Here is a 144,179-nt window from a genome sequence, read left to right as displayed (position 1 = left end):
CAAGTGCTAAGTCATGTTTTGCAAAGGAGTCAAATACTTATTTCACCCATTAAAATGCAAATCAATTTATAACTTTTTTGAAGTGTGTTTTTCTGCATATTTTTGTTGTTATTTTGCCTCGCACTATTTTTAAACAAAAAAAAAAAAAACAAGACTTTAGTATCATTTTAAGTGGAGTCACAAAATAAAAAAAAAAAAACTATAATAATAATAATAATGATAATAATCAGCACAAGGGACACAATCCGCAGTCAGCAGGAGATCAGTAGCAACTGTAGCAGTGATATGCAACAAAAGATAAAATAAATGAAAACAAGTATTACATAAACAAAGGTATTTGTTTATGATACACAGCTTGTTAGTGAACTATATGTAAGTCAGATAGGGTTTAAATCTTCATCATTTTAAAGTGGAGGGCCATCCTAAAAAAAAAAAAAAAAAAAAAAAGCATCAATATTCTTAAAAAAAAAAAAAACATTTGAAAATGTATTTTTTTTTTTTTACTTACCAGGAACTCCTGTTGCTAGGCAGTCTTCCTAATCTGCCTCCTCCTACTCCGCGGTGATCTTCAGTCTTCTCTCCTCCTCACGTTGTCTTCTGGGGAATGGGGCGCGCTGCTGTGTTCTGGGAAATGTGTGTGTCACAGGACACAGCGCACCCCATTCACAAAGTTCTGCACGACTCGCGCATGCGCAGTAGGAAACGGGCAGTGAAGCCGCAAGGCTCCCCTGCCTGTTTCCCTTAGTGAGGATGGTGGTGCCGGGACACGATACGAGGGATGTATCGACCTCGGCAGGGCCAACATAGCGGGCGCCCTGGACAGGTAAGTGTCCTTATTAAACGTCAGCAGCTACAGTGTTTGTAGCTGCTGACGTTTAATAAAACATTGTTACGGCTGGAACACAGCTTTAAGAAGATTTACACTAGGTGCACACCTTGGCGTTTTTGCGTTTGGTGCACTAGGTGCACACCTTGGCTTTTTTTGCAGCCAAATGAATGGGCTACCGTGTCTGCAGTTTTCAAAAACCTGACTGCAGTGAAATCGCATGGTCTTTTTGACCATGCGATTTCCCTGTGGTTCCCGCAAACGTGATTCCGGCTAGGAATGCGTGGGGGTGCAATTTAGAATGAATGGCAGTCCCACGCATCTCCTAAGAACAGTGCGTTTTCACTGCGGGTGGTTGCGGGAATCACTGCGATCTGAATTACATATAGTTGGCTCACAAGCTGTGTTTCATAAACAAATACCATTGTTTTCCACTGTGCCAAAGCCACCACCAGCACTCCACCGAACAAGTACAGTAGGTGCCAAAAGGGCTTATGGCTTATAACTTTCCCCATTGACCTCAGTGCAATTCTAACCTGCCAGGTCATGGCAAAGTGGGCCTGGTTATGGCGAGGTGGGCAATTCTAACCAGAAAGGGTCACCAAAAAGCCTTCTTCTAAGCCAGTTCGAAACACAGTAAAACAGAATATATCTATACGAGGTATGTCTAAAAGGTTTTGTGAATGGCCCAATATCTCAACGGCAATATGGGCCAGGTGCGCCCGCATGCACATTGTTATCCAGGGATACACTGCGAAGCACCACCTGGTATGGAGCACAGGTGAACGCCAGAGTAAACCTGCTGCGGCAATGGAATGTAGTCCATGTGAGAGGTAGGGTCACAATGCAATGGAGCAACAAGTGAACATCAAGTTCTGCTACAAATTGGGGAAAACAGTAGTGGAGACACATTAAATATTGGTACAAGAGTACGGGAGAGAAGCGGTGAGCAGAAAATGTGTTTACAACATTACGGTTCAACCGTTTTCGCAACGGGAAGGAAACTGAGGATGAGCAACATTTGGGCCGACCGGCAACAAGCACAAGTACGTGTGGCAAATGCAGGTATGAGATCGACGATTCACTCTATGACTGATGGCGGGGGAATTGGGCATTAGCAAGGACACGGTGCGCTTCATTGTCCGCAAATATTTGGGTAAGGGGAGGATCTGTTCCCGGTTTGTGCCGCACCAGCTGACAGATGAACAGAAAGCAAAACGGATGGAAACCTTTGTAGATTTCTGGAGGCCTTTGCTGACAGTTTCCAGCAGCTTTATGAACGTTGCCAAAAGTGTGTTGTGAAGGATGGTGATTATTTTGAAGGCTAATAAAGGTAATTTGTTTGTATCTTCTGTTTTGTTTGTTTCCTGATACCTACCAAACGTTTTAGATACACCTAATATGTCTCACTTCCATCAGAAATCCATAAATCCTCTATTTAGGATGAGAGGTGGAACCATACGAATCAATCCTTTATACCAGTGGTAGGCAACCTTTGAGAGGTGGAGATCCACCTGAACAACATGAAAGAGATCATCAGTTTTTAGCGCCCTTTTTTAAAGAAATTAACAAGTAAGGCCTAACTAAATAGTAAGGAAAACGATGATAAAACAAATGTCACTGTAAAAAAATAAACTTGGTCTACCTCAAAAGTGGACAGTGTAGGTCAGTAGAGCAGTGAATGGCATCAGTAGGGCAGTAGAGCAGTGTTGTGTCAGTAGGGCAGTAGAGCAGTGGACAGTGTCAGTAGGGCAGTGGATGGCATCAGTAGGGCAATGGACTTTGTCAGTAGGGCAGTAGAGCAGTGTCATGTCAGTAGGGCAGTAGAGCAGTGGACTTTGTCAGTAGAGCAGTGGATCGTGTCAGTAGGGCAGACGTAGGTGTCAGTAGAACAGTGGATCGTGTCAGTAGTGCAGACGTAGGTGTCAGTAGAGCAGTGGAGGGTGTCAGTGGGGCAGAGGTTGGTGTTAGTAGGGCAGTGGATGGTGTTAGCAGTTTTTTTTTTTTTTTTTTACAATTTTATTTTTTTATAATTTACATTTTATTTTATTTTTTTAGCAGCCCTGTTGGGGGGCTTTGGTGAAATATCAGGGATCTAAACAGATTCATGATGTCTCCCCTTTGAGACAGAGAAAGGAAATTGAGGACATAGTCTTCAATCTCCATCTGCAGAATGAGTTACACGGAATGAATGAACAGGAAGAGCTCTGTACTGCCTTTTCGGTTGATGAGCAAACTGAAGGGTAGTAAACACAGTTTATTATGCTTCAGTTCTGAATGAACACCTTGAGTGATTGCACATGGGTACATGGAGAGCCAGGGCATCAGAAGGATGGGGAACCTGGACAGGAGGGGTGGAAGGTCAGCATTTGCTGGAACCAATTCTCTGTATTTTTCACCTGTGGCAGCTGAATGCCACTGGTGTAGAGTACAACTACAGCCTAATATTACAGAACCTTAAATGCAAAACTGCACACCACTGTTGATGGCTTGCTGGCCAAAATCAGTGCTGGCTTAGAAAAGGGTTTTCCCTTTGGCCCATCCCACCATAACTTTGCTGGTTAGAATTGAATTGAAGTCTATAAGGGATGTTTTTTGATGGTCACGTTTAGCCCTTACGACAGTTGTCCTCATCCTTTTTGACACCAGGGACCAGTTCCATGGCAGCCAATTTTCCCAGGGACCAGGGTGGGGGATGGCATATTCACAGAGTCTGTCCTCAATCCCCTTTCACACCACAACCCCCTCTTACAGCACAACCCCCCCTTTATATCAGTGTTCTCAGTTACCCTTCACATGACAGCCCCATTTTACATTACAGTGCCCCTTTACAGTGCAGTCCCCTTTACATCACAGTGCCCCTTTACACTATTATAGTGGGGACTGCTCTGTAAAGGGTGCACTGTAATGTAAAGGGGGCACTGTGATATAAAGGGGACTGTACTGTAAAAGGGCACTGCAATTATTACAGTGCCCCTTTAAAGTGCAGCCCCCTTTATATTACCATGCCCCTAGTAATCACAGACTCCTCCATCACATTGCTCCTGCATTCTGCCCCCCCTTTTCCTCTCTCCCCATTCTAATCTCTGCCTCCCCTGCTTACGACTTGTACCTTTAGCAGGTTTTGCCCAGTCCATGTGTCCTCTCCCGGCTCCCCTGCCCGCCCACCCGATGATGTCATCCTATCAGCGAGGTAGGGAGCGGGGGAGCTCTCCATTCCGATCTGCAGCTTCTCCCTCCCACTTGCCCTGCTGATTGGATGACATCATCAGCCGGGTGGGCAGAGGAGCCGGGAGAGGACACACAAGCATGGGCGCACAGCAAAAGGTGAGTGCCAACTGCGGTCTGTGATAGTCCTGTGCGGACCGAGGTCACCGCTCACCTCCTGCTGTGTGGCCCATTTATCAACAGGTTTCAGGCTGGCACCGGTCCGCGGCCCAGGGTTTGGGGACTCCTTGACTTACAATGTTTTCATACACTGCACTGATTATGGCCAACAAGCCTGAAAATCAAAAAACTATTATTAAATTAGATTTCAACCTGAATTCAAATCTCAACACTATTAAACATGCATGTGGGCTGGAGGGATGTGCCATTGTTGTGCTTGACTATAATATTCATTATACATAACTGGTTTTATTTTATTTTTTATCATTGCTGTGCATTTGTCAAGTCCAGCACTGGTAGACCAGCTCTCCTCCATGTCCTCTGCCTTTATTCCGACAACCTGTAAGCAGGGGCGGACTGACAACTCATGGGGCCCCCGGGCAATAGGAGATTATGGGGCCCCCAAGCAATCAGAGATTATGGGGCCACACAGTATACACACACACACAGTATACAATCACACAGTATACACAGACATGTTTCTATTGGCTGAGAAGGTAATGAGGAGGTGGGGCAGCTATAATCTCGGGATTTTTAGACCAAAAGGATGTCGGTAAGGGACATTTCAGAGACAGATGTAAAAAAAACACAGATTTTTACACTAGGGGGCAACCCTGATGGGGCCCCCTAGTGGCCGGGGCCCTCGGGCAATGCCCGAGTGGCCGAATGGTCAGTCCGCCCCTGCCTGTAAGATATGCTCTTCATCGTCTCGCTCCTACAAGGCTGAATGCTTTCTGCATAAAGCCACAGTTCTTTCTTCCACTTGTTGTTGTAAAGGCCTCTGGAGGATTTGATGTGATAAATTACTGCTAAAATGGATTCTGGAAAGCTTTTACTGCAAAACTCTTCTTTTCCTTTCCTCGGAACAAAAACACATGAGAGAACGCCAAGCAGCTTCTCTGAAAAGTTAATAAACATCCACGGGACATTAAAACCCATTAGAGAGACATTTTCTATCATACTGAAAACTGCATTTTGACATTTGAAAGAATCAGTTAACCCAAAACTGATATTTTAGCGTTTGGTATCTTTTGGAGAATTAAACCACCTGACTGACTCGCCTATCCCTCATGGACTCAATAAGCGTGATTTACTAAAGGCAAATAGGGCTTGTTCACAATAGCGGTTGGGGTGTGGTAAAACCTTGTGGTTGAGCTGAGGTTTTACCACCCCCCCCCCCCCCCCCCAAGAGCTCCCTTTTTAGCTGCAGAGGCAGTAGCCGGGGGGGGGGGGGTGTACACGTGCCAGAGTCATGATGCTTTGCTTTGCGGCCATTGCTGGAATTATATCCCATACAGGGCCACCATCAGGGTGGGACAGTCCATACACATGTAGAGGGCCTGGGTGTCCAGACTGTGGGCCTCAAACACAGCAACGAGTTGTTGCCTGGTCCTCCGAGAGTTGCCACCTCATCCCCTTAAACCCGAACACACATGAATTACACAGGTTCTGGTGGTAATTAAACTCACTTGGGGCCTTACCTGCATTAAATTAGCCTCAGAACCTGTGTAATTACTATATATTCAGGTTTAAAGGGATGAGGTGGCAACCCTAGCTCCACCACTGTAGGGGGTGCCCGCTCGCCACCAGCCGGTTCTTCTAGTTTTGATGGGAGATAGTAAACGCTCTCACTGTCACTGCCATATCTACACGGCGGACTGACCTCCTAGCCTCTCCACCAATTCAGTTCTCTGCTACAGACATGTTGGGAGGCAGAAACTGGGGGAGAAATTCAGCTGAAAGTCCAGTAGAATGAAGAGAGAGGAGCTGTCCGCTGTATGAGGAGACCCCATGTCAGGAGAGGTGTCACTGAAGACACATGAAGGGAGCCGGAAACACACTTAGCAAGGAGGGGGAATTAAGTGACACAGAGCAAGTGGATGCCAATTATACCACCCCCCTCATCACCACCACTGCTGCCACCATCACCAGGGCCGTCTTTAATATTGATTGGACCCTGGGTAAAAAATTTCTTGGGCCCCCCCCATGCAATTTCACTATCCATCTGCTCTAAAAACATACAATAAATAGCAGCTAGACTTAAATACAGTTTACTCTATCATATCAATGCCGCCTGCCACAGTTATTTACTAAGTAACGCCACCGCTATTTACATATGAATGCCGGTAATTTACATGTAAACACAGGGTCTGCAGGTGAGTCATCTGTACACAACAATAGGGCCGAACTGGGCAGCATTAGCAGCAGCACTTCACACTGAGATATCGGGACACAGCACAGGACTAAAACTTCAAGGGACAAGGGAATTTAAACCTGGATAGTTGGCAAGTATGAGGCAGCTGTTTTGGACCCACAACAATGACAGGGCCCAGGGCAGCTGCCTCCTTTGCTCTGCCTTAAAGACAGCCCTGACCATCACCACCACTGCCACTGATCCCATCCCCCCCACCACCACCACCGCTGCCACTGACCCATCCCTCCTCACCACCTTCACCGCTGCCACCGATCCCGACCCCCACCAACCATCATTGCACTGCCACTGATCCCATCTCCCCCATTGCCATCACCATCAACACTGCCACTGATTCCATCCCTCCCCACCACTACTGCTGCCACTGATCCATCCCTCCCCACCACCAGCACCACTGCCATTGATCCCATCCCCCACCCCCACCGATGCCACTAATCCCATCCCCTCAGCCAACCACTACCACCGCTGCCACTGATCTATCCCTCCTAACCACCATCACTGTTGTTACTGATCCCACCCCCCTGCCAACCACCATCGCCACTGCCACTGATCCCACCCCCCTGCCAACCACCATCGCCACTGCCACTGATCCCACCTCCCCCATTGCCACCACCATCACCACTGCCAATGATCCCAACCTTCACTATCACCACTGCTGGCCACTGACCCATCCCTCCCCACCACCATCACCACTGATCCTATCCCCCTTACCGCTATCACCACTGACACTGATCCCATCCCCCCTACCACAATCACCACTGCCACTGATCCCATCCCCCCTACCACCGCCACTGCTGCCACTAATCCCATCCCCCTCACCCCTGGGTGGATTTGGTAGGATGGCCAGTGGGCAGGCCCTGAGGAATGTTGATGGCCAAGCCCAGGGGACGCAGGTCTAAAGCTGTCTAAGGGCGCCCCTTATATTTATGCCGATCGCGATCCATTTAAGTAGATGGGTGCCGCCCTGCAACTGCATGCAGTGCAGAGTCCAACAGGTTAAAGCGGGTGCTGAGAAGGCAATACAATGCTTCCCCACCGCCTGTCAAATGCTCCCTGAAAAATGGTTCAAATGCAAAGCCCTCTTGATTCAGAAACGCTAGTATGAACAAGCCTATAGGCCAGTGATGGCGAACCTTGGCACTCCAGATGTTGAGAATCTTTGCTACATGTTTACACTGTCGGCTACCTTTGCTACATCGGAAAATACTTTTTGACTCTTTGTGTCAGAATACTGACTTTTTGTGGTTTATTCCTTCCTACCGCAAGGTTTCTGGATGTCATGGATATTGATTTGTATTTAACGGCAGATTAATTAATTAATTAATCTAAATTTGTACCTATATTTATTTTATTTAATTCATTTATACAGTGATTTGTCGATACTCACTAATTACTACTTCGAGTATTCAGTTATTCACCTAGGGGTGTGTGTTTCTTGATTACTCACCTTTTTAACTCGTACACTTAGGTTGTGCAATTGAAGTCCTTTTACACTTATACAAGCCGAATATTTTTGTTTTGTTTTTTTTGTTGCAGCACCTTGTTCTTGTTTCTCAAATAGTTTCACAATATTCACTTGCACAATATATGCCATATTTTAATACCTAATCAAAGGGTAGATGCACTTTAATTAATTCACTTTAATACATTTTTCTGGTTAGTGCGGACTTTTTCCATTTGATTATGTATCTTCAGCTGGAGGATACTTTCTTATGAATTGCCTGTGAAGGTTTTCAGAATCAGTACTGACTTAGCACAAGGATTTCTGGTCCCCTTTTGGCCTACGCACCATAACTGGGGAGTGGGATACAGAGAGGTGAGTATAGAAGTTCTTCAGTTGTAATTTACGTTCTTTTGGATTGTCTGTGAAGGTTCTCATTTTTTTCAGGTCATGGTATATCTAGTAGTATTTAGTCACATTCAAATTTACTTGTTCCAAAATGTTGTAGAACATTTTGTCTTGCCCATACCACTTCTTCAGTTATTGTCTTCGACAATCTACGAAATCTTCCATGTTACAGAAATCCAGTTGAATGTGACAAACTACTACTAGATACATTTATTTTGTATTCTTTTTAATCTGTCTGGATTGTATTAACAGTTGTGACTAAAGGCAAGCCATGAATGAATACATTTTCTTTCCTTCCACAACAGGTGCAATCGATTAGGATATTGGTTCCCTACCCAATCGGCCAACTTTTATTCCATTTATGGCCATCTTATGCAGGCCATACATGGTCGAATTTCGAACGAGTTTTCTTTTCAAAATCAGAAAATTCAGGTTTTTTTGTTATCCGATGACGCCACCATTGATTTTCGAAATTCAGCCGACCAAGCGTTCAATTTCACCTCATGTTGCTACAGAAAATAATTTTCTTGGCCAGGAATCTTCTTTTCTCTCAGTAAATTTTCTTTTCTTATTACATTTCTCGCACGATTTTCCCATCTTTGATTAGAAAATCGCTCATTTTTCAAAAAATTTCCAACATGTCCGATTCCTCAAATTTGATTTCCGCACGAAAATCGGCTGTTGCTGCAGCCCACTAATGGAGCGAAATTTATACGAAAATTCTTAGATATGATTTTCGAAAGAAAATTCTTTCAAAATTCGAACCATGTATGGCCAGCATTAAAGTGGCGTCCCCCCCCCCCCCCCCCCCCAAAAAAAAATGAGTAAATTAAAAACAAAAATTAGAAAAAAAAATATTAACTCACCTCTAAATGCCTCTTACTAGGGGGTCCTTCATAGTCTGCCTCCTTCAGTGCCCGTGCACCTGACATCACTTCCTCTCGGCGCAGTCAGTCATCTGGGACACGTGACAGGTCCCAGATGACTGCGCGGCGCATCACGGCATGTGACGCCACTCGCGCATGTGCAGTGGGTGTCCGGCTGTGAAGTGCCCACACTAAGAATGCTGGCGCCGCCGAGCGGAGTGGGGGGGGGGGGACGAGCGGAGCTTCGTTCCCCCGCATCGCTGGACCCTGTGACAGGTAAGTGTCCAATTATTAAAAGTATTTTTTCTTAAGGGGCACCCCACTTTAAGACTAGGGCTACGCTGATGAAGAAATCGATTTGCTGCTGTAAAATGTACTCAATAACAGCACCCTCATTTGCAAAACATTTAACTCAATGGGGGTTATTTATGAAAGGCCGATCCACTTTGCACTACAAGTGCACTTGGAAGTGCAGTCGCTGTAGATCTGAGGGGAAGATCTTAAAAGAGGGGAAGCTCTGCTGATTTTATCATCCAATCATGCGCAAGCTAAAAAAAATGTTTTTTTATTTTCCTTGCATGTCCCCCTCGGATCTACAGTGACTACACTAGCAGTGCACTTGTAGTGCAAAGTGGATTTGCCTTTCGTAAATAACCCCCAATGTCCTGCTAATCAGTTAATGGGAAACAAGTAAATGAATCTCTTAGTCCCAGAAGAGATTTAACTGCTAATGTAGCCCCAGCCCAGTCATAAAGGTGAAACAGAGGGAGGATTTAATTTACATTATGATAGCCAACATTTGTTATTCCATCTGGGAACTAATGTAGATAATACTTCATCAATTATTCTTCAATTTTTCATTTTTTATACATGTACTAAAACAATGTTTCTAGTACAAATTAATGTGACCTTACTTATAAATAATATATATGTATATTATGGCAGTGTGAGGCCTTGCCTAGGTGAAAACATAGGAGAAATAGACATGGGGTTATCGAGATTACACTTTGAATGGCTCCAGAATGTCAGTTTTGAGTAGCGAAAGATGGGTCCTCATCTTTCTCCAAGTCTTGTAATTCCAGGATAAGGGGCTGGAGCTCAGAGACTTTAAAATGCTTCTGCAATCCTATGCCCAGATTTTACCAGAAACCCGCAAGCAGAGTGTGCAAGTTATAACCAACGTCTAGGACCTAACAGTAGTTTGGGTCTCCATCCAACAGACAGGAGGTTTGTGCATAGGAGTCAGGAGGACTCCAATCCCTCTCTAGGAGTCAAAGAGGCTGCCGGGGCATGAGGGTCTGCATGAGCAGAGCAGCAAGCAGCTGACTGAGATTAAGTCAGCTTGAGCTTGAGTTTAAAGAAGAGAGATCTACTGAAACTGGAGAGTGCAAAATCTAGTTCAGCTGTGTATGGTAGCCAATCAGCTTCCAGGTTTTTTTTTTGCCAAAGCTTAACCGCATGCCGACCAGCCACCGCAGTTGTCCTGAAGCAACATGGCTCGGCTGCGCGAATCGCCATCATGGTACGTCGGTAACATAGATGGCCACTAAGGGGCACGTACACGCCCCCTGGCCACCCACGGAGCGAGCCCGGCAGTCGCGATCACTGCCGGGCTTCCGCGAACGCATGGGGCACACCGAGAACCAGGATATGTGTGTGTGTAAACACACAGTTTCCGGCTCCCTGAGGGGAGAACAGACAGATCATCTGTTCATACAGAGTATGAACAGACGATCTGTCATCTCCCCTGCACAATCCCCTTCCCCTTTCAGTTAGAACACGTACTAGGACACACTTAACCCTTTCACTGCCAACTAGTGTTTAACCCTTTCACTGCCAGTGCCATTTTTACAGTAATCAATGCAATTTTATAGCACCGATCGCTGTAAAAATACCAATCCCAAAAATGTGTCAAAATTGTCCGACGTGTCCGCCATAATGTCGCAGTCTCAATAAAAATCACAGATTGCCGCCATTACTAGTAAAAAAAAATGTATAGCAAAAAGCCATAAAATGATCCCCTATTTTGTAGACGCTATAAATTTTGCGCAAACCAATCAATATACGCTTATTGCGATTTTTTTTTTGCCAAAAATATGTAGAAGAATACGTATAGCCTAAACTGAGGAAAAAAATGTTTTTTTTATATATTTTTTGGGGATATTTATTATAGCAAAAAGTAAAAAATAATGCGTTTTTTTTTTCAAAATTGTCGCTCTTTTTTTGTTTATAGCGCAAAAAAAAATAAAAACTGCAGAGGAGATAAAATACCACCAAAATACCACCCTCTAGTCCAGTGATGGTGAACCTTGGCACCCCAGATATTTTGGGACTACATTTCCCATGATGCTCATGCACTCTGCAGTGTAGCTGAGCATCATGGGAAATGTAGTTCCAAAACATCTGGGGTGCCAAGGTTCGCCATCACTGCTCTAGTCTAAGGTTAAACCTCTTTTCTTCTAATATTAATGAGTGGCCACGAGTCTTAGTTAAACTCCCTTCCGCGAAAAAGTTTTATCCCTATTGTGGGGTCACCAGTACGGTATTTGAAAATTGAAATCATATCCCCTCTCAACTGTCTCTTTTAAAGAGAGAATACGTTCAGAGCTTGCAACCTTTCCTCATAACTAATATCCTCCAGACCCTTTATTGGCTTTGTTGCCCTTCTTTGTACTCGCTCCATTTCCAGTACATCCTTCCTGAGGACTGGTGCCCAGAACTGGACAGCATACTCCAGGTGCAGCCGGACCAGAGTCTTGTAGAGCGGGAAAATTATTGTTTTATCTCTGGAGTTAATTTCCTTTTTAATGCATGCCAATATTCTGTTTGCTTTGCTTGCAGCAGCTTGGCATTGCATGCTATTGCTGAGCCTATCATCTACTAGGACCCCCAGGTCCATTTCCATCCTAGATTAACCCAGAGGTTCTCTGTCCAGTGTATAGATTGCATTCATATTTTTGCCACCCAAATGCATTATTTTAAATTTTTCTACATTGAACCTCATTTGCCATGTAGATGCCCCCCCCCCCCCCCCATTCATTTGTTCAGATCTTCTTGCAAGGTTTCCACATCCTGCGGAGAAGTTATTGCCCTGCTTAGTTTAGTATCGTCTGCAAATAGAGAGACTGAACTGTTTACCCCATCCTCCAGGTCATTTATGAACAAAAATAAATAGGATTGGTCCCAGCACAGAACCCTGGGGGACCCCACTACCCACCCCTGACCATTCCGAGTACTCCCCATTTATCACCACCCTCTGAACTCTGAACTGATCTAGTAATTCTTTGTTTCTAGTTGGTGCATCTACCATCTGACCCATGAAATTGTCCTCCAAGACATTTAGGAACTGGCGAGCTTTAGACAAATGCATGGTTCCCTCCGAGCAGTCTATGTCTAGATAATTAAAATCCCCTATTATGATAATACTTCCCATCCTTTCTGATAATCCAAATAGTGAAAGGAGGTCTGTTTCCTCCTCCTCCCTCAGGTTAGGGGGCCTATGGCATACTCCCAGTACTATTTTCCTCTTAGCTTCATCCCTTTGGAGATCTACCTATAAGGATTCCACCTCCTCCCTAGCTCCCTTAGTGATGTAATCTCTCACATTCACTTGTACATTATTCTTAATCTCTAGACATACCCCTCCCCCTTTTTTACCCTTTGCTATCCCTGCGATAAAGGGTATACTCTTGAATAGTTGCCAGCCAATCGCTGTTGAACCAGGTCTCTATAATGACTACACAATTCAAATCCTCCCACGTAGTTTAGACCAGTCACATGCTATCCTCTTATTGGGTGTTCCGAGATTGCAACTAGGCATGGGATGGCTTCTATCTATTGGAACTTATCTGTCCCATGGACAAGTAAAATATTGCACCTTTCTGTTCCCTCTATCCAGGCTTGGGGTATGATGAAAAGGAAGTTACTGACTCCTTTTTGGTGAATCCTGAAGTCCAAAAGGCTGCTATATAGGCTTTCTGCTACACAGGCCGGATCTTGTTTTGTCAGGCATCAGGCTTCAATGGCTTAAACTAAGCCTAGCTGAGGCTGGTAAAGGGGTGAAACTCTCAGCTGCACCATCTCTCTTTCACCTATTGTCTCCTCCTCCTGTTCCTTCCTCCTGCCCAGGGGCAAAGCCCCCCAGCACAGGGTTTCCTTCCAGACAGCTGGAACTTGGACTCTGCACCCTATCAGACACCTGAACATTTATGTCCTATTTCCCCACCTTCTGGGTCTTACCTTCCTAGGGATTGGTGGAAATTTCATAAATATTCAGGCTTTAGTCTCTGTTCCTCCACCCTCTAAGTTACAGAACAGCCCAGCAAGTTTTAAAAGTCAGGGGGAGGTAACAGAGGGACCCCTCAGAGCTCTGCACAGCTAAGCACAAACAAATGAACCCCAGCTCTTCTGCCTATAGAGGAGCCACACTAAATTGACCTACTCTGTAACACTGAGGGTGCTACAAGTGATAGCCCCAAAAAAGAAATAATGTGTCACAATGTGACGTCTATCAAACTTCCCCGGCAGGGGGCATGGCTGTATGTGACGTCGTGCGGTGGGAACACAGCAATTGAAATGAAAGCTGTGATGTTCCTCAGCACTCTCATCATCCGGCTGGCAATTCCTCTCCCCCTGCACAGATAGACTGCACTGGGTGGACACGGGCAGGCTGCATTGGGTGAACACGGGCAGGCTGCATTGGGTGAACACGGGCAGGCTGCATTGGGTGGACACGGGCAGCTGCATTGGATGGACACGGGCAGGCTGCATTGGATGGACACGGGCAGGCTGCATTGGGTAGACACGGGCAGGCTGCATTGGGTAGACCCGGGCAGGCTGCATTGGGTAGACACGGGCAGGCTGCATTGTTGGGCACAGGTGAGGCTGCATTGTTGGGCACAGGTGAGGCTGAATTGTTGGGCACAGGTGAGGCTGCAAAGTTGTTGTTTAATATTTGATAAAGTTGTTGTTTAATATTTATTTTTATAACTTGATTCTTCATAAAACATTTAAGTGTCATTTCATGAGATAATTTATGAAGGTGTGTTTCGGGATGGAATTAGGGGCGGGGCAAGGTAGGGGTTGGGTGGGGCAACTGGTGGCGAGTAACCCTTGAGACCTGGCTAGTAGATCAGGACTTGAAATTTTGAGCCCTGGTGTATACTACATAAAAAATTGCCGTGCATTGCATTGTACAGAGGTAATGAATTTAATGTACGACAAAAAAATAAATGTAGCTCCGGCTCCTGAAGAGCATGTGCTATGTGTTTTTTTTCTATTTAAAGTTCCTAAAACCACAGTTGGGTTTTAGGTTCAATTATACCAAATTATGGTTTCAGTACCAGTCTAGCTGGATTGCACTGTGTTCTGCTTGGCCACAGGTGGCGCTGTCACCGATGGCAAGTGTGAGAACGCAGTTTAGCTAGGCGTATTGAGTGCCATTCCTTCTCAGAACCAGCCCAGTGGGAGTGTCATCTTGCTGTGCATTCTGGGAGAGGGTACTTAAGGTACTGACATCACATGCTTCTGGGTTCTGGTCCAGAAGATCTTTCTGTCTGTTTGGTCCTGGTCCTCCTGACCAGACAGCATGGTCCTCATGGCCTGGGGTGCGGATCCATCCAATTCCGAGTCTCGGGGCTGGCTAGCCCGAGACAAAGTAACTGAAAGGAGGATTCAAATGTGGTGCCGTCTCATCTGTGGAGAGGCCCAGCAACTGGAGAAGCAACCAGGGGAGGACTCTTCGGGAGAAAGCCACGCTAAAGGCTGGCTTCTCAGAAAGAGCCTGGAGGCTCAGTTGAAAGACACCATCCACACTCATGCGGTATCGCCGGACCGGCTGCGAGATACTGGTACCGTATGATGGCTCTCTAAGTTTATCTACATCCTTCAGTTACATCCAAGTCTGTGGCAGAGACTTTATTCACAAGTGTTCTACATCAAGTCTGTGGCAGAGACTTTGTTCAAGTGTTCTATACGCAAGTCTGTGGCAGAGGCTTCGCTTTATTCAAACGCTCTATCAGCTGCTGGGCCTAGTGAGACAAGGTCTATCCGGTAGCTGTGAGAATCCAGTTGTGAGTGGCAATTCTCTGGATTTCTATAGTGAGAGACTTCCTATCTTTCCAAGAGTACCTGAATTTCCTACCCAACCCTCTACCCTTCATTGAGAGACTGTTCTGTCTACTTGTTGTCCAATAAATATACTAAAAGTGGATACAGTGTTAGTTTCTGCAGTTCTTTGGGCCATCTACCTTGGGAAACCCCTAGACGCACACAAGGTCAAGAAGGTAACGGTAAGCCCAACAAAACCAGCCACTCCTTAGGGGGTCAGTGCAACAAAAATAAAAAAAATTGCTGTGCACTGCTGAAGTGTTCGGGTTTGGCTTGAAGAAAAGGTGGCAACCCTACCTGTAGCTTATGTACTGTATGTATTTGCAAATGCGTGCAGACTAAACCCCTGTTTTTAGCGCTTATTGTTAAACAGGTCAATTCGGTTGGTCGCTAGCTGGTTGGTAAGTTTGAGCTTTGAAATCTCTTTTTGTATTTGAAATGCATCGCCCTTCCAGAGCTCCTTGCTGCAAAGACCAGTTATAGGTGGTGGCAGTGGCCATTTGTTTGTATTCTGTGGTATTTGTAGTATTTATATTTTACAATTAGTTCATATGCTGACAAGGAGCATGCAGAAAGGAGAAGAAAGATAAATTACAGAAAGGGAGGCCTATCACTGTGCTGCTTTTCTCTCACTATCCAGTTACAGGTTGGGTTCATGACATCCTAAGGTCAGACTAAGTGAGTTGAATGATTATGCTTCTTGTTCAACCCAGAAGGCTGGGGACATCTAGTGGTTGCATAGTTGCATAGTTGCATAGTTAGTAAGGTTGAATAAAGACACCAGTCCATCCAGTTCAACCAGTTCAACCTGAGTGAGTGTCTACAATTGTCCCTATCCTTGTACATTTCCCACTCACATCGGTCCCTACCCTCAAGGAGCCCACATTCCATTCATATACTAGGGCCAATTTATTGGACAGAAGCCAATTAACCTACCTGCATGTCTTTGGAGTGTGGGAGGAAACCGGAGTACCCGGAGGAAACCCACGTAGGCACAGGGAGAACATGCAAACTCCAGGCAGGTAGTGTCGTGGTTGGGATTTGAACCAGCGACCCTTCTTACTGCTAGGTGAGAGTGCTAACCACTACACCACTGTGCTTCCCTAGTGGTGGGAAAGGTATTGCTACAAAGGCCGCTTGATGACTTATTAGAAATTTTTAATTGCAGGTTTACCTGAACTGGTAGTGTTTTTAACCTCTTCAGCTCTGGAAGGTTTTACCCACTTTCTGACAAGGCCATTTTTTGCGATGCGGCACTGCGTCGTTTTAACTGACAATCGCGACACTGTACCCAAATAAAATGAATGTTCTTTTTTTCCCATAGATAGAGCTTTGTTTTAGTGCCATTTGATCACATCTGCGCTTTTTATTTTTTGCGCTATAAACAAAAAAAGGCAGACAGTTTTGGGAAAAAACAAAACAATATTTTTTACTTTCTGCTATAATACATACCCCCAAAAAAATGTAAAAAAAAAATGTCTTTATCAATTTAGGCCAATATGTATTCTGCTACAAATTTTTGGTAAAACAATCCCAATAAGCGTATACTGATTGAAGACGCTATAACTTTGCGCAATCCAAACTACAGATAGATTTAAGGACTTTTATTTTTTTATTTTTTTCTGGTAATGGCGACGATCTGCATTTTTTAGCGGGTTCATTACCGCGGACTAAACTGACATTGAGTGATACTTTTTGGGGACCAGTGACACCGATACAGTGATCAGCGCTATAAAAATGCTGTATAAATGGCATTGGCAGGGAAGGGTTTAACACCAGGGGAAATCAAAGGGTTAAATTTCCCTAGGGAGGCGCTTACTGACTGTGTGGGGCAGTGTCACACTGACTTGTGATTCAGCTCAGCTAAAATCACAATCTCTCTTTCCCTTCCTGACAGATCCGCCGTTTGCCTTGATTACACAGGCAGATGGCTGATCTGTCTCTCCTGGGAATGATCAACGGGTCGCGGCGGCCATCGCAGCTGTCCGAGCCGCTGATTGGCTCCCGCTGTGTCCAATCACAGTGGGAGTGGCGCATTGGCGGTGCGCGCGAGCCTCCTAAACTGCATGCACAAAATCGCGTACAGGTATGTGATTTTGCACAGCCAGAACACTCTGCCGCAGTAAATGTACATGGGGCAGTCTGGAAGCCGTTAAACCCTTGCATCTGTGTAGCTTTAAAAAATATAATAAAATAAATTTAATAATCGTATCTTGCTTTGCAGCCTGAAATGAAGACAGTTTTTGTTTTAAATCAGCTGTATTTACTCAACTTATAACATCCAAGTGAAAAAATAAATCAAAAACAGAATCACTGATTTGGAAAAAGGATCACCCCTCTTCTAAAATGACTTGTAAACTCAAACAGTTTTAGCTAATCACCTTCTCAATGGCACAGAAAGCAATTTAACTTTTAAATGTATCAACTGTGGTCATTTTGATTAACTCAGCATGAAAAGAGCTTTCCTGGAGCATTTCAGGTCCTGATTGTGCAACTGAAGCAAACAATCAACTATGGGTGGCAAGGCACAGTCAAAAGATCTCCGGGATAAAGTTGTGAACAGGCACATGTCAGGAGATGGATACAAAAAAAATTCAAAGGGTTTTATCAATGCCTATAAACACAGTGAAGTCTGTTATTAAGGCCTCATGCCCACAGGCATTATATAAAATGAGCTGTAAAGCTAGTACCGACACCAGGAAAAAAGCAGCATTAAAACTGCAGTTTTATCAGCGTTTTTGCATTGGCGTCAATGCACGTTTTGCTGCGCTAGCTTTCAGCAGCGTTTCTTTGTCTCTATTCAAAATCAATGGTTCCCCACGGGAGCCCATTGATTTAAAAATAAGTCTGATCACGATGATCCGACTTGCGGTGCGACTTGTGTGTTGAGGATCTTGAGGGGGAACCCCCGCCAAAATGACAAAAAAAATTGGTGTGGGCTTCTCCCCCCAGGACGATACCAGACCCTTCGGTCTGGTATGGATTTTAAGGGGAACCCCCTGTGCCAAAAAAATGGCATGCAGCCCGACAGGTCAGGAAGGGCGGGACGAGCGAGCGCACCCCCCCTCCTCGACCATACCAGGCCACATGTCCTCAACATGGAGGGGTGGGTTCTTTGGAGCAGGGGGGCCACTGCACCCCCCACCCAAAAGCCAGTTATCCCCATGTTGATGAGGACAAGGGCCTCTTGCCCACAAACCTGACCGGTGGTCAAATCAAATGTAACTGAACTTGAGTAGTTCTGCAAAGAAGAGTGGGCAAATATTGCAAAGTCTAGATGTGCAAAGTTAGTAGAGACAACTCCCAAATAGACTAAAGCAGGGGTGCCCAACCGCACCCTCCGATGTGGCCTGCCATGTCTTGCTCTGAGATGGCGGGACGGCAAGCCCAGATCGCGGGTTCCCCATCTCCGAGCATTAGTGCAAAGAATGGAGCTGCCACTAGAGGAGGCAGAGCCGATGCTTTCTGTATAGCGCCGGATCCTTCACAGACGGAGTGATACCAAATGTACTCCGCCTGTGACAGGAAGCATCGACTCTGCTCTCTACTGCAGCTGCATGCTTCTGTCACAATTATGCTCAGGGTTGAAGGGTTGTGACACAGAAACCCGCGATCTGGGACAGCAGCCAACAGGATCAGTACCAGCCACCAGTATCAGTACCAGCCACCAGTATCAGTACAAGCCACCAGTATCAGTAGCAGTACCAGCCAGCAGTAGCAGTACCAACCAACAGTACCAGTACCAACCAGCAGTACCAGTACCAACAGTACCAGTACCATCCAGCAGTACCAGTACTAGTACCAACCAGCAGTACCAGCCAGTCATACAATTCATCAATACCAGTACCCACCATCTGTACCAGTCATCAGTACCAGCCAGTCGTACCAGTCATCAGTACCAGTACCGCCAGAAGTACTTGCCAGCAGTACCATTACCCACCATCCATACCAGTCATCAGTACCAGCCAGCAGTATAAACCAGCAGTACCAGCCACCAGTATCAGTACCAGCTTGTGTCCGTTTACACCTGCCTATCTGCAATCCAATCTCCTTAAAAAAAAACAGACGGGGATCTGTCCCCTTCTGTCTGGGTGGATCGGAGGGCCCTTAGAGTAGAGCAGGTTGCATCCGTGTCTGCTCTACATATGCAGAGTGGACATAAACATGCCACCCCCCTTTATGCTCATTGTGGCCCGTGACTGGTTACCAAGTCGATAAAGTGGCCCTCGCTCCTCAAAAGGTTGGGCACCCCTGGACTAAAGGCTGGAATTAAAGCAAAAGGTGGTTCAACAAAATGCTGACATAAGAGGGTGATCCTTTTTCCAATTCTGTGATTTTATTAGTTTTTTTATGGAGATATACAGTGTGTGCCTGTGTGTGTGTATGTGTATATATATATATATATATATATATATATATATATATATATATATATATATATATGTATCTCTATACAGTTATACGTATATATGTTTTATATGTTATAATATTCTATTACACTTTCTTAAATTAGTTAGTAATTTTTCATTTTTATACCTTAATGTAGGTGTAGCGGGGACATGATTGTGTATTAATGTAGTTAATGTGACTACAATGTAAACCTATGGACAATGTTATTCATTAGTATTTGGCATTTAGTGACCAAAACTGGAAATGGACTTTAAATATTTTCCTTTTCATGGTGTTGGAAAGATAACAGGAAGTGACTGTTTACTTTGGTCATTTGACCTTATCTACCCAGGAGTCTGTGTGACCTACCCATGAACACTGGGCTATATGCAGTGCATGCTAGGTAGGGTATAAAAGGGGCTGCAGCGGCCATATTTGGGCTCTTGGGACCATGCTGCCTGCCTGTGTGGAACTGTGTTGAGGGTTCTCGGACACATTGATAGACAGTCACCGCGGAGTGCAAACCGGATCGTTTGCGAGGTGACTTGACAGGAGCCTGAGAGCAGGGGATCGGATTGACGAGGTTTGGAGATGCTTGTCGGAATAGCGGAAGACCGGATCCAGTCGGTGGAGCGACACACAGCATCTGGCTCAGCCTGAGCAGAAGCAAGCTGCAGTTATCGGACCGAAGCCATCACCCAGAACTCTGATTCAGTTGGTGAGCGGGTTACGGCCTATTGTTTAATACTACTGCACCCAGACTTACTCACAGGCCTTGCTGGAACCTGTTGTTCCATGGAAGTAAGACTGAGCAACTGACATTTAGGAGGCTTGAGGCCCGGTCCACTTTAGCGCCCAAGTGCGATTACAAGTTCTTGGAGTTATACCTGGAGTATTCTGAGTTAACTTTCTCCACTTACCCCTTTCGATTACAATTACCTGAGGAACCCTTTTAAGCTAGCGAAGAAAGAAGATAAAGGAGGGAAATACTTTAAGTGAGGCCTCACGTATACTTTAAGTAAGGGGAGCTCCCAGGTCTAGATAATAATATACTTGTATATTGTTTATTGTATGTGACTGTTGATTCATGCTGTGCTGACATTCTATATTGGGACGACAGTGCAGTTCCTGTAATCATTTATTCGTTATACTTTCAGTAAAAGTATTTTTTGGTTAAGAGTACAAGTGTGTGGTCTACTGTCTTTCCCCACCAGGTGGAGCCAGAGGATCCTGAGGGATCGGTACAGGTACCTTATACTGTCTATATTGTACTCTATTATTATTGCGCCACAGCTGTGTCAAGGGGATAGAGTTACACAAAAAGGGGGTTTCTCAGAAGAGTGCAGGCCCAACTCAAATTAGCAGCTCCTTTGGGAGTCAGTGCTACATAGGTTTCTTTTATCATTTTAGATTTCCTTTTATGCCAGAAATTGGTAAACACGCACGTGTTTTATAGTCAGGTGCACTCTCCTATGTTTTGTTTTTACAGAAAACAGCTTTTAGAAGCAGGAAAATACATCATCGAATTTCCCAAAAATTGCAAGATTTACAGCGTTGCTAAAATGCAGAAGGAAAATAACCAGAAGAATCTCGTGCATTTATTACACCCTGCATTTACATTAGCTTAAAAGTTGTGCCAGATGTATCCAAAATTAATGTTTCTTCACGGAAAATGTAATAAATATTTTGTGTAAGCTTTACAGGTTTACTGGTCTTTTATGAGAACAGTAATACTAGGAATAATTTGGATGAATACAAGAGATATTTATTTAATCTATTTTTGGAGCAGTGACCTATTCTGATGAGTTTAAAAGAAACGTTCACCTTTAAAAGGAAATTTGTTCCCAGACTATGGGCATTAAAGTATTTACATATTCTTCACAAGCAATAAAACAGCTTGATTACAACACTAATCTCTCTAGCTGCATGTACTATGAAACAATTCATCCTCAAAGATCGCAACAGAGAATATAAAGTTGGTTCCATTCAGTTTCTAATGCCACACACACAAGACCGGACTTTCCGGCAGAATAGGTCAGACAGAATTATTCCGTCGTATAGTCCGATCGTGTGTGGGATAGTCTGCTGGTCTGACGGACCAAAGACCAACGTAAGGGCAGCTATTGGCTACTGGCTATTGAACTTCCTATTCTAGTCTGGTCGTACGTCATTACGTTCAAAACAAACAGACTTTCGAATGGACTTTAGTCCATTCGTGTGTGGCAAAGTCCATTCATTTGGAAGTCCATCGGGAAGACTGTCGGACCTTTTCTGCCGGAAAGTCCGGTCGTGTGTATGCGGCATACAAGTTCACAGCACCTGCTGTTTGTTTACATTAGAAGGCTGGCAGCTGCCAAGTCTCTGCCTTCTAAGAGCCGGTTCAAACAGGGGCAACTCAGGATCCGACTTCAGGTCGCCCCTAGTCGCCTCAAGTCGCACTACATGTAAAAATCAATGTAAGTGAATGAGAGCCGTCTTAATGCACACTACTGAAGTCGCTCCATCTTCAGAAAAGGTTCCTGTACTACTTCTATCCGACTTCTAGGCGACTGGTACCCATTGATTTCAATGGAAGTCGCCTCCAAGTCGGATCTCCATCTATATTGAGGCGACTCTCACAGAATAATCAGCTCTCAAGAGGGAACTCCAGGGCAAATTTATTTTAAAAATCCGGCGTGGGCTCCCCCTCCGGGAGCATAGCAGGCCCTTAGGTCTGGTATGGACTTTAAGGGGAACCCCCTACGCCGAAAAAACAGCGTTGGGTCCCCCCAAGATCCATACCAGATCCTTATCCGAGCACGAAGCCTGGCCGGTCAGGAAGGGGGTGGGGACGAGCGAGCGCCCCCCCCCCCCTTGACCGTACCAGGACGTGTGCCCTCAACATGGGGGGGTTGGTGCTTTGGGGAAGGGGGGCGCCCTGCGGCCCCCCCACCCCAAAGCACCTTGTCCCCATGTTGATGAGGACAAGGGCCTCTTTCCGAAAACCCTGGACGTTGGTTGTCGGGGTCTGAGGGCGGGGGGCTTATCGGAATCTGGGAGCCCCCTTTAATAAGGAGGCCCCCAGATCCCGGCCCCCCACCTCTGCGGTTTTTATTTTTTGCGCTATAAACAAAAGAAAATTGGCAATTTTGAAAACAACACTATTTGTTACTTTTTGCTATAATAAATATCCCAAAAATAACAATAAAATAAAAAATGTCTTCATCAGTTTAGGCCAATATGTATTCTTCTACATATTTTTAGAAACAAAAATTCTCATTAACCGTATATATTTATTGGTTTGCGCAAAAGTTATAGCGTCTACAAAATAGGGGATAGATTTATGGCATTTTTATTCATATTTACTAGTAATGGCGGGAATCTGCGATATTGCGGCAGACAGATCGGACACTTTTGACACATTTTTGGGACCATTGACATTTCTACAGTGATCAGAGCTATAAAAATGCCCTGATTACTGTGTAAATGCCACTGGCAGTGAAGGGGTTAACACTAGGGGGCGATCAAATGGTTAAATCACTGTGTTCTAACTGTGAGGGGATGGAAATGATTTGGGGAGGAGACTTATCGTTGTTCCTATATACTAGGAACACATGATCTGCCTCCTCTCCCCTGGCAGAATGTGGATTTGTGTGTTTACACACACAAATCCCCATTCTCGTTCTGTTAAGAGCGATTGCGGGTGCCCGGCGGAAATCGCGGCTGGCAGGCACGTGCATCGGCTCCTTAGGGACATGGCAGACGCGCACGCGCCTCCTATACTCCTTCATGCGCTATGGTGAGTCGCGCAGGAGTGCCATTCTGTCACCGTCAATCGACGGCGGGCAGTCGGCAAGTGGTTAAAAAAGGCCTGGATTCTTTCCGAAATGTACATAATATAACTGGATCCAGGGAATACCTGATTGCCTCTCGGGGGGGTTCGGGAAGGAATTTTTTTCCCCTGCTGTAGCAAATTGAGTCATGCTTTGCTGGAGTTTTTCGTCTCCCTCTGGATCAACTGTGGGTATAGGATTGTGTATATAGGATTGTATGATTCTTTTTTTATTGGTTGAACTAGATGGACTTGTGTCTTTTTTCAACCTGACTAACTATGTAACTATGAGAAGATTGCACCCATATAGCATCATGATCACTATTATACCTGTTCTCTTGTTTTTATGTGATCTTAAAGAGTGCTTTATATACTAGGTAATATTTTAAAGCCCAGCTCTGGGCACAGTAAGCTTGCTGGTGATAAAGGGGTTGAGGACTCTGTTGCCTCAGAAGCTCATAGTCCATTCATGGATGAGCAAGAGAGGGTGGCTACATTCTTACAGTGGGCTCATGCATTGAGAATGAACGTAACCAGGAAGCTGGATCACAGCAGCACAAAAACAAAAAAAAACAAAAAGATTTTGAGATTTGGATGAGGAACTTCTTTGAGTTAAGAATATGTACTTGAATAGAATTTTTTCTTTTTTAACCACTTAAGCCCCGGACCATTTTGCTGGCTTAAGACCAGAGCACTTTTTGCGATTCGGCACTGCAACGTATTTAACTGACAATTGCGCGGTCATGCGACGTGGCTCCCAAACAAAATTGATGTCCTTTTTTTCCCACAAATAGAGCTTTCTTTTGGTGGTATTTGACCACCCCTGCGGTTTTTATTTTTTGCGCTATAAACAAAAAAAGAGCAACAATTTTGAGAAAAAACACATTATTTTTTAACTTTTTGCTATAATAAATATCCCCAAAAAATATATAAAAAACATTTTGTTTCCTTAGTTTAGGCCGATACATATCTTCGGTAAAAAAATCGCAATAAGCGATTGATTGGTTGGCGCAAAGGTTATAGCATTTACAAAATAGGGGATAGTTTTATGGCATTTTTATTATTTTTTTTTTACTAGTAATGGCAGCGATCTGTGATTTTTATTGGGACTGCGACATTATGGCGGACACATCGGACAATTTTGACACATTTTTGGAACCACTGGCATTTTTACAGCGATCAGTGCTATACAATTGCATCGATTACTGTAAAAATTGCACTGGCAGTGAAGGGGTTAAACAACGTTATACAAATGCACAGATTCCTGTGTAAAGGACACTGGCAGTGAAGGGGTTAACCGGGAGGTGGCAGTGTAGGGGTTAAGTGTATCCTAGGGGCAAGCTGCTTGCTGTGGGGGCACCCAACAGGAGGGAAGGGCCAGGAGCACAGAAGAGGGACCTGAGAAGAGGAGGATCTGGGCTGCTCTGTGCAAATCCACTGCACAAAGAACGTAAGTATAACATGTTTGTTATTTTTATAGGAAAAAAACCCAAAACTTTATAATCACTTTAAGCTTTAACAATGGCTGAAGATTTTAAATTGTTGTAAAATTATGTTTGAAACGACAATAACACGTTATCTCTTACATAAGATCTTATGAATTGGCTTTACAGAAATATCTGATATAGGCACAATGTTCCCAATCCTTGTTCAGAAAACCCTAAGCAGTAAATATTTATTAGCAGCTCAGAGAATTGGATTGTATGTGCTCTCTCTACTCTTATTTTTACACCAGCTATTTTTATTTTGACTCCTCTGCAACTTTAAATAATAAGCTGCCTGTCAACACTGCTTCCTGACAAGCTGTCTGGAGGTTTGGGATGATAAACAAGTAATGAGAGCGGGTGAAATACGTAGCATATTCAAGACTGGCAGGACCTGTTACTGGGCTAGAACTGTTTATTACTAGTGATGAGCCAGTCCTCGTCCTCAAACTGTGATTTACCGCAGATCTGTCCACTGCAGGTGGAGATTTGCCATGGACTGCTGATTCCATGTGCTCTGTGAACTGGTAAAAGGATCCCTGAGCAATTCACTTTCATTGTAGAGTATATTGCTTTGATCCGGACAATCATGTACATCTCATCTGTATGTGTATGACAATTTTCATGGTCTTTAAGCATCTCCTCTGTCTTCTTCTTCTCCTTTTCCTTCTCCGTTATCTCCTCCTTCTCCTTCTTTTCCTCCTTCTCCTTCTACCCCTTTTCCTTCCCCTTCTCCTTTTTCATCTCCTTTCCTTCTCCTTGTTCTCGTTATCCTTTTCCTTTATCTCATTTTTCTTCGCTGTCTCCTCCTTCTTCACCTTTTCTGTCTCCTTATTCTCCTTCTCGTTCTCCTATTCCTTTGTTTTTCCTTCCCTGCTTCTTCTCCTTTATCGCATTATCCTTCTTCTTCTATTTATTTTTCTTCTCCTTGTTCTTCTTATCCTTATTCTTCTTCTTCTCCACCATCTAACCCTTCTGCTTCTCCATCTCCTCATTTGCCTTCTTCTCCTTCCCCTTCTTCTAATTCTCCTTCTGCATCTTCATCTTCGCCTTCTCCATGACTTTTACTTTGTCCCCTCCATCTTCTTGCTCTTCTTCTTCTTATACTTCTTCTCCTTCTCTTTCTTTTCCATCTCTCCTTTCTCTCCTCCTTCTCCTTTTCCATCTCTCTCTCTGCTATTCCTTTTTTTCCCCCTTCCTCTGCTTCTTCTACTTTATCGCATTATCCTGCTTCTTCTACTTTATCGCATTATCCTTCTTCTTCTATTTATTTTTCTTCTCCTTATTCTTCTTATGCTTTTCTTCTTCTTCTTCTTCATCATCTCCCCATTCTGCTTCTCCTTCTCCATCTCCTCATTTGCCTTCTCCTTCCCCCTTCTTCTAATTCACCTTCTCCATCTTCATCTTCTTCTCCATCACTTTTACTTTGACCCCTTCCTTCTCGCTCTTCTTCTTCCACTTCTCCTTCTCCTCCATCTTCTTCTCCTCCTTCTTTTCTATCTTCTCCTTCTCCTCCATCTTCTCTATCTTCTCCTTCTCCTCCATCTTCTTCTTCTTTTCTATCTTCTCCTTCTCCTCCATCTTCTTCTTCTTTTCTATCTTCTCCTTCTCCTCCATCTTCTTCTCCTTCTTTTCCATCTTCTCCTTCTCCTTTCTCTCCTCCTTTTCCTTTATCCCCTCCTTCTCATTCGTCTTTTCCTTCTCCTTTCTCTCCTCCTTTTCCTTTATCCCCTCCTTCTCATTCGTCTTTTCCTTCTCTTTTCTCTCCTCCTTTTCCTTTATCCCCTCCTTCTCATTCGTCTTTTCCTTCTCCTTCCTCTCCTCCTTTTCCTTTATCCCCTCCTTCTCATTCGTCTTTTCCTTCTCCTTCCTCTCCTCCTTTTCCTTTATCCCCTCCTTCTCATTCGTCTTTTCCTTCTCCTTCCTCTCCTCCTTTTCCTTTATCCCCTCCTTCTCATTCGTCTTTTCCTTCTCCTTCCTCTCCTCCTTTTCCTTTATCCCCTCCTTCTCATTCGTCTTTTCCTTCTCCTTCCTCTCCTCCTTTTCCTTTATCCCCTCCTTCTCATTCGTCTTTTCCTTCTCCTTCCTCTCCTCCTTTTCCTTTATCCCCTCCTTCTCATTCGTCTTTTCCTTCTCCTTTCTCTCCTCCTTCTCCTTTTCCATCTCTCTGTCTTTGTCCTTCTCCTTCATCCCCTCCCTTTTCTTCTCACTCTTCTCCTTTTGCTTTTTATAATTCTCCTGGATTTATATAGTGTCAGCAGTTTGCACTCTACAAAATAAGAGGTTTAGGAGGTCCTTGCTCATGAGAGCTTACAATTATATGCCCAAAGAAGCACTGTTCTGCTCGAAAACACATTTTGAACATATAATTACTGTTTTCTTAATTTTTTTTGTTAATCTTCAAGTGACAATTGGTGTTAAAAAAAATGTAATCAAGGTACACCTGTAAGAAGTGTAGAAGCTTTGCCTGAAAAAGTGGGTTGCGGGGGGGGTTCTGAATAAATGCAAAGCGTTCTCTGATTTGTTTCAAATTTCTCTTTATTTATATTTTAAAACATATAATACATCAACATTTACAACATTTAACCATTCTTATAACATTCAATCATACTAACATTTACCAAAATTTACCTGATTGACAAGGTGGAGAGGTGGGATAGTGACGTCACGATCTCCCCCTCATCTGATCAAAGAACGCTTTCCATTCATTCAGAGAATACAAAGCAGCGGCTGACCTGTTAGCATGAGACCCAGAAGTGAAGATCACTGGAGTAGCGGTGTGTCTATACAATGATTTCCAGCTTCCAGGGGCATTGGACGGGTATGGTATATACATAGTATGGTATATACATAGTTACATTGGTCCATGTTTGACCAATGTAGCTATGTATAAAATATAGCAGAACTGTAATTCTTCTTTAAGGCAAATATGTGCAATGCCCTGTAAAAGAATACAGCCTCTCTCCTGTTAGGGGACCAGCTGCAGAAGATAGCCCAGGTAGTTCAGGACAGGAGCCCTATAGAGGGCTCCACATAGGTGCAGCTACAGAAGTTTGCGGTAAAGCAGTCCAGGTGCTATGAGCAAGGCCACATCACTAGAATCGCTGTACTTTGGAATCTGTCCTGACAATGTCCACCATTGATACTGGGACTGGGTTAGTGCTGCTTGCTCCTTTGCCCTTCAGTATCCAAATCTGCTACCATATTAAAGCCCCCCCCCCCTCCAAAAAAAAGCAACATACATTATGCTAGCGTAGACTACAAACGCTAAAAGTTATAATGTGCAGAACCAAGACAACACCGAAACAGGAAAAAATGCCTTGGGGCCTAAAGTGGTTGTAAATCCTCACATGTACCCAGTGAAGTGACTGTCCTCAGGTGATACACAGAAATAAAAAAAATCCTTCTACATAAGTTGTACCTGCTTATCTTCAGCCCTCTCTTCTCTACAGCCGTTCAAAGTCCAGAATTTACACAGCATGTCTGAGCTTCAGAAGGTGGGGGGCGGAGATCTGATGTCACACACTGTACAGTACAGAGCAGAGAGCCGAGTATAATCTGAGACCTGAGTGGAGGGAATGAACATGCCCCATGAGGAAACATGCACAACTTAGGTTATCAATTACCTGCTGTGTGCTGGGGGGGGGGGGGGGGGGGGCATCTCCCAACTGTCTGGTGTCGGCATAGACCAGTGAAGGCGAACCTTGTCACCGCATGTTCTGGAACTACATTTCCCATGATGCTCATGCACTCTGCAGTGTAGTTGAGCATCATGGGAAATGTAGTTCCAAAACATCTGGGGTGCCAAGGTCTGCCATCACTGGCATAGACTGTCAAAAGTGATTCATGCAGATAGCAGAGGAGTGGCAGAGGAGACAGAAATCACACTAGGTTCTTTGTCAAAGGCAAGTACACACTATAAAAGGATATGCTTTGTTCATATTTCATCTCAGAGGTTTACAACCACTTTAAAGGGAAATTTAGGGAGAAAAAGCCTGGGGACTCAAGTGGTCAGGCATACGACAAAGTAAAATGTGCATGTATTACAAATATGTGCTGCAAATGTCTTTTTTTATTTTGTCTTGACATATACTATAACCCTTAAACTTAAAGATACTAAACATATCCCTTTAAGTAAACCTAACCCTATTAAGACTACAATCACTAATGAACATACCGTAATACTATCAAACTGTACCACTAGGGATTTTTGAAAGTGACAGTCAATGGGGAAGGTATATTTAAACTAAAACACACCGCCTTTGTTCTCTGTAGCTGCAGGCACTATGGAGCAATGTATCCACAAACGTCACAGGAGAAGCAATAAAGTCTGTTCTCTCTCCTGTCCCCGTACACCTTCTCTGTTTATATGCTATCCATATAGGAGGCCCCTTGTACAGATATGAGCACCGGTTGTTGTACTCACACTACACCAACAACCCCAGGCCACACCCCCCAAGAAAAAGTATAGTGAAAAGGCAACAGGCCACACTTCTGAGGACCCTCCAAAAAAAGTATAGTGAAAAGGCCACAGGTCACACCGCAAGGATCTGCCAGAAACAATATAGTGAAAAGGCCACAGGCCACACTTCTGGGGACCTTCCAGAAAAAGTATAGTGCAAAGGCTACAGGCAACACCGCTGTGGCTCCCCCAGAAAAGGTATAGTGAAAGGGCCAAAGTCACACCCCTGAGGATCCCCCAGAAAAAGTTTAGTGAAAAGGCCAAAGGCCACACCCCTGAGAATCCCCCATAAAATTATAATTAAAAGGCCACAGGCCACACCCTTGAGGATCCCCCAGAAAATGTATATTAAAAAGGCCACATACCACACCCCTGAGGATCCCCCAGAAAAATTATAATGGAAAGGACTGTCACAGCCACCAGAGCGAGGACAACTGTGGTATATAGATTCAGCAGACTGCATGATGGCTGACCAGCACTGTACCATTATGAGCTACTAGAGCAGTGATGGCGAACCTTGGCACTTCAGATGTTTTGGAACTACAATTCCCAGGATACTCATCTACACTGCAGAGTGCATGAGCATCATGGGAAATGTAGTTCCAAAACATCTGGGGTGCCAAGGTTCGCCATCACTGGACTAGAGTCTCTTATTTGTCAATTCCTCTCAAGTGTCTAGTGTTCCAACTCCATTTAGAGACTGAGGAGATAGAACTTTTCCATTCTTATACATCCTTTTGAACACTGATACACTTTATGGGTCACTATTTTGTGTTTTCACTAAACACAGTTTGTGTTTGTATTCATTTATATTTATATTCATTTATTTTGTGCATTTGATTTTATTTTTCAATATTTTTTTATATTATTGATTGTTCTTTGTCACCAATTTGTTTAATTTAGTGCACTGTTCTTTTCAGGTACACACACAGATGTTTTCCGCTCACATTATTACATTTATGTAGCGCTACACAAATTTTTTCTACATTATGAGCTACTGCCTGCTTTGTCATTTCTGCATTGCTTAATACTACCGTTCCTTGTTGTGGCCTATTACTGTTTACAAATTGTTCAATTTACTTAATAATGGACTAAATACAATTCCTCATCTCCTGAAGGTCTTGTGCCATTACTTACACTTATTATCAGATGTGGTTGTAAGAACATTAAAACATGCACAAATGCACTAAGAATGAGAATTCTGTCTTAAAGCAGACCTGGTATCAGATAGAATTTTCTGTGTTAAGTGCCGGCATGCTAAGTGCTATGTAAGTATGCCACTTACGATAATTTATTACATTTCACAGAGATCATAGTACTCCCCCTGACAATGCCTTTTTTGTCTTTCCCTCAGTACGACGGGGCCACCTTTTGTTCAGGAATTATCCAGAGTCAATATCTACTTCCTAGACTGAGATGCCATCGACACTTGGCTGTGTCCAGCTACAGCCTTTTACCTTGTGACTTGATACACAGTTACACTGTACAGTCTGATCACTGGGGAAGGAGACTAATGACATCATTCGGGGGGTGTACGTACAGGGGGTCACCATTGTGACCCGGCCCAAGCTCCAGGGGGCCTGTGCGGCCCCCTGTTTGTCTGAATAGGAGGGCAGAGGCATGAAGAGAAACCAATCCCTCCATGCAGCCTCTGAATACCCACTTCTCCTTTTCTCCCTCCCACAGACATTCAGCGGCTGCAGGAGGTAAATGGGGGGCATCGGCTTCTCCACATTTTGCTCCCGCCGCCTCCCTATGCGTTCCTTTCTTGCCCGGGGGGGCTCTTGTGTCCTTCCCTGCACCCACTCCCCCATACGCTGACAGGTTTCCCCCTCCTACCTCCCACCAGCTGCTGTGGGGTATACTGTCAGGATAGAGAGAGGGGAAGGAGAACACATTTACTGACCCCTTCCTTGTCTTAATAAATATTGGTACCATTCACTGACTTTTTTTTTTTTATTCATTCAAAGCTGGCATAGTAAACTGTGTTTACTATGCCTTAGTTTATGAATGAACTGGAAGCTCTATACGGAGCTAATCCTGTTCATTCATTCTATGCAGCTGAGGCAGAGAAAGGGACTGATAAAATCTGTCCTCGGCCCCTTTTTCTGTCTCAAAAGTGAGACATCAGGGGTTTGTTTAGATCCCTGATACTTCACCAAAGCCCCCCCCCCCCCAAAAGGAAAAAAATAATAAAATAAACTGTAAAACATTGAATTGTGTAATTGTAAAAAAATAAATTATTCAAATGTTAAAAAAATTCAACAAATTGAAAAAACTGCTGACACCAGTGGCGTAACTACCAGGGTCACACTTGTATACTGGGCTCTGGTGTTCCACCGCCGTGGGGGGAATCGAAGACGGCAGAAAGGTGGCCCTAATAAAGGGTTCCACGATGGGAGTAAAAGGCCCCAGGATCAGTGGTAGGGGCCCTGGTTGGGGGCCAAGGGGCTGTTTATGATTTCTTGCACTGAAGGGGGGTCCTGAAGGTTCTAGTTACGCTTCTGACATTATCTCTCTAAGATGCTGTAAGACTCTTTTCACACCAAAGAAATTTTAAGTGCTTTTCTAAAAGTGCTTCAAAGCTTGACATAGGGATTTTCATTGTATCCTTTGTGGCCCATTTCACACCTGAGCTTTGTGTTGCTTAAAGCTTGTACTTCAAAGCTCGAAAAAGTACATGAGCTTCATTGGGGTAGAGTAGAATTTTTTTTAGGGCCCTATAGCATGAAAAACGCTTAATAAAGTGCACATAATGCATGTTTTTTGGACTTCTGCTCCTACTAACGAGCTCTCCGTTGGATAAAGCAAATGTACTCAGGCCTGAAGACACCAGAAAAATGCTTGCAAAAAAAATTGCTTATAGAAGCTCATGTTCAAGTGTGGACCCATCCTAGGATGGCTTTTCAATTATAAAATACAGGTATATACTGTATGTATATGTATATATAAATAGCCACAATGCTCCTCCTTAAATCAATGACCTTAGATTTACCCTTTACATCAGAATCTGCAGGATTCCCCCTTACAGTGCAAGGGGGGACTCTGCGGACCTTGATGTAAAGGGGACCTCTGATGTCAAGGCAAACTCTGCGGAGTCTGATGCAAGGTGACCAGAGAGTATCTTACATCAGAGTTCCCCTTTACACCAGAGACCGCAGCATTCCCCCTTACATAAGAGTCCTCAGAGTTCTCCTTTACATCAAACTCCACAGAGTTCCCTTTTACATCAGGGTCCTCAGAGTTCCCCCTAGTACTGTAAAAGGGAGCCCTGCAGACTCTGATTTAAGGGGGAACTCTGTGCTGGATTTCTCCGGCACATCTTACCCTTCACGTAAAAGGAGAAGGTGTTAAGGGGAATGTTGCAGATTCTGATGTAAGGGGGTTCTGGTAACAAGAGACCCCCTACATCAGAGTTCCCCTTTACAGCAGAGTCTGCAGCATTCCCCTTTACATCAGGGTCTGCAGAGTTCCCCTTTACATCAGAATTCCCCTTTTCATCAGGGTCCACAGAGCTGCCCCTTACACTGTAGGGGGGAACTCTGCAGACTCGGATGTAAAGGGGAACTCTGATGTTAAGGAGATCATTGCAGACTTTGATGTAAAGGGGAACTCTGTGGACACTGGTGTAATGGAAAACTTTGTGGACTGTGATGTAAAGGGGAAACTCTGCAGTCTGATGTAAGGGGGGAACTCTATGGACTGTGATGTAAAGGGGAGCTTTGTAGACTGTTGTCTAAGGAGGGGGCTTTGGTGACCAGAGACCTCCTTACATAAGAGTTTTCCTTAACACCAGAGTCCATGGCAGCATTTCCCCTTACATCAGACCCCATATATTTTTCCTTTACATCAGAGTCCACAGTGTTCCCTTTTACATCAAGGTCCACAGAGTCCCCCCTTGCACATGTAAGGGGGAACTCTGTGCTGGGTAATATTAACCTGACCTTCATGTAAAATGAGAAGATGTTAGGGGGAATGTTGCAGATTCTGATGTAAGGAGAGCTCTGGTAACCAGAGACCCCCTTTACATCAGGGTCTGCAGAGTTCCTCTTTACATCAAAATTCCCCTTTACATCAGGGTCTGCAGAGTTCCCCTTTATATCAGAATTCCCCTTTACATCAGGGTCTGCAGAGTTCTCCCTACACTGTTGGAAAACGTTATGGACTGTGATGTAAAGGGAGAACTCTGGATTCTGATTTAAGGGGGGAACTCTGTGGAATGAGATGTAAAGGGGAGCTTTGTGGACTTTGATGTAAGGAGGGGGCTCTGGTGACCAGAGACCCCCGTGCATAAGAGTTTCCCTTTACACCAGAGTCTTCAGCAGCATTGCCCCTTACATCAGACTCCATAGGTTTCTCCTTTACATCAGAGTCCATAGCGTTCCCTTTTACATAAGGGTCTACTGAGTTCCCCCTTACACTGTAAAGGGGAACCCTGCAGACTCTGATGTAAGGGTGAACTCTGTGCTGGGTTATATTAACTTGACCTTGATGTAAAAGGAGAAATATATTGTTTGCCTTTTGTTATACCTTAAAGAGGGAGTCCGCCGGGAGTCCGCATTTTTTTTTTATTTTGTTTAAAAGCCAGCAGCTACAAATACTGCAGCTGCTGACTTTTAAAATAGTGACACTTACCTGTCCAGCGCGCCCGCGATGTCGGCACCCGAAGCCGATCTCTCGATCGTCTCTCAGGTGCTGCCGCCGCCATCTTGGGTATGGGAATCAGGAAGTGGAGCCTTTTGGCTTCATTTCCTGGTTCCCTACTGCGCATGCGCGAGTCGCGCTGCGCAATAAGGATGGACCCGCTGCCTCTGGGATCTGTGTGTTTCCCAGCAGGCAGCAGGGGACTTTCGGAAAGGGGCGTAATTCTAAGCCCCTTTCCGCAGAGAGCTATCCCGGAAGTGGGTGCAGATACCTGTACTGTACAGGTATCTGCACCTCCCTCCCCCCTGAAAGGTGCCAATTGTGGCGCCGGAGGGGGGGAGGGTTCCAATGAGCGGAAGGTCCACTTTAGGGTGGACCTACGCTTTAAGCACATTGCTAATTGCTCCAGCTACATGTTTGTAGCTTAAATATTGATATTTTCACTGAAAACAGTCATTTTGCCCTAAGTTTTTGAAATGTCAGTAGAAATTTGGCTCTGTCGGTAATTTTTTTGTGTCATGTCAGTAAATTTCACTTTGGGAGTTTGGCAACCCTGCCTGAAAATCAGTAGGATATTTAAGGCAACAAGTAAGCATGTTGTCCCTGAAGTTGATGTTTTGAAAGCAGAAAAAATGGACATGACATTTTGTTGTGTGTGGGGCTGCATTGCCAAAAGCACCTACAATGGGCCATGAGCATCGGAACTTGACCACAGTATCAACAGATCTCAGTTACAGCTTCTGATCGGGAGCCAAAGGGATAAGCTCCCAATCATGTGATCGTTGTGGGAGCCAATCACAGTGGTCACACGATAAAGAAGCTAAAGCTCTCTTAAAGGGCATGAAGGGGTTAAAGAACTACCAGTTTAACCCCTTGCCGGCCAGCGCACGATGATGTACGTCGGCACAATGGCACAGCTGGGAAAATGGGCGTACAGGTACGTCCCCGTAGACCGCAGCATAGAGGGCGCGCGCGCAGGTCCCGCGGGTCCTGGGATAATGTCACGGAGCGGCAGAACGGGGAGATGCCTGTAAACAAGGCATTTTCCTGTTCTGCCTAGTGACAAGACAGGTATCTACTGCTCCCTGTCATCGGGAGCAGTGATCGCTGTCATATGAGTAGGAGCCCATCCCCCCCACAGTTAGAATCACTCCCTAGGACACACTTAACCCCTTGATCGCCCCCTAGTGTTAACCCCTTCCCTACCAGTGTAATTTACACAGTAATCAGTGCATTTTTATAGCACTGATCGCTGTATAAATGACAATGGTCCCAAAATAGTGTCAAAAGTGTCCGATGTGTCCGCCGTAATGTCGCATTCACGATGAAAATCGCAGTTCGCCGCCATTACTAATAAAAAATAATAATAATAATAAAAATGCCATAAATCTATCCCCTATTTTGTAGACGCTATAACTTTTTTTGCAAACCAATCAAAATACGCTTACTGCGGTTTTTTTTTTTTTTTTTTACCAAAAATATGTAGAAGAATACATATCGGCCTAAACTGAGAAATCATTTTTTTTTATATATATATATTTTGGGGATATTTATTATAGCAAAATGTAAAAAATATTGCTTTTTTTTTTTTTTTTAAATTGTCCACTGTGTCCGCCATAATGTGGCAGTCACGATAAAAAAATCGCTGATCGCCACCATTTAAAAACAAAAAATGATTAATAAAAATGCCATAAAATGATCCCCTCTTTTGTAAACGCTATAACTTTTGCGCAATCCAATCAATAAACACTTAATTATTATTTAATTTTTTTTTATTTTTCTTTACCAAAAATATGTAGAAGAATATGTATCAGCCTAAACTGAGAAAGAAATTTGTTTTTTTAGATATTTTTTGGGGATATTTATTATAGCAAAATGTAAAAAATATTGCTTTTTTTTTTTTTTAATTGTCGCTCTTTTTTTGTTTATAGCGCAAAAAATAAAAATCGCAGAGGTGATCAAATACCACCAAAAGAAAGCTCTATTTGTGGGGGGAAAAAGGACATCAATTTTGTTTGGGTGCAACGTCAAATGTTAGTTAAAACGACGCAGTGACGTATCGCAAAAAGTGCTCCGGTCGGGAAGGGGGGTAAATCCTTCCGGGGGTGAAGTGGTTAAAAGCGTGAATACCCCCAAAGAGCTTACAATCTAAAATACAAAAAAAAAAAAAAAAAGAAAACAGCTTGGGAGAAAAATTGTCTTCCATTACTCTTAGATCTGTCCTACTTAACCAGCTCTTACTAAACACACCATCAAGCATGCCAATGAATCCTCCGACCTGTCACTCGCATCATTAGCTGAGCACGCATAGTACAATTTGATGGTAAATTGCCCCCACGTCAGATAAGTAGCGATCATTAAGAGTAGATTGGGTGTCTTTGTTACCGTGTCACTTTGTTCCCGTAGACGTGGAAAGGTTTCTCTTCAATCTCCGATAAATGAATCTTCTCCTTCTCTCTCATTCCATCAGATGATTTAATCCACTTTCTTTGTATTGTGGCCTTTCCAGGTATTATGAAGTTGCCGGCAGAGGAATGCAATTTCAAGTACTCTGAGAGTAATTAAAAGTACCCGTCAGTCACAGAGGAAGATGTTCCATTAAAAGACGCTCAGATTACACCGTTTATCTGACGGGGGTCTCCAGCATTGACTTTCTGCAGAACGCTGCCTTCCTTTTCCAAATTGCACTACCGAGAAGAACGTGGGCCAAATGTGTCCTTCTAGGTTCAAAGCTTGGCCAGCTGTAGGTGGGCAGCACAGCATAGTTCACCAAGATGGGTAAGTGAGTTTATTTCATATTTTTACCAACATTATCGTTCTCATCAAGTTGTCAGTTAATGGACATAAATATTGCATTATGTTTTGAAATTCTGAAACGTTCACCTGCAATAATTGGTAACTATTATTTGACAGATAAATCATTTTTCGGTACTCCAAAGCTAAGAGGTGTATTTATCATCTACATATCAATTCACCCAGTGAAAGCGCATGCACACTTGTTCTGTGCAAATGGGGCAAAAAAAAAAAAAGTTGCTAACACCTTCGCGACCGCGCTGAATGACGGCGACAACGCGGCTGCATTTTGCTGGGAGGCCACGCACATCAGCAGTGATCTGTGATCGTTGCGTCACTCAGATGCAGCTGATCACAGATCGAGGTAAAGAGACAATCACAACGGCTCTTTACCACGTAATTAGCTGTGTCCAATCACAGCTGATCACAATGTAAACAGGATTTGCCGGTTAACAGCAATCCTTCCCTCGAGCTGACAGGGCATGAGGAGAGGTGAGCCGAAAACTGGCAAATCCATACAGGGGACATCTGCACTGACAATCAGGGCACTGACCATCAGTGTCCTGATGATCAGTGCTGCCAATCTGTGCCCCCCAGTGCTGCCAGTCTGTGCCCCCCAGTGCTGTCAATCAGTAGCCATCAGTGATGCCTGTCTATGCCAATCAGTGCCGCCTATCAGTGATGCCTATCAGTGCTGCATATCAGTGATAATCAGTGCCGCCTAGCAGTGCCCATCAGTGCTACATATCAGTGCAGCCTCATCAGTGCCTCCTCATCAGTGCCACCTCACCAGTGCCCATCAATGCTGCCTGATCACTGCCCATCAGTGCCACCTATCATTGCCCATCAGTGGTGCCTATCAGTGCCACCTATCAGTGCCACCTATCACTGCCCATCAGTGCCACCTATCACTGCCAATTAGTGCCTATCAGTGCCACCTATCCCTGCCCATCAGTGCCACCTATTGGAGTCACCTATCACTGCCCATCAGTGTCACCTATCACTGCCCATCAGTGCCTCCCATCAGTGCCGCTTTATCACTGCCCATCAGTGCTGCCTTATCACTGCCCATCAGTGCCACCTATCTCTGCCCATCAGTGCCACCTATCAGTGCTGCCTTATCACTGACAATCAGTGCTGCCTTATCAGTGCCACCTATTAGTGCCTCCTATCTCTGCCCATCAGTGCCTCCTATCAGTGAAGGAGAAAAATTACTTATTTGCAAAGTTTTGTAACAGAAACTTTAGAAAAGTGGTGATACAATAGCACCAAAATAAAGATATAACTGTCTCAAAAAATATATAAAAATGTAATATGGGCACAGTGTTGCAAGACCAGGCAATTGTCATCCAAAGTGTGAAAGCTGAAAATTGGCCTGGGCAGGAAGGGGGTGAAAGTATCCAGTAAGCAATTGGTTAAACTCAGACTATGAAAAAACTCTCATTACATGCTACATGACAGAGTGTTCACACTCATAGAGCTACTAAAGCATTTGTTTTTTTTGTAGAGTGAAATATTGCTGGTTGATCCTGCCTTCGGCTGTCCCTTCCATCTTCTCTGTGTCCCAACTGCAGCCTTATGTGTAGATCAGCTGTTGTCATCTACTGAGCCTGCTCCAGTTTCAGTTCCCTTCTAAGATCTTTATTTCTTCCTTTTTCTATACACATGTGGGTGTATACACAGTGCTGAATGACACTCCCCTCTCCCCCTCTCCCCCTCTTCCTCCATGTCCTCCTATTGCTAAAAACTATGGGGGTGAGATATGGTATGCCGATTGATTACATTCACTATAAGACTCACAAAAAAGCTTAGTTTTATTAAAAATGGGTATTAAATATATCAAATGTAATTGCTAATATCTGTAAAGTAAAAAAAAGAGCCTTGGAGGTAGGTGGCATCTGAACAAAATGAAAGCTAGTTCCAAATACCTTTGCCTCGACCTACATCATATTAAAGCACCAAAAAAAAACACATTTGATGCCCAATAAGAATATACTGGAAGCTGTAAAACTGTTTTTTTATGATTATAATTTAATTTGACTAGCTCTTCTGAAGCTGTTCTTTTTTTAGTCATGTGACTGGCACAGCACCAATCAGGGCTGACCAGACACAGACTCACACTGTACAGAGTATACATCAACAGAGTAATAGAAGCCCCTCCCAAGGATCTTTCTCAGCAAATGCCAAAGAACAGGGAGAGGTCATGTGACCACACAACAGTGCTGCAGGAATAAAGTACTTATAGGAATTAAAAAAATACAGTGGCCTGATATAAATAATTCATGTGAGTGAAGTATGGCATTCAACACTCCTCTGTTTAGTATCACTTTAACCACTTGCCGCCCGCCCATGATCAAATGACAGAGGAGCGGTGCTGCTCGTTCTGGGATGATGTCATAGGATGGCGCCCCAGAACTGCCGCCCGCAGGGGCACTCAGCGCGGCGATCGTGGCCGCACCATGTTCCTAAGACATGGCGCGACCCCGATCCCTGTAAAGGGCCGATAACGCGGTTCTTTTACCATGTGATTGGCTGTGTCCAATCACAGCCGGTTACATGTTTAATTGCGGAAGTGCTGTCAGTTGGCTCTCCTTGCCTCACACTGACAGGGTGTGTGGAGAAGGGGAGACCAGGGCAGGTAATCAGGGCCCTGATCATTAGTACCCTGATTACAGGAATGCCGCAGCAGTGCCCATTAGTGCCACCAATCAGTGCTCATTAGTGCCCCCAATCACTGCCAATCAACACCACCAATCAGTGCCCATTAGTGATGCCAGTCAGTGCAGCCTTTCAATGCCAATAGTGCTGCCCATCAGTGACACCAATCAGTGCCCATTAGTGATGCCAGTCAGTGCAGCCTTTCAATGCCAATAGTGCTGCCCATCAGTGACACCAATCAGTGCCCATTAGTGATGCCAGTCAGTGCAGCCTTTCAGTGCCCATCAGTGCCTGCATTAATGCCAGCCATCAGTGCCCAGCATTAGCACCACCCACCAGTGCTGCCCATTACTGCCCACCAGTGCCACCTATCAGTGTCCACCAGTGCCGCCTATCAGTGCCCACCAGTGCTGCCCATCAGTGCCACCTATCAGTGCCCACCAGTGCCACCTATCAGTGCCCACCAGTGCCACCTATCAGTGCCCATCAGTGTGGCATATTAGTGCTTCCTCATCAGTGCCCATCAGTGCCGCCTCATCAGTGCACATCAGTGAAGGAGGAAAATTACACAGAAAACCTTTTTTTTTTTTTCAGTCTTTCACGTCCCCCCACGCTGTGTTCTGGGAAACACACATGTCCCAGAACACAGCAGGACCAGTTAGGGTGCGCAGCGCGACTTGCGCATGTGCAGTAGGGAACCGGGAAGTGAAGCCGCAACGCTTCACTTCCTGATTCCCTCACCGAGGATGGCGGCGGCAGCAGCCCGAGAGCTGAGCGATTGATCAGCTTCAGCTGGCGACATCGCGGGCACCCTGTACAGGTAAGTGTCCATTTATTAAAAGTCAGCAGCTGCAGTATTTGTAGCTGCTGGCTTTTAATATTTTTTTTTAAATACTGCATTTGGCCACTAGATTGCCTAAGTATCATAAGCAATGATGCTTAGTGCCTTCTAATGGCCTATTGAGGTATTTTTGGTTTTAAATCAGTAAAAAACTGTCGATCCATGCCGTAATTAGCTTAATGTATATGACCTTTCAATGGAAACATCGCTGTGTAAATTTGTTAACATACACCCCTTATTCTTACTCACCTCACAATTAACAGCAGCATTGTCAGCCCGTCATATGCACTCCTTGAAGTAGAATTCCAGCTTTCCTGTCACTTTAAATAACTTGGCTCAAACAAACTATTTCCGTTATTTAATGATGATGCTGCTGTGTGCACTAAAATATACTGTAGTATTATTACCTACATACAGTAAACAGATGCAGCACTGACCCCCGAAGGAGCTGATGAATTTGTTTGGGCCTGTACTCCACTAGTGAACCCCCACTGACTTGGCTCAGTCCCCTTGACACAGCTGTGGTGCAATGTTGGTGTGGAGCTAATGGTGAAGGACAACCCCACAATATACAATATAATAACAGTATACCTCTGTTTTCACCTGGGTATCCGATGTCTCCACCTGCTGGAGAAAAAAGGAACAACACTCCATACCAAAGTACTTAACCAGAAACGTATATTTACTGGAACTTGTATTGAGTAAAGTAAAATGGTAAGTACAATATTTGCACTGTCACATAAACATAATGTAACAGCACAGTAGGTATACACAACAGATTACACCTGTACAGTTGTCTTAAATTACCCCTTAGAATGTGGCTCCAATTAGGACTAGTGGCCAGAGGGACTACACCTTACTCTGGGCTCCTTCCTACTTCTAGCACACCCCAGTAGCTATAGAAATGCAGGATCAATAATGAATTACAACACAATCCCTAGAGAGCTGCCCTTATTTTATTAAAATGCAAGGCCTTGCAATAAAGGATGCAGTCGTTGATCTTCTTTTCTTCTGCTAGCTATAGATGTTGTAACAATTGTAATCCAACAGTAATCCGACAGTGGAATAACAAAGGTTAATGTGAGATGAATTTTAGAACGGTTCCTGTAGTGTGATACACTTGTAATTGCCTCTGGTGTAACACAGTGCTAATAGTATTGTGAGGAATAGATTTGAGGCCTGCATAAACTCAGTCTGTCTATCAGATTCTCCTCCATGGGACCACAATTTCCAGCAACACTGTGTTAAAGTCTAGGTGTATGCAAGTGCGTAAGAAACTGTGGGCAACAGCCCTCTCACCAAACTGGGTCTGAAGAATAAGTTGGCTCCACTCTGCTGGTCTCAGTCTATTTACTGCGGCCACGCTGTTCAGCTTCACAAGGTCACCAGGAGCTCTCAGTTACCTCCGTCAGGGTGCCCCTGGATCCTTCCCGATCCGACCACACTGCTATCCCAGCAGGCTGTGGTGTGGAGTCCTCCTCTGGCTTTAGATTGCTGCCCCGCAGGCTGCAGTTCTCTGGAGACCTCCTCACTGGTCCTCACAGGCAGGCCATGTGTCCAGAAGAGAAAGAAAATGGCCGCGCGAGCCCTTTTATAGCCTACCCAGCATGCAGTTCAGTAGAAGGTGATCATGGGTAGGTCACCTGGCATTCTGGGTAGATAAGGTCAAATAACAAATGTAAACATAGTCACTTCCTGTCATCTTTCCAACACTATGAAAAGGAAAATAACTAAAGTCCATTTCCAGTTTTGGTCATTAGATGGCGCCAAATACTAACAAATATCATTGTCCATAGGTTTACATTGTATTCACATTAAAGTGGTTGTAAACCCTTACAACACACTTTGACCTACAGGTAAGCCTAGATTAAGGCTTACCTGTAGGTCCAAGAAATATCTCCTAAACCTACACGGTTTAGGAGATATTTGCCCGAAGACAAGCACCGCTATCTACGGCGCATGCGGCGTAGACATCGGCGCGTAGGCGCTCTGAGCGCGGCATCGTCAACACCGAAGATGCCGCACGTGTCGGCTCCCGCGCACATGCGCGGGAGTGACGTCATCGCAGCTTCACCGAATGACAGTGGCAGAGCCGCGAGACCCCACCGAGAAGATGGATGACTACAGGGGACAGCGGTGACTTCGCTGGCTCCTGTGTCAGGTAAGTGGCACATAATGGACTACTATGCGATGCATAGTAATCCATTATGCTTTACCTTTGCAGGGAATGAAAGAGGAAGTAAACCCATCAGGGTTTACTTCCTCTTTAACATTGCATTAGTAGGCAAAAATGTCAGTGCTACACAGAGCTCAGTCAGCTGTATGAGTGACTTCTAAGCTTTAGCCAGAATTAAAAGATTTGGTCTGGGTGCTTCTCCATTCAGGAGAATCCTTGTATTTTTAACAATGAATGCAAGACTTCCTCTGATTGGCCAAGGTGGAAATCTTGACATTGTCTCTCTACCACAGCCAATCAGAGGGGTCAGTCACTCACTTTGGTACCACTTGTATTTTTTCAATGAATACAGAGCATTCTCTGACTGGTTGAGGTGGAAATCATGACATCACTGCCCCTCCTCTTTCCCTCGTCCAAACAGAGGTGACCTAGTACAAGGTGTTCTATGAGTGCCAAAGAGATTGATCCCCTGTTGTCAGTGTGCAGTGGGGCAGCTGCCCTCCTGGATCCTGAATGGGAGATAACAGCTGTCACTGTAGTAGTGCCAACTACTACAATCATTGCCCCTGCGACCCATCGGGTATTCAAAAATGCATACTTACATTGTGCCAAGCTGGAACAATGTAACTACGTGATATAAATCATATTCAGCTTTAAACCTCCAACCTAACTCTAATATTTAAAAACCCAACCATAAAAAAATGACCCTAACCATAGCCTTTACCCAATGCCTAATGCTAAATAACCCCAGGAGGACCATGACATGTTAAAGATGATAAAAAAAAAGGTGTTAAGAAAAATAATTTGCCCCATTACTGTTGAAAGAGCTTTTAATGGACGTGCTCTGCCTCATATTTCCCCAAACAAGTTCAGATCAATCAGACATGGTAGCCCCTGAACTTTAAAGGCCATGTATAAATTGATGTGTCTCCCTCCTATACAATAATGGTTAAAGAAGAGGTTCCCCTTTCTTCACTTGTCAGGGCACAAATATAAAAAAATGGGTGAGTGCTTTGTAGGGGGTTAAATTTAATTTGTCCTGGGAAGTTTACTTCCAGTAGGACCACCCCCGAGGAGTGGTACTGACATAAGAATTTTTATTTGTGTGTTCCTGTTTATGGTAGGCCTGTGTAATGGAAGTCTGAGTTTGGAAATCCCAGCAGTTTCATGGATGAGGTATTTTATGTATGGTTTCTTGCTCAGGCTCACCATTTTGGAGAAGAAAATAACTGGTAACCTCAGTCTGAGATATCATCACAAAGATTGTAGTAGGTGATCAGTAGTATTTTTCACTTTATTAAAATGACCCTAACCCTTACCCAATGCCTAACTCTAAATAACCCCAGGAGGGCCATGACATGTTAAAGATGATTTAAAAAAAAAAAGTGTTAAAAAAAAAATTGCCCATTACTGTTGATAAAGGTGCCAGCTTTTAATGGACGTGCTCTGCAAGACTGTGTCATATTTCCCCAAACAAGTTCAGATCCATCAGACATGGTAGCCCCTGAACTTTATAGGTCATATACTAAATTAATGTGTCTCCCTCCTATACAATGTGTAAAGAAGAGGTTCCCCTTTCTCACTTGTCCAGGCACAACTATAAAAAAAAAAATGGGTGGGTGCTCTGTAGGGGGTTGCATTTAATTTGTCCTGGGAAGTTTACTTCCAGTAGGACCACCCCCGAGGAGTGGTACTGACATAAGAATTTTTATTTGTGTGTTCCCGTTTATAGTAGGCCTGTGTAATGGAAGTCTGAGTTTGGAAATCCCAGCAGGTTCATGGATGAGGTATTTTATGTATGGTTTCTTGCTCAGGCTCACCATTTTGGAGAAGAAAATAATTGGTAACCTCAGTCTGACATATCAAAGATTGTAGTAGGTGATCAACAGTATTTTTCACCTTATCACCTCACCACTCCTAATGCCACATGAGCGGAATGTCCGACAGAAAAAGTCACACGGAAGCTTTTCATCGTATATTCCGATCATGTGTATGACTTTTTTTTAACGAAAATTCTAACGGACCTAGAAATAGAACATGTTTTAAATATTTCAGACGGAACCAATTCCTAGAGGCGATTCAGTTCGCATTGTGCGCTATATAAGTATTTCATTCATTCATTCAATTCCTAATGGGAAAACCGCTCGTCTGTATGCTGTTTCCGACGGACCAAAAATGACGCATGCTCTGACGCAAGTATGAGATGGAAGCTATTGGCTACTGAACTTCCTTTTTCTAGTCCCGTCGTACATGTTGTACGTCACCGCGTTCTTAACGATCAGACTTTGGTGTGATCATGTGTACGCAAGACAGTTTCAGCGGAACAGTTGGAAAAACCTTCAGAGTTTATTCTGACGGGAAAACGGGTCGTGTGTACGAGGCATTAGAGACTGGATGTCCACTTTTAAGACTTCAGATGTCACCCACTATGCTAAATTTTTAAGCATAATTGATAGGACCATGTATCAATTCTATTTCTGGGTTCGTAGTGAAGATAGGACATCCAGAAACACTCATTTGAGAAAATGAATATATTTCCTAAGCTCGTAAATTGTTACCGGGGACCTCAGTGCAAGCGTTGTTTGCAATCCTAGAATATACTCATTAGCTTGCAGGGATGACTCTTTCTAAATATATTCAAGGTCATTGTAGAAATCCCACAAGAGAATATTTCTCCCTAAATGGATGAAATGTTGTGACAAGATAATGGGGAGTTACATTTCCTTTTCTAAATGATTTCCTGACTGACGTAAATACCAATCTGTGCTTTCAGAAAGCGGTCATTAACCACAGGCGAGACACTGTGTAAGGCAAGGGGCTAGCCTAGGTGGGTAGGGGCCTTCCATGAGGCAACTGGACAATCTGTGGGGCAAGGGGTCATACTGTATGTGAGGAAAAAGACCATTACTTGAGTCACTGGGCCTTTTTGAGGCAAAGAGCCATTCTATGAGTTGAGTCCATTCTTTATGGTAAGGGGCAGTTATATGAAGCAGAGCGACATTCCGTAAGGCAATGGGCCATTCCATGGGCGTCCGCAGAACTTTTTTCAGGGAGGGGCATCATTTTAAGGTCACCCATGCTCTGACCCTTTTCGACAATGTCATTATCACATTATCACTGTCATAGACTGCAGACGTAGTACAGGTTATGGTCATAGGTCATAGACTGCGGACATGACACAAGAGACTGTCAGAGACTGCGGACATGGCCCAAGAGACTGTCAGAGACTGCAGACATGGCACAAGAGACTGCGGACATGGCACAAGAGACTGTCAGAGACTGCGGACATGGCCCAAGAGACTGTTAGAGACTGCGGACATGGCCCAAGAGATTGTCAGAGATGGCATACATGGCCCAAGAGACTGTAAGAGACTGCAGACATGGCACAAGAGGTGACTATAGACTGCATACATAGCCCAAGAGACTGTCAGAAACTGCATACATGTGGGGGGTGACAGAGAGAGACGGGGTGACAAAGAGGTGGGGGTGACAGAAAGAGACAGAGGGGGTGACAGAGAGAGGCAGGGTGTGACAGAGAGGAGTGTGACAGAGAGAGACAGAGGGGGGGGGTGACAGACAGAGGGGGAGTGAAAAAGACAGAGGGGTGAGAGAGAGAGAGAGGGGGTGACAGAGAGGGGTGATAGGAGTCATCACTTCTAATCCGATCCCTGATTCCAGGGGTGGCACTTGCCCCCCCTTGCCCCTACCTGCGGATGCCCATGGGCCATTCCATGATGCAAGGTTTCTTCTATGAAGGCCGATACGTAGGGTAAGTGATCTTTTTTTTTAGGCTAAGAGCCATTCTATGGTTTAAAAAGAGTCTATTCTGTGAGGCAAGGGGCATTTCATGAGACAATGGTTCATTCCGTGAGGCAAGCAGAAATTTGCTTAGGAGAGAGGCAATTTTTTGTATATTGGAATGGCATCATGGTGTGCAGGCTCCCTAGTACAGCAAGCTAAAATGCATTACTAAGCTAGACAACAGAAAATGTTCTTTCAACCAACAGAAACTGAATCATGCCATTGGTTGGGCAGTATGACCAATTGATCAGAGCAGTTACAATACTTAGTCACCAGAGGGCATATGGGATCTAGCCACAAGATTCTACCAGCAGGAGGAGTGGACATGGAGTCCTAATTTAAAGGAAGCTAGGCTTTTATTTAAAGGCATTAAATAAAATCTGGAAATTACTGCAGTGGACACCACTACTCCAGTGATCTCCAATCCGCTTCTGGGTCCCGTGTCAAGCAGCTGACCTGCTGCATTCTGAACTCAGGAGGTCAGCCGCTCGGCACGGATGCCAGTCAGAGATCTCCTTGCTTTCTCTCAATGATGATGACGGTGACGCTCTCCACCTCGTCTATTCAAAGAATGCTTTGCATGCATTGAGAATATGCAAAGCGTTCTATGAATGGCACCCATGTCCAGCTACTGACTTCTGTTTTCAGAATGCAGCAGGACAGGCACTCAGGGACCCGGGAGTTAGTTCAGATCACAGGAGTAGCCGTGAAGTCTACTACAGTAATTCCCAGCTTCTAGAGCAGTGGTCTCCAAACTATAGCCCACCAGCCTGATACGGCTCTTCGCTTGCCTTTACCCGGCCTTAGAGCACTATTCCACCACCGATACAAGTCACTATTCCTCCCACTGATACCAATAATGGGGCACTATTCCTTCCACTGATATCAACTATGGGACACTATTCCCCCCCCCCCCCCCACTGATACCAATGATGGGGCACTATTTCTTCCACAGATACCAATGATGGGGCACTATTCCTCCCATTAATACCAATGATGGGGCACTATTCCTCCCACCAATGCCCATGATAGTGATTATTTATCCCTTCTATACCATTGATCAGGCACTATTGCTCCCACTGATACCAATGATGGGGCATTAGTCCTTCCACTGATACCAATGATGGGGCATTAGTCCTTCCCCTGATACCAATGATGGGGCATTAGTCCTTCCACTGATACCAATGATGGGGCATTACTCCTTCCACTGATACCAACGATGGGGCACTATTCCTCCCACTTGATACCAACAATGAGGATTATGGGGATTATTCTTCCCACCTATGATGGGGCTTTATTCTTCCTCCTACTACCCTCAAGCATTATGCAACTTTTTTACCACCACTGCCCATCAAGTCTGATCCATGTTCTACTTCCGCTGGCTACAGTCTGACCCTCCTAAAGTCTGAAGGTCAGTACACTGGCCCTTTGCTTTGTAGACCCATGTTCTAGAGGGATCCTACAGGTATGGTATATGCATAGTTACATTGGACCAAGCTGGACCAATGTAACTGTGTATATGTATCTATATATAGTACTTACTGTGTTGAGCTACATAAACATAAATATACAAAACTGTCAAAAAATGTAATTAAAATAACCATATAAGTGAAAGTTCACAAAAGTCTAAAATATGTGATAATACGTAGTGCTAAATTGTAGTGCTGCTGTGATGTCATCATGCTCCAGGAAGTGTCCCCGGAAGTGGGCTCTGATCAGTTTAGTGTTACTGGATGTGCACTTTTACCTGTTTTATATGTGAGTGCATACTGACTGCTTTTAACAATAGAAATATACAGTTTTACACTATGTGGAGTGCATGGACTCCTTCCTGTTTTAACATGTGAATGCACACGTGAGTGAATAATAGAAATGGAGGCTTAAGCCTCATACACACAATACGATTGTTGGCCAACCGAGCGTCTGATTTTTGTCTTAAGGGCGTGTGCCAGGAACTTGTCTTGCATACTAACGGTACACAATTTTCGTGCCACAAACACAAACGTAGTGACGTACTACTAGGAATTTCAGCTTTTGAGTGCCATCCTTTGGGCCTCTTCTGCCCAGCGATCGGTTCATCAAAAATGACATCATCAGGGGCACGTACCCCTGATGATGTCATTTATGATGAAACAATCGTTGGGATAGCTACATACACATGCTGCTGCACTTGTGCGATCGCTGGTTGAAACTCATAATGATTTTATCTGTTTGATCTGTTGATTGTGACATGATCGTAGTTTGGACTTATGTAAGTGTACTGCTAATAAGCCGGATGTTGAGACAGTATCACACTATGTGGAGTCCTTTTGTTTCCTAAACATTTGGATATCGAGGCTTCCTACACTGCATCTTGCATCCTGAGTTGCTGTGAACCTCCTGGTGTATACCATACACGGCCATAGCAGAACGTCTGGACTTCTTTCTCAGTGGATCAGAGATCCAACCAAGCACTGTGTGACCTCTCTGAGTAAGCGGGGTCACTGGCTTTCCAGCAAGCCTCCATTTTTGATATGGTGATGGGTGTCACGCCTTCAGGTGTATGATCGTCATTTCCAAACACTCTCTTCTTCCATGAGACTTTCTTTGATGGAATCCAGCTTTATATGAACCTTTTGTTTGCACAATTGCACTTTATTCACATGTGATGTCTACTGCTCCCTGTCTTCAGGAGCAGTGATCTCTGTCATGTCAGTGGTAGCCCAACCCCCCCCCCCCAGTTAGAATCACTCCCTAGGACACACTTAACCCCTTAATCGCCCCTAGTGTTTAATCAGTAAAGTGCACTTTTATAGCACTGATCGCTGTATAAATGACAATGGTCACAAAATAGTGTCAAAAGTGTCCGATGTGTGCGCCATAATGTCACAGTCATGATAAAAAAAAAATCGCCGCCATTACTAAAAAGAAATAATAATAAAGAGGCCATAAAACTATCCCCTATTTTGTATAGATGCTATAACTTTTGCGCAAACCAATCAACATGCACTTATTGCGATATATTTTTTTTTTTTACCAAAAATATGTAGAAGAATACGTATCGGCCTAAACTGGGGAAAAAAATATTTTTTTTATATATTTTGGGGGGATATTTATTATAGCAAAAAGTTAAAAATATTGCCTTTTTTCAAAATGTACGCACTTTTTTGTTTTTAGCACCAAAAATAAAAACCGCAGAGGTGATCAAATACCACCAAAAGAAAGCTCTATTTGTGGGGAAAAAAGGAACGTCAATTTTGGTTGGGTAAAATGTCGCACGACTGCACAATTGTCAGCTAAAGCGCCAAATTGCAAAAAATGCTCTGGTCAGGATGGGGGTAAATCCTTCCGAGGCTGAAGTGGTTAATCATCAACCATGTGAGTTTCTAAATGTTGTACCTTCATTAAATGTAACCATACTGCTACACTTAAAGGCGCCTCTATTCTGTTTTATACTCAGTTGTGAGGTGATGCTGCTTGTAGACTGTAAAGGAAATTTGTGAGTTCTGTATATGATTGTATTCTATTTTATATGTATTGCACAATGCCCTCATTATGCACACGGCACTAATAATGTTTTCAGTACATGTTTGCATTCTTTTTCGAGTCCTGATTAAAATTAGTCTGCCTATGTTACGCCCCTTGTTACCATAAACGTAAAATTGTAATATTAATGTGATACCTACATAATCATTTGTATAAAAACCTTCAATAAAGCAGGACAGTTATTTGGAAAGAAGCGGAGTGTATCTTTTGTGTCTGTTCCCTTCTGCAGTAGATATTATTAATTTGGAACCACTAATCAATATGAGGATAGGAGTTGCCTATCTATAAATTTCAATGTCAATATCAAGTTAAATTTTTTTTTCTCATTTTGCCTGTCTTGCAAAACGCTCTCAAAACAAGGTACTCTCAAGCAAAGGTTTTACTGTATCTGTTTATGTAGCGCAGCACGCATATCGATATTGTGTTATGCCCTGTACACACGGTCGGACTTTGTGACGGAAAATGTACGATCGGATCTTGTTGTCAGAAAATCTGATCGTGTGTGGGCTCCATCTGACTTTTTCCGTCTGAATTTCCGACACACAAAGTTTGAGAGCAGGATCTAAAATTTTCCGACAACAAAATCCAATTGTTTAAATTCTGATCGTGTGTAGACAATTCCGACGGTCAAAGTGCCACACATGCTCAGAATAAATTACGAGATGAAAGCTATTGGCTACTGCCCTCTTTATAGTCCCCTCGTACGTGTTCTACGTCACAACGTTCTAAACGATCGGATTTTCCGACAACTTTGTGCGACCGTGTGCATGCAAGACAAGTTTGGGCCAAAATCCGTCGTAAAAAATCGGACGGATTTTGTCGTCTGAATGTCCGACCGTGTGTATGGGGCTTAAGTATTAAAAATATCTCAGAGTGCTAGCTGCTTCATGTTTAAATGTATATCACTCCACTAGCGCTTTTACTTTTTGGTTACAAAATGTATCAATACCTTTTCTTGGGATTCTTCCTTAATATTTTATTAATCAATACAGAGCTGGATATTATGTGTATCTTTTATATCTGCTTGGAGTTCAGCTCTGTTTCACATGTATACATAATAATAAAAATAAAACTTTAAAAAACACTGCAGTTCCCATTTACAATTCTGAAAACCTTGTAATTTTTGTGCTTCACAAACCCTCCCCAGAGAGGAACAGCAAAATTTTCTCCAATAATAAAATCTGTCACTCAGGTGTTCTGGAGGTAAACATCAATTTATTGAAAGTCAGACTAAAATTGGATGTCATTTCACAGTGAAATACAAGCAGGGCATAAGGACCATCTGCCGTTTCCACCGGTCGGTGAGCCACCATTGGCACTCGCTGTACTTTAAAGCAACTAAGCTAATTATTTCTTTATCTGAGAGGAAGAATAGAGTTTAGGCATTGATAGCCGACTTGTAATGCGTGAGAGTGCGGGCGGAGGGATCCGTGGCGTGAATCCAACGAGGCATCCAGTAGTGGGTCATCCAGTTGGCACGCTCCGGGTAGTACTTCTCAAAGGTCTGCCGGTAGAAGTAGCCCTCCTTTGTCTTGGGTGGATTAAAAGGATATTTTTCTGCAGCCTTTTCCAGCATAATGTCATCCACCTGTAGATAAAGAATTAAGCAAACAATGGTAATGAAATGGCAAAGGTTGCCTTGGTCTGGCAAATATTTAAGACTAGACAATCGTTTTTTTCCCCCCCAAAATGCACTTGTGTTAATGATGATGGGCCTAACCTTCAAATAGAACCTCGGGCCAAAATAGAATAAATTGGCTTTTTGAAAAAAAATATATATATATATGGCTAGACTCCTTAACCACTTAAGCCCCGGACCATTTGGCTGGCCAAAGATCAGAGCACTTTTTGCGATTCGGCACTGCGTCGCTTTAACTGACAATTGCGCGGCCGTGCGACGTGGCTCCCAAACAAATATGACGTCCTTTTTTTCCCACATATAGAGCTTTATTTTGGTGGTATTTAATATCCTCTGCGGTTTTTATTTTTTGCACGATTAAACAAAAAAATAGCGACAATTTTGAAAAAAACAAACGCATTGTTTACTTTTTACTATAATAAATATCCCCCAAAAACAAAAATATATAAAAAAATAGTTTTCCTCAGTTCAGGCCGATATGTATTGTTCTACATATTTTTGGTAAAAAAAAATAAAATAAAAAATCGCAATAAGCGTGTATTGATTGGTTTGTGCAAAAGTTATAGCATTTACAAAATAGGGGATAGTTTTATGGTATTTTTATTAAATTTTTTTTTATTAGTAATGGCGACGATCAGTGATTTTTATCGTGACTGCAACATTATGGCAGACAGATCAGACACTTTTGGCACGACTTTGGGACCATTCACATTGATACAGTGATCAGTGCAATTAAAAATGCATTGATTACTGTGGAAATGTGACTGGCAGTGAAGGGGTTAACCACTAGGTGGCGCTGTAGGGGTTAAGGGTGTCCTAGGGAGTGATTCTAACTGTGGGGGGGAGGGGCTGTGTGTGACAGGACACTGATCACTGCTTCCGATTACAGGGAGCTGTGATCAGTGACAGTGCCATTAGGCAGAATAGGGAAATGCTTGTTTACATTAGCATTTCCCCATTCTTTCTCACCGTGAGATGACCGGGGGTATCCCCACCAACATTGAGTCAGCGGGACCCACGATCATGCTCACGAAGCTCCTGTCGGCGCACCTGCAACCCGCCTCTTAAAGGGCAACGTACAGGTATGTGATTCTGCCTGTACCTGCTCTTCTGCCACAGCAAATATGCATGAAGCGGTCGGGAAGCTGTTAAGGACCGAGCCTCTTTTTAGATTTGTTGTTTACAAGTTAAAAACTGTTTTTTGCTAGAAAATTACTTAGACATTTTTTTTATAATGTCACCTTTTCTCTTCTCGTGTCAGGAAAACTGATCAGAGGTGATTCATGCTGATAGCATAGGAACGAAGCAGCAGACAGAAATGACACTTAATGCTCTGGATTAAGACAAGTACACACTATAGAGAGATATTCTTTGCTCATATTTCATGTCTGAGGTTTACAACCACTTTAACCACCCAAGTACCAGCCTGTATATACCCCTTCATTAACCAGACCATTCTTCAGTTTTCAGTGCTGGGTTCTTTTGACAGACAATTACTCCATCATGCAACAATATACCCAAATTAAGTTTGGATCTTTTTTTTTTTTTTAGGTATATAGCTTTCCTCTGGTGGTATTTAATAACCTGGGATTTTTAAAATTGTATTTGTATAAAGGAAAAAGACCAAAAATTTGGGTTGACCTACATCCCTTTACCTTAAAAAACAATCCCATAATCACTGGTGGCCAGCGGGACATTAACCCCCCCCCCCCCCCCCCACACACACAAACACACACACACACACACACACCAGGTCCAGTCAGACCAGTCCACGTGTGAGTCCATCTGCCCCCCCTCCCCCAAAAAATGGTGCTGCTGGAGGCCAGATGGACTCACACCTGGATTAGTCAGACAAACACGTTGTGATCCACTAAGCTCTGTGTTATCATACGGATTGGAATTATCTTTTTTGTGTAATCCTTGTTAGATCAACTACATATATTCCAATTCCATTTATACACGCAAATGGATTGCCCCTCTCTTGGGGCCTCTCCAGCTGCTGTAGTGCCCTTGATGTGTTGCTCCTGGGTACTGGGTGGACCTGGATCTGACCATTGAGACTAAGCACTCTGCACTTCCGATATTTTGTATGACTCCTGAAGAAGCCAAGTATTGGTGAAACGCGTAGAGATCAGAGACCAAGATTTACATTTCCTGCACACCAGTTGGCTTTACACACCTTTACTGCAGTTAAATTTATCTCACTTTACATGTATTTATGATTTTTATTGCCCCCTTCTGAAGAAGACATGATGACAAAACGCGTTAGTACGTGACCACGTGGCTCTTCTGTCAGTCAGTCTCAGTGTGTGTCATCCTGGGTCTCATCGAAGCCGATACCATCTAGGAGGCAGTGAGAGTGACATATGCTGGGCCGTATAGACGTTTTATTCACATGCTTTTTATCTAGTGTTTTCTTGGAAACATATATGATTGTGTGGGCGGGTGATTTCCCAAATAAAAAAAACAGTATTATGCTTTGCTAGTTCCTTTCTTCTTTTGCATGATGCACTTTATGAACTGATGTGATTGGTTTACAGCAATTACAAGGAACTCTGTAGACGGAGTTCAGGCAGTTATATGAACAAATCATTTTGTCCTTTCTTTTGTAATGATGATTGACACACTATCATTTATCACATGAAAATATAACTTTTTATTTCAACATTTGAATATCTCATCTGTTTGAAATGAATTCCTATTTTTAGACAATTTCGTTTTCAAGTATTTAATCTAATTGGGTACGCGTTGTTTTCCCCTAGAGAGTTTTAGATGTGGAAATAAAAGATGTTTTAGTGGGAAAGGGTAGGCTCACAGTAATGATAAGTTGTGTCAGCTACCATTAGGAGAACTTATACAGTTATCTTAGCAATCTTTTAAACAATATTTAATGTTTTTGTAACCATTTCCTGCCCTCAAAATAAATTTCCTAAGTTGCAGGGCATGCTCCTCTTCCCAAGCCACCAATTCCAGGCTACTATTGCCAGCAAATCCCGGCTGTCAAAATGTCAGCCGGGACTTCCTCTGTATCACAGGTGAAGCTGCAACCAGTGTTTAAGGGCTCGTTCACACTACAGGTTGTAAAACCCTTGCGGTTGTGTCCTATTTTTACCACCCTATTTAGCTGCAGAAGTAGCGCCCGGGGAGGGGTGAACCTATGCCGTGGCCCCAATGCTTTTCAGCTGTGCCAGAAATGATGCTCCCTGCCGATTAGCGCCATGGAGTGTGACCTATTCAAGGGAATTGGGCCGCTCTGCAAGCCCACTGCAACTGTGTGCAATGTACTAGTGCAGGGTTCAAGGGGGTAAAGCAGGTGGTGAGGAGGTATTACAACACCTTCTCACCACCTATCAAATGCTCTCAGAAGAGCAATCTGAAAGGGGATCACTCTTTGGAGATCCTAGCACATGTAAACAGGCTTAAAACAAATCTTCACAGCGGTGTTTGGAAATTTCACTGAGAAATGATTAGGTTTATTATTATACAGGATTTATATAGAGCCAACAGTTTGTGCAGCGCTTTACAACATGAAGGCAGAGACAGTACAGTTACAATGCAATTCAATATAGGAGGCATCAGATGGCCCTGCTCCTTAGAGCTTACAATCTAGGAGAAATACAATGCAACAACAATATGGTTACATTGTATTCCCTCTCTTTCCTCCATGTATAGATCAGAGGGATGATACTGCTCTCTGTTGAAGATGGGTCACAAGAGTGCAAAACAAATGTGACCCATAGGATAGGTTGACCAGATGTCCCCGGTTTCAGGGGACAGTCCCCGGATTGAGGACACTGTCCCCGTACCAATTCTGTCCCCGGTTTTGTCCCCGGATTTGACTTCAACAGGAGCTGGGGCAATTTTCACAGACAGTCGGTGCAGAATAAAAAAAAAAAATCCTACTAGCTAAGGGGGGTGTATTTTTTCCATTATCTGTGTCCCTTTCTGATGATGATGTGCTGGTCAGAGCCAATCAGCGGATCCGGCGGACTCGTAAACTTGTAAACAAGGCAGTTCGCCATTCTTTCAGTGTGGAAGACATTGATGCTGTGTTCCTGCAAAGCGGGTACAGGGATCCATGTCTTCCCTTAGTAAAAGCACCTCCCCCACAGTGATAAAACACTTGTTAGGCACACATTTAACCCATTGATTGCCCTAGAGGTTATCCCCTTCCCAGCCAGTGTCATTAGTACAGTGACAGTACATATTTTTAGCACTGATCACTGTGTTGGTGTCACTGGTTCCCACAAAGTGTCAAAAGTGTCACTAATGCTGTGTACCCTGAGTGGAATGTCCGACAGAAAAAGTCCAACAGAATCTTTTCATCGTATATATTCCGATCGCGTGTGGGCCTCATCTGACTCTTTTTTTTTTTTTTCAAAAACTGTGACGGACCTAGAAATAGAACATGTTCTAATTATTTCCGACTGAACCAATTTCTATCAGGAAAATCGCTTGTTTGTATGCTGTTCCAACGGACCAAAAACGACGCATGCTCTGAAGCAATTACGAGATGGAAGCTATTGGCTACTGGCTATTGAACTCCTTTTCTAGTCCCGTTGTACGTGTTGTACGTCACCGCGTTCTAAACGGTTAGACTTTGGTGTGATCGTGTGTAGGCAAGACAGTTTCAGTGGAACACCGTCGTAACTGTCAGAAACCTTTGGAGTTTATTCCAACGGAAAAACCGGTGGTGTGTACGCGGCATTAGTGTCTGATTTGTCCACCGCAATATCGCAGTCCCACTATGAGTTGCTGATTGCTGCCATTACTAGTAAAAAAAAAAAAAAGTATGTCCCCGGATTTCATTTTAAAAATCTGGTCACCTTACCATAGGAGAAGCCCAGCTGAATGAGCTCTGGCTGGACTTCTCCTTTAAAGTGGTTGTAAACCCTAATTTACAACCTTATGCTACAGGTAAACCTATATTAAGGCTTATCTGTAGCTACCCAGGATATCTCCTAAACTTGCATGGTTTAGAAGATATCCCCTGTCCCCTACATGTGGCGATGTGGCACATGCATACTGGGGAAAACTGAAGCAATGGCACCTATGTGCCATTGCTGCAGTCTCCATGCCGTTACCAGCGGCTCCCATGCGCATGCGTGAGAGTGACGTAATCGTGGCTCCGGCCAATCACAGCGCCGGAGCCATGACACCCGGAAGTAGCTCCGGGACAACATGTCGGCGGCTGGAGGGGGAGACGAGGACCGATGCGAGGGCTTCGATCTGAGGTAATTAATACATAATGAGCTAGTATGCTATACATACTAGCTCATTATGCCTTTTTTGTGCAGGTTTTTTTTAAGAGGGTTTTCTTCTTCTTTAAGGTTTCATGGCTGTCACCTGGCAAATCAAAGTTTTATCTCCCTCTACTATTTTCTATAGGATTAAGGTTTAGAGACTGGCTATTTTACCTATGACTAAGCACCAGTAAGTGTGTGAAATGCATTAGCTACATCCGATTCCTCTACCTCCATTTGTATGGACTCTCTTTTTATTCAATAAAGGTGATTATATTGAAGTGCGGCTGTCCAGATCCTTTCGTTTGCACGTCTCTTGCATGCAGAGCCAGCACCCTCTCTGCGAAGGGGAGGTGAAGCCTTAGGACTGCCCCCTGGAGTGGTATACTACTTGTTAATGTGCTTCTTCTTGAGCCGATGTTGCCTAGGCGGTATATTTTGGGTCATTGTCATTCTGGAAGACCCATCCGCGACCCATCTTCAGTGTTCTAGCTGAGGGAAGAAGGTTCTCATCCAAGATTTTACAATACACGGCCCCGTCCATTGGCCCCTCAATGCAACAAAGTCAGGCTGTACCTTTAGCAGAGAAACAGCCCCAAAGCCCAATGTTTCCACCTCCATGGTTGACTGTAGAGATGGTGTTCTTGGGGTGGGTCATAGTCAGCATTTTTTTTCCTCCAAAAACAGCGAGACAAGTTAATGGCAAAGAGCTCAATTTTGGTCTCATCTGACCATAGCACTTCTGTGAACCGTTTAGTTATTCATTGGCAAAATTAGGACGGGCCTGTACATGTGCCTTATTGAGGAGGGGAACCTTGGATTTCAATCCATGGCAGCGTATTGTGTTACCAATGGTTTTGTTTGGTGACTGAGGTCCCAACTGCCTTGAGATCATTCACAAGCTCCTCCTGTGTAGTTCTGGGCTGATCCCTCACTTTTCTCATGATCATCCTTACCCCATGGGGCAAAATCTTGCATGGAGCTCCAGACCAAGGGCGACTGATGTTTACTTTGTGTTTCTTCCATCTGCGCATAAATGCTCCAAGAGTTTTCTCCTTCTCACCAAGCTTCTTGCTGATGGTCTTGTAGCCCATTCCAGCCTTGTGCGGGTCTACAGTCTTGTCCCTGATGTCCATTGACAGCTCTTTGGTATTATCCATGATGTTGAGGTTTGAATGGAAGAAAGAGATTCTGTGGACAGGTGTCTTTTATACACATAACGAGATGTTGTTAGGAGCACCTTCTTACATTGACAGGACTGATCTGTGTATCACATGAGCACCTACTATAACCAGTCATTATTGTTGGTTGGTAGACATGGGCGCCGTCAATAAATTTGTTTAGTTCTGTTCCGTTACGGTTCGTATTAGAATAAATTCGTACTTCGTATTTCGTGTCTGAATTACGAATTGTCGTTAGGTTCGTTAACTTGTACGACCGTTCGTTACGATTAATTTAAAGGCAAAAATATACCTCAATATGACAGTCGATGCCCCCCCCTTCTTTAGATTGTAAGCTCCAGGAACAGGCCTGTTCCTTTTGTATCAAACTGTATTGTAATTGTCTTTTTTTCTCAGAGAATAGGTGCAGGAACTCCCCCCTTATGAGTTACCCTTCGTCTCTGCCCCCCTACCCACCTCCGAGCACTGTCTCTTGGCTCCACCCTCTACTCACCTCCCAGTACCGCTTCTTTTAGAGAGTACAGAACCAAGTATCATTTTGTGCTACTAAATTGTATGGAATTTGATAGACCCCACCCAAGCAGCGACAGACCCCACAACAGCAACAATAGATCCCCCAACACACAACGACAGGCCTCCCCCCAGCCATGATGGAACCCGCCCACAATAAAATACCACTCCCCACAAAAAAGTTTTTATCTCCAGTGACAATAGATCCCCCAGCAGTCAGCATCAATTTACCCTCCAGCACACTTTGCCATACATTCAGTGCTGGAGGTGCCGGAACTGCATTCTGCCGCGTTCCCGCTGAAAAAAAGCCCTGGTCTTGTCCCTCTTTATATCGTAAAGCGCTGTGCAATCTGTTGGCGCTATATAGTTCCTGTATAATAATAACAGTAATTGTTAGGCTTTACATACAATTAACTTCCTTCTCTTCTCCTCTAGGCTACTATAGGGGATAGACAAAATAAATGAACCCCCCAAATAATAACCCCTAAAACCAAAGGCGCCCTTTTTTTATATTAAACACTAGCTGACCAGCGCATGACGATGTACCTTGGCACAATGGCATGGCTGGGCAAATGGGCATACAGGTACGTCCCCTTTTAATCACGCCATTGTGGGCAAGCCGCGCACTCTGTGACCGTGCCCATGGGTGCCGCCGGGGGCCCGCGATCTGCCTAGTCACATGACAGGGATCTACTGCTCCCTGTTATCGGGATCAGTGATCATTGTCATGTGAGTAGTAGCCACCCCCCCCCCCCACAGTTAGAATCACTCCCTAGGACACAGTTAACCTCTTGATCGCCACCTAGTGTTTAACCCCTTCCCATCCAGTGTCCTTTACAGAGTAATCAGGGCATTTTTATAGCACTGATCGCTGTATAAATGGCACTGGTCCCAAAATACTGTCAAAAGTGTCAGATGTGTCCGCCATAATGTCACAGTCATGATAAAAATCGCAGATCACCACCATTACTAATAAGAAAAAAATAATAATAATAAAAATGCTATAAATCTATCCCCTTTTTTGTAGACGCTATAACTTTTGCACAATCCAATCAATATACATCTTACTGCGATTTTTTTTTTACCAAAAATATGTAGAAGAATACATATCGGCCTAAACTGAGGAAAAAATTTGTTTTTATATATATTTTTTGGGATATTATAGCAAAAGGTATAGCAAAATTGTCGCTCTTTTTTCGTTTATAGCACATTCTTGGATTTTGAAATTTCAACATTTTTGTATTTTTACATTTATGAAATTTCGAATATTTGAATTTCTGAATTTCAAATTTCCAAAATTTCAAATTTTCCGAATTTTGATTTTCCGAATTTTCGGAAATTCCAAATTTAGAAATTTGGAATTTTGGAAATTCAGAAATTCGGAAATTCAGGATTTAGGAAATTTGGAAATTCGGAAATCCGAAATTCAGAAATGTGGAAATTTCCGAAATTGAAAAATTTGGAAATTTGGAAATTTTCGAATGAGCGAATTTGTCAAAAAAAATGTATTTACGTTTTCGTAACTAAATGAATTGCACGTGTCTACAAAGAGCTCTCTCAAGACCTTCACAACCTTATTGTTGCAAAACATACTGATGGCATTGGTTACAGAAGGATTTCTAAACTTCTGAATGTTCCAGTGAGCACTGTTGGGGCCATAATCTGGAAGTGGAAAGAACATAATTTCACCATAAATCGGCCACGACCAGATGCTCCTCACAAAATTTCTGACAGAGGAGTTAAAATAATTATCAGAAGAGTTGTCCAAGAGCCAATGACCACTTGTGGAGAGCTTCAGAAAGACCTGGAATTAGCAGGTAAAGATGTTTGAAAGAAAACAATAAGTAATGGCGTGTATGCACTCACCACACAAGACTCCATTGGTAAAGAAAAAGCATGTTGAAGCTCGTTTAAAGTTTGCTGCACAACATTTAGACAAGTCTGGGAAATACAGGAAGGATATAGTCTGGTCAGTTGAGACCAAAATAGAACCCTTTGAATGCCATAATACACACCATGTTGGGGGTCATATGGCACATCACACTAAAAACACCCCAATACTACCAACAGTGAAGTTTGCAGGTGGGAACATCATGGTGGGGCTGTTTTTCAGCATACGGTACTGGCAAACTTCATATCATTGAAGAAAGGATGAAAGGAAAAATGTACCAAGACATCCTTGATAAAAATCTGCTGCCATCTACCAGGATGATGAAGATGAAACAAGGATGGACTTTACAGCAAGACAAAGCCAAGGAAACTCTCAACTGGTTTCAAAGAAAGAAAATTAAGCTCCTAGAACGGTCCAGCCAATCACCTGACCTGAATCCAATAGAAAATCTATGGAAAGAACTAAAGATCAGAGTTCCTAGAAGAGTCGCACAGAACCTTCAAGATGTGAAGGTTGTTTGTGTGGAGGAATAGGTCAAAACCACACCTGAGCAATGCATGTGACTAGCTTCTCCATAGGGGAGGTGTCTTGAAGCTGTCATTGCCAACAAAGGATTTTGTACCAAGTATTAAAGTGGAGTTCCACCCAAAAAAAAATTATTAATTAAAGTGTATGAAAAAATAAAAAAATAAAACATTTGGGAGAAATTTTTTTTTTTTACTTACCACTTTAATGCCTGTTGCTAGGGGGTACCTCGTAGTCTGCCTCCTTCGGCACCTGGGCTCCTGACGTCACTTCCCTCTGTGCAGGAAGGGAGATCACCTCTCCCCCCTCCCTCTAGGCAATCATCTGGGACACGTCACCGGTCCCAGATGATTGTGCTGACAGTCATGGTTGAAGCCACAGCCGGGCGCCCACAGTTAAAATGCTGCGCCGCCAAGCAGAGGGGGAGACGAGTGGAGCTTCGACCCCCCCCCCCCCCCCGCATCGCTGGACCCTGGGACAGGTAAGTGTCCAATTTATTAAAAGTCAGCAGCTGCAGTATTTTTTTTTTTTTTTTTTAAGTGGAACATTTTCCTGTGTAATTCCATTTTATTACACAGAACTTCACTTCCGAACTTATTTGTTTTGGTGTCTTTATATGTGTGGATTGCATGGAGTGTTACCGACATGTGGTGACAATTTTATGTCAATAGCACCTTTAGAAATATATTTACCTAGAAAAATGGTGACGTCTTCAATACTTATTTTACCCGCTGAATATGCATGTACATGGGGGCGGGAGGGAGAGCTTTAATTATTTATGTCACTTTTTTTAAACATAGAAACAGAAAAGCGATGGCAGAAAATACCAAGTGGTCCATTAAGTCTGCCTGTGTATGTTTTGTTTTTTAATTAAAACATGTTTTTGTATTCATTTTCTTTATTTCGTTTTTTTTTTTTAATTTTGTATTGTTTTTATGTTAACTTTTTTAGATCTAGGTTTGTCCCAAGCATGTTTAACCACTTGACGTCCACGTTATAGCCGAAAGACGACTACAGCAATACCCAGTAGCCAATTGCTTCCATCTCCTAGTTAAATCTGAGCATGCGTGAGTTTTTGCGTGTCGGAATTGCATACACACAATCGGAATTTCCGATAGAAACTTTTTCCATCGGAAAAATTGAGAACCTGCTCTCAATCTTTTGCTGGCAGGAAATTCGGCAAGCAAAGTTCCGATGGAGCATACACACGGTGGCATTTTCCGACAAAAAGCTATCATCTGTCTTTTGCTGCTGTGTGTACACAGCATGAGAGGGACATTGGTTCCCTAAATGCCAACCAGTGCTGCTGATCAGTGCCTTCCAGTACTGCAAATCAGTGTCCACCAGTGACATCTGTCCATGCCCATCAGTACTGCTAATCAGGGCCCACCAGTGCCACCTATCATTGCCCATCAGTGCCTCATAGTCATTGCCTCCTGATCAGTGCCCACCAGTGCCACCTCTGTGCCACCCATCAGTGCAGCCTGATCAGTGCCCACCAGTGCTGCTTTAACAGTGCCCATCAGTGCCACCTATTAGTGCCACCAATCAGTGCCGCCTATCAGTGCCCATCAGTTCCGCCCTATCAGTGCCGCATCATCAAAAAATATTTATAAAAACGTTTTTTTTGTTTTTCAAAATGTTCAGTATTTTTTTGTTTGTTTACCAAAAAATAAAAAACCCAGTGGTGATTAAATACCACCAAAAGAAAGCTCTATTTGTGTGGAGAAAAAAAAACAATAAAAATGTAGTTTGGGTACAGTGTAGCATGACCGCGCAATTGTCATTCAAAGAGTGACAGCGCTGAAAGCTGAAAATTGGCCTGGGCAGTAAGGGGGTATAAGTGCCCAGTAAGCAAGTGGTTAAAGCCATTTACTGTTGACTGACTCACTACCTCTGCTGGAAGTCTATTCCAAGCATCAACTACCCTTTTATTAAAATAATACTTTCTAAGAATAGTTTTGAACTTTCCTCTTGTTAGCTTGAGGTAATCATTTTATTGGTATCACATAGGAGGACTAACGACCCTTATGTGCTTCCTATGTGATCACATACAACTTGTGACAGGTTCCCATTATCGAGACATCAGGGGTCTATTGCTGAATCTTTACAATTAGGGTCCGACACTGAATATAACTAGGGAGGCAGGAATTGGCATGCTGTGGCTTGTTGTTCACCCAGGGCTGATGGATCTTGCTGGTTTCCCCCCTCACAATCCTAGATTAGAAGAGATGGATTGCTGTAGGAGAGACATCGCTCATGATGACAACAGAAATCTGGGGACATAGGCAGGACTCCGCACAATAATGATAAACTGATGGAGTTTCCAGCCAAGTGGATGATATGACAAAGTAGCAGAATGTGAAATTGTCATCCTTCTATGTAATAGATCACAATCATCGGCAAAGACACCATTGGGCAAACTTAAAAAAAAAAAAAAAAATGTAAGGGCTTCATTTTGGGACACTTTACAGTAGCTTAGCTTGCACATGATTGGATGATAAAATCAGCAGAGCTACCCCTTAAATTTAGAGCGACTTTACTTACAAGTGCCCTTGCAGTGCAAAGTGGATTTTCCTTTAGTAAATAACCCCCAATGCATGGATCACACTGCCTACAAAACTACTGCAGCTGGCAGGATGTATATTTACTGATGAGATTGACCTACTAAAACAAGCATTAAAAGCAATGCAACATCTCCCCCTTGTGGTGCAGAGAGGTGCAACCATTGATGTTCATTTTCAGGACCCATTTACTATACATCAGCAACTCATCAAGAAGTTGTCATGTGCTAGTAACTAGCATGTGACAACTTCATGAGTTGCTGATGCAAACACTGTCTATTGTTTTCCGTGTCTTGAAACATTTGACAAGGTTCGTCATGCCCTGTACACACGGTCGGACTTTCCGACGGAAAATGTGCGATCGGACTGTGTTGTCGGAAATTCCGACTGTGTGCGGGCTCCATCGGACTTTTTCCGTCTGAATTTTCGACACACAAAGTTGGAGAGCAGGATCTAAAATTTTCCGACAACAAAATCCGATCGTTTAAATTCCGATCGTGTGTAGACAATTCTAACGCACAGAGCGCCACGCATGCTCAGAAAAAAATGACGAGACGAAAAGCTATTGGCTACTGCCCTCTTTATATCCCCGACGTACACGTTGAACGTCGCCTCGTTCTGAACGATCGGATTTTCCACCAACTTTGTGCGACCGTGTGTATGCAAGACAAGTTTGGGCCAAAATCCGGATTTTGTCGTCGGAAATGTCCGACTGTGTGTTCAGGGAATAAGGCTCTATGTACATGGGATACTGAGACAAAGTCCTCTGAGCATTTTTTATTTTTTTTTGAAACCTTGAAACGCCTGTTTAGCCGCATTTGCATGCCGCATTTGTGTCTAAAAGCGTTTGGTAAGGATAATATCATAAGACCCTCCCCAAGCTCAAAAAAAAGTTTTATTTAACTATTTTAGCCATTTTGTGAGACCAGAGTGAGTAGCAGCAGCAGTGTCCTTGTATTTGTCCCCACAATGGATCCCATAATGAGCATATGTGAGGAAATGGTCCTGACGTTGCTCTTGATGAGGCTAGAACAATGCTGAAAATTGCATGCGAGGACCAGAGTTCGTCCCTTCTGGACCCATTCATTGATCGCGCAGCGTATGTCACTAGGATATTTTACCAACATGTACATACAGCTGCATACCTACCCTGATAATTTTTTGTATTTTACACGCATGTCCATTGCCTCATTTGGCATTCTACTAGAAAAAGTTTGGCCCAGTCTGACACGCCTGGACACGAATATGAGGAAGAGTGTGCCCCCAGAGGAACGTCTGTTGGCGACGATCAAATTTCATGAAACTAGGTTTGATTACGTCGGTGGTCAGGCTCAATGGTGGGGTCATCTTTTTCATATCTAACAATATATGGGTCAAATTCCAAAGACATGCTGGTAGGTTAATCGGCTTCTGTCCAAAATTGGCCCTAGTATATGAATTTGAGTTGGGGACCTTAGATTGTGGACTCCTTGAGGGTAGGGACCGATGTGAGTGTGCGATGTATGTGTAAATTGACGGCGCTATATGGGTACCTTAAATAAATAATAATATAATAGATGAGCATCTTAATGAGACACAATGTACAGGGATTGGGACAATTGTAGACACTCAGGTTGAACTGGATGGACTGGTGTATTTATTCAACCTTACTAACTATGAAACTATGTAACTTACAATTATACTTTGTAAAACAACATTGCAAGTGGTGTATTGGATTGGCTCAAGGGTTATATATGGTCTATGAATCATTGCAAGTAATTAGCAGTTTTTAAACTTTTTTTTATGTTTTCTCATAATTTTCCATCATTTTTTGGTGCTTTAATGTCCCAAAAATTGGGTACCTTTAAAAACGCTTTTAAATGAAAACACGCCGGTACTGCATTTAGCCGCGTTTATCCGCGTTTGGCTTCTGAAACGTGGAAATCGTAGCGTCTGAACTCATTTTTTCGCCATTCAAAGAAAGGCTGTTAAACTCAACTGCCTAAAAAAAGGACTGTAAATGAAACTGTGTACATGGTCACATAAGATAATATTGGATGAGTTCAGGCGCAGTTGAAAAAAGCGTCCAACTGCCTCTGAACGTGCGTTTAGCAGCAGCAGTGTACATGGGGCCTAAGTGTTTTAACCAAGGACCGGGTCTATTTTTTTAAACTTGTTGTTTACAAGATAAAATCATGTTTATTTGATAGAAAATTACTTAACTCCCAAACATTATTTATATATATATATATATATATATATATATATATATATATATATATATATATGTAGCGGCCATAACCCGTTGCAGGGCGGCCTTGACTTATTGGGCTTACCAGTTACCTTCTCTTGGCATGCTCTTCCACATCTAGGGGTTCCCAGGGTTGATACCCAACAACTTGAACACTGACACAGATGAAGTCCTCTTTAAAAGGTTTTATTTGCAGTAAGAACTTTCACATAACACAGTCTCTTAGGGAACAGAGGGCACGGGTGAAGAACTCAGGCACCTTGAACTGCAGGTCTAGCAAAGTCTCTATTTCCACCCAGAGAGTAGCCACTCGCAGCTGGGTACTTTAAAGCTGAACAGATCTCTAGCCAGAGATCATGGCAGTCAGCACGTTGACTCTAACTTGAACAATCAACTAAGGGTGAACATGAACCCTTTTCCGCCGTACCTGGAACGTTTCCCGTATCCTCAATCGTACTGGAAAAGTGTGAATTTGTCAATGTCCTTCCCAACTCAGTAACCAGGCACTTCTCAGGATGCCACTTGCCGGCCCTCCTCCGAAGAGTCCTCCCCCGGTCACTTCCACGAGCTGTGGTGTCCCTCCAAGCCGAGAGCACACCCGGACACTTCCTCCCTCAGTTACTGCGCCTCAGACCAGCCGGTTACGAGACTCGGGAACAGACGGGTCCCTACCCCAGACCAGACGGGTCTATCAGGGGCCACTGACAGGAACATGTTGCGGGATGTCGAACACAACGTGACCGGGACCCCTCATGGGGCTACCCTGGTCCTGGAACCAGAACAGACCAAACGGGTCTCACGAACACCTCTCCCTTGACAAGTGACCCACACCCCTTAAGTACCCCTTCCCAGACTCCTCAGGGGTCCCCTACACTCCCACTGATTGGCTCAGAGAAGGCTGATACCTAAACATCCAACCAGACCTGGTTCTGGCCTGTCATGTGCACCTCACTGCTCACATGACCAGGCAGAACTTCCAAACACAGCCTGGCCATACTGGTGTTAAGGCCTACCTACATAAATAACCCTCATAACCCTTATTGTTCTGAGGCAAAAACTAAATTTACATGCGTATGACATTATGTCCATGCTACACACACACACACACACACACACACATACATACACACACACACACACACACATACATACATATACATATACATACATACATATATATATATATATATATATATATATCATTTTTTTTCAGAAACCCTAGAGAATAAAATGGCGGCCGTTTGAATACTTTATATCACACCGTATTTGCGCATTGATCTTGCAAATGCAATTTATTTGGAAAAAATACACTTTTTTTAATGGAAAAAAAAAGAAAACAGTAAAGTTAGCCCATTTTTTTATATTGTGAAAGATAATGTTACGCCGAGTAAATTGATACCCAACATGTCACGCTTCAAAATTGCGCCCGCTCGTGGAATGGCGACAAACTTTTACCCTTAAAAATCTCCATAGACGATGTTTAAAAAATTTCTACAGTTTGCATGTTTTGAGTTTCAGGGGAAGTTTACAGCTAGAATTATTGCTCTTGCTCTATTGATCACAGTAATACCTCACATGTGTGGTTTGAACACTATTTTCATATGCAGGCGCTACTCACGTATGCGTTCGTTTCTGCACGCGAGCTCAGCAGAACGGGGCACGTTAAAAATTCATTTTTATTTTTTTCTTATTTATTTTACTTTTATTTTTTATTTTTAGACTGTTCTTTAAAAAAAAAAATGGTGTCACTTTTATTCCTATTACAAGGAATGTAAATATCCCTTGCAATATAAAAAAAGCATGACAGGTCCTCTTTAATGTAAGATTTGGGGTCAAAAAGACTTCAGATCTCATATTTACACTGAAATGCAATATAAAAAAAAAATGTCGTTTGAAAAATCTTTTAAAAAAAATGTCCATTTAAGAGCTATAGGCGGAAGTGAAGTTTTGACATCGCTTCCGCCCTGCAATGGTATGGAGCCAAGCAGGGGGCAACCTTCCCTCATTCATCTCCATATCACACAGGGAGAAGGATCCGATGGCCTCTGCCACTACAGACAGCTCCGGTAAGCGGCGGAGGGCGCCACCCATAAAAGTGAATCCACCACGGAGACCACTTTTGTCTGAAATCCAACCACCCGCTGAAGAAGAGGATATCGGGTTTATGGTAGCTAGCTGCTGCCATAACAACAATACTCTTCTTCAAACAACCGACGTATAACGACAAGTGGTTAAAAATGTCTACAGGTTACCAGTTTTGAGTTACAGAGGTACAAATTTTCTGCCTGTTCGCATGTTCTGGTGTGAAACGAACTTGGGGGGGTGTTCGGCTCATCCCTAATGGGCACTGATAGATGGCACTGGTGGGCACTGATTAGCAGAAATGGAGGGCACAGATTAACAGCACTGGTGGGCACTGATTAGCGGCACTGCAGGGCACTAAGTGGATCAATATCCCTCTAACAGAAGTTGTTGAATGGCTTTCCTCTTTTCTTCACGCTGACAGCGTGAGGGGAAAAAAGACCGATAACCGTCTTCTGTTTACTTCTGTGGTCAGTTGTCATTGGCTGACAGCTGATCACATAGTAAATGGACCGCTGTCATGGTCCTTTATCCGATCTGTGATCAGCTGAGTCCCATTGACTTGGCATTCACAGAGCGTGCTGCTGAGGCGTGCGGGTGACACGAGAATGGGAGGACGTCCATGTATGCTCTCCCGGCATTTTAAGCCCGGGCTGTAGCCATCTTTCGGCTATTGCACAGGCACCAAGTTAATAAGGGGTTAAATAAGATTTTTTTTTTTTTTTTTTTTTTTTTACTGGTGCAGTTACTTTAACCAAGATCATATACATATGAAAGGTCACCTCTTTGATCTGATAGAATGTAACAATAATGTTGTTAGATTGTATTTCTGAAGTGTTCAGTATACTGTCCAGTGCAGTTTGACGCAGCAAAGGCTCAGCAGTTGCAGGGATAGAAAGCAAGTTCCAGCAGTCATTTTGACAGCTGGGATTTGCAAGAACAGTAGTTTTAGCAGCAACAGGGGAGAGGGACGGACATATGTATGGCATATGCCCTGTGTATTTCATGAAAGTTTTTTTTAGGGCATAAATCTTACATTAAAAGTCCACAAGAGTTTAAAAAAGACCTGTGGGACAAAAAAAAAAAAAGGTACTGAAAAGGTACTTCAAGAAACTGAATGTTGTCATTACCAGTATTATTCGCATACAGTCATCAAATTTAATTTATTTTCACGATAGTGGACTTGTGAATTTTTATAAGGGACAGTTCACACCATGGAAACGCAGTTGCGCTCCAGATGCCTTTTTTGCATCCGTGTTTTTGATGCGTTTTTTTGCGTTTTGGTGCAGTCCAGTGCATTTTCCGCCTTTTTTTTCTTAACCTTAAATAAGAACATGGGTGTTCTAGTGCGGTTTTGGTGCATTTGGGTGCATTCCGGTGAGTTTTTGGTGCTTTTTACAGCGTTCCAGAACAGTCCAGTGCAGGAAAAATGCAACATGTTCTACTTTTTTTTCTGGAACTGGAACGCACTGGAACTGGAACACACTGGTGTGAACTATGCCATTGAAAACCTTATAACCTTCTTTCTATGCGTTTTTGATGCAGAAAAAAAAAACACACTGGACTGCATGTGGTGTGAACTGGCCCTTATGTGTAAAAAAAAAAAGAAAGGACTGTGATAGTAGTACCTGATGTTCTATGTGGTCCTGCAGGATATTAAACCATGACTTCTTGATGGACGTCATTCCGTCGCTGAATGCTTCTTTTGGTCGCCACAGAATGTCTTTGGGGATGAGATCGGAGCTCTCGAAGGCTTCCCTCAGGAGGTATTTTTCTACTCCATTCTGTGAAGACACAGAAATATGTTTTACTTGTTTTAACTAAAAGTCCAGCCAAAATTCATTTTTGATTTGGACAGACTGTGAAAGGGTCAGAAGCTCTTATTAGAAGTTTTTATTTTCAGACTCCTCCACTGGGGAGATCTCAGCCTCTCTTGTCTAGACAGGAAGCGATGCCTAAAAATACAATGTAATGCAACGTAAACATCTTCTAATGCAGATCATTGTTTTTGATGGGTCTGTACACACAGGAGCGTAAACTAGTGTTGTGCACTGATTAGTAAAAAAAAAAAAAAATAGAAAAATCTGCATTATTAGGAAGTATTTTATGTCTATACGCCACACCCCCTTGATTAAAAAAGCTGGAAGAATTTTTATGGTGGTGTAGACAGAGTGGGACTGGACACAACATGATATAATTGGGTAATTTAATCAAAATGTTTGTGTTAATGTAAATCTGTTACCTTCGGAATTCGTAGTTCGGGAGGCAGAGACAAATAGTAGGCTGTAAAACGATGATCCAGGAATGGCACTCTAAGTTCTAGGCTGGGGGGTCAAAATGGAACAAAAGTCAGTGTTGTGTCATAGCCTAGTTTGTGCCATGCTTGTTTCCTTTCTACAACCATAATGCCAATCTTGTATACCACCTGTTTAGCTGGCCTTACATGACTTTCACGACAACTTACTTACCCATGTGCAGCTGTTGTCCGGTCAGCACGAAGCACATCGAACATATAGAGTTCTCGTAGCAGGCGCTCACTGTCCTCTGCTGCCTCTTCTGCAGATGGTGCCTGTGAAAGAATTGCTGTTGTGCATTATTGCATATTTCAATGCCAGCCAGATACATGTAAAAACAACCAGCCCAATATGAGTTCCATACAAATCTAAGGAAAACCAAACAGCTGCTGAGGAAGACCACCAACCCCATCCAATCTCAGGAAAGCCTACCAGCTATATTAGATGATCACCACCCAGTGTGAGCTTCATCTGAGGCCGGGTTCACACTATTGTGAATTGGATGCTGGAAATCCCGCATCCAATTTGCAATAGCAGGAGATTGGGAGCCGGTTCGCATATCTCTGCTGGGGCTTTGGTGCGAATTTGCACAGGAACCCTGTGTGTCTTTTGGTCCATTTCAGGTCCGAATTTGGCATTAGGTGTAAAACTGAGACATAATGGCTGTATATGAAGGCCATATCCTAGCATGAGCTCCATCTAAATCTCAGGAAGTCCTAACAACTGTATGGGAGCTTCATCTAAATCTCAGGAAGACCTACTAGCTGTTTCGGAAGACTGCCATCTAGGTGTGATAGGGTTGCCACCTGTCCAGGATTCACCCGGACGGTTCGGGTTTGGAATCATGCGTCTGGGTTTCAGACCGCCTGAAACCCGGACACATTATTTAGACTAGACTCTGGCTTCCCAGCAGGGTTGTTGGCTGCAGTTGTCTATGCTAAGATTGTCTGTTACACTCTCACACTGCCCAAAGCCAACACTAACAATCCCCCCAAACACACACAGACAGGAGAGGAGAGAGGGCTCGATCTGCTCCTCTTCCCCCACCCCTCTGTGTACAGTGCCTTGCGAAAGTATTCGGCCCCCTTGAACTTTTCAACCTTTTGCCACATTTCAGGCTTCAAACATAAAGATATAAAATTTAAATTTTTTTGTGAAGAATCACCAATAAGTGGGACACAATTGTGAAGTGGAACGAAATCTATTGGATAATTTAAACTTTTTTAGCAAATAAAAAACTGAAAAGTGGTGCGTGCAAAATTATTCGGCCCCTTTACTTTCAGTGCAGCAAACTCACTCCAGAAGTTCAGCGAGGATCTCTGAATGATCCAATGTTGTCCTAAATGACTGATGGTGATAAATAGAATCCACCTGTGTGTAATCAAGTCTCTGTATAAATGCACCTGCTCTGTGATAGTCTCAGGGTTCTGTTGAAAGCATAGAGAGCATCATGAAGACCAAGGAGCACAACAGGCAGGTCCGTAATACTGTTGTGGAGAAGTTTAAAGCCGGATTTGGATACAAAAAGATTTCCCAAGCTTTAAACATCCCAAGGAGCACTGTGCAAGTGATCATTTTGAAATGGAAGGAGTATCAGACCACTGCAAATCTACCAAGACCTGGCCGTCCCTCTAAACTTTCAGCTCAGACAAGGAGAAGACTGATCAGAGATGCAGCCAAGAGGCCCATGATCACTCTGAATGAACTGCAGAGAACTACAGCTGAGGTGGGAGAGTCTGTCCATAGGACAACAATCAGTCGTACACTGCACAAATCTGGCCTTTACCGAAGAGTGGCAAGAAGAAAGCCATTTCTCAAAGATATCCATAAAAAGTCTCGTCTAAAGTTTGCCACAAGCCACCTGGGAGACACACCAAACATGTGGAAGAAGGTGCTCTGGTCAGATGAAACCAAAATAGAACTTTTTGCCCACAATGCAAAATGATATTTTTGGCGTAAAAGCAACACAGCTCATCACCCTCAACACACCATCCCCACTGTCAAACATGGTGGTGGCAGCATCATGGTTTGGGCCTGCTTTTCTTCAGCAGGGACAGGGAAGATGGTTAAAATTGAGGGGAAGATGGATGCAGCCAAATACAGGACCATTCTGGATGAAAACCTGTTGGAGTCTGCAAAAGACCTGAAACTGGGACAGAGATTTATCTTCCAACAAGACAATGATCCCAAACATACAGCAAAATCTACAAAGGAATGGTTCACAAATAAACGTATCCAGGTGTTAGAATGGCCAAGTCAAAGTCCAGACCTGAATCCAATCGAGAATCTGTGGAAAGAGCTGAAAACTGCTGTTCACAAACGCTCTCCATCCAACCTCACTGAGCTCGAGCTGTTTTGCAAGGAAGAATGTGCAAGAATTTCAGTCTCTCGATGTGCAAAACTGATAGAGACTGATAGAGACATATCCCAAGCGACTTGCAGCTGTAATCGCAGCAAAAGGTGGCTCTACAAAGTATTAACGCAAGGGGGCCGAATAATTTAGCACGCCCCACTTTTCATTTTTTTATTAGTTAAAAAACTTTCAAAAATCCAATAGATTTCGTTCCACTTCATAATTGTGTCCCACTTGTTGGTGATTCTTCACAAAAAATAAAAATTTTATATCTTTATGTTTGAAGCCTGAAATGTGGCAAAAGGTTGAAAAGTTCAAGGGGGCCGAATACTTTCGCAAGGCACTGTATGCCCACACTCCAGTCCCCAGGGATGTGCCTCAGAATAAGAAAGTAAGTGGGGCCAGAAATTTGAAATCCAGCAGCCACAGACCCATCTGGACAAGAGGTGCTGACTGCCAAGGGGTGAGTGAGCTCACCATCCATCCCTCTCTTGCCTCTGAGTAAGTGCACTAAGGGTTCTCAGAGCACCCCTTACATCAGATTCCCCCTTTAAACCAGAGGCCACAGTGTTTCCCCTTACATCAGAGTCCTTTCCGTACATCAGAGTGCTCAGTGTTCATCCTTAGATCAGGGATCCTACAGTGAAAGGGAACTCTGTGAGTTCAGATGTAAAAGGGGAACTCTGTGGACTCCGATGTAAAGGGGGACTCTTGTTCTTAACTTCATATGATTACAAATGTTATTTAATAGCAAAATATATGTATAGTTTATACTATAAAAAAAAAAAATTCTGTGTGCCGCTAATGTGTTCGGATTTGACTTGAAGAAAAGGTGGCAACCCTAAGGTGTGAACTCCACCTAAATCTCAGAAATAACTTCCAGCTGTATGGGAAGAGGGTTTACAGTCTAGTGTGAGTGCCAGCCACAACTTCTTAGGGGCTCCCAATCTATTCAGCCAAACAGACCACCATCCTGGTTGGACCTCCATCTAATTTCAGGAAGAACTACCAGCTGTATTGGATGGCCACAAACCAGTGTAAGTGTCAGGGCCTGGACTTGAACCCAGGATGCTGTGTCTGGTAGTAACTCTTCTTCCTGAGCTACCTGAGATGCTGGAAAACACCCTGTCTGATCCATTGGAAAACCCTGCCTTGTGCCTTGACTTCTGCTGAACCTTGAACTCTTTGCTCCTTCCATGAACTTCCTGATTTAAGTCATGTCTCTGCACTTCCTGTTTGATAGATTATTGTGCTCTCTCAGCCTGTAACCCACTCTTGTCTTCCCTGCTGCTGTCCATATTTTGCTAACACTTGTTATCCAACCTTGGCTTGTTCCTCGACTACGCTTCTGTTTGATCCTTACCTGCTTAATCCGCTACTGGTCCCCAGCTTGCTCACCTCCTGGTGGGCCGATCCTGAGGACCGAAACCTGGTGCTAACATGCAGCAAAATCAATTTCCACCATCGGGAGCTCTGGTGAACACCAGTTAGTACTTAGACTCCACATCTCAGGTGAACCTGCGTCATCTGTCATGGTGTACCTATCCTGCTGGTTTCTGTGTGAGCTTCCCACTGCTATAGCAACTGGTCTTCCAGCCTGACTACTGATCGTGACAGCAAGCTTCATCTAAAACTCAGGACAAGCTACCAGCTGTATGTAAAGACCACATCCCACCATGAGCTCCATCTAAATCTTAGGAAGATCTACTAGTTGTATTGGAAGACTGCCATCCAGGTGTGAGTTCCTGGGCAGGACGTTCTACTAGCTGGAAGCCCTTCACCTAGTCTGAGCACCATTTAAATCTCAGAGAGACCTATTGGCTGTTTTGGAAGACCATCACCCAGTGTGAGCTATATCTAAATCTCAAGAAGACCTACTAGTTGTATTGGAAGACTACCATCCAGGTGTGAGCTCCATCTAGATCTCAGAAAGACCTACCAGCTGTATAGAAAGACTACCATCCCAGTGTGAACTCCATCTAGATCCCAGGATGCTCTAACAGTTGTATAGTTAGACAACTACCCTTGTGTGAGCTCCATCTAAATCTCAGATTAAACTAACAGTTATACGAGAAGAAAACCAACTCAGTCTGGGATTCATATAAATCCAGTAGGAAAGACCACCAGACTCAAGTCCTGCGGGAACGCAAGGGAACGGAGTTCCTGTACTTTTTCCAGAACAGGAATTCAGTTCCCGTTAGCAGCCGTGTCCTGCAAGACAGTATGTGAGCTGTGTGGCAGGTGCTACACCAGCAGCTACCAGCACAGCTCGCAATAGTAAGTGCCGCACACCTGACCATTTAGGCATTGCCAGTAGGGGGCCCCATGACAGCTTCCGCTTCGATCTACCTGTCAATCACAGCTAGGTGACCCAGAGGAGGAGCACAGCTATTCTACTCACAGGACATGCAGGGAGAGAGGTGAGCTGAAGGAGGAACATCAGTTTGGGGTGGTAAGCTGAGCACAATCCCTGGCAAAGTTTAATTCCATGAGGGAAGTTTATGTGGAAATATTTGAAGGGTTGGAATAGCGGTGAGTGTGTGTTGGAGCCCTGCAGAGTTTGCAGCCCCCCAAGCTAACATACATCTCCTAAGCAGGAACACATCACTATCTCCCCAAGCATTCTGTCCAGATAATGTGCAGGTAATTTATGACCTTTCCGTTTAACCCTGTGTTATCCAAACTCTGTTCAATGAAAAGTGTAAACTCACCACATAAACACTCTATATACAAAATAACATTCCCCAATAAACATCAGAACACGATGTTCACATTCACATGGAAGCACAATTGAATGAATGCTGATTATTCAGAGAATTACCGTATTTATGTTTATTGAGGATTGTTTGTTTTTTATGTACTAACAGTTAAGCTTCATACACACAATACGAAGATTGGATGAAAAATGCCACTTTTGAAGCGTTTGTGCATATGAGCGTATCATTTTTATTTTTTTTTGGTGGGGGAATGGATCTTGGGTGGGAGTTCCCACACTTTTTTCCCCAGGACTTGACCCCTGCAAGATCTTATTAGCTGTATAGATGGTCAGAGTTATATGTAAGGATCACCAGTCCAGTATAAGCGCCATCTAATTATTAGTAACTCCTAACAGCTGAACTGGACACCTGCCAAATCAGTCTGGGCGCCATTTAAATTTCAGGAAATCCTAACACTTGTACGAGAAAACCAGTAGCCCTGTATGAACTTCACGTCAATCACAGAAATTCGTAACAAATAAAGAGTATGGTGTCCTGTCTAATCTGAGTGCCAACTTCAACTTCTTATGCCATGTACACACGATCGAATTGTCTGGCGTACTTAGTCCGGCAAACAATCTGACAGATAGTCCTACGGACTTTCTACTGAACGGACTTGGCCACACACGGACACACAGAAAGTCCGGCGATTGCTAGCGCGATGACGTACAGCACGAACGACGGGACTAGAAAAAGGAAGTTCAATAGCCAGTAGCCAATAGCTTCCTTTTCGTACTTGCTTCTAAGCATGCGTCATTCTTAGTCCGCCGGACTAGCATACTCACGAACATATTGTCTGCTGAAACCCAAGTCCGGCGGAAAGATTGGGCTGCAAAACTACTTTCTAAGTCCGCCGGACTTTACCCTGAAAAAGTCAACTGAAGCCCACACACAATCGGATTGTCCGGTGAAATGCGGTCCGGTAGACTAAGTACGCAATTTGATCGTGTGTACGTGGCATTAGGAGCTCCTAACAGCCATGCTTCCAGTTTATTCAGCAAGACTTCCAAGCAGCCAAACTTCCAGTCTACTCTCAACTCATCTACAATTTAAGAATAAATTCAGAATGAAGTTAGAATTCATGATCTGCATCCTTGCTATGGGACAGGGACTCACAACATGCTGAAGACACCGGAGCAGCATAACAACCAAATGAACAGCACAGTGGTGTAACTAGAACCTTCAGGGTCCCGATGCAAGAAACCATGAAGGGCCCCCCTGAACCCCAGCCAGGGCCCTTCCCTCCGAGTCCGGCGGTGGAACTCCAGGGCGTGGTCACAGGTATGACCTTTGTGAGCCCTGTAGTTCCACCACTGGCATCAGTAGGTTTTTTTATTATTTATTTTTTTATTTTTAGGTGCCCCATTGGAGGACTGTCTCTAGGCAGGATGGGGTCTCCGTCCCCAGAAGAGATGAGGTCCTTTTCTCCAGGGCAGATGAAGTTACTGACCCCAGGTGAGAAGAGGTCCCTGTCCCCAGGGGAGGTGGGGGTCCCTGCCCCACATGAGAAGGGGTCCCTGTCCCCAGGGGGAGATGGAGGGGGGTAAGTAATGGTGTGTGGGGGATGGGGTCCTCTCACTCACCATGACCAAGCTTTAGGCCACGCACACATCCATGTTGGCCTGGGCTCCATCCAAAGTGCTGGACGGGCGATCAGCATATCTCCCAGAAAGACCTTTTATCATCTGTGTATGACGGGGGAGGAGGGGGGCTGGCAGACAAGCCTGCAGTGTCCTCCGGGGGGCTCTCATAGGGCTGCACTGCATCTGTGTGCTTAAAGTTTGTTTACCCGGGAGAAGTATGCAGTGCAGTGTGGGTCGGACTCGGGGGGGGGGGGGGGGGGCGGGACTCTGGCTGGGGAGAACAGACATCGGACTGAGCGGCAATGCATGGAGCAGGAGAGGGGTACTCTGAGGAGCCAGCCGAGGACACAGGTCATGCGGGGAATGCACAACTAAAGAGCAGCCAGTGCGATAGTCGAGCAAGGAGCTCTGCTAGTCACCCTCCACCTCCAGCCACCCGTGTGCATGGTGCACTGGTACCCCTAGCTGCCTATGCTGCTGCCGGCCATATGTAGAGGGGGCTGCATGGGCCCCCTGCATCACAGGGCCCGGTTGCAGTCGCAACTGCTGCACCCCCTATAGTTACGCCCCTGGAACAGCATTTTTTTAGAAACGAGAAATTAGCAATAGAAGCCTCTATATTTCATCAAGACAGATTCCCTTTAAAAAAGCTACATTGATTGGCAGGAAAGCAACAGGAGGATGTAAGCCAAAGGGCATTTTCTCATGAATAAAGCAAATTCTAAAGAAAGCTTTTAGAACAAAAACAAAAAGTAATGAATCACCGTAATGTTTGTTCATTTCATTTCAGTATTTACTCTGAAATGTATTTTCATTTTCCTCTTCTTTTTTTTTATCCTGGCAATGTTTTTCTAATTGAGTTGTTGTGATCTCCTTGTGATATAGTATAGAAGTAATTGGATTTTGCAGCTGATATTACAATTTCATATAGTATATCTGAATCAAAATCGACCTTCACCGTTTCTGCTACTTAAAATGCACATTGTACATACGCAAAGCTGATTAAAGTTTTGCCATCTGGATTTTGTTTTCCCTCGCTGGAATGAGCTGGTCCATGACCCTCACATGGAACAAGAGCCTCAATGGCGTGTCTCTGGGCCACGCCATATTTTGCTCAGGAACAATTACAGAAATTCCATAAATGCATCCATAGTTACATAGTAGGTAAGGTCGAAAAAAGACACAAGTCCAACCTATGTGTGTGATTATATGTCAGTATTACATTGTATATCCCTGTATGTTGCAGCCGTTTAGGTGCTTATATAATAGTTTCTTGAAACTATCGATGCCCCTCGCTGAGACCACCGCCTGTGGAAGGGAATTCCACATCCTTGCCGCACTTACAGTAAAGAACCCTCTACATTTTTTACGTTTAAACCTCTTTTCTTCTAATTTTAGTGAGTGGCCACGTGTCTTATTAAACTCCCTTCCGCAAAAAAGTTTTATCCCTATTGTGGGGTCACCAGTACAGTATTTGTATATTGAAATCCCCTCTCAAGCTTCTCTTCTCCAGAGAGAATAAGTTCAGAGCTCGCAACCTTTCCTCATAACTAATATCCTCCAGACCCTTTATTAGCTTTGTTGCCCTTCTTTGTACTCGCTCCATTTCCAGTACGTCCTTCATCTTCCCACATAGACTCAGAATTCAGATGAGAAATAATGAAACTTATTAACCTTGTGGAAGTAGATGTACCCCTGGGTGAGCTCATCAGAGCCTTCACCAGAGAATATAACCACGCTGTCCGTTTTCTTCCGAATATACTTGGAAACCAGATACATTCCTGCAACAAATACAAATAATATGTGTTACGTTATTCTCAGATGGTGTATTATAAGCCCTAACTGAATGATATTTAGTTTGCTAAAGCACTTTGTGCTGTGAACAATTGCATTGCTTTTAATAAAATATCTGTTTTCTTCTTTTGTTTTATATCAGTTCTACTTTTTTTTTTGAAGCAACTTGCTGTCTACAAGCACTACAATGAAGGCTGCATGGCATTTCTCATGGCGAGTTTGTGGGCATGTACTAGTTAACCTCTTAAGGACCAATGTGGCTGGTTCCCGCTAATCGCCTTCGTTGTACGTCGGCTCGTACATGGTGATTTGTGGGAATGCAAACGCGCCCACTGGCCAGCGGGGGAGCCAATTTGCGGGTGCGGTGGACTCGATGTCTGTCTGCCACCACTGCGATCGTTCCCCGCAGTGACAGAACGGGGATCTGCCTGTGTAAACAAGGCAAATCTCCGTTCTGACAAGGGAGATCACACAGATCCTGTCTTTCTGTTATGCAGGAAGATGGATCTGTGTGTTTCCCAAGTCACACAGTCCCCCATACAGTTAGTAAACACACTGAGGGAATACATTTAACCCCTTGATCGCCCCTAGTGTTAAACCCCCTTCTGCCAGTGTCATTAGTACAATGATGCCCCATACACACGGTCGGACATTACGACCACAAAATTAGTTGGATTTTTTCAGACAAATTTTTGCCGAAACTTGTGTTGCATACCCGGGGTCGTACAAAGTTGTCAGAAAATCTGATCGTTCTGAACGAGGTGACATCAAACACATACGTCTGAACTATAAACAGGCCAGTAGCCAATAGCTTTCATCTCTTTGTTTATTCTGAGCATGCGTGGCACTTTGTCCGTCGAAATTGCCTACACACGATCAGAATTTATGCAATTGGATTTTGTTGTCAGAAAATTTTAGATCCAGCTCTCAAATTTTGCGCGCCGGAAAATCCGACAGAAAAAGTCAGATAGAGCCCACACACAATCGGATTTTCCGACAACATAATCCAATCTGACTTTTTCCATCGGAATTTCCAACCGTATGTATGGGGCATAACAGTGCATGTTTTTAGCACTGATTACTGTAATAATGTCATTGGTTCCCAAAAAAGTGTCTAAAATGTCAGTTTGGTGTCCGATCTGTCCACCGCAATGTCACAGTCCCGCTAAAAATCATTGATCACCTCCATTAGTTCATTAGTAGTATAAAAAAATAATAATAAAAATGCCATAAATCTATCCTCTTTTTTGTAGACGCTATAACTTTTGCACAACCAATTGATATACGCTTATTGCGATTTTATTTTTACCAAAAATATGTAGAAGAATACATATTGGACTAAACTGATGAAGAAATTTGTTTTTTTACATTTCTTTTTGGATATTTATTATAGCAAAAAAGTAAAAAATATAGTTTTTTTTTTCAAAATTGTCGCTCTTTTTTTGTTCATAGCATAAAAAATAAAAACCGCAGAGGTGATCAAATATCACCAAAAGAAAGATCTAATATGCGTACGTCGTCACACAACCGCACTATTGTCACTTACAGCAACGCAGTGCCGTATCGAAAAAAATGGCCCGGTCATTAAGGGGGAAAATCTTCCGGTCCTTAAGTAGTTAAAGTTGCCCCAGCCGCAAAGTCGAGAGTTAATTGTTTTCCCAGGTTTTCTTTTGGTGGGCTTCAATGTGTCCAACCCACTGGCTTTGTGTGATATAAAATGAACAAGGGGTTGAAGCCCAGGGGTGAACATAGGAAAAACCTAGGGGTTTTCGTACTGCTGTTTTACCAGAGTCTTGAAATCCAGTGATGTACAAAATTCAGAGTTCCCACTGCTTAAGATGGGTCACTGGGGCTTGTAGTACCTCTTGAAAATGCCAACTATGGACTTTGCTAGAGATGGATTTCCCCTCTGCAGGTATGCTGGGGCAGCCACAAGCCTGAATTAAATCAGACTTGCCCTGACACCCCTCCTCCCCTGCACAGCCTTTTGCTGGGAAGATCAGTGTGCTGTTGTTTCTCCTCCCCCATCTCTTATGCAACTTAGAACAGAGGGAATGTGATCACTTACAAAAAAAGGGGGAGAAAAGGTATTAAAAATTTTTTTTTTTATATCTATACCCAAATGTTTTACCTTTCATTTCTTTTTTAAACCGAATGGGTTATTTTACAAGGTGAAAGTTTACAATCACTTTACGTCCCAATGTTTTTTTGTTTTTGTTTTTTAAAATGGGCAGCACAGTGGGGTAGTGGGTAGCACTCTTGTATAGCAGTAAAAATGGTCTCTGGTTCAAATCCCAACCATGACACTACCTGCCTGGAGTTTGCATGTCCTCCCTGTGTGTGCGTGGGTTTCCTTCAGGTACTTTTCCTACAGTTTCCTCCCACACTCCAGAGACATGCTGGTAAGTTGATTGGCTTCTATATAAATTGGCCCTAGTATATGAATGTGAGTTAGGGACCTTAGATTGTAAGCTCCTTGAGGGAAGGGACTGATGTGAATGTACAATGTATATGTAAAGTGCTGTGTAAATTGACAGTGCTATATAAGTACCTTAAATAATAATAATAATAATAATAATATTGCCCTAGGAGGTATAGGATGAAAAAAAACAGCTCTGGCTTCAATAGTCAACCTCCTCTATGGCACTGTCAACTGCAGTAATAATTTTCCACCACCAGATGTCTCAGTCTTCTGGGTTGAATGACACCATTCGACCCAAAAGACTGAGGACATCCTGTGAATGCAGGACGTCATTGACCCGTCCCTGGTTTTTCTAGCGGACTGGATCGGATTGGAAACAGCGGAGTCTATTTACTCCTGACGGTCCATAGGGGTAAATGGGGGGGGTCCAATCAGGTCCACCTGAAAAAATTTATAGGAAGACCTGATCAGCCCCCTCATGTAAAAGGGGCCATATCTTTATGCTACAAACCAGACTCCACATAAAAAATAGATACAAATTAACAGTTTATAACCTATAAATGAAAAAAAATAAAAATAAATGAAAATACAATTGAACCCCAAACCATGATAGATTCAATCTAACTATAAAACGCCCCTTCCTTACAGGAAATGCCATGCAAACAACGTTCTGTCTAATCTTAATATTTTCCAGTAACATACAATCGATTCATTCCCTTCATTTAGCGGACACTTTGGTCTTCATAGTATTTTGTTGCTCACCGTGAGCCATAATAAAACATAATTATGTTAACTTTGTCTGTTCCGTGTCAAATATTTTATGTTCTTTCAATAGAAAAAAAAGGCTAAAACTGAAATCTAAAAAGCAGCTGGTGCCATGTCAGAGCCTTGGCATAATGAAAAATCAAAAGATTCTCCCCTTCAAAGTAGTGCGCACATTACTGCCCAAATGAGAAAGAATGTTATTATCTCAGACAATGCTGGGAATTACAGAGGGCCGGATAGTTCCATTTATCCTCCTGGGTCAGAGCAGCCCGATCCAGGAAAGACACATCTAATTGAATAAAGGCAATCTGTAAACCTTGAGGATTTTAAAGACCTGCGAAGATCCGGATCTTACCAACGGAGGCTCGTACTGTTGTGATGTCATAGGTCTCCAGAGAGAAGATGACCTCATCCACGGCTTGGATCCCCTCTTCTGCATCAAACATGATCTCGTGGTGCTCGCTTCCTATGTGATTGGCCACCTGAAAAGTATATAACGGGTGAACATGGGCATAACTGTAAGGGAGACACGGGCACAGGGCTGTTTTTTTCAGTGGGAACGTAGGAGAACGCAGTTCCGGCACCTCCAGCATTGAATATATGTAATGACAAGGGGTGGTGGAGTGTGCTGGAGAGTCTATTGATGCTGGCTGCTAGGGGATCTATTGTTCCTGGAGGGGATCTTTTTTTCATGGGGGAGGCCTATTATTGTTGTTGGGGGGGGGGGCTTATGTTGCTAGTGGGGTCAGTTGTTGCTGAGGGGGATCTACTGTTGAGTAAATGGTCTATTGTTGCTGGCTGTTGGGGGATCTATTGCTGGTGGAGGGAATCCATTTTTACGTGGCAGTCTATTGTTGCAGAGGAGGTTTATTGTTGTTGGTGGGGGAACTATTTTCAGTGGTTGGGCTTATGTTGCTGTTGGATCAATTATTGATGGAAGGGATCTACTGTTGAGGGAGTGGTCTATTATTTCTGACTACTGGAGATTTATTGGTGGGCTGATACTGGGTCGATGCTGGGAAATCTGTTGTTGCTACTGGGCTCTATTGTTGCTGGGTGGACCTATAATTGCTGGGAAGGGTCTACTGTTGCTAGGAAGGGTCTATAGTTGCTGGGAAGGGTCTATAGTTGCTGGGAAGGGTCTATAGTTGCTGGGAAGGGTCTATTGTTGCTGGGGGAATCTATTGTTGCTAGGAAGGGCCTATTGTTGCTGGGGCAGGTCTATTGTTGCTAGGAAGGGTCTATTGTTGCTGGGGCAATCTATTGTTGCTTGGAAGGGTCTATTGTTGCTGGGGCAATTTATTGTTGCTGGGAAGGGTCTATTGTTGCTGGGGCAATCTATTGCTGCTAGAAAGGGTCTATTGTTGCTGGGACGGGTCTACTGTTGCTGGGAAGGGTCGATAGTTGCTGGGAAGGGTCGATAGTTGCTGGGAAGGGTCGATAGTTGCTGGGAAGGGTCTATTGTTGCTAGGGGAATCTTTTGTTGCTGGGAAGGGTCTATTGTTGCTGGGGGAATCTATTGTAGCTGGGAAGGGCATATTTCTGCTGATGGAATCGATTGCTTCTAGGAAGGGTCTATTGTTGCTGGGGGGAATCTATTGCTGCTAGGAAGGGTCTATTGTTGCTGGGGCAATCTATTGTTGCTGGGAAGGGTCTATTGTTGCTGGGGGAATCTATTGCTGCTAGGAAGGGTCTATTTTTGCTAGGGGAATCTATTGTTGCTGGGGGGTCTGTTGCTGCTGGAGATCTACCGTACTGCTTTTCTTGGTATTATTAACAAATTCCAAACAAATTACTTATCAACACAAAATATCCAACAAGAAAATAGACCTGACAATTAATGCTAAAGAATGGACCCCATACAGTTCATTTACTTTGTATTCAATGTCCAACTGAACTCTCTGTTTAAATTAGCTAAACACATTCCGGGTGCACCAGAATAAAGGCACACTCCCACCACAAAAATGTAAAAAATGAAAGTAAAATGATTTAAAGCCCCCAACCTCACAGATGCATGTAAATGTGCACCTCGGGTGTGCCTTTGTATGAAAACAGTGATTGCACCAGTGGCGGCTTGTTCATTAGCGGCACCCGGGCACCGCCCCTTTATCCACGGCCACCACGTCCTAATTGATGCTCTATGATTCACAGTTCCTACTCTCTATTCATGAGTCCGGCCCCTTTCAGGATGCCGGGCACATGAATTACAGCGGCAGGGGTGTTTTTTGAAGCACCTGATTAGAGCCAGGGGCTCTAATAGGCTTCAAAATAGGGGGGCTCAGTGCGCAGAGCATTGCGCCATGAGCCCACCCAGGTTTTACAACAGCAAATGAATATTCGCTGTTGCAACACTGATCCTCCTCCCGGCCAATTGGGAAGCGTGTCTGATACCTGTTACCTGATTGGCTGAAAAGACAGGCGATCCTATTGGATGCCTGGTCGGAGGGGAGGAGACGAACGGCGAAGCGAGGAGGAGAAGACACAGGAGCCGCTGCCCGATGCCCATCGCAGCCTGATGTCCGCCGATGCCCTGATCCCCACCACTGCCTAATGTGCCAGCTGCCTAGTTGGGATAAGTGCCGGTGGACTGGCAGACAGGAAAGGAAGGGGGCGGGGGTTTGCGGTGCCGCAAGGGGGGGGGGGGGTGATTGTTTGAAAACATCCACCACCCCAAACAAAAAACCACCAGTCGCCACTGGATGGCACTACGCATATTAGGTTTTACCGCACATGCTACAGAGAGGGCAATGATTCTAGGGCCATCATTCATTGCTAACTCCAAACTGATGACCTGTAAAGGTTTTTATGGGAAATTTGTTACCAACAGAGCTTTGTCACCATGGCACAAGCACACACAAGTTTGAGATTTTACATGTTTGTTACCTACTCACCACAACCCATCTTTTACATTTTACAGTCTAGTGACATATTGTGCTTGTGTGCCCTAAAGTTACCTTTAGGGTATTTTTACTGCAAATAAGGGTTTTATAAACTTTTGTGCTAATACTGTATTAAAAAAAAAAAAAATTGCAACTACCTAAAGTCTTTTTTTTTTTTTTTTTTTTTTTAAATAAAAAACATGTCATACCTACCTGCTCTGTGCAGTGGTTTTGCACAAAGCAGCCCCGATCCTCTTCTTCTCGGGTCACTCGCCAGCGCTCTTGGCCCAGCCCTCCTGCAGAGCGCCCCCACAGCAAGAAGCCTGCAATGGGGGCACCCAAGCAGGCTCATTCCTGAGCCACTGCTATGCTTCTCCATTCACACACAGAGCCACAGCTCAGCCCAGCCCCCTTCTCTTTTCTTATTGGCTCCCGCTGCTGTCTATGCCAATGAGGAGGGAGAGTCCCCAGAGTGCCAAGGCTCTTGTGCTTATCACTGGGATTGAGATGGAGTTCAGTTATGTATTGGGGGGGGCGGGGGGGCGGCTGCACAGTGGAGGTTTTTTTTACAGTATCTTCATGCATAGAATACATGAAGGTAAAACATGAGCCTTTAGAATCACTTGAAGAATAGATTCAGGTTCACTTTAAAATTTAGTCCAAGTTTTTGAAATACGTTCCGTGATGTCTTTTAAAATATGAATAAACATTTCAGGAAGTAACCAGTTTAGTATTTTTTTATTCTGGAAGATCCATCTGCAGCATTAACCAATTGCCAGGGTGAGTGCTGCCACCTTGTGGTAATATGCAGCACAGCATTTTTAAAACTTTTTTTTTTATTTCGGTACAGTAGAACCTTGGATTGGGAGCATAATCCATTCCGGAAGCATGCTTGTAGTCCAAAGCACTTGTATATCAAAGAAAATTTCCCCATAAGAAATAATTGAAAATCTAATGATATGTACCACAATTGATTCCACAACCATTTATTCATAAATCCTTCAGTTTATAGTCTATATAAAAAGATTATAGCAATGTGATAGGTTGTGTAACCATAAAATGTCCATCCACAAATGGAAGCCTCTACAAGAGAGGCGCCTCCAAGTTTGGCAATATAGTTACATTTAATGAAGGTACAACATTTAGCAACTCACTTGGTTGATGATTAAAACAGGCACATCTAAGTATGCATGCATCCGGGGTAAAGCTGTCCACATAGACCATTGATGGCGAACCTTGGCACCCCAGATATTTTGGAACTACATTTACCATGATTCTCAACTACACTGAAGAGTGCATGAGCATCATGGGAAATGTAGTTCCAAAACATCTGGAGTGCCAAGGTTCGCCATCACTGACATAGACCATCCCCCACACCGCCAGCTCTCACCGCTGTCAGTCTTCAATAGTGACCGGGAAGACTACCCTGCAGTACAGCGATCTGAAAGCAAAGCTTAAAGCTCTCGTGGTGCTCAGCGTGGATGGGATGACGTAGATGGTGGCGTGGAGGATGGTCTATGTGGACAGCTTTACCCTGGATTCCTGCATACTTAGATGTGCCTGTTTTGATAATCAATCATGTGATTTGCTAAATGTTGTACCTTCATTAAATGTAACCATATTGCAACACTTAGAGGAGCCTCTCTTCTCTTTTATATTCAGTTGTGACATGACGCTACTTGTATATCAAGACATCGCTTGTATATCAAGTCAATGTTTATTAAAAAATGTTGCTTGTCTTGCAAAACGCTCTCAAACCAAGTTAGTGCCGGTTCACACTAGCGTGATGCCAGACATTGCATGTAATTCGCAGCGCACGGCTGTTCACATTACATGCGATGTCTGTGCGGGTGCGATGTCAGCCATACAGATAGTATGACTGATATCGCACCGCATTCGGTCCAAACACGCACAGGACCCTTTTTTCTGTTCGGACCAGAATCGGATTGCATGTGTGTTCACACATATGCGATCCGATTCATGTCCGAACTGTCAGTTCGCAAGTGCGATATGCGAGCTGAAATGGGGGTGTTGTTAACATATAATGACACTCCCCATGAGATCGCATATGGCAGTGTGAACTGCCGTGCGTGTCAAGTGCGATGCGGGAACCCGCAGTTGATTCGCAGGGTTCCCGAATTGCACTAGTGTGAACCGGCACTTACTCTCTAACCAAGGTTTTACTGTACTGATATAGCACCATCAATTTATGCAGTGCTTTAAACATCAGTTCCTGCCCTCAAGATGCTTACAATATAAGGTGTCTATCCAGGGGTGGACTGACAACTCATGGGGCCCCTGGGCAATAGGAGATTATGGGGCCCCCGGGCAATCCGAGATCATGGGGCTAAACAGTATACAATCACGCAGTATACACAGACATGTTTCTATTGGCTGAGAAGGTACTGGAGAGGTGGGGCAGCTATAATCTCAGGATTTTTAGACCAAAAGGATGTCGGTAAGGGACATTTCAGAGACAGATGTAAAAAAAAAACACAGATTTTTACATACTGTCCCTGGTTTTACTGAGGCTGGCAACACTTGTGGCCCCCTTGTGGCTTGGGGCCCTCGGGCAGTGCCCGAGTGGCCCAATGGTCAGTCCACCCCTGTCTCTATCTCACATTCATACATATTAGGGACAATTTAAAAAGAGCCAATTAACCGACCAGCATGTCTTTGGAGTGTGGGAGGAAACCGGAGTACCTGGAGGAAACCCATGCAGACACAGGGAGAACATGCAAACTTCAGGCAGGTCGTGTCATGGTTGGGATTCGCACCACTTAGCCACTGTTCTGCCCAAGGATTTTGTTTTTGCAATTTATATTTAAAAAGTGTCAAATAATACATATGACTCTATATGCCCACCAAAGGGGTCGCCACATTCATAAAAACATAATTGCTGTCCATGATGGTTGACCACACTCCAATGTCACAGATACAACATCTTGTTTTATCTGTGACATCTCGTGGAACGCAGGTGGAACACAGGCAATGACGTCACAGGAAGCAGAACCAGGGGAACCAACAAGGGAGGAAGTTCTGGAGAGAACTACAGGCCTATCCTAGATAGGCTTGTAGAAGGAGCAGTAGACTCCGAGCGCATAGCCTGTTTGTTCTCTCCAGAACTTCCTCCCTTGTTGCTTCCCCTGGTTCTGCTTCCTGTGACGTCATCGCCTGTGTTCCACCTGCGTTCCACGTCGGACCTGGCTGTCTTCCTGGTGGCCACAGGAAAAGACTGCACATCTCATCTCCCACAACCACCTCCTTGTGGATTAGGATGGAGCACCCAATGGACTTCACCTTGTGCCCACAGCACAGATGAGCCTGGTTATATTCACCTTCCTGTAAGAGCATTTATTGCTGTGTCATTAAAATCTTACTTAACTTATTGCACTTAGGTGGCGCTTCCTTATTGTTCCCTTGTCTTCCTATTATAGAGCTGGCTTGTCTCTAAGGATAGCTGCCGCCCACCATCATCTCCTTTTAGGATCTGCTATCTGCTTATCATATGGACTAATGAACTGTGACTGTTACATGTATAGAGGTACACATCTCTGCGTTTACAGTTTTCCTTTTTGTATATTGCAGGAGACCTGTGTGCAAGGGCTCTGCCCCTGGCACAGGATTTGCTGAGACAGGTGCCATCTAGAAAACATCAAGGTCCCAACTGAGGCTTCAGCTGGGGGCCCTATTCGCCAATGCTCACTGGAGAGTACCAGGGGGAAGTAGGTGGGAAGGGTGTCCATCTGTCCTATGATAGATTCTACATCTCCCTCGCTTGAGAGTGCCCAGGGGATGTCGAGAGGAGGCAACTGACGATCCTGTGGCCATGTGAGTAAATGACCCGGTGCTGGAAGTTAGTGACTATGTGCACTTTTTTTGGTCCTTTGGGAAGTCCTAGTCACCTGTCAACTTTAGAGACTCTATGGGACATTTTTGCCTAGCTCAGCAAGCTAGAGAAGAGTCCTCAAGTGTTAAGTTCTCAAAGTGATATTATGGAATTTTTTTTCATGAAAATAACAAACATGTATATACTTACTTGCTTTGTGCAATGCTTTTGCACAGAGCAGCCTGGATCCTCTTCCTCTGGGGTCCCCCGTCAGCGCTCCAGGCCTCTCCTTTTTGGAAAGCCACTTTCCATGGAGGCACCCATACATTCTCGCTCCTGAGTGCCGCTGATGTGTCCATTGACACAGACAGCGTGACTTGGCTCTGCCCCCCGCCTCTATGTCACAGCATTTGAGTGACAGAAGCGGGAGCCAATGGCTCCTGCTGCTGTCAATTTACCCAATGAGGCAGGAGCCGCTGCATTTGTGCACATCTCTGGATCGGGCTCAGGTAGGAAAAGGGGGAAAGGGGGGGAGCTGCAGCACAGAAAGTTTTTCACTTTAATGCATAGAAGGAAATAAGGTGAAAAACCTTAAAATGGTTGTAAAGTCCGAAGCTTTTTTATCTTAATGCATTAGATGTATTAAGATAAAAAGCCTTCTGTGTGCAGCAGCCCCCCTCAGCCCCCCTAATACTTACCTGAGCCCCATCTCTATCCAGCGATATCCAGGAGTCCCTTGGCCAATCTGGGGACTCTCCCTCCTGAATGCCTGAGACACAGCAGCGGTGCTATTGGATCCCGATGCTGTCCATCAAAGCCAGTCAGCCAATGAGGATAGAAAGGGGGCGGGCCATTCATGTCTAAATGGACACAGGGAGCTGTGACTCGGCTCTGGTGCCCTCATAGCGAGCTGCTTGCTGTGGGGGCCCTCACCGTGGGGGAGGGGCCAGGAGAGCAGAAAAGGGATCCGAGAAGAGGAGGATCTGGGCTGCTCTGTGCAAAACCATTACACAGAGCAGGTAAGAATAACATCTTTGTTATTTTTGTTTTGCTTTTTTAAACAAGACTATATAATCACTTTAAGGCTTTAGAATCACTTTAAGTTCTGGGGTATCCCATGCTACCTTACCCCATCCAAGATCCAAGTTCCAATAAAACCCTAAGAAAGGCACCCCTAAACTGTTCATCTGAGCAAGCAGAAGAGTGAAGAAAATGGTGTGCGCCCTAACTATGTAAATAGGGCTAAGTTCACCAGCGGGTCTTGCGAGGAGGCGCTAGATTAAAAAGGGATCTATAAGTGTACATAACTGGAACTGCACAAATATCTATTAGTCACGATGAAATAAAAAAAAAGTGGTGACAAGGTCATGAATATAAAGTTTGAGCTTTTAGTGTGTAACTGTATTACAGGAATACCACCTTACCTTCCTGGCAGCCTTTAGGTCAGGGCTATCCTCCATGCCGATGGCAAAGGTTTGCAGAGAATAGGGCAGATTGCGTTCCTTCATTAGTTTGAGCAAAGTGGCTGCAACCAAACTGGAGTCCAGACCGCCTGGGAAAGACACAGACAAGTGCTTGAACAAGATACCCTCTTAACTACTCCAATTTTTAATTCCACAAAGGGATATTAGTCTACCGCAGGCCCGTATTTAAGGCAGGGCAAAAGGGGCAGCTGCCCTGGGCCCTGTTATTGTCGTGGGGCCCAAAGCAGCTGCCTCATACTTGGCAACTATCCCAGTTTAAATTCCCTTGTCCATTGAGGTTTTAGGCTTGATTCACACTAATGCGTTTTTTTGATGCATTTTGCAGAAATGCAGGGATTTTTTTTTAACATGGGTTCCTATGGCACGTGTTCACATCAATGCATTTTTGTGCCTCTGCATGTTTGGAAAGGGTCGGGGACTTTATTTCTAGCAAAATGCTGCGTTTTGCATGTCAATGGACCCACATCCAAAATGCAAGTACTGCGTTTTTACCACATTTTACTGCGATTTGCATTTTTTTACACTGTATATAGCTGGTTGCTAAGCAACCACATTGTGAAAAATAAAAAATAAAAATTTGCAAAACACGGCAAAAAACGTGGCACAAACGCAATAAAAACGCGTGTCCAAAAACATGGCAAGCACCGTAAAAAGCACTGCAGAAACGCTCAAAAGCAACATGCATAAATGTGAATCGAGCCTTAGTCCCGTGCTGTGTCCTAATGTCTCAGTGTGAAGTTCTGTTACTAATACTGCCCAGCTCTGCCCTATTGTTGTGTACAGATGACTCACCTGCAGACCCTGTGTTTACATGTAAATACCAACATTGATATGTAAATAGTGATGGCACTCATATGTAAATAGTAGCAATATTCATATGTATATCATGCCCCCCTGAGGTCATATCCACCATCCCCTATACTGAATGCTGCCCACTGGGAAGGTAAAGGGGCATGCTTGAATGTCCTGCCTACAACTCATGTAATTTAGCCTATCATCAGCCTGTTCTGCAAAGGTAAGTAAATTAGTGGGGGGAGGGTAGCGTGGGGTGTGCAGAGGTAGGCAGAGAAGGAATTACAGTTTGGGGTGCACACGTGAGTAAGGAGGGGATGTATGGAGGTAAGGAAGGTGGATGTAAAGATTTGCAGAGGAGGCAGGTAGAGTTAAAGGGGAGGGGGATTTGGAATGGAGAGGATGGGGGAGAATTGGGGTGCAGAGGTTAGCAGGGGTTTTAGGATGCAAAGGTGTAATGACAGGGTGGATAAAGATGTAGGCCACATGTAGGGCAGCCCATTAATTTCAATGGGCTGCTCTATGTGCTACAAATGTGGAAGAAACTCCCAAACCCTTTTCCAAAATCACACGGTGCCAAGGCACATGTCAGCAGATGCGGGAGGGCATCATTAACAAATAATGGGACTGCTGTGTATCTGCTAAAGGGCAGCACATTTCTGTGGTGTCAGGAAAGTGATTTTGCCTGCGTTCCCAACCCACACAAATGTGAACGCAGGCTAAATGTCTCAGTTACATTGGTGGTCAGTGTAAATCTTCTCATTACATTGGGGCTTGGTGTAGAATTCTTTCATTCACACTAGTGGCCAGTGTGAATGTCCCCCTTACATTGGTGATCAGTGTAAATCCCTCCTTACAATGGTGGTTACTGTAAATGCTTCTATTACATTAGTGGTCAGTGTAAACCCCTATTACATTGGTGGCCAGTATTGAAACTCCTCTTTATATTGGTAGTCAGTATAAAAAAAAAATCAGCATTACCATTGATCATACCCTCCCCCCCCCCCCAGCACTGCCACTGAGCCCAGGAGTTCTAGGATCTCTAGGAGTTTTCTGTCTATTAACCCCCCTGGCGGTATTCCCGAGTCTGGCTCGGGGTGAAAATTCAGTACCATTAGCAGTAACCCCGAGCCAGACTCAGGATCGCATCGCTAGATCCAGGATGAGCTTACTTACCTTCTCCCCTGGATCCAGCGATGTCTCCCCGCACTGTGAGTGGCTCCTCCTCCGTTCGATGTATCACATCGCCGAGCTCCGTTCCCTGTGAGCGTTGCGACGCACAGGGACGGAGAACGGCGCCAAATTCAAAAAGTAAAACACACAGTATAATGTAATCTTACAGATTACATTGCTGTATGTAATTATTTCACATCCCCTTTGTCCCTAGTGGTCTGTCCAGTGTCCTGCATGAAGTTTTATATAATAAAAACTGTTCTTTATGCCTGGAAACTGGAGATTGTCCATAGCAACCAAAACTGTCCCTTTACATCAAAAGAGGTTTAGACCAGCTAGAAAACAGCAATAATAAATTAGAATAATTCGCAGAATTGAGGGATAGTGATTTGTGGGGAGATCCGTCATCAAATACTGAAAAGTAATGACAGTGACAATTCTGCAACTGGGCAAATTTCAGTGTTTTTGATTTGATTACATTATTGAATCATTTTTATTATTATTATATTATTATTTGGTATAATTATTTATAGTTACTTATATTATAATTTATGATTTAATTTTTCAAACTTTATCATGCCCGGGATGTCTGCTAGACTCTGGTTTAGACAGATTTAAGTGAGTTATTCCTAAGAATTACAAGACTACAATATAAAAACGCAAAATTTTCATGCAAAATAATGGTACCGCTTAACGCACCTAAAATCTGAAATAATCGTACCGCCAGGGAGGTTAACGGGCCCCCTCACCTCCCCAGTCCATGGTGTGCAGGCAGTGAAAAGATGATGTGCTGTAACCTCTAGCAACCAATCAGTGAGCAGTAATGATGTGCAGTAACCTATATCAACCAATCAGTGAATAGTATTCATGTACAGTAATCTTTAGCAACCAATCAACAAGCAGAAATTATGTGCTGTAACCTCTAGCAACCAGTCAGTCATTGGTAATGATACACTGTAACCTTTGGCAACCAATCGCAATTGCTGTCTGATCTGATTTAGTAAACTGATTTTGAGTCTAGCTGCCTTTTATTGTATGTCTCAAAGCAGGTGGAGAGTGAAACTGCATGGAGGGGGGGGGGGTCCCAAAATTTTTTTTTCCCAGGGCCCAATCAATATTAAAGAGGGATTCCACTGGTAACAAAAATATTAAAAGCCAGCAGCTATAAATACTACAGATGCTGACTTTTAATAAATGGACACTCACCTGTCCCAGGGTCCAGCGTTGTCGGCAGCCGAGACCGATCGATCGCTCGGCTCCCGGCTGCTGCCGCCGCCATTCTAGGTGAGGGAATCAGGAAGTGAATCGTTGCAGCTTCACTTCCCAGTTCCCTACTGCGCATGCGCGAGTCGCGCAGCACAATGGGAATGGTGCGCGCTGTCTCTGGGACCCGTGTGTGTCCCAGCAGACAGCGTGTCGGGACAGGAAGATGCGTACACTCCCGTGGGAGTCTATGCCCGGAAGTGGGTGCAAATACCTGTCTTAGACAGGTATCTGCACCCCTTCCCCCCTGAAAGGTGCCAACTGTGACACTGGAGGGGGGGAGGGTTCCGATGAGCGGAAGTCCCACTTTAGGGTGGAACCCCGCTTTAAAGACGGCCCCTGTCTACCATGATGATGATGACCATGGAAGATCCTTGGCCTGGAACTCACTGCATTGGCCAAGAGGTATGAGATGCCACAAGATAATTTAACCCACCAATGGCTGGCCCAATCTATATTTGAACAAAAAATTCAGTTTTGAATGGGCCAAAGTTTTAAAAAAATTTGGAATTTTTTTCCGTTACTTTTGTTTTACAAGAGCAAAAGTGTCCCATTCTATCCAATAAGAATCAATTCAGTCCACACTAGGAGATGAATTATTAAAAGAATATGAAAAATGGTTTCATCCAAAATCTGAAACATTATGGGAGTATTATAAATGACCTCCAATCTCCGATGATAACTCCAACTTCACAAGATAAATGTCTAAGATGTATTAATGACATTTTCCAGGAAAACAAACTAAGTGAGCAGCCTAAAAATAGAGGAAAAGTTATGAGCTCCATCTAAAAGAATGTACCTGACAAAAGGCATCCGATTCTTCTGTGCGCCATTAAACGCTTCCTGACCGCATTTTCAAACAAAAGACAGATGTTCCTCTTCACTGTTTCTCGGTCCATTCCTAAAACAAAAATGTGTTTTTGTACGTTTATTAACATTTATTGTTAGGCCTGGTTCACACCTAGGCATTTTTTTTGTGCTTTTTCAGTTTTTCAGAAACACACTACAGTCCATTTAACATGGTCTCCTATTGCCGTGTACACACGACCGGACTTTCTGGCAGACTACGTCTGATGGAATGAGTCCGTCGGACAATCCGATCGTGTGTGGACTAATCCGATCATTTTTCATAAAAAAAAATCAGATGGACCTAGAAATAGAATATGTTTCAAATTTGTCTAATGGACTCAATTCCTATTGGGAAAACCCGTTCGTCTGTGTGCTGGTCCGACGGACCAAATACAACGCAAGGGAAGCTATTGGCTACTGAACTTCCTTTTTTAGTCCCATTTACGTCATCATGCTCAAAACAAATGGACTTTCGAACTGACTTAGTCCATTCTTGTGTGGGCAGGTCCAGAACTATGCCAAAATTCTGTCGTGATTTGATTTGGATCCGACATTACAGGAATATTACCCAGGCATCCCCTTGCTGTGTTTTTCCTCCCTCGCTTCAAAATTGCATCAAGTCGCATCAAAGTAGTACTCAAGTTGCATAAAATTGCCAGGAAGTCGCACCATAAGTCACACCGCTTTCAGGCCGCAGTAGTGTGAATCGAGCCTTATGCCGCGTACACACGACCGGACTTTCTGGCAGACTAGGTCCGATGGAATGAGTCCGTCGGACAATCCGATCATGTGTGGGCTAATCCGATCATTTTTTGTTTAAAAAATCCGATGGACCTAGAAATAGAACATGTTTCAAATCTGTCCGACAGACTCAATTCCTATCGGGAAAACCGTTAGTCTGTATGCTGATCCGACGGACCAAATACGGCGCAAGGGCAGCTATTGGCTACTGGCTATTGAACTTCTTTTTAGTCCCGTCTTACGTCATCACGTTCAAAACTAACGAACTTTCAAACGGACTTAGTCCTTCGTGTGTGGCCAAGTCTGTTTGTTTGGAAGGTCCGCCGAAAGTCCGTCGGGAAGACCGTCGAACCTAGTCTGCTGGAAAGTCCGGTTGTGTGTACACGGAATTAGTGTTATTTCTTTTATTTTATTATCTGCTGCTTCATTCCTCTGCTATCAGAATCACTTCTGACAAATTATCCTGACACCAAGAGGAAAAATGTGATGGGAGGGAGCTCCAGCTGATTGACAGCCCCAGCCCTGTGAAAAGGGGGGGGGGGGGGTTCTCCTTCCTTCCAATCAGCTCTTAGAGCTTTCCTCGCTGAGCTCTGCGAAGTGTAACTTCAGCTTTACGCCCCCTTTTTTTGAACTCTCAGATAAGCTTTATAAATTGTGCACTTTGAATGGATGTAGAGCAGACCACAGATAAAGAGGTACAACTTATGAAGGAGGATTTGTTTAATATCTGCGTATCACCTGAGGCCTGCCCCTTCACTGGTTATATGTGAGGTTTTACAACCACTATTTCAATCCTTATGCTGCTAGCATTAGTCAATAGATAGAAAGGCATATTATATTTACTTGTTTTAAACTTTTCTTCACATTTCTTCAGTTACTTCCTGGTTTCTGACTCCTGATGCCTGAGCTAAGGGCAGGTGGATTCCAGGAAGTGAATGCCACACAAATTATCTCTCCTTACTTAAGATGGTCGCAGATAAAAATGCTGGGGGGGGGGGGGTGGTTATCAAAGTGATTTCTCAACAAAGTAAAGCATGTAGACATGGATGAATGGATTGATGGGTGGATGGGGGAGTTTGCTTTACATATGTAAAATGAATTAAATAGCATTTTTAGTTTGTGATGCTTAGATACGGTTTAGTTGCGCTTTAAGGCCTAAATAGCTAAATGTAAAGTCCATCCCTCCAGGAAAAATATGGAGCTCTTTTAACAAGTACAAGAAATCTCATCAAATCCAAGGACAATTTAAAGAAAATACTTTTCTCAATTAAATTTTATAGACCATGAAGCTGGTCCTAAAAGAAATGTCCTAATTAAATGTTTATAGCCGAACACTGTATTGTTAAAATTGACCTGCCGTGGAACATTGATATATAGCGATTTCAATCTATCAGAGCAGAATGTAAAGGAATAAAAACTCATACAGTATCTCACAAAAGTGAGTACACCCCTCACATTTTTTGTAAATATTTAATTATATTTTTTCATGTGACAACACTGAAGAAATGACACTTTGCTACAATGTAAAGTAGTGAGTGTACAGCTTGTATAACAGTGTAAATTTACTGTCCCCTCAAAATAACTCAACACACAGCCATTAATGTCTAAACCGCTAAACCAAGTGAAAATGTCCTAATTGGGCCCAATTAGCCATATTCCCTGACTCGTTAGTGTTACAAGGTCTCAGGTGTGAATGGGGAGCAGGTGTGTTACATTTGGTGTTATCGCTCTCACTCTCACATACTGGTCACTGGAAGTTCAACATGGCACCTCATGGCAAAGAACTCTCTGAGGATCGGAAAAAAATAATTGTTGCTCTACATAAAGATGGTCTAGGCTATAAGAAGATTGCCAAGACCCTGAAACTGAGCTGCAGCACGGTGGCCAAGACCATACAGCGGTTTACCAGGACAGGGTCCACTCAGAACAGGCCTCGCCATGGTCCACCAAAGAAGTTGAGTGCACACGCTCAGCATCATATCCAGAGGTTATCTTTGGGAAATAGACATGAGTGCTGCCAGCATTGCTGCAGATGTTGAAGGGGTGGGGGGGTCAGCCTGTCAGTGCTCAGACCATACACTGCACACTGCATCAAATTGGTCTGCATGGCTGTCATCCCAGAAAGAAGCCTCTTCTAAAGATGATGCACAAGAAAGAACACAAACAGTTTACTGAGGACAAGCAGACTAAGGACATGGATTACTGGAACCATGTCCTGTGGTCTGATGAGACCAACATAAACTTATTTGGTTCAGATGGTGTCAAGCGTGTGTGGCAGCAACCAGGTGAGGAGTACAAAGACAAGTGTGTTTTGCCTACAGTCAAGCATGGTGGTTGGGAGTGTCATGGTCTGGGGCTGCATGAGTGCTGCCGACACTGGGGAGCTACAGTTCATTGAGGGAACAATGAATGCCAATATGTACTGTGACATACTGAAGCAGAGCATGATCCCCTCCCTTCGGAGACTGGGCCGCAGGGCAGTATTATCCCCAACATAACGACCCCAAACACACCTCCAAGACAACCACTGCCTTGCTAAAGAAGCTGAGGGTAAAGGTGATGGACCAAGCATGTCTCCAGACCTAAACCCTATTGAGCATCTGTGGGACATCCTCAAACGGAATTTGGAGAAGCGCAAGGTCTCTAACATCCACCAGCTCTGTGATGTCCTCATGAAGGAGTGGAAGAGGACTCCGGTGGCAACCTGTGAAGCTCTGGTGAACTCCATGCCCAAGAGGGTTAAGACAGTGCTGGAAAATAATGGTGGCCACACAAAATATTGACACTTTGGGCCCAATTTGGACATTTTCATCTAGGGGTGTACTCACTTTTGTTGCCAGCAGTTTAGACATTATTGGTGTTGAGTTATTCAGTTATTTAGTGTGTTAAGTTATTTTAAGGGGACAGCAAATTTACACTGTTAGGCCCCTTTCACACGGGAGGGATCAGTAAGGATCCGCCCCGTGATCCGCTTGCTCAGCAGGGATCACTCCGTTGTCCCCGCTGAGCCAGCGGCGGACAGGGTGGTCCCAGCACACTGTGCAGGGACCACCCTGTCAGCTCTCCGCTCTCCTCTATGGGGGATCAGATGTACACGGGCCGTCTGTCCGTGTTCATCCGATCCGCTCTGCAGACGATAGAAAAATAGGATTTTTCTCCGTCTGCAGAATCGGACAATAGCGGAGGCGGACGATAGCGGGTGTCTGCGGATGTGTCATCCGCAGACACCCGCTATCCCATAGGGATGCATGTATGTCCGTATTTCATCCGCAAACGGATAGATGAAATACGGACATAATGTCCGCATGTGTGAAAGGGGCCTTATACAAGCTGTACACTCACTACTTTACATTGTAGCAAAGTGTAATTTCTTCAGTGTTGTCACATGAAAAGATAGAATAAAATATTTACAAAAATATGAGGGATGTACTCACTTTTGTGTGATACTGTAAATCTCTGTTCTTAGAAGTGTCAGCTGTAAGAATGCCACGGTTTACCCTTTAGGAAATGCCACGGCAAAAGTTACTACCATAAGTTGATGACACAAGACAGAGGTAATAAAGATTCTGCAGTGCATGCTGGGAAAAAGCTGTTCACAGCCTGGAGACTATGCAGTGCCTTGGTACCTGTGACAGACCCAACCAGGATAGAGGCTTTTAGAGGGGACTGTAGGGTGGCCTACTGCCTATGGGCCCCGGCCATTAAGGGAACACTGCTCTTTGGGAGGTGTGTGCTTGGGGGACCCTTGGCGTAAACTTGCTTGGGATCCAAGCAGTGGCGGAACTACCGCCATAGCGGCACATGCAGCCGCTATGGGGCCCGCAGCTGAGAGGGGCCCGTGGGAAGGATGAGGAATGCATACTGTGGAGGGGGGCATCACCTCCCGCATGTTCCCCCAGCCAGCGGAAGCGAGGAGAGGAAGAGGCAAGCTGTCTGTACGAGCAGAGAGCTGTAATAGCTTTCATTTGAATGTCCTGTGTTCCCGGGGCTCACCGTCACATAGCCCCACCTCTTGGCCCGGCGTCTTTGATAGACAGAACACCGGTCCAATGCGGGACATGTGACATCATCAAAGGCTGCAGGCCAAGAGGTGGGGCTATGTGACGGTGAGCCCCGGGAACACAGGACATTCAAATGAAAGCTATTACAGCTCTCTGCTCGTACAGACAGCTTGCCTCTTCCTCTCCTCGCTTCCCCTGGCTGGGGGACCGTGCGGACGGTGCTCGCCCCCCCCCCCCCCCACTCTGAGTCAGCCCCACACTTGCCCGCAGCCATTTGAGGGCTCCATACTGGACTGCACTCCACATCCTCCCCGGTGGCTCGCCTCTTGCTCTGCACAGGTGAGGCTGCAATTGTGGTTACATTGGTTACATAAAGGAAAATTACAAATGCTGATCTTTTAATTGGTGTTATATGGTAATTTTTTGAATTTGAATTGGCAAAGGAAACTAATGTTTGAAAAAAAATTTATGTCTAAAGAACATGTAATGTACAGTGCATTTTTGCATGTAGGAATTTTCTTTACTACATATTTCTGATTTTTTTTTTTTTTTTTTTTTTTTTTTTTACAGCTATAAAGTTAACAGTATTAGTGTTTGCATTTTTAACCACTTTCAGACCGGACCAATTTGCTGGTCAAAGACCAGACCACTTTTTGCGATTCGGCACTGCGTCGCTTTAACTGACAATTGCGCGGTCGTGCGACGTGGCTCCCAAACAAAATTGACGTCCTTTTTTTTCCCACAAATAGAGCTTTCTTTTGGTGGTATTTGATCACCCCTGTGGTTTTTATTTTTTGCGCTATAAACAAAAATAGAGCGACAATTTGGAAAAAAACGCATTATTTTTTACTTTTTGTTATAATAAATATCCCCCAAAAATATATAAAAAAACATATATTTTTTTCCCTCAATTTAGGCCGATACGTATTCTTGTACATATTTTTGGTAAAAAAAAAATCGCAATAAGCGATTATTGATTGGTTTGCGCAAAAGTTATAGCGTTTACAAAATAGGGATAGTTTTATAGCATTTTTATTAATTTTTTATTATTTTTTTTAATGGCGGCGATCTGCGATTTTTATTGTGACTGCGACATTGTCGGGGACCCATCGGACATTTTTGACACATTTTTGGGACCATTGTCATTTATACAGTAATCACTGCTATATAAATGCAGTGATTCCTGTGTAAATGACACTGGCAGTAAAAAGGGTTAACCAGTGGGTGGCAGTGTAGGGGTTAAGTGTTCCTAGGGGTGTGTTACTAACTGTGGGGGGGTTGGGCTTTCATTTAGTGTACACTGATCTCTGCTCCAATCACATGGAGCAGAGATCAGCGTCACTAGTTGCTAGGCAGAATGGGAAAATGTTGTTTATACAGCATTTCCTCCATTCGGCCGCTCCGTGAGACGATCGCGGGGATGCCCGCGGCGATCGAGTCCGCGGGTCCCGCGACCGGACTCACGGGGGTCCCGACCAGCGTGGTCAGCACGTCCTGAGTTAAGTCATTCAGGAGGGATCCAGGCCAGGTGTCGGTGAGTGGAAATCACAGTGGAAAGCTCTGGAAGAGACATGCCAGGAGTTGGATGTAGAGCCAGAGCCCCCCCACTGTGAGGCAGCCCCACACTTGCCAGCAGCCATTTGAGGGCTCCAGTATGCATTCCTCATCCTCCCCGGTAGTTCCGCCACTGGCTCGCCTCTCCCTCTGCACAGGTGAGGCTGCATTGTGCTCGGGTCACGCTGCATTGGGCACAGGTGAGGCTGTATTGGGCATGGGTCACGATGCATTGGGCATAGGGGAGGCTGCATTGGGCACAGGTGAGGCTGTATTGGGCACAGGCAGGCCACGCTGCATTGGGCACAGATGAGACCACATTGGGCACAGGTGAGGCTGCATTGGGCACAGGCAGGTCACGCTACATTGGGCACAGGGGAGGGTGCTTTGGGCACAGGCCACACTGCATTGGGCATAGGTAAGGCTGTATTGGGCACTGGACAGGCTGCATTGGGCACAAGTGGGCACAGGTGAGGCAGTATTGGGCATGGGCAGGCCACGCTGCATTGGGAACAGGCAGGCCACATTGGGTACAGGTGAGGATTATTGAAGCGCTAACACCAGCTGTTTGGAGTATCTTTATCTGTTGATTGTTAAACGTTCTGGAATATGTATATTGCTATTGTGGTGTAGGATCTGGGCCTGTTGTCCCTCCATCCCTTTTCTTTGCTTCCTTCCTTCTTTCCTCCTTCATCTCAGACTCGAACCACACCCCCTTTGAGCCACGCATTTTAAACCAAGCCCACTATTTAATTTAAGCCCCGCCATTTTTTTGTGGGGGGGGGGCTGTTTGAAGGGGGGGCCCCATACAACATTTTGCTATGGGGCCCTGTGATTTCTAGTTACGCCCCTGGATCCAAGTCCATGGTACCCCAAAACACACAGACTTAGGGAACTGGAGGACCCAGATACATATTTGGGGCCTCTATGCCCAAACCAGCAATGACTACTTTAGACTGTGGGACTAAGAGCAGATGTTAAAATGATCAGCTCAAAGCAACCTAAAACTGGGGTCTCCTGCTATAGTCAGTTTATTAAGGTGTTAAGTGTCTTTCTGTTAAGTGTGTCTCCCCCAATGTGTGCCTCCTATATGTGCATCCCCATTGTTAATTGAGTCACCTATTGTTTCTGTCTGTCTGATCATATCTTGGAGGTGTGATTATTGTGATTGTTATTGAACTATTGTAGGATGTTTATGCTTATGATAATGTATAATGTACTTTGTATCCAGGGCTGTAGGCTTGGTGTCGAATAGCCTGGGTGGGCACGGAGTCATCTAGGTGACTAGATGCTTAATGTTTATGTTGGCTGTTCCTTAGCTATGTTAATTATTTTCCTGTTTGCAGTTTGTATTGTTAGTGTAATGTGATCAGACCCTACCTGATCTGGTGTGCTACAAATTATGTGTGAGTTTTCAATAAAAAGAGTTCCAGTTTGCATCTACAGTATCTAGTGTCGCCTAGTCTTGGGTGCTCAGCAATAATACCCGGGTCCTGGGTCCAGACTGGAGGAAGCTATATCTTGACAGAGTTACCCAAGCTGGATGCTGGACGGTTCCATCACAGTACCATTCACTAATGCTACTGACAGCCAATGTGAAGCTGGCCATAGACATTAGAGCATGTTTGGCGGTAGATGCATGATCCATCAGTGACCCTATGGGCAGGGCTCAAGTCCTGCGGGAACGCATGGGAACGGAGTTCCTGCACTTTTTCCACAACAGGAACTCAGTTCCCGTTAGCAGCCGTGTCCTGCAAGACTTTGAAGTATGTGAGCTGTGTGCCAGGTGCTACACCAGCAGCCACCGACATAGCTCGCAATAGTAAGTGCTGCACACCTGACCATTCAGGCATTGCCAGTAGGGGGCCCCATCACAGCTAGCTCAGTAGATCAGGTCCCTGCTGCTAAGAGATTGTATTTAGTCAGACCTCTCGTGATGCGCTCCTCCCCGCCGGCCCCTCCTGATTTTCTGTCTCCCCCCCCCCCCCGTCTCCTCCTGTATACTTGGTATGTGTGTCCCGCTGAATCCCCCCCTCCTCTATCTTCAGTGCCATATGATGAGAGAACCCAGAGGAGGAGCACAGCTATTCTGCTCCCAGGACATGCAGGGAGAGAGGTGAGCTGAAGGAGGAACATCAGTTTGGGGTGGTAAGCTGAGCACAATACCTGGCAAAGTTTAATGCCAGGAGGGAAGTTTATGTGGAAATGTGTGAAGGGTTGGAATAGCAGCGAGTGTGTGTTGGAGCCCCTGCAGCGTTTACAGCCCCCCAAGCTAACATACATCTCCTAAGCAGGAACACATAACTATCTCCCCAAGCATTCTGTCCAGATAATGTGCAGTTCATTTATGACCTTTCCGTTTAACCCTGTGTTATCCAAACTCTGTTCAATTAAAAGTGTAAACTCACCACATAAACACTCTATATGCAAAATAACCCAATAAAGATCAGAACATGATGTTCACATTTGCATGGAAGCACAATTGAATGAATGCTGATTATTCAGAGAATTACCGTATTTATGTTTATTGAGGATTGTTTTTTTTTATGTACTAACAGTTAAGCTTCATACACACAATACAAAAACTGGATGAAAAATACCACTTATTAAACGTTCGTGCATATGAGTGTATCATTTCTTTTTTTGGTGGGGGAGTGGATCTCGGGTGGCAGTTCCCACACTTTTTTCCCCAGGACTTGCCCCTGCCTATGGGGCTTATTTACTAAAACCGGAAAGTGCAAAATCTGGTGCAGCCGTGCATGGTAGTCAATCAGCTTCCAACTTCAGCTAGTTCACTTAAAATGGAAGTAAACCCTTCCAAACAACTTTGACCTACAGGTAAGCCTAGATTAAGGCTTACCTGTAGGTCCAAGTAATATCTCCTAAACCTATATGGTTTAGGAGATATTTGCCCGAAAATGGGCACCGCTGTCTACGGCGCATGCGCCGTAGACAGCGGCGCGCAGGCGCACTAAATGCGGCAAGTCCAAGAATGGATTTGCCAAATTTGTCTACTCCCGTGCGCATGCGCGGGAGTGACGTCATCGCGGCTCCGGCGAATGGCAGCGTCGGAGCTCCGAGACGCGACTCCCGTGCGCATGCGCGGGAGTGACGTCATCGCGGCTTCTCCGCTGTCATTCGTCGGAGCTGCGAGAGACGCCACAACCAAGATGGATGCGGCGGACTACAGGTGACAGCGGCGACTTCGCTGGCTCCTGTGTCAGGTAAGTGACACATAATGAGCTACTATGCGATGCATAGTAGTCCATTATGCTTTACCTTTGCAGGGAAAAAAAGAGGAAGTAAACCCATCAGGGTTTACTTCCTCTTTAAGCTTTGACCAAAAATAACTGGAAGCTGAGTGGTTTCTATGCAAAGCTGCACCATATTTTGCTCTATTCAGTTTAGTAAATCAACCCCACTGTCTTGATTTATTCTCCTTAACAGGAGCAGTGTAGTAAAGTAATAGAAAGGGGAGGTGGGGGTGAAAGGCCTAGCAGAGGGAGTCTGGGTCTTTTACTCTAGAAACAGTTACGGACTGTTGTGAGTTGCTTTACAAATTTCAATTTGGCCAAATTGGTTGGATCATTGGAACCATTGGGCTCACGCTTAAGCCTAATTAACATTTTCAAAGCAGAGGAATCCTTGAAATAAATTTTCAGTCTTAGGGAACACCTGCTAAACATTACTATATCTACAGCTCATGATACATTAGTGTGATGGTCACTAGGAAGAATGCTGCTTACAGAACGCTGTAGCGGTTGGCTCCTGAAGAGCACCCGCTATGTTTTTCAAAGTTAAAACTTTACCCAGACTACAGTGTGGTTTGGGTCTATTTGTCTAAATTGGACTTTTGTGTCAGTCTGACTGGGCTGTGAAATGTTCATCCTGGCCACAGGGGGCGCTGCCTCTGGTGGCAGGCGTGGAACTTTGGTCTAGTCAGGCGGTTGGTTACTCTCTTTCGGTGCCAGGTCAGTGGGAGTGGCCCTCCCGCTGTGCCCTCTGGGAGAGGGTATTTAAGACACGGATGTCATGTGGTTCGGGGTTCCGGTCCAGTATGAAGAGTTGAGTACTTGGTCCTGGTCCTCCTGACCAGCCCCCAGGAAGGCTATGGCCTGGGGTGCGGATCCACCCAACTTTGATGCCTCAGGACTGCGTAGCCCAAGGCAGGGAAACTGTAGGAGGATTCTGAGGTGGTTGGGTGCCGTCTCTGGTTTGGGAGAGACCCATTGAACTTCAAGCATTCCAGGGGAGGACTCTTTAGAAGATTATCACGTGTGAGTTTGGTTTTCTTAACAAGAGCCTGGAAGGGCTGAAGCAACCGAGAGAATCCGGACTTGTGGATAACACCAAGCTGGTTGAAAGAGCCAGGTATCCTACAAGTGTTCTACAGCTTAGTTTCCTACGTGTTCTGCAACAACGTCTGTGATAAAGACTTTGTTCCTGAGCAAGCACCTTGTTGGCTGCTAGGCCTTGTGAGAGAGGGACTGTCCAACCTGAGTGTTCATCCAGCTGCGAATGGCTATTCTCTGGATGCAGTCAAAGTAAGCAAGTTCTTTAATGTTTTTTGACTTTGACATTGAGAGTTCCTGAACATTCCTTTCCAGCCCTCTGATCCCAAGTTAAAGACTGTTCAATGGTTGAAGTTTGCAAATAAAAATCCATTCAACTGGATCTATTGTCAGTCTCAAGTTACTGGGTCATCTACCATGGGACATCCCCTAGACGTGCCACAAGAAGAAGCGGAAGGTAACGGTAAGCCCAAAAATAACCAGCAGCTCCTTCGGGGGTTAGTGCTACATAGCTAAAAAGATTAATGGTGTCAGTGGGAATGTATCTGAGAGGCAGAAATTGCTCATTGCTCTAGGAACCCCTAGCAACCTCTGGAGAAACCCTGGGGTTCCATGGAACCCTAGTTGAGAAACCATGATCTAGCTATTGGGACCCGCTGTTGGTTTGGCAGCCAAAGCCCCAATCTATAAAGCAGAGCTGCTGTCAACACTAAGCATTTGTTTCAGGAGTAGTTAGCTGTAGCTTCTGGGAGCAACTAATTACAATTTTGAATTTCTTTACATAGGAACCGGTGAAGCAAAACTAAAAGCACAAGATGCTCATGTTACAATCTCTTCTTTCACTACCCTATACACCACTTGGAAGATCACAAATTAAAATAGCTCAAAACTGAACCAATTGCACTAAAGATGCCTACAGAAAATACTGGGCATCTCATACAGAGATTATGTTATAAACAAAGAAAATTATGAAATGCAGAGGCTAGAAGATATTGTCACCATTTGGAGGCTAGGACTGGCTGGACATATCCGGCACCCACCTGATCACATACACAAAATTGCAATGCACTGGATACACCACCAAGAAGAAAGTAGAAACAAGGAGGACTGTCCACAATCTGGGGGTCTACCATCAAAACTAGCCGTGAAAGTCATGGAGGTCCCATGGGATAAAACTGAATCTACCACAGATGACAGAATTCCATGGAGAGCACTTATAGCTCAATGAGCCCAATTTAGCAGGAGGAACAAAGTGTAAGTAAGCAAGTAACTCCCTTGTTTTTGAACTAGTCCAGATTAACACATTTTTGCCCCTGCTTAGCTTAAAAACAAATAAAAATAATATAAATTTAAAAAAAGTTAAATAAAATTGACCAAAGACACACCTTCCCTTAGAAAATCTAGGGAACATTTGTAATAACACAAATTGAGTATCCATGCATTTTTAGGCCAGAGGGAAATTTCCAGAGACGAATCTTAAAAAACAGCATCTGCCCCAGAAATCCAAGACAAGGTATAGACACAGTATGTATTTGCACATGACAATACCTGCTTGTAGTTTCCCCAGTGAATCGTAGGCTGCGTGCTGAGGTTCGTCCTTGAAATTGCGGAATTTTATCAATTCAACAGAGGCAACCTTCCCGCTGGGTTTTAAATCAAAGACTTCACAGTGACCAGGAGGGAATGGGTCTACTTTTGGGCATGAGGTCATAGAATGCTTCAAGTTAATAAGACCTAAGATGAAGAAAATGTGTTATAGCTACAAATTTTGAAGAAAACAACAGTACATACGTTTTAATATTTACAAAGGATATTATAAACTATGAGCTTTTGCTAAAAAAATAAATAAAAAAAATAAAAAATTACGGTATGTCAAGCACCAATTAGGTCAAGCACAGATTGCACACACATTTAAATAAGTCTGTGCCCATGTCCCCCTGCCCCATGACAACCACACTATTTTTTTGATCATAGGATCAGGAAGTGAGAGTAAATCCCCTCAATGTAGTCACAATCAGAAAAAAATATTTCTCAATTATAACTCCTTACATTAAAGAAAACATTTAAAAAAAAAACACTTCCTCCTGGATTCAGGTGTCAACGTCTTATTATGATTACCTTTAGCTTCAGAGCAAACTCCCAGAAAGCCATCATCGGTGAGAAGTTTGAAGAGCGGTCTAACACCATAAGAGTCCCGACCCAGATAGACCTTTCTATTGGCTGTATCCAGCAGAATAAACGCAAAGACTCCATCCAATAAGGCTGCAGTTTGCTCGATTCCATGGTCATTGTAAAGATGGAGGATTACCTCTCCGTCCACCAGAGTCTGATACTCGAATCCAAAATGTTTTCCCACCTGCCGGAACAACCCAGTGAGATTGGTATGAAAAGATTAGCATAAAAGTTATTTGTAGAGTGCATTCTCCAGCATTGATACTACATACTGCAGAATTAGTAGTAGCCAGGATCGTAGAATCTTCTACTTCATTTTTAATTTGTGGGTTTATCTGAGAATTTGTATGAGGGTGTGAAAAAAAATATTGAAAATATAGAGTATACAGGAGCCTTGAAAGAAATAGAAATCACTTAGTTCTTTCTTTTACGTACTACATTGCACTGCCTTGACACATCCCATGGTTATTGGATCAAGGCCTGCTACCCGTGTGGATATAAATGTTGAGGTATGTTCCTGGCACTCAATGGAACTGAAGAATGGGCTTGGATACACTGTAGAACATCTACAATATTACAGGAAAATGTCCGGTTGAATGTGTTTACAGCTTTACCCTGGGTCCCTATTGCGCATGCGTGAGGCACCGATGCGCTCTCCTACTGGCCCAGCAGCGGGGGAAGGAGGAGAGAACCGAGCTGCTGACGTAATTCCGCAGCCCGGTCTCCCAGAAGATAAGGTATCCGCTCCCCCCCAAAGGTGCCAAACGTGGCACCGGGGAGGGGGACAAATGAGCGGAAGTTCCACTTTCGGTGGAACTCTGCTTTAACCACTTAAAGACCAGCCGCTGCAGTTGTACTGTGGGGCAGGTTGGCTCTCCTGGGTGAATCGCTGGCATGGTACTTTGGATGCTTTAAGACCACTCCGTGGCACGTCCGCTGGCCACCCGCAGTAGCTCCTTAGAGAGATAAAAAGGGGATTTGTCAATGTAAACAGAAAGATCCCTGTTCTGTCAGAGGAGGATAGACAGATTGCCTGTTCCTAGTGATTAGGAACCAGCGATCTCTCTACTCCCTGTCAGTACATTTCCCCCATTAGAAACACCTTCCTAGGGAACACTTAACACCTTGATCGCTCCCTAGTGTTAACCCCTTCCCTGCCAGTGATACAGTAATCAGTGGCTATTGTTAGCTCTGATCACTGTATAAATGTCAATGGTCCCAAAAAAGCATCAAAAGTGTCCGATCTGTCCGCCGCAATGTTGCAGTCCTGCTAAAAATCGCTGATCACCGCCAATACTAGTAAGAAGAAGAAAATTATAATAAAAATGCCATAAATCTATCCACTATTGTGTAGAAGCTATAACTTTTGCACAAACCCATCAATATACGCTTATTGCGATTTTTTTCTTTTACCAAACATATGTTGAAGAATACATATTGGCCTAAACTAATGAAGAATTATTTTTTTTACTTTTTTGGGGGATATTCATTATAGCAAAATTGAAGGCCTTTTTTTGTTTATAGCGCAAAAAAAAAAAAACCACAGAGGTGATCAAATACCTCGGCTGTGCCTGGTAGTATCTTTTCTTGCTGAACCACCTGAGATGCTGGATAGCTCCTTGGACAATCCTTTCCTATGAACCTTGTTCCTGGTGAACCTTGAACTCTTTACTCCTTCCATGAACTTCCAATTTAAGCCATGTCTCTGCACTTCCTGTTTGCCCGATTATTGTGCTCTCTCCTACCACTATTTCACTCTTGTCACTTCTGCTGCTATCCATATCTTCACTACCACTCATTACCGACCTTTGCCTTGTTCCTTGGCTTCGTTTCTGCTTGATCTCAAACTGCAACCACTTGTTACTGACCATTGGTTTGTTTATTGACTACACTTCTACTTGATCCCTACTTGCTATATTTTCTACTGGCTACGGTCTACTTGCTCACCTTTTGGTGGGGCAATCCTGAGGACCGCAACCTGGCACTAACACACAACAAAACCCATCTCCACCATCAGATGCTCTGGTGAATACCAGTTAGTGTTGCCAGCACCTCAAATGAGCCTGCGTCATCTACAAGTGTGACCTGCTTGTATACTTATACTGCTGGTCGGTGGGGCCTCTCTACTGCTATAGCTACTGGTCTCTGAGCCTGACCCCATACTGTGACACTACGTCAGACTGGAAAAACCATCCCTGAACAAAGATGGGGGCTGATTAGGGTTTATTTACTAAAACTGGTGAGTGCAAAATCTGGTGCAGCTCTGCATAGAAAACAGCTTCCAATTTTTTTTGGTCACAGCTTAATTGAACAAGTTGAAGTTAGAAGCTTATTGGCTACCATGCACAGCTGCACCAGATTTTGCACTTTACAGTTTTAGTAAATCAACCCCCATCTGTTTTCCACATACTGTATAATGCCATTTTAGCTTCTGGCAATACATCAACAGTTTATAACTTCAGCCATGTAAACCAATGGATGGAATTATGCAACAAGAACAGGTTGGTTCCACAACATTCTCACCTCCCATCCTGTTCTGGGACAATCTATATCTATCTTGACACATTCCATGGAGACTGGAGGTGATCATATGGTTTCTTGTGTGAATATTATTATTATTATTATTATTATTGATTTATATAGCGCCAACAGTTTATGCAGCGCTTTACGATGTATGGGGGAACAACACAATTACAGTACAATACAAAAGGTACCGGAGGGCCCGGCTCGTAGAGCTTACATTCTAAAGGGAGGGGGTGGTGGTACAAAAGGTAATTGCTGCAGAGAATGATTTGATGGAGGTGACTCTGGGACAGTTAGGTGGGTGTGGGATAGGCTTATATAAATGTTAATGTGAATATAAATGTTGGGGTATGTTCCAGACACTTGCTAAAACTGAAAACATGGCTTGGATAAACTAGTAAACCGTTAAATGTGACTAAATACTAGGCATAATATAGATAGATAGAGATAGATCTCACCAACCTTTTTAGTACCAGGACCAGTTTCGTGTCAGACAATTTTTCCAGGGACTGGGGGGGGGGTTGACTGGATATTCACAGAGTCTGTCCTTAGCCCCCTTCACACCACAACCACCATTTACAGGGTTCCCAGTCCCTATTTACATCACAGGGCCCCTTTACTTTACTGTGCCCCTTTACAGTTCAGTCCCCTTTTCATTAATGTAATTGGGGCTGCACTGTCAAGGGGCATGGAGATATAACAGGGGCTGCATTGTAAAGGAGCATGGTGATGTAATGAGGGCTGCACTGGAAAGGGGCACGTTGATTCAAGGGGGGCTGCACTGTAAAGGGGGTACTGTGATATAAAGGGAACTGCACTGTAATAATTGCAGTGCAGTCCACTTTATATCACAGTGTTCCATGCAATCACAGCTCCCCTGCCACAGTGCCCCTTGCAGTAATGCCCCCCTTTCCTCTCTCACTGCCCCATTACAGTGCCTGGTTTCAGTCTCTGCCTCCTCTGCACAGTCCTACCTGTGGCAGGGTAGAGGAAGTTTTCAGCAGTGTGTCTTCTGCTAGGTCTCCCCCCCCCCCCCCCCCCGCCGCCAATGTCAACCTGTCAGCAGAGCAGGGGGCGGGAAGAGCTGCAGATCAGGAGGGAGGGCGGGTGCTGCCAAAACGTATCATGTTAACCGCTTCTTAATATGAAAAACTCCCGCTCTCCAGAGCAGATCTCCAGCTCCTCCCACCCCCGGGAGAAGACACGCAGGGTTTTCCGGAGATGAGCAGCAACCATGGTCTGTGATAGTCCCTTTTGGGGGACACGATCCCCACTCAACTCCTCCTGCGAAGCCCAGCCTTTTAACAGGCCACGGACTGGTGCCAGTCCATGGCCCAGGGGTTGGGGACCCCTGGATAGATAGATAGATAGATAGATAGATAGATAGATAGATAGATAGATAGATAGATAGATAGAAAGAAAACACTCTGGGTTTGGAGGCACATGGGTAAGTTTAACCCACCATTTGTATATCAAGCTAAATGTCAGCTTTGGTTGGACTCATCTACTGTAGTTGGTATTCAGCCATTTTAGCCTTAGTTTGTTACCATCCACATAAAAGCCATACCTCTTTGTAGTTGTATATCTCCCCATTGTAAGAGAGCCACAGATAAGGAAACTTCTTCACACGGAGAGGCTGCATGCCATACAGCTGATCCACGATAGCCAGTCGGTGGAAGCCAAAACAGCAGTTGGTGAAACCGTTCACATTTTCAAAACGAAACGCGTCTGGTCCCCTGTGTGCAATTTTCATGGCACTAAGACACTGTACAGACAGGCACTCATCACTGCCAAATAGAGCCCAAATCCCGCACATCCTGGATTCTTCACTTCTGCTGATAAATCACAAACATACCAAAAGACAAAAGTTTAGACAGAATAAAATATGTCGTCATAGCCTACCCATCAACATACCAATGATGAATGGCATACTCGTGATTTTAATTTCCTAAAAGTTTGAAGGTTGTCAAAATTCAGCACAATGCGTTCATTTATGACCAGCATGGAAGACCGTAAGGCATATGTGGAAATACGGAGCAAAAAAACAAGAAAACCTGTTTCATATCTGAGGTTTTATTCATCATTGTGTATTTCATTTTATTTTTTTGATTGTTGTTTTTTCACTGCCTGTTTTCTTTCTATGAAAAAGTGTCATTTAAAGCCAATAAAAACCACCGTAAAGCATAAAAAAAAAGTTTTGGCTATGGATACACTTTCATTTCTCTATTCACTCCAATGCATTTCTCAATTTTTTGCCAACATTTTGGGAGAAACCAATACAAGCATACCCCACTTTTAAATACCCAATGGGGTTTATTTACTAAAACTGGAAAGTGCAAAATCAGGCTCACTTCTGCATAGAAACCAATGAGTTTCCAGGTTTTATTACCAAAGCTTAATTGATCAAGCTGGGCTTAGAAGCTGATTGGTTTCTATGCAGAAGTGAGCCTGATTTTGCACTTTCCAGCTTTAGTAAATACACCCCATTGTGTACTTAAAATTGGGGTATGCTTGTACTCTCAGTTTTGCTCCTTACTACTCCCTAGTGAAACCTGTGCTAAAAATGATGCCTGTGCCTCCCAACAAGTTGTGTTTCTATGAGGTATTTTTCAGTATGTGTATGCAACATACTAAGATGTGGTAAAAAACAAAAACACACATACTGTATACCTTTTCACTGGGGGCAGGGTTTACCATGGAGGTGATATGAATGTAAAGCGTTTGTACACTCTTTTTGCTTTTTTACTAGCAGATTTAAATGCAGTAATAAATTGAAGCCAAATAAAAATAAAAAATATATGCGGCGCTACCTAACCTATTAAATACAAAACAAATAAATAAATAATTACTAAAGTGCGAAAACTGCAACAAATTGCAGACCAAAAGTGCTAGAGTATATCCACCTCACTTCAGTGGTATATTGTGCAATATATCAAAAACATGCAAATAAATATAATACATCTAATATAAAATGATATAATAAATAGATAAAAAGTCAATATTCATAAAGTGCATAAGTAACCAAAAGTCCATATGTGAAACACATGAAATTAAAAAAATAATAAATGAAGATGCTTAATAAGCAATAATGTGCCAAATACAATGGTAAATGGTGACAATCAAACAAAGTCCATGCAGGTAAATAGTGACCATGAAGCAAAGTCCATGCAAAAAACAATAGCTTCCAATGCGTGACACTCCACCACAAACTTCAGTGCTCAACTTGTGCACTCTTTGATAAAGTCACGAGGTTGTGACGCAACGCGTCAGGGAAGGAGCTAGGTGTTACGCATATTAGTTCCGGTCGCGGCCGAGACCGGAAGTCGGTGTCGTTACGGATTCGTTGTTATCTGCCTATATGTAAGTGTGGATATCGTTTTATTAAAGTTGTGTTTTTACATACTTCACATGGGAGCCCCCCTTGTCTTTCTTTCATTCTCTATGGACCATTTACTTTATTAACTGGACGCATGAGGAGAAATTGGGGAAGTGTCACCTATACATATACAGCGTTATAGATCTGAGGCTGGACGGATAAGGACGAAGTGGCATCTGTTTATATACAGCGCTTTAATGCTATATGTTTGAGGTGAGAGGCTGGGGGAAACTGGTGGTGCACAAGTTGAGCACTGAAGTTTGTGGTGGAGTGTCACGCATTGGAAGCTATTGTTTTTTGCATGGACTTTGCTTCATGGTCACTATTTACCTGCATGGACTTTGTTTGATGGTCACCATTTACCATTGTATTTGGCACATTATTGCTTATTAAGCATCTTCATTTATTATTTTTTTAATTTCATGTGTTTCACATATGGACTTTTGGTTACTTATGCACTTTATGAATATTGACTTTTTATTTATTTATTATATCATTTTATATTAGATGTATTATAATTATTTGCATGTTTTTGATATATTGCACAATATACCACTGAAGTGAGGTGGATATACTCTAGCACTTTTGGTCTGCAATTTGTTGCAGTTTTCGCACTTTAGTAATTATTTATTTATTTGTTTTGTATTTAATAGGTTAGGTAGCGCCGCATATATTTTTTATTTTTATTTATCTATTGGTGCTGAGATCACTATTTATGTTGGCAGCTTCCACATCATTAGATAGTTAGTAGCATTATCAGTTAGGTGGAGCGCATTAGTACTTTTTGTATATAATAAATTGAAGCCAGACTCCAACTGAAACTTTATAATCAGTCACAACAAACTGATTATTTTATTTATTTTTGTTCCTTTTTGGAATAAAGCTTTTATATAAATAAATAAATAAAAGCTCATCATTTTAAGTAGCCAGTAGTAAACCGTTTGTCTTATCCATGTAAACTGATGCATTCTGCTGGAGAGCTTGAGCTTTTGAAAAACAACAGGCTTGCCAGATGAAAATAGAAGAAAGAAAGCCTTAAAAAAAGGGAAATTAATGCAGCAATCATATCTAAGAATTAATAAACTGCAATATAATAAATGCCTGCTTTTGGGTTAATACTGTTTTCAGCTTCAACCCTATTTATTTTATAACTCCTTCACTCGTGTCCCTTTTTTTTTTTATGGTTCGTATTTTAATATTTTAAATCTGTGTTATTTAAAGAGCTCCTGGGTGGAACACTTTGGCGTCTTCACCAAGAATGGCAGAAGACTTTGTCCCGCCCTTGGCAGGGCACTTTGGCATCTTCACCTTGGGCTAGGTATAGCAAAACTTGTACTAGAAAGAGACAATCCCAAGATATGTTCCTGCCAGGCATGATTGCATTGCCAACTTTAATTGAACCCCGGAGGGTAAATGTTTGAAAGACAGATTCTCTCTCAATCAGCATTGGATTAAGGCCAGAGGATGTGAGCATCTGCCAGCAAGTGACAAAAGGAAATGTAGCATGTTTATGGTGAGCACTAAGGCCGGATTCACACCTTTCCATGCACGTTTTCATTTTATTTTTTAACAATCATGCTGCCATTGCCATCAATGGACCCTATCAAAGAGGAAGTAAAGGCAACATTTTTTTTTTTTTAAAACACACCCTTTAAGGCAAAGGCATAATGAGCTAGTATGCATAGCATACTAGCTCCTTATGAATAACTTACCTGAGAACGAAGCCCCCGAAGCAGTCCTCCGTCTTCCTCTTCGCCGCTGCCACGTATCCCGGAGAGACTTCTAGGTCTCACGGCTCCGGCGCTGTGATTCGCCGGAGCCGCGATGACGTCACTCCCGCGCATGCGCACGGGAGCCGACACTCACAGCATTTCGCTGCGATCTGCAGCCTGCCCAGTGCGCCGCTGTCTACGGCGCATGCACCGTAGCCAGCGGTGGCTGTCTTCGGGTAAATATCTCCTAAACCGTATAGGTTTAGGAGATATTTCTTGGACCTACAGGTAAGCCTTAATCTAGACTTACCTGTACGTCAAAGTTGGTTGTAAGGGTTTACAACCACTTTAAGCATAATGGTTCTTCACAAAATGGAACAAATGTAGGTAGCCTTCTCACATACAGTTAACTGTGACGGGAGAGTCTTGTTGGCTGAGAGGAGAAGTGGGACTACGATTGTACCATACTTACTGTAATTCCTCATGCAGAAATGTCATATTATATTCAGAATGTGTTTGTGTTTCCCTGTGTTCCATCAGATATGGTGACCCTTCAGAATTGGTAACGGAAGTGACGTTCCGTAGCTGCCATCTTGCTACACCCCGCACTCCTCCACAGTAACGAGACCCCGAGAAGGAGGTAAGCGGCATTTTGTTACACCCATCGGAGTTTTGCATTTCACAGTTATTTTTAACAGTAAATGCAGCTTACAGGCATACCCCACTTTTAAGTACACAATGGGGTTTATTTACTGAAGCTGAAAAGTGAAAAATCAGGCTCACTTCTGCATAGAATCCAATGAGCTTCTAACCCCAACTTGTTCAATTAAGCTTTTGAAATAAAACATGGAAGCTCATTGGTTTATATGCAGTAGGGAGCCTGATTTTACACTTTTCAGCTTTAGTAAATAAACCCCATTGTGTACTTAAAAGTAGGGTATGCCTGTATAAGGTGAAATACAGGCATACCCCACTTTTAAAGAGGAAGTAAACCCTGATGGGTTTACTTTCTCTTTGATTGCCTGCAAAGGTAAAGCATAATGGAATACTATGCATCGCATAGTAGTCCATTATGTGTCACTTACCTGACACAGGAGCCAGCGAAGTCACCGCTGTCCCCTGTAGTCCGCCGCATCCATCTATTGGGTGGGTCTCGCTGCTCCGCCGCTGTCATTCGGCGAAGCCGCAATGACGTCACTCCCTGCGCATGCTCATGGGAGCCGCCACTCGCGGCATATCGCCGTTGACAGCGGTGCGCTCAGTGCGCCTGCGCGCCGCTGTCTGCGGCGCATTCGCCGTAGACAGCGGTGCCTATCTTTCGCCAAATATCTCCTAAACCGTGTAGGATTAGGAGATATTTCTTGGATTTTCCGGTAAGCCTTAATCTAGGCTTACCTGTAGGTCAAAGTTGGTTGTAAGGGTTTACAACCACTTTAAGTACACAATGGGGTTTATTTACTAAAGCTAGAAAGTGCAAAATCAGGCTCACTTCTTCATATAAACCAATGAGCTTGCAGGTTTTATTATCAAAGCTTAATTGAACAAGTTGGGGTTAGAAGCTGATTGGTTTCTATGCAGAAGTGAGCCTGATTTTTCACTTTCCAGCTTTAGTAAATAAACCCCATTGTGTACTTAAAAGTGGGGTATGCCTGTACTCTCAGTTTTGCTCCTTACTACTCCCTAGTGAATCCTGCTAAAAAATGATGCCTGTGCCTCGCAACAAGTTGTGTTTCTATGATGTATTTTTCAGTATGTGTATGCAATATTCTAAGATATGGTAAAAAAACATAAATACACATACTGTATACCTTTTCTCTGGGGGCAGGGTGGATCATGGAGCCGATATGAATGTGAAGCCTGTATAAGGTGAAATACAGGCATACCCCACTTTTAAGTACACAATGGGGTTTATTAGCTTTGATATTAAAACCTGGAAACTCATTTCTATACAGAAGTGAGCCTGATTTTGCACTTTCTAGCTTTAGTAAAAAAAAAAAAACATTGTGTACTTAAAAGTATGCCTGTACAGTATTTGGAAATCCATCTATTTACATGTTGAATTTTAAAAACAGCAGCAAACCTGCTGATTTCACAGGTTTTCTAATCTGACAGAACATTGCTGCTTTTATAATTCAACATGTAAATAGTCCAATGGAATCAGTGGCTGCCCGCTCAATAGGGAGGCATAGGCACCGCCCCCTAATCCATGTGTCCTGCCCCCTAATCTACATGCGGCGGACACATGGATTTCAATGGGTTTTTTTTTTTGAAGCACATGATTAGAGCCAGAGGCTTTAATTGGCTTAAAAAAAAGGGTGGGCTCGGGGTGCCCTGAGCCCACCCAGTTGTGTGACAATAGCGAATTAATATTCGCTATTATCTTCCTGATTGGCCTTCTGGCTGATCCTGAGACCCGATTGGTCAGGGAGTCTTAGGATCCGTTTTCTGTTCATCCGGGAGCAAGAGCAATGGACCAGCTCTTTCCTGGAGCCTGCAAACTGCAAGGAACAGCATCGGCCTCTCCCGTGGAGCCTGAAACCTGCAAGGAGCAGCATCAGCCTTTTCCGTGAAGCTTGCAATCTGCAAGGAGCAACATCGGCCTCCTCCCTGGAGCCTGAAACCTGCAAGGAGCAGCATCGGCCTCTTCCCTGGAGCCTGCAATCTGCAAGGATCAGCATCGACCTCTTCCCTGGAGCCTGAAAACTGTAAGGAGCAGCATCTGCCTCTTCCCTGGAGCCTGAAACCTGTAAGGAGCAGAATCGGCCTCTTCCCTGGAGCCTGCAATCTGCAAGGATCAGCATCGGCCTCTTCCCGTGGAGCCTGAAACCTGCAAGGAGCAGCATCAGCCTTTTCCGTGAAGCTTGCAATCTGCAAGGAGCAACATCGGCCTCCTCCCTGGAGCCTGAAACCTGTAAGGAGCAGCATCTGCCTCTTCCCTGGAGCCTGAAACCTGTAAGGATCAGCATCGGCCTCTTCCCTGGAGCCTGCAATCTGCAAGGATCAGCATCGGCCTCTTCCCTGGAGCCTGAAACCTGCAAGGAGCAGCATCGGCCTCTCCCCTGGTGCCTGAAGCCTGCAAGGAGCAGCATCGGCCTCTCCCCTGGTGCCTGAAACCTGCAAGGAGCAGCATCGGCCTCTCCCCTGGTGCCTGAAACCTGCAAGGAGCAGCATCGGCCTCTTCCCTGGAGCCTGAAACCTGCAAGGAGCAGCATCGGCCTCTTCCCTGGAGCCTGAAACCTGCAAGGAGCAGCATCGGCCTCTCCCCTGGTACCTGAAGCCTGCAAGGAGCAGCATCGGCCTCTCCCCTGGTGCCTGAAACCTGCAAGGAGCAGCATCGGCCTCTTCCCTGGAGACTGAAACCTGCAAGGAGCAGCATCAGCCTTTTCCCTGGAGCCTGCAACCTGCAAGGAGCAACATTGGCCTCTTCCGTGATGCCTGAAACCAGCAAAGAGCAGCATCGGCCTCTTCCCTGGAGCCTGCAATCTGCAAGGAGCAGCATCGGCCTCTTCCCTGGAGCCTGAAACCTGCAAGGAGCAGCATCGGCCTCTCCCCTGGTACCTGAAGCCTGCAAGGAGCAGCATCGGCCTCTCCCCTGGTGCCTGAAACCTGCAAGGAGCAGCATCGGCCTCTTCCCTGGAGACTGAAACCTGCAAGGAGCAGCATCAGCCTTTTCCCTGGAGCCTGCAACCTGCAAGGAGCAACATTGGCCTCTTCCGTGATGCCTGAAACCAGCAAAGAGCAGCATCGGCCTCTTCCCTGGAGCCTGAAACCTGCAAGGAGCAGCATCGGCCTCTTCCCTGGAGCCTGAAACCTGCAAGGAGCAGCATCGGCCTCTTTCCTGGAGCCTGCAATCTGCAAGGATCAGCATCGGCCTCCTCCCTGGAGCCTGAAACCTGTAAGGAGCAGCATCTGCCTCTTCCCTGGAGCCTGAAACCTGTAAGGAGCAGCATCGGCCTCTCCCCTGGTGCCTGAAACCTGCAAGGAGCAGCATCAGCCTCTTCCCTGGAGCCTGCAACCTGCAAGGAGCAACATTGGCCACTTCCGTGAAGCCTGAAACCAGCAAAGAGCAGCATCAGCCTCGTCCCTGGAGCCTGCAATCTGCAAGGATCAGCATCGGCCTCTTCCCTGGAGCCTGAAACCTGTAAGGAGCAGCATCGGCCTCTTCCCTGGAGCCTGAAACCTGCAAGGAGCAGCATTGGCCTCTTCCCTGGAGCCTGAAACCTGCAAGGAGCAGCATCGGCCTCTTCCCTGGAGCCTGAAACCTGCAAGGAGCAGCATCTGCCTCTCCCCTGGTGCCTGAAACCTGCAAGGAGCAACATCGGCCTCTCCCCTGGTGCCTGAAACCTGAAAGGAGCAGCATCGGCCTCTCCCCTGGTGCCTGAAACCTGCAAGGAGCAGCATCGGCCTCTTCCCTGGTGCCTGAAACCTGCAAGGAGCAGCATCGGCCTCTCCCCTGGTGCCTGAAACCTGCAAGGAGCAGCATCGGCCTCTTCCCTGGTGCCTGAAACCTGCAAGGAGCAGCATCGGCCTCTTCCCTGGAGCCTGAAACCTGCAAGGAGCAGCATCAGCCTCTTCCCTGGAGCCTGCAACCTGCAAGCTGGAGCATTGGCCCCCTAAGGTAAGGCAACCAACTGCCACCGCCCGGGGAGGGGCAGGTTTGTCAGTGATTCCTGTACTGGCTCCACCTCCTGAGACTCCTCTCAGCACCACTGTAGATCAGAAGGCAGGCTCTGTGAAATGTGACACAGCAGTGCCTACTCACAGGGCATAGTGATTATAGGGGGCGATTTACTAAAACTGGAGAGTGCAAAATCTGGTATATAGAAACCGATCAGCTTCCAGGTTTTTTTTCTGTCAAACCTTAAAGTGGTTCTGCACCTAAAAAAAAAATATTAAAAGCCAGCAGCTACTAATATTGCAGCTGCTGACTTTTAATAAATGGACACTTACCTGTCCCAGGGTCCAGCGATGTCGGCGGCAGATGGCGAGCGATCGCTCGTCTCTCTGCTGCCCCCGCCGCCATCCTCTGTCAGGGAATCGAGAAGTGAAGCGTTGCGGCTTCACTGCCTGGTTCCCTACTGCGCATGAGCGAGTCGCGCTGCGCATCTCTTCTGATCCCCGCTGTGTCCTGGGAACTGTGTGTTTCCCAGAACACAACGGGGGGGCGGGACATCTGCGGCGGTCTGCGGTGGTCCGTCCCGTAAGTGGGTGCAGTTACCTGGATTATCCAGGTAACTGCACCCCCTCCCCCCTGAAAGGTGCCGATTGTGGCACCGGCGGGGGGGAGGGATCAGATTAGCGGAACTTCCCCTTTTGGGTGGAGAACCGCTTTAACTGAACAAGCTGAAATTAGAATGTTTTAACTTTGGATAGTAAAACATTTTTTTCTGCCTGTAAATCCCTTATACAGCCCACTTCCTGTTTCTTGTCTGGTCATTAGCCTAGGCTTATGACATCATGCACAGCTCTCTCTCTCAATCTTGTGAGAGTTCGCCAGGAAGGGAGGGGGGGTGAGTCATAAGAGGGCCAATGAGATCTGCAGAGCTGGAGATGTGCCTCTGTGTGTCTGTGTAAATGCAGGAAGTGAACAGGCAGCAGCTTCAGATGCCCACAGTCAAAATGGCTGCAGACTCAGTGGAGGGAGTTTTCTGCAGCATATTTGGCAAGTAGAGAAACACAGTACAGTGGAACCTTGGATTACGAGCATAATCCATTCCAGGAGAATGCTTGTAATCCAAAGCACTCGCATATCAAAGCGTGTTTCCCCATAGAAATCAATGGAAACAAAGATAATTTGTTCTGCATTGATTTCTATTGCATGCAATACCGCATGTGGCCAGAGTTGAGGGGTCGCCAGAGAGCCTCGGAAAAACGCGTGGACAGCTCAGCTGAACTCAGAAACCCTCATAAAGGCTTGGAAACACTCGGGGATGGAGTATTTCCAAGTGATTCCGAGTATTTCTGAACGCCCCCGAACCGTTCCGAGTGTCACCGTCGCCCCCGCACCTCTCTACTGCACACCCCATTAGCTTGAATTCTGCTCGTTTTGTGAGACAACACTCGTAAACCGAGTCAGGATTTTTTTTTTTTAAAGTTGCTCGTCTTTCAAACCGCTTGTTAACCGCCTTACTCGTTAACCAAGGTTCCACTGTACATATAAAATAATATGCAAAGTGGCTGGAGGGAAGCTTCAGAATGGCAAAGAAGTTTTTATTACAAATGATGCGAGAAGACTGCAGCTTCCTCTTTAATGAACAGAAGCTCTGCTGACTTCCATCATCCAATCACATCCAAGCAAAAATGCATTTTTTTTAATTTTCCTTTCACGTGATTGGGTATTCTTTGCAAAGTGAACCAGCATCTCATTTACTAAGCTCTGGAGCAATTGCACTTGCATTGTGCAACTGCCCTTGGCAAAGTGCACCGTCTATTTGCTAGACATGTGCGATTCGTTTCATACGAATTTCACAAAATTCGTACGTTCGGAAGGATCCGAAATACGAATTGCCATGCGTCCCAATTCTGTACGCAATACGAACTTTTGTTTACGAATTTCGGATTTCGGATCAGTTGTCGTCACATCGACAACTCAGTCATTATGCTTATTATGAGGGGCTCCCACCATCCCTGTGCTATGCTGACTTCCTCCTGGGGTTGCTTATTATGAGGGGCTCCCATCATCCCTGTGCTATGCTGACTTCCTCCTGGGGTTGCTTATTATGAGGGGCTCCCATCATCCCTGTGCTATGCTGACTTCCTCCTGGGACTGTACCTCTGCTGTGCATATTATGAGGGGCTCCCACCATCCCTGTGCTGTGCTGACTTCCTCCTGGGGCTGCTTATTATGAGGGGCTCCCACCATCCCTGTGCTGTGCTGACTTCCTCCTGTAAATCAGCCCTATAGCGTACCTACCAACATTTTGAGATGGGAATTTTGGGACACCTACTAGGAAATGAATTTAGGCATAGGACACACCCCCTACCACGCCCCCTTAAAGGAGAATTAACCAAAAAAAAAAGTTTATTAAATCCACAAGAGATATTTTTTTTACCACTACTATTTCTTTATATTGGCTTTAAAATGTACACATGCAGCAATTTAGAATTTGGATGAAAGGTTTAGCACCGTGAAACACTTTTTGAATGATAAAGCGTGCATTTTATATACATATATAGATCAGACCAAAATGAGGGACAAATGAGGAGAAAGAGGGACAGAGGGACATTGCTCCAAATCAGGGACAGTCCCTCCAAATCAGGGACAGTTGAGCGGTATGGTTATAGTGCTCCGGATGGAGACACACTATAGAGGGATGTGCTTTTTTCATATTTCATGTCTGAGGTTTACAACCACGTTATTCTGGCTATAATCGGATCATTAAAAGCAAGCAATGATATTAATTTCAAGCATTTTTATTAGGGCAGTTACTGATTAAAATTTTCGTGTTCGATTAATTCGATTTTTTTTTTTAATCGATTAATCAACTAATTTCGATTAATTATAACACACATACAGATCCAACTACTTTTATCTGATCTCCTTGCATTGCAGCTCTGCATTGGTCAGTGGTAAATGTGGTATACACTATATACAATCACCCGACACTAGTTAGTTTCCACAATCCGTGACTTAACTTCACAGTTCACACAAATACGTTTTAAATTCAAACTTTAGCACTGACGTAAGTCATTTTTTTCCCCACAATAGCGTGACAATCCCTCCACCTCCCGTATAACCAATCACTCTCACCTTATGGCATGGACCCCTGTGCAAACAGGTGGTCATGTAAGCGGGTATCAAAAGGGTTAACACGGACCATAAACTTCTCTCATGTCTCCTTAGATCTCAGCAAGGACGCCGGGTCATGGGTAGAAAGAAAAGATCTAAGTGCTCACCGCTTAAGTATAAGATTTAATTGTTGTGTTCAAACATAAACTACTCACATAAAGATGATAAAAACACAGCATGTAAAGCCAACAATCGTGTTAGTTCCGTAGGGCGGCAGCGGTGACGTCATGCATAGCTCCTCCCCCGTACGCGTTACATTCAATCAGAACTTCGACGTCACCGGACTCCTCCCCTTTTCCCTTAGTTAGCAGAAAGAGGCACTTGGGGAAAGGAGTCCAGTGATGTTGATGTCCGTGACGTCACTGGATCTCAGACTGAACTCCCTGAAGACCCGGAAGCCGGCGGAGAGGTGAGTACCGATCAAAAGAATTTTGATCGATCAAAAAAATTGATCGATTAATCGAGGAATTAATCTTTCATTTCCACAGCCCTAATTTTTTTCAATTATCGGGTCATTTCTCCTCCATTGATAATCAGCACCTCAATCGGTGCGCTCTGGGCTGCCAGGAACAAACATACACTACGGTCGCCATCAGTGATGGTTAATGGTTGTTCCAGGCACCTCGGCTATCAGAGACAGATATCCATATTACCAATCCATGGATGTGATGATAAGAGTGTAGATGGAGGGCAGACATCTACCCGTCCTTCTGAAATGTGCCACCTGCCATGTTACTCAGCCAATGGCACTCAGTGATACATTTTCCCCTCTTCTCTCAAAGAGACTAACGGGATCACTTATTGGAGACATCGGTACCTTCCTGGCCTTTGCACCATATTGTCATATGAGGGCCAATGCCGTCCATCCCGCTGTCCTCCGCCATTCAATCCAGCCGATATAAAAGATGATATAACGATGATCTATTTATTAACTTTGTCTGCAGAACATTACCAGTACCAGTACTTGTGTCTCCATCTTCACATATGAACAGATTCTGAGTACCATAAAGCAGAACACAATGGATTTACAGTATGGATTTACCCCCTTCCTGCCCAGGCCAAATTCCAGCTTTTAGTGCTGTCATACTTTGAATGACAATTGCACAGTCATGGAACACTGTACCCATATGGCATTTTTTATCATTTTCTTTCCCACATGTCATATCATTACACCCAAGTCATGTCATATATCATTTTCTTTCCCTTTCACACATGTGGACAGTATGTCCGTATTTCAACCATCCGTTTGCGGATGAAATAGGGACATACATGCATTCCTATGGGATAGCGGGTGTCTGCGGATGAACATCCGCCCGACACCCGATATCGTCTGTCCCTGATATGGTCTGATTCTGCAGACGGAGGAAAATCCTATTTTTATATGCGTCTGCAGAGCGAATCGGATGAACATGAACAGATGGTCTGTGTTCATCCGATCCCCCATAGAGGAGAGCGGAGATCTGACAGGGCGGTCCCTGCATAGTGTGCCGGGACCGCCCTGTCATCCGCCGGCTCAGCGGGGACAATGGAGCGATCCCCGCTGAGCAAGCGGATCATCACGGGGCGGATCATTACGGATCCGTCCCGTGTGAAAGGGGCCTAAAGCTTTCTTTTGGTGGTATTTGATCACCACTGGGTTTTTTGTTTTGTTTTTGCTAAATAAATGAAAAAAGACTGAAAATAATAATAAAAAATAAAATGTTTTTCTTTGTTTTTGTTATAAAATGTTGTAAATAAGTACATTTTCTTCTTTACTGACGGGCACTGATGAGGCTGCACTGACGAGGCGGCACTCATGGGCACTGATAGGCAGCACTGGTAGGTGGCATTTATGAGCACTGATAGGTGGCACTGATGGGCACTAAAAGGCGGCACTGAGAGGCTGCAATGATGGGCACTAATGGGCACTGATAAGCAGCACTGATAGGCAGCACTGATGGGCACTGACGAGGCAGCATTAATCTCCCTGGCGGTGATCCCGAGTCTGGCTTGGGTTGGGATTTCAGCACCATAAGCGGTAACCCTGAGCCAGAATCGGGATCACATCGCTGGATACAGGGAGGACACACGGAGAAGTTACTTACCTTGTCCCCTGGATCCAGCGATGTCCTCCATGCTGTGTGCGAGCTGTCCTCCGCTCAATTCACACAGTGCCCGAGTGCCGCCGATCTCCGTTCCCTGCGACGTTACGGCACACGGGAGCGGAGATCGGCGCCAAATTCCAAAAAGTAAAAACACACAAAACACACACAGTACTGTAATCTTACAGATTACAGTACTGTATAAAAACATTACACACCCCCTTTGTCCCTAGTGGTCTGCCAGTGTCCTGCATGCACTTTTATATTATAAATACTGTTTTTTCTGCCTGGAATTTGGAGATTGTCCATAGCAACCAGAAAGTGTCCCTTTATGTCAAAAGTGATTTTTGACCAACTAGAAAACAGTGATAATAAATTAGAATCACTTGCAGAATTGAGCGATAGCGATTTGTGGGGAAATTCGTCATCAAACACTAAATCTAATGACAGCGACAATTATGCAAATGAGCAAATTTCAGTGTTTTTGGATTTGATTACATTATTGAATCATTTTTATTATTATTTATTATATTATAAACTTTATCATACCCGGGATGTCTGCTAGACTCTGGTTTGAACAGATTTAAGAGAGTTATTCCTAAGAATTACAGGACTACAATATAAAACGCCAAATTTCCATGCAAAATAATTGTACCGCTTTCAGCACCTAAAACCAGAACTAATCATACCGCCAGGGAGGTTAATGAGCACTGATAGGCAGAACTAATATGCAGAATTGAAATGCAGCACTGATGAGACTGCACTGATGGGCACTGATAGGCAACACTGATATGCAGCACTCATAGGGTGGTACTGGTAGGTGGCATTTATGGGCACTGATAGGCGGCAATAGTGTGCACTAATAGGCGGCTCTAATGGGCACTGATAGGTGGCACTAATATGCAGCATTGATGGGCACTGATAGATTGCACTGATGGGCAATGATTGATGGGCAGCACTGATGGGCAATTATGGGTACTGATAGATGGCACTAATAGGCAACACTAATGAGGAGGCACTGAAAAGCACTACGAACTGATTGGCATCACTGATGGACACTGATTGCCATTATTGATGGGCACTAATTGGCATCACACGTGGGCTATTGTCATCCTAACAGTGTGACTTGAGGAATGCTGATAACCAGCACTTCCTAGTAACGTAAGGTGCCCAGATTTTTTAAATGAAATCCGGGGACATATTTTTTTTACTAGTAATGGCGGCAATTAGTGACTCTCTGCCCGTCGCCGCCTGTCAAGCCTTACTCTCCGGGCCCCGGCTACTACTGGGTGGGGATCGGAGGAAGATCACTCCGTCAGGGAAGGCAAGGAGATGGGCAGGTGGCTGGCCGGGACTTGAAGGGAAAAAAGAACATGCGAGCAGGAGTGGAACGGCATGCACCCAAAGCTGAAGAAATATTCTCTCCGCTCTGACCAGCAAAAAAATACACCCCCACCCACTAAGCTAGTAGGAGTGGCAGAGTGGGGGGTGCAATGCAGATTTTTTCTTTTAATTCTGCACTGACTGCCTTTGAAATTGCCCCAGCCCCTGTTCAAATCCAAACCGGGGACAGACTTGGTCCAGGGACAGTGTCCTCAATCCGGGGACTGACCCTAGATGTCTAGTCACCCTATAGTAAAGCTTTGATCAGCTGTGATTGGGCACAGCTGAACACATGTGAAGAGCCCATTATAGGCTCTTTACTGTGATCGGAGATGCGGTGTGTCGGAGTGACACGTGGCACTACCCCAGGGGGAGCACGCACAATCGGCTTGTTCTGCTGAACGTCATATGACATTGAGTCAGAATGGGAGAGCCACCACCCAGCCATCTTTTTTCTATTGGCCGGGAGGAAAGTTGTGAAAAGCTTGTTTTGAGGTAGCCTGACATATGCGAACTGCCATTGTAGACTTGCTTTCAAAGCCTAACTCCAAAATATATATTTTTTTTAAATATTGCCCCCCCCCCCCACGATCACTCCCGGGGTGAATAAAAAAAAACAAGGCAGCTATGGCAATAATAATCCCTTTCAATATGAAGCTGTCTGCTGCAATACCTCTTCTTCGCCACCAGATGTCCTGAGTCCTCTGGATTCAAAGAAACAATGTGGGAGATTTACTAAAACTGGAGAGTGTAAAATCTGGAGAAGCTCTGAATAGTAAACCAATCAGCTTCCAGATTTTTTTGTCAAAGCTTAATTGAGCAAGCTGAAGTTAGAAGCTGATTGGCTACCATGCGCAGCTGTACCAGATTCTAAATGCTCCAGTTTTAGTAAATCCCCCCCCCGCCCGTGTCACCTAAAGTCAAATAAACCCCTTTAAAAAAAATATATAGGCACCAGGCAGTTTAAGTCAAAATGCGCTAGTATGTATCATGTACTAGCACATTATGACAGACTTACCTGAGAATGAAGCCCTCCAGCGGTGAGCTGTCACAGCTGAAGGCGCTTCACCCGTTCTTCCTTCCAGGTTAGCGGGCTTTCGGCGTTATGAATGGCCAAGCCGGCGATGACATCATGCGCATGCGTGCGGGAGTCACTGTTTACGGCACAGCTCTGAATGAATGGCATCAGTATGGCGTTCCTCCAGAGCGCATTCGCCACTGACGGCACTGGCTGCATCTAAAGTAATTATCCCCTAAACGGTGCATGTTTAGGAGATATTTACTGTACCTATACCTAATCATACAACTTTAAAGTGGTTGTAAACCTCAGACATAAAATATGAACAAAGCATATCCTTATATAGTGCTATTTCTTTCTCCTGCCTCCTTCTTCTGCTATCAGCATGAATAACTTCTGACAGGTTTTCCTGACACCAAGAGAAAAAAGGTGACAGGGAGGGAGCTCCAGCACACAGCCTGTGTTTGACATCCTCTGCTCTGTTCGTGTGTGTTGTTTAAAAGGGGTGTGTCCCTTTCCTCCAATCAGCTTTTAGAGCTTTCCTGACTGATATCTGCAGAGTGTTCAGCTCTCCGCCCCCTGCTTCCTGAAGCTCAGACAAGTGTTATACATTATGAACTTTGAACATCTGTAGCGAAGAGAAGACCGCAGATAAACAAGTACAACTTATGTAAGAGGATTTGTTTCATCTCTGCGTATCACCTGTGGCCAGTCACTTCACTGGGTATATGTAGAGGTTTACAACCATTTTAACCTGGAAGACTGGGAGAAAGTGCAGGGTGTCATGGTCCCACCCCCAGAGCCCTGTTCTCTATAATCACAGTGTACTGATGCAGAGAGCAGTGCTCCATCATCAGGTCAGTGCTGCTCTTTGCATCATTGAATGTCACCCACCGCAGGGAGAAGACTGAAAAGGAAGAGAAACCCTGAACTTAGCTTGACCATCACCAGATGATATCAGAAAAAGGTAAGTTAAAAAATAAAAATGATATCGAACTGAGCCTTAAGGGGTCCTCAAGGGAAGGACAGCTGAAGGGGATTCTTTGAGGAAGATAGCCTCAATGGTGACCTTGGAGGAAGGTGAACTCAAGAGGGGCTTTGGGAGAAGAAGGTTTTGAGGGGTTCTTGTAGTAAGGGGGCTGAAAAGAGGTCCTCATAGGGAGGGGACCTCAAGGGGGTCCTTCTTGGAAGGGGGCAATAATGGTGTCCTCAGGGGAAGAGGGCACCAAGCAGGTCCATTTGGGAAAGTGGCATCAAGGTGATCCTTAGGGTAAGGGGATGCAATGAGATTCTGATGGGGAGGGGGCCTCAGGGGGGTCCTTGGGAAGGGGGCCTCAAGCGGTATTTGTGGGAAAGGGGCATTAAAGGTGTCCTCAAGGGATGGGGGATTCAAGGGGATCCTCGAGGGAAGGGGGGGCTCAGGATGGATCCTTGTGAGAAGGGGGCATTAAGGGGGTCCTCAGGGGAAGATGGCTTCAAGGGAATTCTCAGGGGAAGCAGGTCTAAAGGGGTCCTTGTGGGGAGGCGGCTGCAAGGGGGTCCTCATGAGGAGGGGGCCTCGAGGAGGTCCTCGGGGGAAGGGAGCCTCAAGGCGGTCCTTGTGGGAAGAAGGCTTTAAGGGGGTCCCCAGGGGAATGCAAGGGGGCCCTCATGGGAAGGGGGCTTAACGGGGGTCCTTGTGGGAAGTAGGCATTAAGGGGGTCCTCAGGGGAAGAGGGATTCAAGGGGGTCCACATGGGAAGGGGGGCTTCAAAGGGGTCCTTTTGGGAAAAGGATATTAAGGGGGTCCTCAGTTGAAGGAGGTCTCAAGGCGGTCCTCATGAGGAAAAGGTCCTCATGGGGAAGGGGCCTCAAGGGGGTCCTTGCGGGAAGGTGGCATTAAGGTGGTCCTCAGGGGAAGGGGGATTAAAGGGGGTCCTCGGGGGAAGGGGACCTCAAGGTCGTTCTTGTAAGGAGTCCTCATGGGAGTTAGGTTTCGATTACACCTGTGTCACCCTCTGAAGAGAGATCTGCTTTGAATCAGTTATAAGGAGGTTGCAGCGTTTGCTGAACAACTTGGCATGTTGAAGAAAATGGTATAATATAAAAATACGCTCTGCAAACTGTCCCATTGCTCCAAACCTAATAAAGAACTAATCTGCCAGGTCAGACGTGGCTCAATTGGTGTTACCCAAGTTTATTTTGCCATTTCACCTGATGTCTGGGGGCACTTGGCAGGACACAGACACTTGGCAGCGATGTGAAGCAGACGACGGGCAGCCAGTAGTACAGAAGTAATTGGATTCAAAGCTGAATTCTAATCTAATCCAGTCTTTTCCAACATCAGTACCTGAAATCACAAATGCCTTTTTGGCTGAATGGGAACAATTTCCAACAGACATAGTTAGATAGGAGGTGAGGTTGAAAAAAGACACAAGTCCATCAAGTCCAACCTATGTGTGTGATTATATGTCAGTATTACATGGTATATCCCTGTATGTTGTGTTCATTCAGGTGCTTATCTAATAGTTTCTTGAAATTATCAATGCCCCCCGCTGAGACCACCGCCTGTGGAAGGGAATTCCACATCCTTGCTGCTCTTATAGTAAAGAACCCTCTACACAGTCTAAGGTTAAACCTTTTTTCTACTAATCTTAATGAGTGGCCACGTGTCTTATTAAACTCCCTTCCATGGAAAAGTTTTATCCCTATTGTGGGGTCACCAGTACGGTATTTGTACATTGAAATCATATCCCCTCTCTCGTCTCGTCTCCAGAGAGATCAGAGCTCACAACCTTTCCACATAACTAATATACTCCAGACCCTTTATTAGCTTTGTTGCCCTTCTCTGTACTTCATTCCAGTACATCCTTCCTGAGGACTGGTGCCCAGAACTGGACAGCATACTCCAGGTGCAGCCGGACCAGAGTCTTGTAGAGCGGAAGAATTATCGCTTTATCTCTAAAATGAATCCCCTTTTTAATACATGCCAATATTCTGTTTGCTTTGTTAGCAGCAGCTTGGCATTGCATTGCTGAGCCTATCATCTACTAGGACCCCCAGGTACTTTTCCATCCTAGATTCCCCCAGAGGTTCTCCCCCCAGTATATAGATTGCATTCATATTTTTGCCACCCAAATGCATTATTTTACATTTTTCCACATTTGCCATGTAGTTGCCCACCCCATTCATTTGTTCAGATCTTCTTCCAAGGTTTCCACATCCTGCAGAGAAGTTATTGCCCTGCTTAGTTTAGTATTGTCCACAAATACAGAGATTGAACTGTTTACCCCATCCTCCAGGTCGTTTATGAACAAATTAAATAGGATTTGTCCCAGTACAGAACCCTGGGGGACCCCACTACCCACCCCTGACCATTCCGAGTAAGGGGCGGATCCAGAGTCTAGTCTCGGGAGGGGCACTGCTAGAAAATATGTTTTTTTGGGGGCAATTTATCAGGGAAATGGCTGGTGTTGGCGCTTTTATCATCACTGCACCAGGGTTGTTATGGTGTCAGGATGATTGAAGTGCATTATTTCTGTTATTACATTGTAATATAAAAACTTCAACTCACCATAATGCAGAATCAGTGGGAGCCCTGAGGGTGTCACTTGCCACACACTGCACATTTTTGCTTGCCACGTCACTTGTAACCAAATGCGGATTGTCACCTGCCACGTCACCTACCACACATTACAGATTGTCACTTGCCACACGTTGCAGATTGTCACTTGCCACTGCGCCTGCCACACATTGTGGATTTTCACTTGCCACGTAGCCTGCCACACGTTGCGGATTGTCACTTGTCATGTAGCCTGCCACACATTGCGGATGGTCACTTACCACGTAGCCTGCCACACATTGCGGATTGTCACTTGCCACGTAGCCTGCCACACATTGCGGATTGTCACTTGCCACATCGCCTGCCACACATTGCAGGATTTTCACTTGCCACGTAGCCTACCACACATTGCGGATTGTCACTAGTCACGTAGCCTGCCACAGATTGCAGATTGTCACTTGCCACGTCGCCTGCCACACATTGCGGATTGTCACTTGCAACGTGGCCTGCCACACATTGCGGATTGTCACTTGCCATGTTGCCTGCCACGCGTTGCGTATTGTCACTTGCCACGTAGCCTGCCACACGTTGCGGATTGTCATTTGCCATGTCGCCTGCCATACATTGTGGATTGTCACTTGCCATGTTGCCTGCCACACATTGCGGATTGTCACTTGCCACATAGCCTGCCACACATTGCGGATTGTCACTTGCCATGTTGCCTGCCACACATTGCAGATTGTCACTTGCCACGTCGTCTGCCATACATTGCGTATTGTCACTTGCCACATAGCCTGCCACACATTGCGGATTGTCACTTGCCATGTTGCCTGCCACACATTGCGGATTGCCACTTGCCATGTCGCCTGCCACACGTTGCGGATTGTTCCCAGAGTGAAATTAGGCAGCAGAGAGATAATGTAATCTCTCTGCTGCCCACTGCTTCCCGCACAGTGAGGGCGGAACTGCAGAGATGCAGGGCAGTGAGAGATGAGGTCATTTCCCTGCTCCCCTTCTCAAACACTGAGCCACCCAGCTGCCCCTCCCTCACCTGCATGCGCTGTCACCCGCTGAGCCTCCCGCCCGGAACGTCACCCGCAGAACCACCCGCGGGCTGTCACCCGGAGCCACCTGTCACGACACCCGTGGAACCGCCCGCCCGTTCACCCGCAGAGCCATCCGCGGGCTGTCACCCATGGAGCCACATGCCCGGAACGACACCCGTGGAACCGCCTGATTACCCGCGGAGCCACCTGCGTTCTCGGAGGGGGCAATTGCCCTGTTGCCCCCCCGGATCCGCCCCTGTTCCGAGTACTCCCCATTTATCACTACCCTCTGAACTCGCCCCCAGTTTTCGATCCATGTAGTCACCCTATGGTCCATGCCAATGGACCTTACTTTGTACAGTAAACGTTTATGGGGAGCTGTGTCAAATGCTTTTGCAAAATCCAGATACACCACGACTACGGGCCTTCCTTTAGCTAGATGGCAGCTCACCTCCCCATAGAAGGTTAATAGATTGGCAAGAACGATTCTTCATGAATCCATGCTGATTACTAATTACTAGTAATCTCATTACTAAAATCTTCTATATAGTCCCTTATCATCCCCTCCAAGAGTACATACATACATTACATACTATTGATGTTGGTCTAACTGGTCTGTAATTTCCAGGGATGTATTTTGGCCCTTCTTTAAATATTGGAGCTACATTGGCTTTTCTACAATCAGCTGGCACCATTCCAATCAGTAGACATACTCAAGAATCCCGTGGAAAACCGTGCACCAAACGTGACAGTTAAAAAAACGCACAAAGCTTGACGCTCAAAAAAGGTATATGAGCTCTTTTGCCATGTTTGTCATGCTTAGGGCAGACCATTAAAATCAATGGGCTGCCCTATGCACATCTACTCATTAACCAGCGGCATAGCCGTATGTCGCTAGAATTAAAGTTGTTTTACCTGGTACTGTTTTTGTAGAGCCAGCAGTTGGCTTTCTTGAAAAAACAATCCTAGCTGCTAACTAGCTGCTGGATTGCTTTAATGCCCCCCCCCCCCCCCCCCCCGCATTCTGAAGCTTGATTGGGATTCAATTGGGATTATGGTTCCAGCTGCTGATCTTTTTTATCTTCACCGGTAGTAGTATTGGGGTTCAACATTAGATCACATTGGCGTTTATATGTTCGTTACAGATATACTTTATGCATAATATATATATATATATATATATATATATATACATACACACATACACACACACACACACACACACATACACACACACATATATATATATATATTTATATTTATGGATCAGAGCCCTATGGCCGGTACGGATAAGGATGACAAACAGGCTTTAACATGAAACTTACCTCTTGAAATAGACCTGAAAGTGTGCCTTGGTCTAATGTACGGTATACCAAAATAAGGGGGCATACCCTAGATAAGAAATGAGGATAAATGAAATGAAGTGAAATGAGTACTCCTGTGAGGAGTATGATGCTTGTGAAATGCCCTAAAAAGGAGATGGGAGGGTGGGTATCGCACACAGGAACTGACAAGGAACACAGCCGAACGGGCTGGTTAAATACCCCTCCGGGCTCCTCCCATAATTTCAGGCCACCATACTGGCCTTCTTATTTATGGATCAGAGCCCTATGGCCGGTACGGATAAGGATGACAAACAGGGTTTAACATGAAACTTACCACTTGAAATAGACCTGAAAGTGTGCCTTGGTCTAACGTACAGTATACCAAAATAAGGGGGCAAAAACATACAGGTAGGGGACAGTTCTTTATTAATTGAGTTTGATCATTGAGTGAGTTTAATAAATGCCTGAGCCATTTCCACGTGAGGGTTGTGGCTGTACTGGGCGAAGCAGGCAGACTCCTACCTGCCTAGCCTTTCAATGACATGGTCTGGGACCCCGTGACGGAATGCTGCTGAGGCTGCCCCAATGCGGAAGGAGTGGCGGGAGAACCGGATAGGACTCAGGTGAAAGTTGCGTAGAAGTACCCTCATGTGTCTCATAAACTGACCAGTACTCAAGGCCTTGACGAGAAAGGAAGAAGGGGACTGGAGACTGTTGGGAGAGTAGTGTCAATGGTTGGTTGAGTGTGGCAACTGGACACCCGCTATTATCGATTCTGTAAAGTGGATATCTACCCTGGAGCCTACTTGCTGCTCTTTAGAAACCGCTAGGTGAAGTACGAAGTGATCTTTGTAGCAGGCTAAGTAGCGTCTACGTAGCTCTTGGCCTGCTGGATTGCCGCAGGTGAACTTTCCAGGTCGTAGGGACCTTTTAGTAGGCCAACACCTGGCTGCCTGTTGGACCATGCTAGGGGAGAGACCAAACGAAGAGGTAGTCAGGATGGTCGGTATACCCTTAAGGATGTCACCCGTCCGGGTAAGTATTTGGAGTTCCTGGACTTCATGTAGCATGGTTCAAATAGCATGGGACATGGATAAAGAAGGTTTGTGGGGTCCCGCCAGGACAAGAAATGTTGCATGCCAGCTAGGTATAGCCGAATAGTGTTATGGGATGGGGCTAGCTGGGTATGACAGTAAGAGATAAAGGCCAGTATCTGCCTGATGTTAGAAGTTTCACAGGAGTGGTGTGTCAGGAATTTTTGAAGGCCCTCCAGGCCGTCTGGTAGGTGGAGCATGTTGCGAGAAAGTGAGACGTTGACGAGCTTGGTCGCTGTTTGTAGATATTGTGCTAAACAGGGGTTTAGCTAAGACCGATCAAGGATAACGGCTGATACTGGATCGGCTCCAGTTAAACACGACAGCGCATCTGCTGCGAGATTGCTCTAGCCCAGGAACAATGTACAGTCAACTTTAACTGAATTTATAATGACAGCTATACCAGCCTACACAAGAAGGACATGACTGCTAAGGACTTAGACCTATCTTTGCAATAATCCCTGCTGGTTGTGGTGGCGAAGGCCATAGTTCGCCCTGTCGAGCAACGACCCCGGAGTTGTGCGGCTGTTACTATGGGACAGAGCTGCCATGACCGGGTGTAGCTAAAGAGAGAGGAAATCCGGGTAAACCCGGAGTTTAAGAATATTTCTGGAGGCCGTGGTCCTGTATACCAATGGTGGCCAAAAATTGCAGCGAAGCCTGTGATGGTCGCTACATCTGACACTACCTGGGATGATAGGGGCGAGATAGACGGTATGAACATTGATATACTGATCTACGTAGTACGGAACCTCTGACATTGAAAGATCTGCGGCGTCCAGATTAAGGATCTGACAGGGGTCCTGAATCTGGGAGGGGAAGACGAGGATGCATGACATAAGGATCAACCCTGGGGGAACGACCATATTGCAGAACTGAGCATTCTCGAAACAGACTGAGGCCGCGTACACACGGGCGGACTGTTCGCCCAACTTTGTCCGCTGAACAGTGTTTCAGCGGACAGTCCGCTCGTGTGTGGGCTTCAGCGGACAGTTTCAGCGGACTGTCTGACGAACAAAGTTTTTCGGAATTCCCGTAAGACAGTCCGCTGAAACTTGGTTTGAGCGGACAGTCCGCTCGTGTGTAGGCTTGTTCGACAAACTAAGTTTCGCGAATGCTCAGAAAGGATTTACACGGCGAAGGTTGCATTGCAGTGTATTGGACGTCGTATTTTTCGACCCGTCGTACGTGCCGTTCACGTCATCGCACACGGTTTCAGCGGACTGTTCGTTCATCGTGTGTGGTCAAGTCCGCTCATGCTAATTTTGAGCGGACTGTTTGTCGTACTGTTTGACGAACAAAGTTGGGTGAACAGTCAGCCCGTGTGTACGCGGCCTGAAGCTGCTTCTAGGTATACCCCTGTGTGTGGGTGAAGTGTTTGAAAAACTGACCTGATAGGGTCAGCTTGTCAAGGGGGGAAACTGGCGTGGGAGGATATTCTACCTGTCCCTAAAGATGGCAGTTTTGTGATGGGCAAGCGTTTAGCGTTAGCTACGGGCTGATGCTTCTGGATACCAGTTAGAGGGGATCTTACTGTATGGGCCGTAAACAGAGACGGCTCACCGGGGTCCTGTAAGGATAGAAATGTCGGATGCTGGCTAGATATAGCATGATAGTGTTATGAGAAGAAGCCAGCTGCGTGTGGCAACTTGACATCTGGTGTAGAACGGAAGCTGAACTCAACTGCCCAAAGGGAGAAATGACCGTCCGGAACGGCGAGTGGCTCGTATGAAAAATGTCACTGGGGCTAAGTGGCCAAATGAGTACCGCTGAAAATGATGTGTGGCTAAGTGCCATAAAAGTGCTTGCAACGATTACAAGTTATGCTAAGTTGCGCGCCTAGCCGTGATAGCAAGTGTTGCGCTTAAATGTGTGCTTACAACCATAGCAAGGGAGTTAACGTCACTGGAGATGTGTTTGTAGTGGCTGCGAGCAGTATAACTGCATGTGCTTGCGAAGACTGAAGAAGTTTATGCCAGGATGCGTGCTTGCTATGATTGCAAAAAGTTATGCAAGGATGCATATTTAGCTAGGTTGAAAAAACAAAAGTCCACCCAGCCCACTACAAAATCAACAATTTAGACAAACAACATTGCACAACCCGACACACCCAATGCTATACCCACAGCTGATCCAGAGGAAGGCAAAAAAAACCCGCAGAGCATGCTCTAATTAGCTACAGCAGGGGCCTCAAGAGGCAATCAGATTTCTCCCTGGATCAACCTACCTACAATATAGCACCCCGTTATACTACATACGTTAGGAAAGTATCCAGGCCTTACCCAGCAATGCACTGAGCCAGCCAGAACTGCTTGCTAGCAAGGATAATAATACTTTTGTGCCTGGGGCTTGCTAGCGACAACTGCAAGTTTTATGCTAGGATGTGTGCTAGCAACCATTTCAAGAAGTCTATGCTTGGATGCGTGCTTGCAACGATTGCAAGAAATTTATGCTTGGATGCGAGTCTGCCATGATTGCAGGGAGTTATGCCTAGATGTGCTTGCGGTGACTGCAGGACGTTGTGATTGGATGCGTGCTAGCAACAACTTGCACAAAGTTGTACTTAGATGTGTACGAAATGAATCCGATATGAATCGGATGTAGATGTGAAATGAATCCTATGAATTGGTTATATGTGATAATGTGACACAAACGATCGTGGAGTATATGAAATGAATCCGATATGAATTGTTGAGTTATACCCGTAAGGCTGAAATGAGGGGTGCGGATCAAATGCATTGCTGGTTTTGAGTGGATTCGACTCCGTAAGCGAGGAGTATGTGAAATGAAATAAATGAAATGTTTGCCGTGATATAGACAAGAATTGGTATGTTGTGATTAACGATGAGTTTGAACTGTGGAGCACAGAACGAGACGAGGTCAGGACAACTGGGGCATGCCTAGACGAATCAGTGCATGGGGGGTGCTACTGGACTCAACTGACCTGTAAACACGAAGGCAAAACCAGTTGAGAACTCCAAACCTGTCACAGACAACTGGCCAAATGGTGACTCCAATGGGAGTAGTGAGCTTTGAAATGAAATGAAACGAGACAAACAAACACAATGAAATGTTTTTTTTTTCTTTTTTGTTAGTTTTTTCTTCTATATTTTTTTTTCTCTATATTTTTTTTCTTTTTTCTTTTACTTTTTTTTTCCATTATTTTCTTTTTCTTTTCCTTTTTCTTTTTTTTTTAAATGAAATGAAATGAAATGAGAGGAACAAACATAAACAAAATGTTGCCTTTGATGAGAACCTGCCATGACAGAGGCGCAGCTCGGTCGTGTCGCCGGCGCAACTGACAGCGAGCCGGACTCTGGAGCATGTACTGAAATGAGGCAATACTGAAATGAGGCCAGTCCTGGGGCACGCCGAGACGAATTAGAGCATAAGCGTGACTATTCGTGTCGGAGCGTGATAGGTGAACCGAAATGATACCCATGACAAAGACAGGGATCAACGGCTGCGCTCAAGAATCGACAGTGACCCTGTTCTCTGGAGCATGTACTGAAATGAGGTCTGTCCTGGGGCACGCCGAGACGAATTAGTGCAGAGGCGTGACTATTCGTGTCGGAGCGTGATAGGTGAAACGAAATGATACCCATGACAAAGACAGGGAACAATGGCTGCGCTCAAGAATCAACGGTGAACCCTGTCTCTGGAGCATGTACTGAAATGAGGCAAAGCAGCTGGGCACACCGGAACGAATCGGTGCATATAACTGCGACAGGATTCGCATCGGAGCGTAATAAGTGACACACCATGACAGAGACCGGAATCAACGACTGGCCCACCGATTCGGTAAAGAATCCGTCTCTGGAGCATGTATCGAAATGAGGCCAAACAACTGGGCGTACCGAGGCGAATCGGTGCATCGGTATAATGCGACTGGATTCGTAACTGGGCGTGATAGGTGACCAGAAATGATATGCCATGACAAAGACAAGAATCGAAAACCTTGCCTGAACCTGCGAATGATTCCATCTCTGGAGCATGTATTGAAATGAGGCCGACAACTGGGGCACACCGGAGCGAATTGGTGCATCGGAGATGCGACTAGATTCGAATCGGAGCGCGACTCGTGACCGAAATGAAATGATTGAAATGATCAAAATGATTGAAATGATTGAAATTCTCCGGTTAGTTAGAACTTAGAACGTCTGTTTGGGAATTTTTGAAATGATCCGAACGATTCGGACGTTTAGTAGGGACCAGTGATTTGGTCGGTATAGCGAAAGGTTTGTGAAATGAAATCCTCGATGTGGTGTCCCGGACGGGTGACCACGACTTCTTTTGAGAAGTAAGGAGCACAAATGTTTAGAGGTAACGGATGCGTGAAACAATATCGGAAAAATATGATGGTGACATTTCAGTGAGTGGTTCGTGAGTTCAACGTATCACAGTTTAGTGACATGAAATATCATGAAATGAGAAATGGGAGCCGAAGCCCTACCTGCGACAGCCGGACCAGATGCGTTGTACGACACTGGCAAGTTTTCGAGTATTGCGACACTTGGACAAATACACGAACGCTCACAACGACAAAACAGACTGTAACACGAGGACGAAGACAGGACTTTTAACGAACACGGAACTCACGAACGCTGCACTCACTCTATCGAATGGTCTCGAATAGTCGGCCCTAGATCTGTGATGCAGTAACTATCGCGCACAGGAACCGACAAGGAACACAGCCGAACGGGCTGGTTAAACACCCCTCCGGGCTCCTCCCATAATTTCAGGCCACCATATATATATATATATATATATATATATATATATATATATATATATATTAGACATGTGCGATTAGTTTCATACAAATTCGAAAATTCGTACAAATATATGGAAATTCGTACGTTCGTACGAATCCAAAATATGAATTTTTATGCATACGAATTCTGTGCAAAATACGAAATTTCGTTTACGACTTTCGGATCCAAATTCATAATGAAAATTCATAATTGTTACGAAAAGTTAACAAACCTAAAAGTTAAAACCCCAGGAAGTCAGCACATAATGGACTCAGCAGGTGTACAGACCTGGGAACTCAGCACAGGGATGGTGGGAACCCTATGGGAATTTCTATGCTTACAATTTTATATGAAATACGAAATTCCATTAACGAATTTCAGATCCAAATTAACAGAAACATGACTGAAGAAGTCATCACAGCACAGGGATGGTGGGAACCCCTCATAATGATAAATTCATCATAACGAACTTGACGAAAAGTTTACAAATCAAATGAAAATTCGAACACAAATCATGAAATACAAAACGTAACGAAACAAATTTTTTGACGGCGCCCGTGTCTAATACATATATATATATATATATATATGTATATGTATGTGTATGTGTATGTGTGTATGTATATATATATATATATATATGAAATTTCTCAGCACACTGGCAATCATCTGACTCACACTCCTTATATCTGTTATATCTTTGAGGGGTTGAGGGTGATGCCAACACCTAAACTTTTATGACTAATGCAAGGAATGCCTTAGGGTAAAAAAACTTTCTGCTTTTAGAACCACTTTAACCACTTGCCTACCGGGCACTTTCACCCCCTTCCTGCCCAGGCCAATTTTCAGCTTTCAGCGCTGTTACACTTTGAATGACAATTGCGCGGTCATACAACACTGTACCTAAATGACATTTGTAGAATTTTTCATACAAATAGAGCTTTCTTTTCATGGTATTTAGACATGTATTTGTACATTTAATTATTTGAGCACCGCTATAATCCCTTCCTCCTATTTCCATTTATTTTCAATATCCGGGATGAGGTGCATGATATTGTACAGTCACTCAATCCGCTCTCCTTGAAATGTGTAAATAAGTAACTTTTCTCCTTCACTGATGTGCATTGATGAGGCGGCACTGATGGACACTGATAAGGCAGCACTGATGTGGCACTAATACGCGGTCCTGATATGCAACACTGATGAGGCGGCACTGATGAGCACTGATAGGTGGCACTGACATAGCTCCCAACTGTCCCTGATTTGGAGCAATGTCTCTCTGTCCCTCTTTCCTCTTTATTTGTCCCTCATTTTGGTCTGATCCATATAGTTGTATATAAAATGCATTTTTTTTATCTTTCAAAAAGTGTTTCCCAGTCCTAAACCTTTCATTTAATTTCTAAATTGCTGCATTTGCCAATGTTAAAAAAAGCACTTGTGGGTTTAACTAATATTTAATTTTTTTTGTATAATTTACCTTTAAGTGGGCATGGTAGGGGGTGTGTCCCACTCCTACATACTTTTGCTAATAGGTGTCCCTCATTCCCATCTCAAAAAGATGGGAGGTATGCACTGATGAGCACTAATAGGTGGCACTGATAGGCAGCACTTATGGGCAAAGTTAGGTTGCATGGATAGACGACACTGATGGGCGCTGATGAGCAGGCCCTGATAGGCAGCACTTATGGGCAACGACAGATTGCATGGATAGACGGCACTGATGAGCAGGCACTGATGGGCACTGATAGGCAGCACTTATGGGCAGCGATAGGTTGCATGGATAGACGGCACTGATGGGTGCTGATGAGGCACCTGATGGGCACTGATAGGCAGCACTTATGGGCAACGATAGGTTGCATTGATAGATGGCACTGATGAGCAGGCACTGATGGGCACTGATAGGCAGCACTTATGGGCAACAATAGATTGCATTTATAGACGGCACTGATGGGCACAGACTGGCATCACTGTTGGGGCTGCACTAATAATATGTGCAGCTCTCCCTAGTGAGGAGATGCCGCTGATCGGCTCTCCTCTCCTCAGACTCTGTCAGTGTGAGTCGAGGAGAGCCGATTACCAGCACTTCCATGTTTACATGTGACCGGCTGTGATTGGACACAGCCAAACCCGTGGGTAATGAGTCGCGTCATAGGCTTTTTACCGAGATCAAGGTCGCGCCGTGTCCCTGCGATCACCGCACTGCACGCCCCACGCGATCGCGTTGAGACAGGGCGACGCCATATGACATCAGCCCAGAACAAGAGGGGATCCTGTCCGGCGTCATTTGTCTATACGGCAGACAGGGGGCGGTTAAGTCTTTGCAGGTATTGTCCACATTTGTCAAATTCAAAAAAATAAATAAATAAAAATGTGTTTTCCAGCAGTCATCTTAAAGAATGTTCTACAAACAGTGAGATCTACCCCCCAGTAACCTGTAAAGGTGACCATACACTATACAATCTGATTGTACAATCTCCTTTAGATCTACTATCAACTATGTAGAGCAAGGGCCTTCCTGACATGATACAAATTGATTGGGTTGTTCAGGTTCTGTCCTCCTATTACATCATTTTGGTAAATCTAATGGAGATTGTACAATCAGATTGTATAATGTATAGCCAGGTTAACTCTTCAGGTGTGGAACTACAATTACGAGTTTGGTATGCGGCGGGCAGCATCTGGCGTTGGAGACGGTTTCGCATGCTGGCACATGTTGCAATCGCTGACATATGTTATTTCTATCTAAATCCCAGCAGCACACAATGCCAGGCAATGTACAATACTACCAAGGGAGTTAATACATCAGAAAAACAAATGAAAAAAAAAAAAAATACAATAGGATTGTTGGATTACCAGGACTGTGTAGTCTTTACCGGCGACGAGGCAGCTGCACGTTGCTGTCAGGACTGGCACCTATCGAGCCTGCGGGGCACGCTATGCAAATATTCTGGATGAGCATTGTAAGAGTCTCTCCCATTGAGTGGCTGACACAGCTGCTGATTGGACGCAGGAATCTCCCGTCCTTACTGGCTTTTTGTTTACAGACTTTCACTTCTCTGCATGAGTGTATGAATGTGTTCCCTGAGCTCGGCACCCATCCAACTGTTCTCTGTCATTACTACTACTACTACTACTACTACTACTACTACTACCACTGAGCCAAGAGAGATCAGAAACACCACATCCCACAATATCTAGATACAGAAAACAGGGGAGAAATGGGGACTTTAAGGCGGCATTCACACCTGAGCGTTTTGTAGCTTGAAGCTCACAATTTTCTGCTCACATGAAAAATTAAATAGTAATATATGTAAATAAATAAATAAATGTAAAATAAATACACAAATAGCTAAAAAATCATCATAAATAAGTAAAATAAATGAATATAATGTAATAATGCATTCATAAAACATAATAAACCCCTAACCTTATAAAATATAAAATATAATATTATTATTAATAATAATAAAAATAATAATAATAAACACCCAGACTCAGGTAAAAAATTAAATAGTAATAATATATTAAATTAAAGTGCAGCACTAAAAAATAGTGAATAATAAAAAAATTAACAAAAGTGATGAGTCCTTAATCATGTGGGAAAAAAAGGGACAACAGCAGTGACCATAAGTCAAAGGATAAATGTCCACTTATATCAGTCCACTCAAGGGGCTTTATCTTCCAGCACCGGCTTGCAATCAAAAAAACCTCTACATCAGACTGCTACAACATACAGGTAAGAGGATGGGTACTCTTACCGTAAGCGGTAGACACATACACCATAATGCAATGCGTCATGCGAGCTTGAGAGGCCAAGGATGGTAAGTGCCTGGCTTGATGGTATCTCCCAAAGCATGGCTTGAATCTATGTCCGCTTCAGTCGGAGTCCGCGATTCCAATCTGGCAGCTCCAAGACAGAAGGTGGCACTCACAGGTTAAAATGGCAATTAAAATGTTAATTTCCCACATTTGTGGCTTTTTAAATCACAATTAGTGTCTGTGTATAAATAGTCAATGAGTTTGTTAGCCCTCACATGGATGCACTAAGCAGACTAGACACTGAGCCATGAGAAGGTAGAAAAGAACAATCAAAAGACCAGCGTAACAAGGTAATGAAACTTTACAAAGATGGAAAAGGATATTAAAAGATATCTAAAGCCTTGAATATGCCGACTTTTAATAAAAGTACACTTACCTGTCCAGGCATCTAGCACTGTACTCTACCGGGTTGGTTCTTCACAGGTCCTTGCATAACTCCCAACTGTTCCAGATTTGGAAGGACTGTCCCTGGTTTGTAACAAAGCCCATCTGTCCCTCTTCATTTAGTATGATCTATATAGGTGTATATAAAATGCACTACTTATCGATCTCAATTTCTGAATTACTGCATTTGTACATTTGTAAAAAAAATAAGCATTTGTGGGTTTAACTAATCTTTTTTTTTATAATTTTCCTTTAAGCAAGCATGGCAGGGGGGGTGTCCTATGCTACCAGAACTTTTCCTAGAGTAGGCCACCCGGCCAAACTGAGCGACCAGGGGAGAAGGGCCTTAGTCAGAGAGACCAAGAACCCGATGGTCGCTCTGACAGAGCTCCAGCGTTTCTCTGTGGAGAGAAGAGAACCTTCTAGAAGAACAGCCATCTCTGCAGCCTCCACCAATCAGGCCTGTATGGTAGAGTGGTCAGACGGAAGCCACTCCTCACTCTTCAGTAAAAGGCACATGGCAGTCCACCTGGAGTTTGCCAAAGGGCACCTGAAGGACTCTCAGACAATGAGAAACAAAATTCTCTGTTCTGATGAAACAAAGATTGAACTCTTTGGCCTGAATGGCAAGCGTCATGTCTGGAGGCATCGCACATCACCTGGCCAATACCATCCCTACAGTGAAACATGGTGGTGGCAGCATCATGCTGTGGGGATGTTTTTCAGCGGCAGGAACTGGGAAACTAGTCAGGATTGAGGGAAAGAGGAATGCAACAATGTACAGAGACATCCTTCATGAAAACCTGCTCCAGAGCGCTCTGGACCTCAGACTGGGGGAAGGTTCATCTTCCAACTGGACAAGGACCCTAAGCACACACTCAAAAAGACTTGAGGCTGTAATTGGTGCCAATGGATCTTCAACAAAGTATTGAGGAAAAGCTGTGAATACTTATGTACATTTTTTAAATAAATTTGCAAAAAAATTTCAAACAAACTTCTTTCACGCCGTCAGACGGTCCATTTCCATCTGACAACTACATAGAAAACATCAGGGAAAATGGGCCGCCATATGCATGCTGTGCAAAGAAATGTCGGTTCCCACTTCGCTAGGTGTAAATAAGAAGAGTACAGGCATACCCCACTTTTAAGTACACAATGGGGTTTATTTACTAAAGCTGGAAAGTATGAAATCAGGCTCACTTCTGCATAGAAACTAATAAGCTTCCAGGTTTTATTACCAAAGTTTAATTGAACAAGCTGGGGTTAGAAGTTGAAGTGAGGCTGATTTTGCACTTTCCAGTTTTAGTAAATAAGCCCCATTGTGTACTTAAAAGTGGGGAGGGATGGATTATTGTGGAACTTGGAGGGATTATTGTGGAAGAAGTAGCGTTAAAAAGACACTAAATATTATATTTATTCTTCAAAAATAATCCATATTCATCCAAAACCTAATGGCCATGAAATACATGTCTTTTGCCTTGTACACACGGTCGCAAATTCCGCCGGAAAATGTCAGTTTGGATTATATTGTCGGAAAATCAGATCAGTGTGTGGGCTCTATCAGACTTTTTCCGTTGGAAAGTCCGACGGAAAAAAATTTGAGAGCGGGATCTCAAATTTTCCGACAAAAAAAAATTCGAT

General features: G+C 44.4%; 1 protein-coding gene across 2 annotated transcripts; it reads right to left on the bottom strand.

Annotated features, from left to right (window-relative positions):
- Positions 1-51,027: 51,027 nt before the first annotated feature.
- On the bottom strand, positions 51,028-141,346 carry ASNS (asparagine synthetase (glutamine-hydrolyzing)). Of its 2 annotated transcripts, none has more exons than XM_077490737.1 (12): positions 141,189-141,346; positions 110,784-111,051; positions 106,640-106,877; positions 106,070-106,255; positions 93,884-93,985; positions 89,797-89,924; positions 82,020-82,146; positions 78,358-78,464; positions 70,166-70,266; positions 69,940-70,021; positions 69,326-69,481; positions 51,028-51,420 (listed from the first exon to the last, which is right to left on the bottom strand). In XM_077490737.1, the coding sequence occupies exons 2-12, from the start codon at positions 111,030-111,032 to the stop codon at positions 51,211-51,213; spliced, it is 1,686 nt and encodes a 561-aa protein (XP_077346863.1). In that variant the 5' UTR covers positions 111,033-111,051; positions 141,189-141,346; the 3' UTR covers positions 51,028-51,210. The 2 variants fall into 2 exon arrangements, with proteins under 2 accessions (XP_077346863.1, XP_077346864.1); XM_077490738.1 differs by having other exon boundaries at positions 110,784-111,048; positions 141,189-141,319.
- Between the last annotated feature and the right edge of the window lie 2,833 nt (positions 141,347-144,179).

The sequence above is a fragment of the Lithobates pipiens genome, unplaced genomic scaffold, assembly GCF_037356315.1.
Source record: "Lithobates pipiens isolate NorthernLeopardFrog02 unplaced genomic scaffold, aLitPip1_a1.2 Scaffold_19, whole genome shotgun sequence".
Classification (NCBI taxonomy): domain Eukaryota; kingdom Metazoa; phylum Chordata; class Amphibia; order Anura; family Ranidae; genus Lithobates; species Lithobates pipiens.
Note: the sequence above shows the minus strand (reverse complement) of the source record. Positions and strands in the feature narration are given on the sequence as shown.

Excerpts from the sequence above, each read along its gene's own strand:
- ASNS (XM_077490737.1), bottom strand. The coding sequence starts at position 111,032 with ATGTGCGGGATTTGGGCTCTATTTGGCAGTGATGAGTGCCTGTCTGTA. Across the intron at positions 106,256-106,639 it reads AGTTTGCTCTGAAGCTAAAG|GTCTTATTAACTTGAAGCAT; the intron begins GTAATCATAATA and ends TCTTCATCTTAG. Across the intron at positions 89,925-93,883 it reads AATCGGATGCCTTTTGTCAG|GCGGTCTGGACTCCAGTTTG; the intron begins GTACATTCTTTT and ends TGTCTTTCCCAG.